Source organism: Python bivittatus, unplaced genomic scaffold (assembly GCF_059951505.1).
Source record: "Python bivittatus isolate LINGU-HERP-01145 unplaced genomic scaffold, Pbiv_v1 ctg000610_np1212, whole genome shotgun sequence".
Classification (NCBI taxonomy): domain Eukaryota; kingdom Metazoa; phylum Chordata; class Lepidosauria; order Squamata; family Pythonidae; genus Python; species Python bivittatus.
In genome coordinates, this window is record NW_028277088.1 from 3,987,020 (window position 1) to 4,096,098 (window position 109,079).

General features: G+C 44.3%; 1 protein-coding gene and 1 long non-coding RNA gene across 5 annotated transcripts; one reads left to right on the forward strand and one right to left on the reverse strand.

Annotated features, from left to right (window-relative positions):
- The first annotated feature begins 31,918 nt into the window (after positions 1-31,918).
- Positions 31,919-37,791, forward strand: LOC148214553 (uncharacterized). Of its 3 annotated transcripts, none has more exons than XR_015797777.1 (4): positions 31,919-35,047; positions 36,363-36,441; positions 37,134-37,284; positions 37,369-37,791. It is a non-coding gene; the product is annotated as an uncharacterized LOC148214553 (long non-coding RNA). The 3 variants fall into 3 exon arrangements; XR_015797776.1 differs by having other exon boundaries at positions 37,186-37,284; XR_015797775.1 differs by having other exon boundaries at positions 36,363-37,284.
- A 3,189-nt stretch (positions 37,792-40,980) lies between these two features.
- MINDY4 (MINDY lysine 48 deubiquitinase 4) lies at positions 40,981-108,152 on the reverse strand. Of its 2 annotated transcripts, XM_088150241.1 has the most exons (18): positions 107,862-108,150; positions 105,599-105,718; positions 104,030-104,244; positions 99,894-100,164; positions 98,339-98,784; positions 88,180-88,238; positions 85,769-85,878; positions 84,491-84,607; positions 82,317-82,405; positions 80,969-81,070; positions 78,961-79,024; positions 76,788-76,853; positions 74,302-74,369; positions 61,905-61,968; positions 60,960-61,121; positions 53,515-53,695; positions 48,523-48,595; positions 40,981-42,596 (listed from the first exon to the last, which is right to left on the reverse strand). In XM_088150241.1, the coding sequence occupies exons 1-18, from the start codon at positions 107,922-107,924 to the stop codon at positions 42,548-42,550; spliced, it is 2,319 nt and encodes a 772-aa protein (XP_088006367.1). In that variant the 5' UTR covers positions 107,925-108,150; the 3' UTR covers positions 40,981-42,547. The 2 variants fall into 2 exon arrangements, with proteins under 2 accessions (XP_088006367.1, XP_088006368.1); XM_088150242.1 differs by lacking the exon at positions 60,960-61,121 and having other exon boundaries at positions 107,862-108,152.
- Between the last annotated feature and the right edge of the window lie 927 nt (positions 108,153-109,079).

Consider the following 109,079-nt stretch of genomic DNA (forward strand, 5'->3'; position numbering starts at 1 on the left):
TCTATCTATCTATCTATCTATCTATCTATCTATCTATCTATCTATCTATCTATCTATCTATCGTCTTTTCCCTGCAATAACAACAACCTTTTGAGGTAGTCTGAGCTGAAAGAGAGAGATTGGTCCAAAGTCCCACCAGGGAGCTTCTATGGTGGATGGGGGAGTAGAACTCAGATCTCCCCACTCCTAGGAAGAACTCCCCTCCCCTCCCCTCCCCTCCCCTCCCCTCCCCTCCCCTCCCCTCCCCTCTTCTCTTCTCTTCTCTTCTCTTCTCTTCTCTTCTCTTCTCTTCTCTTCTCTTCTCTTCTCTTCTCTTCTCTCCTCTTCTCTCCTCTCCTCTCCTCTCCTCTCCTCTCCTCTCCTCTCTTTTCATGCCTTCCAGTCAAGTTTTTTAACTCTTGGTGACTGCCTGGACAAGTCCCTGCAGTTGTCTTGGCAAGGTCTTCAGAAGTGCTTTGCCATTGCCTCCTTCCTGGAGCTGAGAGACAGAGACTGGCCCAAGGTCCCCCAGCTGGCTTTGTGCCCAAAGCAGGACCAGAACTCAGGGTCTCCCGGTTTCTAGCTTGGTGCCTTCACCAGGACACCCAACTGGCTCCCTGTGCTTCTAATGTCCTCCAAAGCTTGACACTCACCCACTAAAAGAAATAACGCCAGTGCAGAAACCATGTTCAGAAAATGCAGAAAATACTGCTTGCTCTTTGTTGGACTTCCCTGCTGCACCAGATTTTTTTTCTTATCCCCCCCCCCACACACTCCCACACACACATTTTAAGCCATCCCTTGAGCCCCACTTTGCTTAAGAACATCCTAAATTTGTGTGCATGATCTGTACTTTGAAGTCTGAAGCACACCCACCCCAGGACTCCCTAGATCGGTGATTCTCAGCCATTCTGAATCCACAGCACGATATTGAATATAGCAGCCGTGCTGTGGCACGCCAGAGAACGATTAAGCGTATACACGTGGTTTCAAAGCTGTCAGATATGGCTCAAGGAGAAGTTATACATTTTTGTTTAATATCTGCACGGTGTTGAATATAGGGATTACCCAGAATATACATCATTTTAAAAAACATTGGGGAAAAAATGGCATAAGACAAAAATCTCATGGCACACGAGGGTTAAGAATCATTGCCCTAGGTGACTGAACCTGACGGGCCGATCTGATTTTCCAAGACACCGGCTGATGTATTTTGGAGTTATTCTTTAAAAGACTTCAAAGCAGACAGCCAACCCTTTGAACTGAGTCTGGAGGTCGATTAGCAACCAAGGAAGGGACTGCAACAGGGGGGTCCGCAGATATGGTAAAAAATGCCAAGATGTGCCGTGCATAAAAAACAGACAGAAGGTTGTATCGTTGCAGCTCCTGTTGACTTTTTTTAAACCATACCTGCTGACCTTCCTTGACTTCAAAATAGATATAATTCTCACTTGACTGAGTTGATCCATCAGGAATCTAACACCCCACATTTTGCACCAACGGAGTTTCCAGGTCATCTCCAAAGGCAGCCCCACAAAGAACCCCTTGCAGTAGTCTAGCCAGGTGATGATCAGGAATGACCGTCACAGCAACTTACATTCAGCTTCAGCTAAACATATTCTTTTAATTTCACAAGTTTGCCTGATTAGGATTCCAATGCTAAAGTTTGTCTTATTAGGCCTGGCAAGGATTCCCATGCTAAACTGAACATTCAAAGACCACCTTGAAAGGTCCACGTTGCATTTTAATAACTGGCTGGGGAATTCTGGGAATTGAAGTCTGCACATCTGAAGGTTGCCAAGTTTGAGAAACACTGTTCTAAAGCACCATCATCTTGGGAGCATATGGATAAAAATCTGTTTCAAGCAACAAAAGAAAAGTACGTTGAAGGTATTTTCTCATGAGCTAAGCCTTCCAGTCCCTTGGCTTCCCCAATGATCTTTCTAAACATATGATCATAAAACGCATTTTACGATTCAAAAAGAAACAACCATAAAAATCCAAAAGCTGAATATTTTATCGCAATATTTTCAAGATGTATGGAATCTGAAGGGTAATTGTATTCCAACTGGCAGAAAAGTTGGGGATAGTCATAACTTTATATAGTCACATGACTGTGGGAACTGTAGGTCAACCTATGTAGGCTTTTGACATCTACCGTAGAGTGGTGCTTCAAAGTTTGTGAACACTTTTGAATTTTCAATATTTCTGCCTAGATAGGACTTAAAACATGGTCTGTTCTCCCCACAAGTCCCAAAACTAGATAAAGAGAACCCGGTTAAGCAAATAAGTCAAAACATTATCCATTTATTTATTGAGAAAAATGATCCAAAGGTGAAATCTTCAACAATCCAACATCTCCATCCTGAGATTTTCTCTTGGGATCAAACACAAGCGTGAGAAGGCAGAGTTGGTAGACTGCTGGAGCATATACTGTGCAAAGAAAAGCACACCAATACACCCACCGCTTTGCCATCACCCTGCTTAAAAAGGGCAAGAACATCACACTTCGCCAAAGTGCCGTTCTTTCATCAAACTGAATGAGAATCAGAGAAGGTACAAGAACTTTTTCTGCACGGCACCAAATTAATTAGCCACACAATCATAAAGTTTGGAAAGAAAGCTTGATTTCATGCAATCCTGTCCTTCTTGGGTCTTTAGATCCTCCAAACTCCGTGCCCCAGAATGAGATACCAGTTGTTCTAACGTTCTGGAGACAAGATTCATCCTTCTGCCATCCTTTTAGGCCGTTTAGGAATTAATTGTAGAGATGACACTCATTCCTTCCAACTCTTTAGGAGAACAGAGTCCCTTATTAGCTTAGGCTACATCTCTCTCTCTCTCTCTTCATGCCAGGTCAGGAGAGTTTCTCCAGCCCATGTGCAGAAAAAAATCAGATTTTGTTAGGCTTCTGCTGACTGATGCTAGAACTGGATGTTATTCAGGCTGCAGTTCGAGGATGCAGATCTCCAAAAAGTACATTTACTACAAGGACATGGGAAAGTGTTAAGAAGGAATTCCAACAATTGCTGAGTATAACACGCGAGCTCTATTTATAATGAGCTCAAATTTCAATTCTTGAGCCTTTTTCTCCCACTTGCATTGATTTATTGTTTCGCTTATCAAATTTGCAAGGCCACCTTGACTCTGGGCAGCAAATTCTTGATAAACAAACTCGGTGCAATGGACTAGAGCAGTGTTTCTCAACCTTGGCAACTTGAAGATGTGTGGACTTCAACTCCCAGCTGGCTGGAGAATTCTGGGAGTTGAAGTCCACACATGTTAAAGCAAGCTGGCTGGAGAATTCTGGGAGTTGAAGTCCACACATGTTAAAGCAAGCTGGCTGGGGAATTCTGGGAGTTGAAGTCCACACATGTTGAAGCAAGCTGGCTGGGGAATTCTGGGAGTTGAAGTCCACACATGTTAAAGCAAGCTGGCTGGGGACTTCTGGGAGTGGAAGTCCACACATGTTAAAGCATGCTGGCTGGGGAATTCTGGGAGTTGAAGGCCACACCTCTTCAAGTTGCCAAGGTTGAGAAACAGTGGACTAGAGGGTTTTTTTGGGGGGGTGGGAGGGTGTGTGGGTTGAAGACTGTGTAACGTTAGAGCCAGGCACTCCAAATGGACAGATAAATAGATGACAGAGAGAGGAAGAAAGGGGAGAGGGAGAGAGAAAGAGATGCCGATATCCGGAGCTCCTTGTTTTGTTTTGCCCAGCGTATTTTAACCCACACATTTTTTTAAGGTTAGGTCTTGCTTGCATATCACCAGGGAGACGGGCATCAAACGCCAAAGGCGGTCCTTTTTTCTGTTTTCCAGGCAGAAAGTGCCAAGGAACTGGAGGCAGTTACTCAGAGAGCATCTGGTTTAAATGTCGGTTGGACTGCCAGTGATGGCAATGTTTTCCTAGAAAAGACATCTCATGAGTTTAGATCAGTGTTTCTCAACCCTGGCGGCTTTAAGAGGGGTGGACTTCAACTCCCAGAATTCCCCAGCCAGCCATGCTGGCTGGGGAATTCTGGGATTTGAAGTCCACCCCTCTTAAAGCCGCCAGGGTTGAGAAACACTGGTTTAAGTCATCCTGCCTTATATTGTTTTTAGATTGTGATGCGAGCCGCTTCAAGTCTTGGATAGAGCAGATCAATGACGGTCATAAAACGATTAAAGAAATAAACCCGCCCAGAGACTGAAAGACGGCTTGCAGATCAAGAGGAGGCAGGCCGGAGTTTATTTGCAAAATAAATAGATTTCTCAGAGGTGCCAACATTGAGAGCCCTCTTAACCCTTTTTCTTCTTATGATTCCCTTTGGAAGTATTGCCATTCAGGCAATCTAGGGCTATGATTGTCTCGATCAATTTGATTTTATTGATTTCGTTTTATTTTCGGTCTCCGATCTTTGTAAACGGCTCTGTTTTATTTGCTGTGTTTACTGCTCTTCAACGGCTGAAATGCACTTCTCCAGCTGAGCCTGGAGCTGGAGATGCAAAACTTATTCAGGTTTAATGGGCTTTTGTTCAGGATGCTGGAAAAATAGATGCATTTCCTCCGAGTTCCCCGAATGGCTGCTGTTTATAAAAGCCAAAGCAAAAGGAACCCAAGGCTGCTGGATTCACCCTGCCCTCGAAGGGTTGAAACCCGCACGGGGTGTCCAGAGAGAGGAGGTCAAAAAAATCAAAATGGCCTCCCCCACCATGCCATCAAAGCCGCGCCCCTTTTGTAAAAAATGGCATGGTGGGGGTGGTCATTTTGACTTTTTTGACCCTCCCTGCAGATACCTCTGAAACCCCTTGGAAGAAAGAATTTTAATCATTGAGAAAGGTAGCAAACCCCTCTTTGGATCAGAGGAGAATAAACTAGGAAAACCGCTTGTAGTTATAAAAGCAGTTTTTTCAATAGTCTGAGCTTAAGATGTGTGCATCATGTATTAAACATACGAATGAATACGCAGCACTCTCTCTTTTTCCCATGCCCAGCTGTGAATGGTGCTGTTTTTGTAGCCAAGCACCCCCCCACACACACACACACACACAGAGCAGGAAAAGGCAGGCTTAGAGGAAGTTTATGCATGTCCTCCCTTCCCCCTTCTCCCCCCCCCCCCAAAAGGAAAACGCACTGCAAGAGCGAGCTGTCCAAATAGCAGTGAGGATTGACTGTTGCTGCAGCAAGAGGGAAAGCGGGGAAGGGAAGAAATCGGACAGGACTGGGACGCCTGGAATCCTAAACGGGAGCGCTCCACGGGGCATCGTCCTGTGGCAGAATCACCTGCAAGGATCAGATTTACGTCTTTCAAAGTCAGGGGAGCACAAGCTGGAACCCTGAGGACCCCATCTGGTCCCTGAAAGTGCAGCCTCTCCAACACAACCTACCTTCCTTCCTTCCTTCCTTCCTTCCTTCCTTCCTTCCTTCCTTCCTTCCTTCCTTCCTTCCTTCCTTCCTTCCTTCCTTCCTTCCTTCCTCCCTCCCTCTTTCTTTCTTTCTTTCTTTCTTTCTTTCCTTTCTTTTTCTTTCTTTTTCTTCTCCTTCCTTCCTTCCTTCCTTCCTTCCTCCCTCCCTCCTTCCCTTCCCTCCCTCCCTCCCTTCCTTCCTTCCTTCCTTCCTTCCTTCCTTCCTTCCTCCCTCCCTCCCTCCCTCTTTCTTTCTTTCTTTCTTTCTTTCTTTCTTTCTTTCTTTCCGTTCTTTTTCTTTCTTTTTCTTCTCCTTCCTCCCTCCCTCCCTCCCTCCCTCTTTCTTTCTTTCTTTCTTTCTTCTCCTTCCTTTCTTTCTTTCTTTCTTTCTTTCTTTCTTTCTTTCTTTCTTTCTTTCTTCTCCTTCCTTCCTCTTTCTCTTCCTTCCTTCCTTCCCTTCTTTCTTTTTCCTTCTTTCTTCTTTCTTTCCTTTTCTCTTTCTTTGACTTTATCTATCTATCTATCTATCTATCTATCTATCTATCTATCTATCTATCTATCTATCTATCTATCTCTTTCTTTTCATTTCTTGCACCTTTTGGGAAACCTGCAGTACACAGCTAGGGGTATAGACAGGTGTTGAGCAACATATCTAAGAGCAGAGACACCAAACATAGGCATGTAATGCAGTTTCTTGAGTCACTAACCCATCCTGACAGTGTGAGATCTCTAGACAAGATCTAAAGAGGAAAAGTCTCCCTCCAGTCCAGCTCGGAGGCTAGGTCTAGCTTAGTTATCTGGAAAGAGTCTTGATATGTTGTTCCTGAGGAAGTGGACAAGGTCCTTGGAGCTGGAAGTTTGTCCGGCTGTATTTTAGATTCATGCCCTTCCTAGTTGATAAAGGCCTCCAAAGAAGTGACAGGTACTGTAATCAGATCCATGAGGTGGTGAATGCTTCTCTGAGAATGTAAGTGGGTTGTTCTGCCAGGAATGAAGGAAGAAGCAATCACTGATCCAACAGAGCTGGACAATTTTCATCCCATCTTCAAATGTCCTTTTCAGGAATGGTTCTTGAGATGGTGGTCCAACTGCAGCTTCAAAAGACTCTGTAGGAAATAGATTATCTGGACGCTTCCAGTTGGGTTTCAGGGTAGAACATAGTACTGAGGTGGCATCAGTCATGCTTTTGATGACCTATGGTGGGCTTGCGATGGGGGAACTGGATCCCTCCTGGTTCTCTTCGATCTCTCAGCAACCTACCATCAACCATATTATCTTTCTGGACTAGATCAGGGAGTCATGAGTAGGAAACACCATGTTCTGATGATTCTCCTCCAAGCTGGTTCTAGTTGGTGTTGGGGGAGAGGTAAAAGGTTTAGCCGTAGGTCCATGTTTTGGGAGGTGCCTCTGAGTTCCATTCTTCCCCACCTTTGTTTAGCATCTACATGGGTGAGGTTATCCACAGGCTCAGGGTTAAGTACCATCAATATGTTTTTTAAGTAATACCTTTATTAAATTTTTGAACAAGAAATATAAAAACTAACAAGAACTAATATTTAAGATGAAGGGAAGGGAAGGGAAGGGAAGGGAAGGGAAGGGAAGGGAAGGGAAGGAAGGAAGGAAGGAAGGAAGGAAGGAAGGAAGGAAGGAAGGAAGGAAGGAAGGAAGGAAGGAAGGAAGGAAGGAAGGAAGGAAAAGAAAAAGTGAAAAGTGCAGAAAGAAAAGAAAGAAAAAAGAAGTATAAAGAAATGACTTCCAATTTTCTTTACAACATTTATAGATATCAATTTAGGTTGAACTCTTTCTCTAAGGTTGCAACATAACTTTCATTTTTTCTATCATCTAACATTTTTTTCTAATCATCAAACCCATATATCATAATTTCATTTTTTTCTGTTTGTTACAAAAAGTCCAAAAGGGGTTTCCAATTGGCATTGAACTTAATCAACATCTTTTCTCAAGTCAAAGCTGTTAATTTAGCCATCTCAGCAAGGTCCATCATCTTCACCATCCACTCTTCCATCGTGGGTAATGTCAAATCTTTCCACCATTGTACATATAAAAGTCTCGTCGCTGTTATCATATATAAAAACAAGGTTCCATGAGTTTTTTCCAACTTTTTGTCAACCCCAAAAGAAACATCTCTGCTTCAGTTGAATATTAATCTTTAAAATCTTCTGAATTAATATATGTATTTGGATCCAAATTTTTTTAGCTTTTTTATATGTCCACCAAACATGATAAAAAGTCCCCTCTTGTTGTTCACCTTTCCAACATAGATTTGAAGTACCTTTATACCATTTAGACCATTTTTCCGGCGATAAATACCAACGGTACATCATTTTATAAAAATTCTCTTTAAGATTATGACATAATATAAATTTCAGTCCTTTCATCCACATATTCTCCCACTGTTCCATTTGTAGGTTATAACTAAAATTTTTGGCCCATTTTATCATACATTCTTTCACTTCTTCTTCTTCTCTTTCAAATCTCAATAGAAGTTTATACATTTTAGCAATAACATGTTCATCAGTTGTACATAATTCTGTTTCAAATTCAGTCTTACAATATTCAGAACCAAAAGTCCTTTTATCTACTTTAAATCTTTCTAATAATTGTACATAGGAAAACCATTGATACATGTAGCCTTCTAATGTCAAATCATCTCTTGATTTCATTTTGAATTATCCCTGGGAAAATTCTAATATATCACCATAAGTTAACCATTTATGTTTACTTATCTCTCTTCTATAATATGCTTCTTGTGGTGAGACTCACAAAGGTATTTTTGGACACATTCTGGATTTATATCTATTCCATATTCTCAATATGGCCCATCTAACAAAATGATTTTTGAAGTCAACATTAACTTTAGCTTTATCGTACCATAAATAACCATTCCACCCAAACCTCAAATCATGTCTTTCTAGCTCCAATAATCTTCTATTTCTCAGCATCACCCACTCTTTCATCCAAACAAAAAGCTGTAAAGTATAGTTTCAAATCAGAGAAACCTCCTCTTTCTTTAGCACCTTGTAACATTTTATATTTGACTCGTGTTTTTTTCCCTTGCCTCACAAATTTAGATATACCCTTCTGCCATTGTTTAAATGGTACATCAGGTACCATTCAGGTATTGTCTGAAATAAAAATAACATTCTAGGCAAAACATTCATCTTAATTCTCCCCAACAATGACAACTAATTTATCCCATCTTAACGCATCTTTTTTAACTTCATTCCACGTCTTAACGTAATTATTTGGAAATAACATACAGTTCATATTTGTCAGAGTAACACCCAAATATTTTACCTTCTTCTCTGCCTTGAAACCCATATTGTTCATCAGTTCTGTTTGATCTCGTGTCTTCATATTTTTTGTTAACAACTTTGTCTTCTGTTTATTAATTTTAAGACCAGCTATTGCACCAAGTTCCTTTAAGTTTCTCATTAGTAATTCAATCCCCTTTAAAGGATCTTCCAAAACCAGCACCAGATCATCGGCAAAAGGTCTCAACTTGTAAGTCTCTTTTTTAGTTTTTACCCCCATTATCCTCTCATCTTGCTTATTCAAAACTTCAAGAACTTCTGAGGTTCAGATGGCCCCAGTCCTGTTGGCCTTCTGAAGTGCTGTAAAGACTTTTCTCCTATGCACGGGACTGCGATGGTAGATGACCTCTGTGATACCCTCTTCTTCTCTTTCCTTCCACCTTTTCCAACATTACAGACTTCATAAGAGAGCTGCGTCTTCATGTAACGTCAAAATATCATAATTTGAGCCTGGTCATTTGGCCTCAAGTGAGAACTCTGGGTTGCTTTGTTCAATGATCCACGGGTTTGTTTTCTTGGCTGTCCGTGGTATTCTCAGGAGTCTTCTCCATCACCAACGTTCAAAAGCGTCAATCCTCTTCCTATCTTGCCTCTTCAAAGTCCAATTTTCTCTTCCACAGAGGATCACAGGGAATACCATGGCCTGCACATCTGATCTTTGTATGCATAGCACATCATGGCATCTGAATATATTTTCCAAGGTCTTCATGGCTGCTCTACCAAGTGCTAGTTTGCAACATATTTCTTGACTGCTGGTTCCTTTACCATTGATGGTGGATCCTGAAAAACAGAAGCTCTCTACCACTTCAACGTCTTCCTTCAGTTCTAAGGCTGGTTGTTGTATCTGTTATCATTAGTTTGGTCTTCTTTATATTTAATCAAAGTCCCATGTTTTCACTGTGCTCCTTGACTTTCATTACTAGGCCTTGCAGATGATATGCATTTTCAGCTACCAGAGTAGTGTTATAAATCAAGATGTGATCTTCAGAGAATAATATTCCAAAATCCCATTTGGCTGAGCAAGCCCAAACTGCAATGAGACTTCAACAATTGTTTTACCTCCCTTACCACATTCCAAAATATATGAGCAGCTGTTTGCTCTACAAATATCTGCCAAAGATGCAAACGGGAAGTCCCATAGCATGCAACTTCGGAGAAATATTTGCTGGGGATTTCTTTATTTCATTAACACATCAGTGTATTGTTTGCAATCAAATCTGGGTAAACAATTCAGAAAGAAACAGGAGAATTGTCTTCTGCTAGAGAGATTGCATGGACTTAATCTAACACACAAACGTCGCAATGTGTTTCCTCTCCAAATGCTCCCTTCCATATCTGGAGGGTCTTTGAAGGCCTTCCCCAAATCCTACTTTATCTGAAAAGGAGTTTTGAATGATTGCAATCTACATTTGATAGTCCCACAATATCCAAGACTTAATTCCACCCACCCACCCCCATATAGAAGTATTTAGTACCAAGGCTGTGATCCTCTGTATCTTCTGTTGAACACACAACCAGCTGTGAATGCTAAGAATGCTGAAAAATTCGCAGAAAACAGAAAGGAGCATAAGACAGAAAGTTCTCTTTCTCTAATCATGGTTTTTCATCTCTGCCTTATCTTTGTTTCAGGATTCATGTTCTCTAAGCATTGAGAAGGCAGGAAACCAGAACAATTAGAAGATGTGAAGAATTGAATGATCAAGGAAAGATGGACTATTTATTGCTATGGATTTTCTCAAAATTCTCTATCCATGTTTCTCAACCTTGGCAACTTTAAGAGGTGTGGACCTCAACTCCCAGAATTCCCCAGCCAGCCATGCTGGCTGGGGAATTCTGGGAGTTGAAGTGCACACCTCTTAAAGTTGCCAAGGTTGAGAAACACCGCTCTAGATTATACATTTGAGGAATTCAATTCTGCTCAGACAAACTAAACTGGGCAACTCCTGGTCAAAGAAAATGCCCAGTCTCCTTCTTTTTCTTACAAAATATAAGATCACAGTTTTAGCCACCACATAAACAATGCCACCATGTGCAAAATCTCTGCTTCATCCCTGGATCAAGAACCATTTGGGGACATTTTCTCCCTAGAAAAGATGTGCCAACTTAATTTCAGTTTAGGTTGATTTGGAAAAGCGTTTCATGAAAGAGCTTTTCCCTTGACTATCTCAGTAGGATCTGCATCACCAGTATATATGTTCACCTTTTTAATGTGCTTTAGGGTTCTTATAAAGGTTTGCTTTTTAAGTGTTTTGTTGCATTTTAAATTGCATAAATGGGTTTTAATGTCATCCTCCATCTGATAGTACAAGAGATGATATGAATGAATGAATGAATGAATGAATACACACACACACACACACACACACACACACATATATTTCACACAGCATACTGAACTTCATTAATTTTAACTGTGTTTGCTTGTTTTGATGCTTTAGTGCATGACACAGACCTAACACTATTGGGTGAATTCACAATTCAGTGTACAAATCGAGAATAATGATATAATTCAATAACTGGATGAGTTAGATTGGATGAATCTCATCCCATGTTTTACAATATTTTGAATTGATTATGTTATAGTAATGTATGGTATTTATTAGCAAACCAGTGACTATTTATAAATTTAATATACAGATTTTTTTTTCTTTTCTTTTTCTTTTGCTGGGGAGGGTTAATCTTTTTCTTTCCTTTCTTTTGGCTTTTATTCATTTTTTTTTCATTAAATTTACAGAAGGTCTTGTTTAGTTGTGTAGGGGGGATTAGTATATTTATGTGTTTTGTCATTTTTTAAAGTTTTTGTAATTTGAATTTTGAAAAAGAAAAAAAGACTGGGTGAACTTCACCAATGAGCTTCAGGGCTCAGAGCAAAACTGAGATTTCTAGTGTAGATTCAACTTATCATAATCCATAATTTTACTTTGAGATTTATACTGGGTTAACCAGGTATTCTTTTTTTTATATATAGTAACTTTATTAATTGTTTTTAAAAAAGGAACAGTAAAAACTAACAAAAACTAATATTAAGAGAAAGGATAAGAAGAAAGAACAGAAAACTGAAAAAAGAGAAAATAGTAAAGATCAAAAATGCAGAAAAGAAAAGAAAAAGAAAGAATGAACCAGGTATTCTTAGTTCAAAGCTCAATAGTGATTTTTACTTTTTCCTTCAAAAAGGGACATACATGTATTGCATTTCATAATTTTACAAATAATGAATAGAATGAAGACCTGGAATCTTCAGGACATTTTAGATCCCCTGCCTATTTCTATTTTCCTAACTGCTCTGGACTCTTTTAATTTTTCTCTACGTATTTTATCTTGCACGGTTTATATTCTTACTTTAAAATGCTTGAGTTTTTTTTTAAGGAGCAAAACTGGATCTGGTCCTCCTTGCTCTTATTCCAAGGCTCTGCTTTCTAGAATAGCATTTCTGGTGCTGTGGAGGATTGTCCCGTTTGTAAATAACTCCCATAACTCCCACATGGTTGCTCTGTTGCTTAATTTGCTCCTAATGGTTGCAAGTTACCGTTCTCCTGTCCTTGCTAATAAAGGGTGCAGTCATCTCTTTGAAAAGGTACACCCTTTTTTGCACTGTGGCATTCTTGGAATCCATGCCCGCGTCTGAGGGTGGGCAAAGGAGAAGCCATCTGTTGTCAATCGTAGACTGGTTATCTGACCACCGACATAGAGAGGATGAGGGCAAGGTGGGACCAGGGACTTAGATCCTGGGATTCATCCTGTGATCCGTGGGCCATCAGAGGTTAAACAGCATTTCAATGAAGCCACACACCAAGCTTCTCTAATTCTTTAATTAATGCCCCTTTACAGTTAATGGAAATATTGTCCACAGAAAAGGAAGACGAAACAATCTCGCTGCATTCTGAAAGGCAAAACGCGTAAGAGGATTAGGGCTGTTTTAATTATCTCCATCAGCTGCTTTTGGGTTTGGGGGGAGGTTAAGTGCCCCCAGAAAGCATTTCCAGGAAAAAGCCCCTTATAAATTAGAAAGGGGGGGGTGGTTACAGAACATGAACCATGTTGAGCTGTGATAAGTGCATTTTGATTTTCCTGCATTTTATTTCTCCCCCGTCCATGTATCCTTGCAAATATTTCTAAGCTAATTGCTATTTATGGGAGGATAACTCCTAATATATTTGATTTTAAGGGAGGGTGTATAGCTTGGGGTTGAGTACATAAAATCTTCAAGTCAAATTCATGCCTGGTGAATTTTTGGACATATTTGCCCAGTTTTCTTGTCTTCTACAGAAGTGGTTTGTTTTTACCTTTTTCCAGGTTGATTTTTTTTTCCCCACTGCCCAGTCTAGCCAATAACCTTGGATTCCCTAGTGGTGTCCCATCCAAGTACTAAGCAGGCCTGATCGAGCCCAGTCAAGGTCAGCTGCTGAGGATGACATGACAAACCTCCCAGATTAAAGTCGTCTTATCTCCAGGAGATGCTGGGAAACAAATCTTCAGTCAAACCTCAGAGTGTCTCATCTCTACTGTGTAGGCCAGAACTACAATTCCCAGCAGCCTCAGCCAGCGTGGCTATGGGTAATGGGAGAATTGTCATGATGTCCCAGAAGGTTCTGAGTGAGATCTCTTTGCCCAGGACAGTTGGTGGCCACCTGGATGCTGAATTTCTCTTCCTCTATCTCCTTATGGACATCATTTCATGGCCAACATCCTTGGAGAACAATCTGCACAGGTTCTGTGGATGAAATCACAAGCACGTCTGGAGAAGCAGACCAACACCAGTGCCTGTCTCCAGAGCCAAGGAATACAACCCAGGAATGGCAGTTAAGTGCCCAAGGAATCTTGATCTGTGCACTGGTTTCAAATCTACAGAGATTATTGAAGCTCAAACCCCAGATTTTTGCTCAGAGATAGGATCCAGAGAAGTCCTTGGATGACCACCTGCAGCAAACTGCCAGGCTTTGTTAACGTGGATTAGATTACCAATAAAGCACTGTCAGAAGATCCCGAAGCTAAATCAGGTGGAACATTTCTCTAGTCCCAAATTCTGAGTCAAACGGTGGCCAACATGGTGCAGTAATAAACTCACAAGCAGGGGGAGAAGGGGGAGACTTCCTCCCATTCCCACCACCACCACCAAACAAGAACCCTACAAAGTGGGATGGGTTGGGAGAGTGTGACTGACCCCCAACTCATCCAGTGAGCTTCTAAAGAGCTGAGGAATGACTTGGTCCTTCTTGGTCTGAATCTAACCCCATAAAACCTTTTTCCCCACTGGCTGGTATTTAGGATATACGATCTCTAATTCAGGAGGTGCATCTCAACATGGATTTCTAAAAGGTAGAGATGAAAACTATAAATGGGCCACATGGCAAGGATGGGCAACCTAACATTCAGAATGTCCCTCTTGTTGGCAAGGTCTCTGCCAGAATAATTGTCCTCCATTTTACTCCAGTCTTCAAAGATTAATAGCATTTCCTTGCATGGTGAGCAAAACACCTTTCATTGGTGAAGCATGTCCATGTATGTCTCTCTGGAGAGATTGCAATCCAGAGGAGATGAATTCCCATAAATATATATATACAGTTCTGTGCAGCAACATCTGAGGGTGAGTTGCCAAAAAAGTCGTGCGTGATTGAAGCTCTGCCCACTTTTTGTGGGTGTCACATATCTGACACACATACAAAGGGGGTATTGATCATACTGTCTTGATTTGGAATAGCTGCTAGCACAATCAGTTTTAACTTGCATCAATTGCATTTTGAAGCAAGTTGCTTTGATTCTGTAAGTCTTTTCCAGAAATGCAGGGATTTCCATTAGGAGAAAATGAAGAATTTCTCCAGTGGTTTGTTGGGGGGCTGGTGGGTTTTTTTGTTTTTTGCACACATATGCTTTTCAGTTGTGCAGAGGCATGGAACAGCAAATCTATTATCTGCTGTTTGTGAAATCAAACATTATTTTCTAAAAGATGTACGTTGTAAGCTAAGATCTCAGGCAAATTCAGAACATTCATGTTTTCCACTCATTTCTATCTTTTCTGCCACAATCTTCCCCATCGGAGGAGAAGACAACCTTCTGAAGTCGATTAGTCTTTTTCAAACTTGGCCACTTTAAGATGGGTGGGCTTCAACTCCATATTTTCTCATGAAATAAGCATCTTAATCTCTGGTCCTCCCTAAGCACATATTTCTAAACACATTATCCTAAAACACATTTTAGGATTTAAAAAAGAATTATCAGCATGGGGCCTTGATTTAATTTTTTGCTCTATAAAACTCCAAATAGCATCAGCTGTACAACATGGAAATATAGAGTTCAAGCCAAGGGTTTTTTTTTAGAATGTTCTGAATTCAATTCTGGGAGCTGAAGTCCACCCATCTTCAAGTTGGCAAGTTGGAAACACACTGAAGTTGATGGATGTACGGGGAATGTGGGGAGTACTTGTGAACACTTTCACAAAATGGCTGCCAGAGGACTCATTCACACACCCAGAAGACAAACTGGTGAGGTCCTCTCTCTAGAGCCCCCTTAGGAATACTCCCTCCCACCCTAGCAGGATTTTAGTCTTTCCAAAACTACATTAACCATTTTTAATTATTGTAGAATCATCGAATCATAGAAATCTAAAGTGGGAAGAGGACTTGAAGTGCTTCTAGTCCAGGGTTCCTCAACCTTGGCGACTTGAAGATGTGTGGACTTCAATTCCCAGAATTCCCCAGCCAGCACTGCTGGCTGGGGAATTCTGGGAGTTGAAGTCCACACATCTTCAAGTCACCAAGGTTGAAGAACCCTGTTTTAGTCGACCCACTCCCCAGGGCAGGAGTTCTTAGACCATCCCAGAGAAATGGCTGTTCAACTTTTCCTTGGAAATGTCCAGCGATGGAGCCCCACAAATCCAGGAGCCAGGCTATTCCACTGCTTCATGAACATCTCATGATGAGGAAACTTAGCAGCATCCTTGAAAATAAAGATGAGGTGGGACCGGGGCTTCACATTGTAGCATCCCACTTCATTATTTCATCTCAAAACTCTTGGGATGGGGGAATAATGTGGTGACCCTGGTTATCTAAAGAACCATGTGTCTTCTGTAGTTTCTGCCCAGCTTATATGATGGGCATGGTCCAGGACCCTTCCCTTAAGTGGGGTACCTTGATGGGATATAGGAAATGTGGTCCCACCCTGGTGGTGTCTAAAAGAGTCTTGAAAACCTAGCTTTCCCCCATCCTTTGGGTGAGAGTGGGTGGCAGGTTGTACATGTTTGATTTTTTTTTAATGGTTTTCTTTCTTCTGACATTTGAGTTTTCTACGTGGCATTTTATGACTGGGTTGACTGTATGATGCCCCAAGTCACTGCAGAGTTGGGCAGCCTTATATATTTCTAAATAAAATAACTTAGATATTGCTTCTCCCTTTACGGGAAGTTTTTCCCCATTCTGCTGGTCGCCATCACTCTAAGGTGCATAATGGTGTGGATGTCAGAGGGTCAACAAATTCAAGAGGACTGCCACAAGCACACAACTGAAGCCCTTGTGGCTGTCATCTTGACTGTTTTGACCCCTCCCTGCGGACACCTCTGCTTAGTGGTTTAGCAACATAACATGGATATTACAAGAGATAACAACAGATTTCTGAGTACAAATTGAGATGCTGGTCATTCTTTACAAAGCTCTCTGTGGTTGGGATCCTGACTGATCTCCAAGACCAAGTTCTCCAAGTAGGGTCTTTCCATCCTGCACATATGGCTATTCTGGAGTTCAGGATAGGTTTTTTTATTATTATTATTTTGATTGATTGATTGATTGATTGATTGATTGATTGATTGATTGATTGATGTGCCATGAGGTTGGGGTCAACTCTCAGCCACCACATAGTTATATCTTCTCCAGGAGGATCTGCCCCCAACCTGGTCCTTCAGGTCTTTCAAGATAGTTCCTTCCCTAATATTCATTAGGAAAGAGATGAAAAGGATATTCTGGAGCCTTCTAGCAGAGGCAGTTGAGTGACTGGTTTTAGTTACAGTTCTTCATGTTTTTTCAAGGTTTAAGTTATATTTACGTTGGGTTTGACTGTTGAGTTGCCCAAAGATGATGACTGGTCAGAGAAGCCCTGTAAAATAAATAAATCAACAAGGAAATAAACATGTGATGCAATTTTTGGTCCATGCAGCTTTTGTGAGCGGAAGAAAAGTGCTGGACTCGGGTTAAGATCCTTCCCAACATTCTTTGGCAAATGTCCTAAAGACACTCTGTTTGGTGAACTTCCTAGGAAAGGTTATCCCCTCATGTGAAATGATCTGAAACAGAAGAGGACACACCCCATCCTCTCAATCTTGTTTTCCCAAGATATTTGGGGGTGGATTTGGGTAAAATAATAATAAAAACATGTTTTTGAGAACACCATCCATCATTGACTGACAATGTGAATGTATAAAAGTGAGCTGAAACAGCTTACCTTGTTTTGTTTTGTTTTTTTTAATCTCTTTTCTACCAATGTCAAAATGGGCTTCCTGTTTTTGGTCATTGTTGGCACCCATTACAAATGCATTTGACTTCCTTCAGTAGTGATTCTCTTGATCCTCTCTTCTCTTTCACTACCACAATTCTTGGCCTTAACTGCCAGGCCCATGGTGATCTCCTCCTCCTCCTCCTCCATCTTCTCTTCCTCCATCTCTTCTTCCTCCTCCTCCTCCTTTTCTATCTTCTTTTTCTCCTCCTTCTCCTTCTCCTCCTTTTCTGTCTTCTCCTTCTCCTTCTCCTTCTCCTTCTCCTTCTCCTTCTCCTTCTCCTTCTCCTTCTCCTTCTCCTTCTCCTCTTTTTCTATATTTTTCTCCTTCTCCTCTTTTTCTATATTTTTCTCCTTCTCCTCCTTTTCTGTCTTCTCCTTCTCCTTCTCCTTCTCCTTCTCCTTCTCCTCCTTCTCCTCCTTTTCTATATTTTTCTCCTTCTCCTTCTTATCTATCTTCTCCTTCTCCTTCTCCTTCTCCTTCTCCTTCTCCTTCTCCTTCTCCTTCTCCTTCTCCTTCTCCTTCTCCTTCTCCTTCTCCTCTTTTTCTATATTTTTCTCCTTCTCCTCTTTTTCTATATTTTTCTCCTTCTCCTCCTTTTCTGTCTTCTCCTTCTCCTTCTCCTTCTCCTTCTCCTCCTTCTCCTCCTTTTCTATATTTTTCTCCTTCTCCTTCTTATCTATCTTCTCCTTCTCCTTCTCCTTCTCCTTCTCCTTCTCCTTCTCCTTCTCCTTCTCCTTCTCCTTCTCCTTCTCCTTCTCCTTCTCCTTCTCCTTCTCTTTCCCTCCCGTTCCTGCGTAGTAGTGTGTGTGAGAGAGAGTCACCTGTATTTCATGACAGGCGTTTGAATGGAAGCTTTAGGACAGTGTTTTTCAAACTTGGCAACTTTAAGATGTTGGCTGGGGAATTCTGGGAGTTGAAGTCCACACATCTTAAAGTTGCCAGGTTTGAAAAACACTGCCCTACAACAATAAAGTAACATTTCTGGAGTCCCTGTGGTGTCTGTTCCTTGACCTGGCTTACCTCGCATTAGCCATTGATTTCTTTCCCCCATAAGCTCCTGAGCAAGTTTAGCTACCGCACCCCATGATTCTGAAGGCAACTTGTCCACCTTGAAGCCCCAGGTGATTCAACAGCCATTGGCTTTTTGGTCCAACTCTCCACCTCTTGAGTTTCAAAGGCTCAGGATCGCTTGTGAGTCAAATCACAGAGACCAAAGGCAGGCTACTGGGGACCCCCTTTGCTCTCTGACGGTATGATTTTTGTTCCACCATTTTTGGGGGGCTGGGCCAAGAAGAAGACGCTACTTTTCTCCCCCCAAAGCATCGCCAAACCAGGTGTATGTTCAGCTGTTCGTCTGAAAATCTTCCTATAAGAATGAGGTCAAGGTTAAGGCTATTCAGGAACGTTGTAAACATGATTTTATTGCCTGTTAATAAAATGATTTCCTGGATGCCGCCACCACCGTGGAACAGGAGTAATTTTATTGCTGTTCTCTGGCAGGGAACAGGCCCATTATGTCAGGGGCACACAAGTTCTCCTAGACGGAGGGCTGCATGTGGGGCTCCCCTTGCTAAAAGCAGCAGGTGCAGCCAGATCCCAAACTTAATTGGATTATTGTTTCATTTACCACGACATTTATTTAAAGCTTAATACTCTTAATATGATTATAATTCTCCGGTCGTCCATTTCGTCAATGCCTTCTGTCGTAATAAAAATTGCACAGGGAATGACTTGAAAGGACTTCTGGGTGCCTATGCAGCCCTGGGAGCACAGGCCATGCGCCTCTGCCCTCTGCGCAGCAAGAAAATTAAGTTTTCAAGAGGGGCCAGTGGTTCTGGTTGAGCCTTCAGGCTGTCATCATGTTGTGCCTCAAAGCAATGTGGAGTGAGACCCCTTCCAATTCCCAGATGGGAGAGGAACATCACGTTGCTTCCGTTGCATCTTCTGCCCTTTGCGAGTCCTGCACAAAGTTAGATCATGGTTAGAGCTCACTCCTGCTCTGCCTGTTGGGGCTGGGGGCCACCCAAATTCATTTAGGAGGTCCCGGTGCCATCAAGTTTCAGAAACTCTGGTAGACTGGTGAAGATGCCAGCTGAAGATTGTCCAGTGGGCACCATCCAGACATTTTAAAGAAGAGGTGGGTGAGTGGAGAGCTGGTTGGGACCCCCAAGTCCTTTCCTTGAATTTCAGTGCAGGAGAAAAAAAAATCAGAGAATCCGGGAAGAGAAATATTTGGCAGACTAAAGGAGGAGACTCAGTTGGTGGTACACTGAAGAGAAAGTCAGAGCACATCAGTCTATGTAACCTCTGGGGAGGGGCCAAACAACACTTTCAGCAACAAAGGCCCCACGCCTTCTTTCTGTATTTCAAAGCTTTTAGACACCACTAAGTGTATCGATAGATCAAAGATGCTTTCTGCTAATAGCAATTAGTGAAGAAACTGAATTTCCCTGATGGAAGGCGTTTCTATTTTTTTAAAAAAGTCCGCTTAAAGCATTTTCAAAGAACGTTCTGATTGCTTATTTGAAAGAAACTTCATTCAAAGGGATGATTGGTTCGAATCACAACATTGTAGCAGCCAGGAAGAAGTTAACACCAGCCCGCAGATGTAGCAAACGGTGGAAGAGAAGATCAAACGGAGCCTCCCATGACTGCAGAACTGGACCTTTGAAACCCAGGGCCCCTGGTTCTGAATATTTTTCTCAGGGTGCTGTAACCACTGTGTGCGGGCAGGACTTGTTCCTGAGCAGTGACAAACTTCGGAGAAGAGTTTGCCCTTAAACTGGAATAAAAACATCAGAAGCCAGCCACAGGGCCTGCAGCCAAGAAAGCCAAGTTGATGGCCTACATACAGTGACATCATGCAAATGTAGGGTTACAAGACATCCAGCAAAAGGAGGACACATCCTCCTGTTTGTCCTCATGTCCTCCATCCAGCAGGCATAGCCTTAAAATCAAATACAGGTAGTCCTCGCTTTCTGATGGTAATTGGGACCTGGAACTCCATCACTAAGCGGCACAGTCATAAGGCGCGACATCACATGATTGCACCGACTTACAACAGCAGTTGCAGCAGTCCCCGTTGCCATCGTTAGGTGAATCCCACTCAATCGCAGCATCCCGCGGTCATGTGATTGCCATTTGCAACCTCCCGCCGGCTTCCCCATTGACTTTGCTTGTTGGAAGCCGGCAGGGAGGGTCACAAATGGTGATCACGTGACCGCAGGATGCTTCAACCATTGTAAGTGCCAGTCGGTCGCCAAGTGCCCAGGTTGCAATCACGTGGCTGCAGGGACGCTGTGACAGCCACAACTACGAGGAACAGTTGTAAATCCCCTCGTTCAGTGCTGTTGTAACTTCAAACAGTTGCTGAACAAGTGGACGTTAAGCAAGGACTACCTGTATCGTCTGTATAGTTTTTGAGTGTCTTGCTTTTCTTCTTGGACTGTTTTCACAACGGTAGTCATTCGAACTTTCGTGTATTGTGACCTTGTAAACTGTCAGCTTCTTTCTTTCCCTTGTCCATGGACAGACTCCACAGCCTAGATTTATGTTATTTAATGGATTTCCTGATTCCAGCCGTGGGCTTCAATCCAGCCCCTTCAGATCTATGATCCTTGGAGCCTGGAGATCCCATGACTCATCCTACGTCTCTAGGGTGAAATTTGAAAAGCGTGTCACCATTGATCCTCTCTTATCACTAGCATCTGTTCTTGAAAATGAAGATTTGTTGGAAAAACATTGTGACTTGAAAACCCGACTTTCTGAGGGTAGAAAAAGGAATTCCATGTATATGCCTCTTGGATTTTTTAGCCTTTTTATCTTTGTAATGTCTGGTTTTTATAACTTTTAATTGTATTTCTGATTTTAGTTTGTTGTAAGCTGCCCAAAGTCCCCCGTTGTGGGGAGATGGGTGGGGACAAGTCTATTAAATGAATGAATGAATGAATGAATGAATGAATGAATGAATGAATGAATGAATGAATGAATATGTAGACCTAAGTACTTTTTTTCTTTTTGGGCAGTTGCAAACTATAATTTTTGTCACGGATGCCAAGAAAGTGAAACAGTTCGTGGGTCCTCCTTTCCCCCCATCTGTCCTCCTTTCCAATTGCTCATGTCCCTCTTCACCTGTTCAGGTATCTGGCCACCCTACGCAAATGCCATGTAATTGCACCTCAACCTCTGAACGAATCGATCCATCAAGGGGGAGCAGGTACGTAAGTCCCAGAGTTTGCAGGATGACAGCAGTGCCCACAAGATGTGGTTTTAAAAAAAAAGCTGAAATGCTGGTCCCAACAGTACCGTCCAGCTCCGCCTGTGTGTGTGTGTGTGTGTGTGTGTGTGTGTGTGTGTCACACATTAGGAAAAAAAAACAGAGCTTTCATCACACCATCATGGACACCCTCTTCATGTTTTCTACCATATCCTCCCTGATGGCGTCACTGCACAGATTTAATCATGTGCCTCTTTTGCCGCAGAAGGGTGAGAAATTGAAGGTCCTTGGAAAAGAGAATCAGAAGACATGTGCCGTCACAAAGGCAGTCTTTGTTACAACCTCCTCGGGATGAAATAAAAGCAAAAACACCCCCTCCACCACACACACAAAAAAAACCATCCACACTATCTTCCCCTGAAAAACACAATTGAAAGCAAAGCCTCTTTCAGTAGATTGAATAAGAATTGGGAGAAGGCGGGGGGACATCAAGAGGGATTCCTCTGTCCAGCCCTAATTGATGGAGATGAGGAAATCTGACTTTCTTGCCACACTGGGGGTTTATACCGGAAGAAGGGAGATTAAGCAGATGTTTCCCCCTTTTTTCTTTTGAAGCTAGGGCCACCTTCCTCTCTGAATGCAGGCTGGCTGGGGAATTCTGGGAGTTGAAGTCCACCCATGCTGGCTGGGGAATTCTGGGAGTTGAAGTCCACCCATGCTGGCTGGGGAATTCTGGGAGTTGAAGTCCACCCATGCTGGCTGGGGAATTCAGGAGCTGAAGGCCACACATCTTAAAGTTGCCAAGTTTGAAAAACACAGGTCTAGATAGACTGGGGTTTAGTTTCATCTTACGCAGGTGGTACAACATATGGAACTAACACAGTCTTCACAAGGATCTCCAGGAGGGAATAATAAGGAAGGATCTAGAGGAGCTTTGTGGGGGTGAGATCTTCCTACATCCAGGATGGGAAGGCCCTAACCTACATTTCAGAAAATCAGAACTTCTGCAATGGTTTCATCCAGTTGCTTGACGTGCTCTTCTCCTTCCTGATAGCCTCATCTAAAATCCAGAGAAAGAGCCTTCCTGCTGATCTTGGAGGGCAAAGTACAGAGATGTGTGGTTTGGTCCATGTCTCAGAGGCAAATTCTTCAGTCTACCCACAAGATAAGAGAGAAGATATGAACCCACAGAAGATGTGTCCATCTACTTTAGGAAAAAGGAAGTGCTCATGTTCTCTTTGCTTGTCTCTATTTAATGCAACTTTGTGTCTTGAGGGACCTTCATGGACAACTTGGAAATGGTCATGGCTTCCACATTTTGGATTGACTTAGGTGAAAGGCTGCTAGGCATTGCCAAACGGTTTCAGTGAGAACCAGACTGAGGAACTGAAAGTGATCTTTGTGTTGTTTGGAGATGTTTGTGCTAATACAGGGCTGAAGATGAGATAAATTCCATGGTGGTGGGCTGGGAGGTCTGGGCTGTTAGACAGAAACAGGATTCATTGCATTTATTTTCTACTTTGCAGAACAATTGAGATAAACTGAGATAGGCTGACTAATCTTTCATAGCTTATGTTTGGGTGTCTTTTGCTCAAATTCTTATGGCCCACAAATGTGTTTCAAATTTATCAAGAATGCAGTTTCAGCATCTCCTTTTAACAGTTCAGGAAAATGAAGCAGCACATAAATGATTCTGGATGTACATTTTTGCTTAATACAGAAAAAAGGAGTCTTCTGCTTCATTAGACCAAAGGCCACCAATTCAATCATTCTTGGCAGGAATACTAATCCATATGAGAGAACCATTATAAATAATCCACCACGGAAATAGTGAATGATTGCTTCTTTCCAGCCCTGAAATATTAAGATACCTCCAATCTAAGGATTTCCTACTGATCTACTTTGCAGCTTGCTAAGTGGACACAGGTTTCTTTCTTGGGATGTTGGCCAACCAGGACAGAGACAAGACAGCATGCAATAAGTGGGGCATGATCAGAAGATCAGTCCAACTCCTTAACTATATGTTTCACCTCCCATATCAATGGGAGCACCTGAGAGAAGCTATGTTTGGTGTTTGTGCACTGCAGTCTACATGGAATGACTCTTGAAGAATGTCTGGTGGCTTCAACTGGTGCAAACAATGGCAGCTAAGTTGCTAATCGGAGTAGGATACTGGGCCATGTTATACCTGCATTGCAAGATCTGCCATGGTGACCAGATGCTTTCTGGAGACAATTCAAGGTGTTTATCTAGAGCTATAAAGCCTTAAAGAGCTTATGGTCTCATCATTAGAGGACCACCAACCTCAAATTGAACCCCTCTGGGCCCTATGTTTGGTGAGAGATATCTTCTGAACAACAGACACTTCCACCCAGGACCTTTGTGGCAACTCAGTATCACCTCCTGAGCAGCCTGTGTGTGGAGGCTGAGTTGAACTAGTAGTGGCTTTGCTATAGTAGATATGAAATCACACCAAAGGTTGACTTTTTCATCGTGAAATACTACAATTCTGCAGAGCTTCTAAGTGCTCCATTCCTCATGGGCAGGAACTCCTGGCTTCCTGTTCTTGCTGTAGCATTGTTCTCTACATGTCAAGGTCAGATGGTGGAAGACATGGAAATGTCCAGTGTCCTCACCCTTACTTTTGATGAGCTGTGGGTGGGTCTTCTTCTGCATCCCTTTAAACGATGGAACTCATTTTCTCAGCAGTTGGATTTAGCACAATTCTTTTCACCGTCAGGAAAGGAACCAGCATTTTTCTCTTCAGCCAGGCCTTTGAAGTAGGAGTCATAATTTTCGCTTGTTGCTTCTGATGGATTTTAGCTGTTCTGCATATTCTTTTATATTTCTTATAAAAGAATGGATGTCTTATGGATGTCAAATACAGATAGGAAATATTTGCAGATCTGGAACACCAAAGTGAGCAAAGGAAGTTGACTCACTGACAGTGTATGTTGGTTCATCTTTCTTACTATATGGCCTTCCAACAAACCAAAAATATTAGAAATTATACCATTGGTATCATTTTAGCATCATCTACATTGTGCGGCAAGTTTAATTCACACAATGTGTTTGAATTAATTATCATGTAAAACACCATTGCTCTATTCACATAACATGTGATGCCCAAATGTAAGACCAACTAACCCAAAGTATTATGGCTTATTGTGTAGCCTGGTTTGTACAACGTATCAAGACAATAACTGGGCTGCCCCCAACACATCAAGCCATATATTAACCAATCCCATTTTGGTCTAATCTGTCTTGTTAGGAAAATGTAGCCAACTGTAGGTCTCCCAGCTTTTAGGTACTGTAGAACTTTTTCATAGATCTATCTGGAGATGCCTGGGTCTTCCAGCAAGCAACGCAGGATCTGCATTGATGACTGACAGGCCTTCCCTAATTCTACCAGAGGGGGTCTTCTTGGTAGCTAGGCCCATTCAGACAACACAGAGAAAGCCATCTGGCATTTCTTTCTCAAAGACCACACTCATTTACCAGCATTGACTAGCAACACAAAGATCATTGGCGCTGAAGAAAAAGAGGATGTACGCATGGAATCCCTATTAAAATACTTGGGCTTTGAAGGTACGGATGGCTGAAAAGATTAGAAGGAGGAAATGGAAGTTTAGCAGATGCGCTGAGATCCCAAAGCACTTCCAGTCAAGGAAACCTGGTGTTTCAGTATGTTTACAGTTCTCCATTGTACGCATGGAGATGTTGGGGAAAGATATCCTTGCCTTACTTACCTCCACATCTGGAATCTGTCGTTGACCTGAGTTCTTTCCATTTTGCTAAGCCTAATGAAGCTTTCCCCTAAATCTTCAGATTATTGTGACCTTCCTGACCTGATTTGAGTGGCTGAGACAAGCAATTATTTCTGTTCTATGTAACTTACAAATCCATCTGACATTTTCAAAATTTCTCCCTGGGTTTTGGAATTCCAAGCTCTCACAAATTGGGACTGTTACATTTTGAATTCTTCAGTGGTCATTGGATGTGGAATTTTAGGGAATACTCTACATCCACAACTGACAGTAGACTTTAGTGTACTTGATTCAAGTACTGATGTGCTTGTATATGTGCTTTTTATGACTTGCTAGAGAATGCTTTATTTTGGTAAAGTATTGCAAGTGGGAGGAGAGGAGAGGAGAGGAGAGGAGAGGAGAGGAGAGGAGAGGAGAGGAGAGGAGAGGAGAGGAGAGGAGAGGAGAGGAGAGGAGAGGAGAGGAGAGGAGAGGAGAGGAGAAGGAAATGGAGGGAAAGAAGAAAATGAAGAACAAGAGGAGGAAGTGAATGGGAGGAGAAAAACACAAAGAGAAGGAAGAGAAGGAGAGTTAGAGATGGAGAAAGGGAAGAAAAGAAAGACAAAGAAGAACGGAAGGTGGAGGAAAAGAAGGGTGAAAAGTAGGTAGAGAAGAGAAGAATTAGGAGAGAAGGAGTCGGGGAGGATAGGGATATAGAGGAGAAGAAGAGAAGGAAGATGAGGGGGATAAATAGAAGGAGGAGGAGGAGAAAGGGAGGAGAAGCAAATGAAGAAAAGGAGGAAGAGAAGGAGAAGGAAAGGATCACATTAGTAACCTGCAGGACATTGATCCATTTAAAATTTCCCATATTGAATTCATGTCTTTCATCTAGAGTTCTGGGCTATTATGGGACACTTAAAATGAAGGGCCAAGCATGCCATGGAAGAGAAGAAAAAGTTGGAGCCCCTCCCCTCTGCTTCCACAAGGGCACAGAGCCTTCTGGAAGCGCTAGAGCCCTTATTCTCATTCCCAATTTCAGCTCTGCCTACTGCTGGGTCCACAGTTATTTTCTGTGGTGCTTTCTTAACTTGCAGCAAAGAAAGACAGACAAAATCTGGGGCAGACATGTCTATTTCCATTATTTCCAGATGATGTCACAGAGGTAGAAGAGAGAGGGAAGGGAGCTAATGAACATTAAAGCAGAAGACCTCTTCTTGTTCCGGGGGTAGAATTAATTTTAAGCCTTCTCTAGTCTTCTGGAGGACTAGAATGTGGGCAGTAAAGGGATAAAATAATTGTCCTGAAACACCCCCCAAGAAAATTTAAGTTCTGACTGAATCTCAGTCCATGAGAGGATGCTATCATCCTCTCATCCTATCATCAACAAGCATGGGGGATCTTCATGGTTTGGAGAAATATGTTTTAAAAAAAAGATCTGTAGAAGACTTGGAGTGGAAGACCTCACATATTCTCCAATAAGCATGATGCTTATTAGATCAATTGTGGAAAGTTAATCTAAGGAGGTATAACTGATTGACTGGCTGGAACCCTGATCACAAACAATCTACAACAGTATTTCTCAACCTTGGGAACTTGAAGATGTGTGGACTTCAACTCCAGAATTCTGGGAGTTGAAGTCCACACATCTTCAAGCTGCCAAGGTTGAGAAACTCTGGTCTACAATGACACATGTTAGTACCTGCTCTGTTGTTCACATACAATATCAAATATATATAATAGAGAATTCCTCCCATCCCATTAACATAGCTTTCTCTTGCTCCTTTGAGTTTTCTTTCTTCCTAGTCACCTTCTTAACATACAGGAGCATCCACAGAGGGAATCAAAAAAGTCAAAAGGGTGCCCATGTCCACCTAATTGAAGCCCTGCCCCTTTTTAACAGGTGGGGTGTGTGCAACCCATATCTCAGCCCTTTGAGGTAATCCAGACAAGGAACAGATATCATGAGTACTAACGCTACCTTTCCACTAGTGTTAATAGTGTTAGTAGTGTTAAGGTTATAGTAACAGAATCTTGCTAGTCTGAAAGCACTTCTCCCCTCCCTTACTTTCCAGAAAGCTAGGGAGGATCCCTTCTGAGATGCTTCCCACGTCCCTTTTCCTTCTGTGGGCTGAGATATCTCTTATCTGACCATTGCCCTTGCTGTGGCTCTTCCTCCTCCTGTCTCTCAAGAATATTCCCCCAGACCATTACATCATGTAAGACAGGGGTGGAGTTTCAATTGTGTGGATAGGGCCACAATCCTAACTTTTTTGACCCTACCGAGAAGCTCCTGTTGACAGGTCCACATTTTGAATGGGTGAGTTGCATTTCAACTTGCCTCTAAGATTCTATCAACCCAAAGCCTAAATCAGTAGGGTGAAATGAAGGGGGTTTATTTAGACATGAAGGCAATCATCTCATTCAAGTTGAGCCAAGATTGAGAATTTTGAGGGACCAATCTTTTTTTTCCTCTCTCTTTCTTCCTTTTCTTTTTATGGTGATGGCCTTTTGCCAAGTGAGGATTGAAACACCCTGATGGTAAACTTAAGTATAGTTCTAATTTTCAATTCAGTTTATCATCAGATCAAGACGGAGACCTCGTTTCTCTCTGTGGTTGCCCTACTATAACTCTCAGGAGCTCCATGGCAATCTTGCAGAAGCCTGGGGATTGTTGTCCGAAGATTCCCCACCCCTCTTCCCAGGGAAAGAAGTAGTCCTCGATGATTCCCTTTTTACAAATCAGAACAGACAGACCCATTTGTTAGTTCATTCCAGGACAGAAGCATCTGTTTGGTCAGGCGTCTCTCCAAACGCCACTGCATTCTTTCTGATCGCTAATCAGAACCATGCCCATTGAACTCAACCCAAAGTACACATTACGGTTCCTCTGGAATCTCTCCAGCCTCGCACTTCTTGGAGGAGGATTTCATTTTTGTCCTGAAGCGCAAGAGGCAAGAATTACCTCTTGAGTCACCCGAACAGATGACTCGCTTGAAGGATCCAACCTTTCATCAGCCACATCACATCTAATCAGAGACAGATGTCACCAGAAAGATTCTCCAGCTCTCTTACCGCCCATCACTGAGAAAAAGAGTAGAGAAACTTGTAGCATTCATAGCACTCTAATGAATAGAATAACACGGTTTTCTCTAACCTGAATCCTTCCAGGTGTGTTAGAGCTTTAATGCTCAAAATTCCCATCTAGCACAGCTACTTCTGGAGTAGAAAAAAGACCGAATGCAGGAGTAGATGCAACTTGCAAGAATCCTGTTTCTTCCGACTAGGGTTTTAGAGTTCCCAATTTTGCTCTGTTGTAACCCCAATCATTATTTTCGCAACTGAACTGCAGGAATTCCAGGAACTGCTAATCCATGGAAGAATTTGTTTAATGTCACTGCATTACATACCCCTGCAAATCTTTCTCCATACTAGGAGCTCCACTGATCTAGGTGGGTGCTTCCAGAAGCACTTAGTGACTCCTATAATGCTTCCAAGCCATTACTTATTGGAAGGAACAAAATGTAAATTAGAAAAAAAAAAGGGCAATCTACTTTTACAAAGCTCAGGAACGGTTGCACTGCATTTCCAGTGACTTAAGAAATTAAACAAAACCTTGGCTGGAGACAAATGATAACGTTTCCCTTCCTTTAGTGTTGAAGATGGCAATTTCATCCAGGCATAACTGTCCATGGTGCTCTCGCATCTCCATACGTACTTTCTGTTCAAAGTTGCGGTAAGCTTGCAAAAATCAGCACCACTTATCAGAGCAAGCACCATGTAGAGCAACAGAAATAAAAATCTGCATTAGTGTTTCCCTTCCAGCCGTATGGACTTCAACTCCCAGAATTCCCTGGTCCGTAGACCACCACTGAAAATTCTGGGCATTCTAGGGCTCCCTCCAGGTAGATAGACTACAACTGCCAGCATTCCTCAGTCAGCAAGGCCATTACAGCAAATTCTGGAAGTTGAAGGCCATACATCTGGAAGTTGCTGTGGGTGGGAAACAGTGATCAATGGCATCTGTAGCTGGAATGTAAAAATGCTCAACTGATGTTGTGGGAGGCTTAAAGAAAACTTGATGAGTCTCTCTCTCTCTGAAATAGAGCAGATCAACAGCCAAATCTTGTCAATCCATCCAGATACAACTAAATACACTGAACCTAGTGTTTCACCACGGACAATGACACCATCCACTCACTTAATATATCATTTAAGACGTGTGGACTTCAACTCCCAGAATTCCTGAGCTAGCCATGCTGGCTGGGGAATTCTGGGAGTTGAAGTCCACACGTCTTAAAGTTGCTGAGGTTGAGAAACATTGCTTTAAGCACACGTAGCATTTGACACAGGTATCATTGGGACACTGCAGAATTGTAGAAACTCACTGGAGGCTGAGCTGTTACTAGGAATATTCCGATAGGAATATTATCAGTGGATCGTGTGGCACTAAGAAGAGACCATGACTGCTGAGGTCCTATTTAACTATCATATTTAACTCTGGAGTAAGAGGGCTGGGTGTGGTCGTGATGAAGGGGTTGGACCAGGAACAAGAAGACCCATTCATGGGGATTAGCGTCTAAGCTATTCTAACAACCAAGAATCTTATATGATTTGAATCTTGGCATCTTTTCACGAAACCAGACTGTGCAGGATGAAATATCGTGGGTAACATCGTCTGAAATCTTCTCGCCAATATAGCTGTTCAAATCTTAGCATCAGCCTTGAACAAAGATAAAACGCATGATAACTCACGCGCCAGTAGGATCCTTACTGGCCCCAAAATTACAGTCGTATAAGCGTTATGGAATGAAACTGGTAGGACTTTAACGTCTGCAAAATACCAGACAAAAACTGAAAAGAAATCAGGGCAAAAGAAGGCAAAATCATAGTCATCTCAACAATGGCCTAGCTGCAAAGTCCACTAACACTAGCAGAGTCCCAACCATGCATGTAATCACAAGATTTCATAATGTATCAGAAAGAGGTCCTAAAGCAGTGTTTCTCAACCTTGGGCACTTTAAGATGGGTGGACTTCAACTCCCAGAATTCCCCAGCCAGCAAGGCTGGCTGGGGAATTCTGGGAATTGAAGTCCACCCATCTTAAAGTGCCCAAGGTTGAGAAACACTGTTCTAAAGCACCAACATCTTAGGAGCCTATGGATAAACATCTGTCTCAAGCAACGAAACAAATGTGGAAGGTATTTTTGGAAAACAGCCAGCCCATAGCAGTAGGAAAAATCAGCGGAGGACAGGATACACCATTATGAAAAGTGACAATCCCCTTTTGATCACACAGCCAGCTGAACTGAGCACCAAAATGTTCCCATCGTTTGTTGGGGGTCATCAACAGCTGCAGGTGCTCCAAGGCGGGGGGCAGAAAAGCTCACCCCTTTTCTCACTGCATTGACAGTTACAATTCTGGGGTAGAAAAAGTATTCTTTTTCCTCGAAAGCTGGCCGATTTTACCATACCTGCTCCCGAGGACTTCAGAGCTGCCAAACAAAAACTCGTGTGTGTGTGTGTGTGTGTGTGTGTAACTGTTGGTGTTTACTTCCTCACTGTGAATGTGTTGGTCACCCCAAAGTGGCAAGTCAACCAAGGCACGGGGGCTTTTCCCAGCAAGTTAATGGCACCGTAATAAAATCCAAAAATCTTAGCCTGCCGAAGGACTTTTTAAGCCTGCTTGGTGGTGAAATCCAAACTCCACCACCTCCAACAAAGGGGCGTCCCTTTCTATTTTTCACAATAAAATATCAAGCTGGAAGCTGTACTGTAACACAAGACAGTTGCAGTCCACATTAGGGCAATTTCGTTCCTCCTCTTGAAGCAAAAATTGCTTTTCCTTCGGAGTCTTGAAAAGCTCCTTTCTCTGCACTTCGCCGTTCCCTTTTTTTTCCATTCATTTTTACGGAAGAGATTTTTTTTTACAGAATGAAAACAACAGGAAAGGACAAGGAAAAAAGGAAAAGTGATAATAAGAAAGAAATAAAAGAGAGAGAAAAGGAAAAAAAGATGCAAAGAAGTGGCTCCCGATCTTTTTTACAGCAGTTATAAATGTATTTATATTTTATCCTCTCTCTCTAAGGCAGGGTTTCTCAACCTCAGCCACTTTAAGATGGGTGGACTTCAACTCCCAGAATTCCCCAGCCAGTCAACTTTAAGATGGGTGGACTTCAACTCCCAGAATTCCCCAGCCAGTCAACTTTAAGATGGGTGGACTTCAACTCCCAGAATTCCCCAGCCAGCATGCAACTTGGCTGGAAAACAGAAAATTAATTATTTGTCTGTTGCATGAGCTGTCTCTTTTCACATAGAGGGAGACGAGGGCTCTCTGTTTTTTTCTGCCAACTGAGTTTAAAACAAAACCCAATGACCCAACACTCTGTTCAGTTTGGTTGGTAATTTATCCAGTGAAAATGCAACTTTTTCTTTTTTGACTTGTAGCCCTCTCGCAAAAATTAACGCACAAGAACAAGAACAAATGTTTTTACGGTCAGGAATCAGTGTAAAAAACAAAAAAAACAGGAGAGGAAATATAACCAAATGCAGGCCAATTTGCTAAAATAATTATCCCCTTTTGTTGTTACAGAGTTATAGGTTTTAAAGCTTCGGTTTCATTGTTTAGTTTCAGGAGATCTTTGGCTCTGATCGTTTTTAGAGGTCCGTGGGGTTTTAAAGGGCTTTGGACTTAGTCATCTGGCTTAGTTTTATAGATGTTAATGCTATTTTATTTATATTTATTTGTCTGCTTCATTCTGCAGGATTATACGCTGGTTTTTGAACGAATCAAGTTCCTTCTTCTTTTACAACAAAACATCCATGTATGTATAGATAAATGAATAAGTGGGCAAATTTAAGATAAATAAGAGACATAAAACCTGCAAAACCCATTGATCTGATCTAGCGAACTATGCTATAAAAAATAGGTCTGCAATATATTTCTTTATTTGCTGCTTTACCATCCTTGTCTGGTGCACGCAAGGGTAAGTAAGAAAGCAAGGAAGGGGAAATTCACCCAGCCTACCTCGCAGGGCTGTTCTAAGGATGAAATTGGGGCAATATTTTGTGCCCCGCCTTCAGCTACTGGAAAGAAGGTGGGAGAGAAAGGCAGGAGAAAAATGCAACCGATTTAATCAATTATTTGCTTCTTTCTCCAAGCAGGACTTGCTCTGTGTTTTATAAAGTCGATTCAGAGTTTGCTTCCCCTTCTTTTAATTAATGGAAGAGAAGTTTTCCTTTCAACGTTGTGGACCAAGCGTTCTCTTAGAGGCCGAGGGAGCGGACCAGAGGTCTTCTGCTACCTTCAGGAACACACCGGGAACCAGGGAGCAACACCCTTCAGCTCAACCCAGGCAAGATTGTGTGGTTTTGAGTGTTTGGACCTTCTGGTGCCAGGGATTTTCCATCATTGGGTGGCCCTGTCTTACACCCGGTGCGCAATCTGGACTTACAGCTGGAAGAGCAGGTGGCAGCCGTGGCTAGGAGGGCCTCTGCACACACCATTGGGTTGTGCACCAGTCAGGCCCATTCCTGGAGACCCTGCTCACTGTCACTCCTGCCCTCGTGATTTCCCGTCTGGACTACTGCAATGCGCTCTACATGGGGCTGCCCTTGAAGAGCATTCAGAAGCTTCCATTGGTGCAGAAGGCAGCTGCATGGGTAGTCAATGGTGTCAGATATTTGACACATGTAACACCACTACTTCATGAGCTGTGTTGGTTGGCAGTATGCTTCCGGGTGCAGTTAAAGCTGCTGGTTGCCACCTTTTGTCAGCCTTACTAGGTAGGCCAGACAGGAAACACGACCAGATGAGCTAATTCTAATTTATTGTAAGGCTACATTAACAGAATCTTGCAAGTCTAAAAGTACAGTTCTCCCACCGTTACCTTTACAGCCCAAGAACGTATGGAGGGTCCCTCCTGAGCCTCTTGCCCTACCCATTATCCAGCTGAGGGCTAGGCTGCCTCTTATCTGACTGTTCCCTTGGCAGCATCTCTGGGCTCCATGTCCCAAGGTCTTTCCCACATTACCATTACACCTTTAAAGTCCTTCACAGCTTAAGACTGGGTTACTTGAGGCACCATCTCTTCCCAGTTGTTCCTACCTGTTCAATCCAGTCTGGCAGGATGGGCATGCTCCAGGTCCCATCAGTCAGGGAATGCCCACTGGTAGGGCCTGGAAGACGTGCCTTTTCTGCCTAGCGCCCACTTGTGGAACATCCTCCCTTGGAGAGCAGGATGGGCCCCACCCTGCTGGCCTTTTGTAAGGCAATAAAGACCTGGTTCTGTGCCCGGGCCTGGCACCCTGAGGGTGTTCAGGGACCCACTTCTCGGTTGCGTTAGTGATTTGGGTTGTTGTGTCTTGGCTGTCTGTATTTTGATGTTTATAATGTTTATTATTGTTTTTATTCTATTTTAATTCTGTTTGCCATCCAGAGTCGCTCGTTGAGATGGATGGCCATATAAATTGGATAAATAAAATATTTGTACAATAACTCCATCTTCAGATCTGCAAGAATGGGATACCACACGGTAGGCACTTGGGATTGTGACAGACAATCCAGAATTAAATTTGTTTCGTTTAACAGCACTGACAACGAAGAGGAGACCAATTTTTTAACAGAAATGAAAGCTCCGCCAACCAGGAAATTTAGTAAAGTCAATATGCCGCTATTTGAATTTCATTTGGGTGTAAATATAAATTGAACAAATAAACAAATAAAAATATATTGTCTGGGCTAGTCCCTGTCCAATATATTTTTTAAAGTTTGCTCATTTAAAGATCAGCACTTCTTATATTCACAGAAGGATAAGGTTGGGGTCATGTGGAATACAAAGGCAAAGAGAATATAATTCACATATGTATTAAATTCACACACCCCATTTAACCAGCTAGTGCAAATTTTGATCGGTGTTAATCCTATTTGGGACCTTCTGCTTGGTTTGGTTCAATGTATTGCATGAACTCAGCCCATAACGTTGAAATGAATGCTTGGTTTCCAGTTAATGTAATTTTTATTTAAAAGAATGACATCCTTGCAATTGTTCAGTCTTTCTCTTTTCTTCTGTAGAAGTGGAAGGATGGGAAATTCTTTTCTTACAGCTTTGCAGAACCATCTGGATGTCTCAGCACAAAAAGGCTAGTCCTTTCTGATTCAAATTCCTAAAACGAAAAGAAATCTATGGATAGGGAAGCCAAACCATACGTATCCCCTTCCCGATTGGATTTTTATTCATGCACGCATTGATAAAGGAATGAAAGTGGGGAGGTCTTCTAAACATTTGCAATATGGCTGGTGTCACTTTAGCTTATTTGTGTAAACTCCAGAGGCAGGGTTGGACTGTACTGTTCTGTGGTTGAGTGGATTTTCTGTATATGATTTATTAGGGCTGCAAATTTTGGGCATCACTTCTCAGGAGCATCTTTTCTGTAGCTCAGGGCTGCAATCGAAAAGCTGTCCTAGGTTTTGGAGCCCAACTATCATTGACCAAGGTGTGATTGATTGATTGATTTTGTGCCATTAAGACATTTTTAACTCCTAGCAACTACATAGATAGATGTTCTCCATGATGATCTATCCCTAACCTGGTCTTCCAGGTTTCCCAACGGTGCCCCCACCACCACTGTCACTGAGTCCATCCCCCTTGCTGCTGGTCATCCTCTTCTTCTCTTTCCTTCCACTTTTCCCAGCATGATGGTCTTCTCCAGAAAAGCTAAGTCTTTGTACTGAATGATTACGTGCCATCACGTTAGTGTTGACTCTCGTGACCACATATAGAGCCCTTGCTGCTGGTCATCCTCTTCTCTTTCCTTCCACCTTTCCCAGCATTAGCCTTCTCCAGAGAGCTGGGTCTTCACATCGTGTGTCCGAAGTAGGACAATCTGAGCCTGGTTCTTTGTGCTTCAAGTAAGAACTCTGGGTTGATTTATTCAATGATCTGCTTACTTGTTTGTTTTCTTGACTGTCCCTAGTATTCTCAGGAGTCTTCTCCAAAAGACGATATGCTTATGTCAAAATAAAAGACTTGGACATTTAAGTACCTATGAACTAGGTTGTAGTGCCAAGGAAGAACCCATTCATTTCCTGGGATTTGTGCCTGGGTAAATATTGTAGGATTGAGAAGCACAAACTGTTAGGAATAAAATTTTGTATTTGGTTTTCCTGGAGGTTCAGGGAAGCCCTTCCCTGGCTTGATGGGAATGTAAGAGACCTTCTCATGAAGACAATAAAATGGGTGTTTGGGCGTACAGCTTCTCACACATCATATATGGCAAGAGAGACCACTACGGAGACGTATTTATTGTCAGCGGATAATCTGGCTTACAAAGGCAGGCGCTGAGTCCTGAAACAGAAAGGAAACAGATTGTTGAAATGACAAAAAGGTATTTAGTGCTTTATAAACAAAAGCCAGTCATGTTTATGGTCTAAAATAAAAAAACAAGGAAAGAAAGAAAAAAGGAGAAAAGAAAAAAAATGTCAGCCTATCCACAGCTCAGGAAGACGAAGAGATTTTCTTTTCTTTTAATTTTTTTCGTGTTCCAGGCTAAACTTCCTAGGGCATAGTCTTTCAGATGTCTTGGCAATCTTTGGGGAAAGACCATTTAAAACACATCAACACTTTATGATTTCAGTTTCCTGAATCTAGCCTTGCTGGCATGACATGAAGTGAGTAAGGGCAATAAAATCAAGGAAGTACATTGTGCCTTTGTGTTTTTGTCTCATCCAACTCCTGCTTGGACAGGCGTGGGTTATGTGTGAACCAAAATGTCAATGGCCCGGAATTGTTCTTTCTCGGTTTAATCCCTGGCCTTGGGAAACGTGAACCGATTATACAAAGAAAACTCTGAAGTGGGAGGAACGTTGACCTCTCCGGAGCTATGGGTGAAGAGAAGCCCCATGGTTTATTTTTAATTTCTTTAAATCTTGAGTTATTCTTAGGTTTAAGGAGAGCCACCCCAAACCTGACATCTTCCAGATGGGCTAGATTTCAAATCCCTGGATGGTAGTTGGGATTTCTGCTTGAAGGCTCCAAGTTAGAAGCCCATGTTAGGAAACGACCAAGGGGGGTGTGTGTGTTCCAACTGTAATATAAAAACAAAATAATCATACCATCAAATAGCAGAATAATGTAATAATAGCATAATATTAAAGGAACAAGAAAAAAAATAGCCTGCTAGATCAGGCCCAACCCCATTTTACAATCCAGCATTTTGTTTCTCAGAAGGATCAACCAGATGCTCCTGAGATGCTTGCAAGCAGGAGATGGAGATAGCCCCCTTTCTTACAACTGGGGTAACCAGGTAGGGTTGAGACTTCAAAACTATCAGCCCCCTTGATAGACCTCTCCTCTATGAATATATCCAATCCCTTTGAAAGCCCTCTGATTTAATGGTCATTGCTACCCAGTAATATCTCTCTTTTTGTGGGTCTTCAGGTCAGTCTTGACTTCTGGTGATTGCCTGGACAAAGCTCCTGTAGTTTTCCTGGTGACATTTTTGGAAGTGGGTTGCCATGGCTTTCATCCTAGGCTGAGAGAGAGGGACTGGCCCAAGGCCACCCAGTTGGCTTTGTGCCTAAAGCAGGACTAGAACTCGTGGTCTTCTGGGTTCTAGTCCAGCACCTTTAACCACTATACCACATTGGCTCTTGGGTTGAGAAAGAAGGTCTAATGGAGGACTAGAACTTGCAGTCTCCTGGTTTCCAGCCCAATGCCTCTAACCACTACACCAAACTGGCTCTCAGGATTAAGACCATTAAAATACCCCCCCACACACACACACACAAATTGCAGTGCCATTTCATCTAATAAGACTATGTGCAAGTTAGGGTTAAACAGCATTACACATGGCCATGTTGGAAAGCTACCTGATGGATATGCCCATCAGGGATTTTCTTAATCTGGAACCATCAATATGGTCTTTTTGGCCAACCCTAGACTTAGAAAGGTCAAACCACTATTAGGTTTAACTATCTGCTATTTTGATTTCGAAAGGGAAAAGCATGTTGGGGAGAAAAAGTTGACTGTGGTTCTCTTACTTTGGAAGAGCTTGTCCTGTCCATCAAGGTGAAGATGCTCCCTCCCTTTTAATGTTCAGAAAGGCTGTTTAAGATCTGTACAACGGTGGAAGAATCTTCCTGTGGAGGTAATGGGTTTTCCAACTCTGGAGGTTTTTAAGAAGAGGCTGTAGAGTCACCTCTTGAGGCTGGTTTAATTGGTTTTCTTGCAGAATGCAGAGGGATGGACTACATGATCTTTGGGGTCCCTTCCTACTGCTCCATTCTATGAACATTTCTTTCTACTAACAAAGGAAATCCAGGAACACAATAAAGAAGGCAAAGGAAGATTTCAAGCTGGCAAAGAATAGAAGGACCGGCAGTTAAAACATGATTTAAACATATTGAGGGCAAGAAAGCCAGACAGGGTGTTGGTTGGACTGTTAGATAACAGGATTGTTTAAAATGTGTGCATGAAGGATAAGGAAATTGTAGAGAAGGTTGATGCGTTCCTTGCATGTTTTCATGCTGGAGGATGGGGTGGAACTGCTCGTATCAAAAGTGGCTTTTTCAGGATCTAAAGAATTACAGCTTTATTATGCCTGTCAAGACCTCAGTCTGGCATCTTTCGCTGTTACTCAAACCCAAATAAAAAGGTCCAGATAGAAGTTTTATGTGCCCTGGATGCAATTCGTACAAGTTTAGGTGGGGACAAGAGGTGTTTGTCCTGTACATTCTTCCCATGCATTTTAGGAATTCCACATCGCTTCTTAAAAAACGCGGCAGCGAAATTTAGCGTGTTTTTCTCGCTAATGATCAAGAGGTCCGTGCCAAGCCAGTTTTTCAAGATTTGGACAGGCGCCTAAACACACAGACAGACAAACACATTCAGTTCCTTTCCCCCGCTCGTGTTTTAAAGGGTTGGGATTGTTACAGAAAAAGTGTCTCCTTCAAACTTTGCTGAAGCAGCTTTCAGAAACCTTGGCGGGCACCCAAGATCCTGTTCACAGCCTGTTTGTCAAGTGTTATCATATAGTCCCCTTGCTTGTTATGTGTTCAGATTGTATTGGGTTGTTTTAATTTTTATGACGTGGCCTTGGTCTGTAATCAATTATTCGCTTCTTCATCCCCTCTCTTCCACTGAAGAGATGAATTCTCCATGCTTCTGCTTGATTAGAAAGCTTCTCGGAGAGCTTTCATTCAGCCAGCCCAGCTTCTCAAGGTAGTTTTTCTAAAGCTCAAAAACAGTGAAAAAAAAAATCAGATTTTGGAGAGGTCCATGCTTGGAACTGAAGACTGAGGGTTACGTTAGGTTGGGGTGCAACCATAATGGGCTTCTTGTCTACGTTGCTGATGCAGTGATTTCCAAATCATACCAGCAATTAAACCCCGATGTGTAGGAGCAGTATATATTTATGGATTGGGGGTACACAGATTGACTGATGATGTACCATCAAGTAGTTTTCAGCTCCTAGCGACTGCATAGATAGATGTTCTCCATGATGATCTATCCCTAACCTGGTCTTTCAGGCCTCTCAATGATGCCCCCATCACCACTGTCACTGAGTCTATCCACCTTGCCTGCTGGTCATCCCCTTCTCCTCTTTCCTTCCACCTTTCCCAGGATCAGAGCCTTCTCCAGAGAGCTGGGTCTTCACATCATGTGTCTGAAGTAGGATCATTTGAGCCTGGTCCTTTGGGCCTTGAGTGGGTTTTGTTTGATGATCCATCGGTTTGTTTTCTTGGCTTGGAATGGTATTCTCAGAAGTCTTCTCCAACCCCAAAGTTCAAAGTGTCTATACTCTTCCTCTCCTGCTTTTTCAAAGTCCAACTTTTGATTCCATAGAGCAGTGTTTGTCAACCGTGGCAGCTTGAAGATGGGTGGACTCCAACTCCCAGAATTCCGCAGCCAGCAAGGCTGGCTGGGGAATTCTGGGAGTCCACCCATCTTCAAGCTGCCAAGGTTGACAAACACTGTCATAGAGGGTTCCAGGGAACACCATGGCTTGTGCAATTTGCCTTCACATACCTTGTGGCTAAATCTTCGAGGAGCCAAGTGCAAAATTGTGTCTCGGCTCTGTCCCACCTCTTTGGTTGTTCTACTTAAAGCAGAAACACCATGAATCAAATTGGGTTTTATTTCTAATTCCTGGCCGGAGGGAAAATTGTTTCCTACGTTTGCAGTTCCCTGCTAGAATTTTTTAATGACAAGGTATATAAAACCAGCGGCTGCTACATAAAGTGTCCACTTAACCAGATGTTCATTGAGAACATCGTCCTTAGTTTGCACAGCAAACAGGAACCTGGTATTGTGTTTAGCGACAGGAGGAGGATTGTTCTCTTACAGTAAGTTGGCCTTGGCCCTGACCTTGACAATGGACATAATAGAGCAATTATAATAGAGACTTGTCGTATTATTAACTCAGAAAACAGACTGAGAAAGAGCAATAATCTGATGGCGTAAAATCTTTTGCAAAGGTCTGCCCTGAACATCTGGCTGAGGAGGAGCCTGACAGTGTGCAAGAATGTATTCAAAGATCTGTCACACCGATGGTGCTGAATGCCACCAGGCTGGTCAGGTTTTCAACTGGGGTTTGATCCGACGGCAATTCAATCAGCTCGTTCCCATTGAAGTGGATCCCTGGAAAGAGGCAGCGCATTGCAGATTCAGGGTGGACAGTAAGAAGAACTTTCTGAAGCTATCAGCCAGGGGAACAGGCAGCCACACGAGTTCTTCTTTGCTGGAGGACTTCAGACAGAGATTGGAGAGTCGTCTATTCCAAGTGCTCTAGCAGAAGGCTTCAAGTTTATTCCATGTTTGCTTTTCTGAGCTTGGCCTCTTCCTCAGGGATCCCAGGAGCATTTTTAACAGGTTGCACAGCCTGAAAAGGTTTGAAAACAGTGAGCCAGGGGTCAGACTGGAGGACCTTCAAGGCCTCTCGCAAGGACCCTAGGTCCCAGACTGGATCACCTGCATCGCTTTGCTTCAGTAGCTCCCCTGCCCTTTGCAAGTCTTAGGCACAGCTAGGTTCAGATGTTGGCCCCTGCAGTAGCGTCAAGGCCAATGACCCCCAAATTAACACATCACAAGGTACTTGCCTTGGGGTACAGTGTACTCTGTCCCTACTCCAGGTCTCTGGATGGACTCTCTGCTAAATGGAGGGCACTTTTGGCTTTTAAAGAAGCTGTAGGACACAACGTTTAAAATCAAATTTAAATCCTGCAGGTTCTACCTTCTTTTTAAAAAAATTCTTGCAAATCGCAGTGTCTTTAGCAATTGGGGCCTAATAATGGATCATGAGAGAGAGAGATGCCTGATGGAAGCACAGAAAAGAAATTCCAAAGTTTTCATTCGTGGAATTGGCTAGCTATCTTCCTCGGGTGCATTCAGGGCACGGCAGAAGTTTTGCAAGACCAGAAACGCAAATCACATTTTTTCCAACCGGTTTTTAAAAGCAGTTTAAAGGTAAAAGTTCCCTGTTTGATGAATTAACTCTATAAACAGCCTGAAAATGCTTTTGGTGCGCAGCCCGTCACCCTAAAATTGGGCTGGATGGATTTTACTTTCAGTAAATCCCAGCCTTCAGGACTTTGGGGGGAACTCATGGGTGGATGGGTGTCAAAAAAGTCAAGATGGCAGTCGTGACCACCGAACTGAAGCCCCACCCCTTTTTTTTACAGGCAACTGGACTTGAATTGCGCAGATGTACCAGCCATCTTGATTTTTTTGACTCCTCCCCTTCTGCAGACACCCCTAATCCGGTTTGGGATTTGCAGTATATGTTCCTCCGCTTTTCTATTGGATCAGAACAACCCTCATTCTGGGAAAAAAGAGAAAAGGTCCATTTTTCGTATGAAGCCTTCTTCTTTATTTACACAATGACACATAATATTCCCTACATACAATTTACATTTATAATAATGGGAGTAAGGGGGATCCAAGAAGCACCGCTTACATTACATATAACAGTCTTGCGATTTTTTTTTTTTTAATGCACTTATTCCACCTGAAAAGCACATTTTAATCTTACGGGGAAAAGAACTCCTAGACGAAATGTCACTGAAAAAGTCTGGGAGCACCTGGGGGAACATGGAACCTGACCTTGCATTTTTCCTGTCTTGTCCCTTCTCAAAACCACAAAGAGTGTCCCCAAATTACTTCTTCCTGAGTTGCATTGTCATCACTGACCTGGATCAGCCACCAATTTTTCTCCTTGAGCATTTCATTCCTATAGATCAGTGTTTCTCAACCTTGGGAACTTTAAGATGGGTGGACTTCAACTCCCAGAATTCCCCAGCCAGCATGCTGGCTGGGGAATTCTGGGAGCTGAAGTCCAAGTTCCCAAGGTTGAGAAACACTGCTATAGATATCCAGCAATAGAATTATACCCATGTTTCTGGGATTAAAAACTGAGTCACTCTCAGGGCTGATCTAAGCTTGCCAAATTCGGTCTCCCATCCCACCCCTAAGAATTCCCAGCACCAATCGGGACCAGCAGTTGATTTATCCGTGAAACACATCAATCTTTGCATGGTGGGGCAGGAAAACTTGTAGTCTACACCCTAATCCCCACATCAACTTTATCAGACCGGTGCAGTACAGTTGGGGCAAAGATGACCCTAGATATGTCAACCTCAAGTGCAAATTCACGTACTGAGAGCGGCTCCAATATGAGCTGTTCCACAGAAATCAGCGTTTCTCCACCGAGATAAAACGATACCTAGATTGCAGTCCTCTCATTTTCAGTGCGTAGAATTATAGGTCCGGAGCTGTCTCGGCAAGCTATGTTTTGAGCCTTAAAAAGGGCAAGCTTCGGTTACAGGGAGGAAAAGAAGATGAGATGGCCCCATCGGCTTAGTTCTTCTAGTAGCCAGGAGTTCCAAGGACTGGATTAAAAATAGATTACCATTCAGTTGGTTAAAAAAAAGGAAAGAAAAACGAATTGGCAGTGATGTCTTTGGTTCCAAAATATTTTAGGTTAGCCAAAAGAAATGCTCTCGGGAACGAGAGTTTGATCCCCCCCCCGCTTTTTTTAAATGCACATTTTGGTTTCCTAGCTTTAAAATGGACCGGGGGATTTTTGTCACCGCTGGGTTTTTAAAGGAGAAAGGTGGCTGCCCTTGGTATTGTTCAACATATAATCACAGGACATGGCGCGGATTCAGCGACGGAATTTGACGAGAAGTTGAGGGATTTACTGCTTCCCCCCCGCTCGGTTGGGGTTGACCCTCCCACTTCCACATGCCAGGGGCTCAAAGAAGAGGACAGCCGCCTTCTTACGCCACAGGCAGGAGCGCAAGGGGCGCATGATACGGTGGGGATTTCAGCCGGGGTGCATCGGATCAGCGCAGGGAGGACAAACGCCCGGGTTCCCTCTGCGGGTGGGTCCTGGTTTCGCTTGAAGAGGTCCGTCACAGGATGGGATCGGTGCCATTCCAGTTGACCACGGCTCCCGTCCACCTGAAAGGCCCAAAGAGGCAGGTTCACTTTGACTGTTTCCCAAAAGTTGTTCGCGTTGAGCAATTCCTGCAAAACCAGGCTTAAACTCTGCTTAAAACGGGTCAGGGTTAGTAAGACAGCTAGATTTACTCAGGAAGGAGCTCCCAGTAGTATAAGAGTAGTATGAGAATGGATTTGAAGGGAGGGGTACCTGGGAAGGGGGTGAAAAGAGTCAAGAAGGCAGTTGCAACCGCATGCTTGAACCTGCCATCTTGACTTCTTTGACCCTTCCCTGTTTTCTCCCCTGTATGAGGGCAATGAAAACGGGGTGAATGGACAGAGAAGAAACTCCATTGGTCATCTCAGCTCCACGTTCTATTTATGGAGCAAACTGGACCGTCTTAAAGGGCAGATTTCTAGCCCAGTTGCTTCTTCTCCAGATTTTTAATTCTGATTTTAAAAAAACCCACAAAACACTATTGATGGTTTTAGGGACAGGCAGGAGTGTGTATCGTGATATTCTTGGCTTTTTTAAATGTAGGAAAAGCACACAGTTGGGGGGCTGTGTGCCCTAGAGGCTGCTTCTTGTTGGCAGCACTTCCTGGACAGCCTATGGGATCCCCCACCAGGGTGCGGTCACATAGTCATTCCAAGAAGTGCGACAAATGAGACGTACCTTCTACAGTGAGCCCTCCCCACCTCATATATTTTCAAAAACAAGATAGATGTTTCTTCTGGGTAAGAGCAAATCCTCCCATTCTTTGGATGAAAAGCGGGAGGAAGGCGTGTTATGAGGCAAGATACAAATCTAATAAAGGACCGAAGCAAAAATACACTTTGCGCACTGAGGTCCCGCTAGCTGTCCCCTCACCATGGCCTGCGAGTGAAAACCAACCCTTGGCCCCAGCGGAATCCATGATGGAATTCCACCTCTCGAGTCCGACCTCGATTTCACGATTTATTAAGGCCACCAAACCCTCTGGAGGGAACAAGTAACTGTCATTAACAGCCGAGGTTCCACGTCTCGATCGTGACAATAGGACCTCGCTGGCAACTCCTAATTGGCGCCCTTCGCCTGGAGGACGGAGGCTCCTATTAGCCTGGACTGACTGTTCTCTTAACAAGTCCACCATTCATGCTTATTTATGGCCGTAGCTCAAGCAGAACCAAATTGACTAACTCTATTGAAATCTTCTTGGGAAGCAGAGGGAGAGGCTGAAAGCGGGGCAGGGGAGAGGCCGGCCACTTTTTTCTCAGAAGCTTTTGGAACGATCTTGTTTGGCACCTTAATTGACTCCCTCTGAAGGTGCAACGCATCTAATTCAACTTCAGGGATGTCCTCCCCGGTCACATCTAATAAAGAGCCATAAAAACGTTGCCGTTCTCTTCAGATCTCTGTCTGAACCACAGGGACGGCTCTCAGGGAGGTTCTATGTGATTATAGCTTTCGTACCAGATCCTGGCTTATTTTTCCCTTCTGGGTTTTTTTTTCCTCCCCCTGGAAGAAGAGCACCTTATTCTTTGGGCAAATAAAAGGAATGCAGCAATAATTGAGTTTCTTGGCGTAGACTTTTTTTTTTTTTTTTTTAACTAAAACAAGACATATCGGCATTATAAAGCATGCCACTCTTGTAAAAGGAGCCTGAAGGTGGCTATTTCACCATTTAAAAAGCTAAAATCCACACATCGGGGCAGATTTCTTTTTTGGGTGGAATGGGTTTGTTGGATTCTGATCCTGTCTCTCCTCCAATGGAGAGCAGATCTTCCATATTTAATCAGACTAATATAGAAGCAAGATGGACCGAGTGCTCTGCCTGCTGCTAGGGCGTGAGTGCTGTAGGTCTTCAGAACATCTGGCAGAATGTCCTCCATCTCATGAAGCTTGCAACTAAAGATGTTGAAGCTGAACCAAGGTAGCCTCTGCCCTCTCTAATCTTCATGCAGATGAGGCCCATGGCCCTTGGAGTTCCCGGCTGACTTCCTCCAGCATAACTAATAACTACGACTTACACCGTAGGTTGCTGTAAAGGTGAAGACCCCTTTGAGTGGAGAACAGCCCTGGTGTTTTATTTTACCTATGGATTACAGCTACATCCATCCCGCCTTTCATTCAGGAGCTCAAGATGGCTTACAGATACCATTTTCCCCATAACAACCACCCTGTAAAATGGGCTGGTCTGAAAGAGAGTAATTGTCCCAAAGTCATCCAGCAAGCTTCTTTGAATGAGGATGGATTTGAACCTGGGTCAATCCACTCCTGGTCTAATACTTTAACCATCCTGGATCTCGCCCTGGTTTTATGGACACATCCAGGCAGTTTTGTCAGCAAGATGACAAGTCTTTTTGCTACTGACCATCCTGACCCATAAGTCTCTGAATTAAACAGCAAGGCCCAGAGGCAAATAATGCCAGACCACCAAACCCATTGCTGAGTGACTTTCCAGGATAATTTTGGGAGAACAGAGGGATGACACTGAGAAACCAAGAATGGCATAGCAGAAATGTGGTTCAACTAAGATTGGAAGGGGATTCAGGTATGAATTTTCATTCTTGGCTAAGTCATACTGATCATCAGACCGATGCTAGAATTGGAAATCACCCTGGTGGTGATTCAAGGATGCAGATCTCAGAGAAATAAGTTTACTGCAAGAATGAAGAAATCTGACTTAGAGTGAATTCAAGGCTTTATTCCTGGACCTGCTCAAGTAGTGCCTCACTTTAGAGTAGGAGGAAGAGTTACTACTGATCAAGACAATCTAGGAGTAGTATCCACCTTCTTGCAGAGCATTCAGACAAGAGAGAATGACCATGACTCTACCGACCTGAGGTCATGGAACCTCTAGTACAGTGTTTCTCAACCTTGGCAACTTTAAGATGTGTGGACTTCAACTCCCAGAATCCCCCAGCCAGCATACATGGACTTCAACTCCCAGAATCCCCCAAGGGTCATCTGAAGGGAGGAAAAAAATGTGTAAAGCTGAATTTATCTGGGTTTAGCAAAGCCTGCCAGGAAGCATCCATCCAGCCATTAAATATATTTTTATTTCTCTCCTCTATGCCTGTAGAAGACCCTGGTGGGAATTTTTATGGAATATACTGTTTATTGCCCTTGGAAACATATCTTTGCATTGCCCAGAGATGAATGCTAACAGAGGCAGATCTTCATCTTGGGTGCTGGTGTTTTTTGCATCCAAGATTGAGAAAAAAACAAACAGTAACTTGATCTTCCTCTCTCTGGATAGGGCAGAGTTAATCAAAGTTATTTCCTTCGTTGGAGACAGAAAACAAAGACGGATTAAGAGAACAAGATGAATCTTTCTCTTTTCCTTGGGGCAACAAAATGTATTTGCCCAGTCAAGAAAGATCAAGGAACTGCACATTCCTTTCTCTCTTCCATCCTAATTCAGCTTCTTAGGCATATTTTGGAGACTTGAATTGAAAGGGGCAGCCAATGACAGCTTCTCCTCTTGCCTTAAGGCAGCGTTTCTCAACCTTGGCGACTTTAAGACGTGTGGACTTCAACTTCCAGAATTCCCCAGCCAGCAAGGCTGGCTGGGGAATTCTGGGAGTTGAAGTCCACACGTCTTAAAGTCGCCAAGGTTGAGAAACACTGCATTAAGGAGTCTGAAGGTGCTAATGACATAGCAAAGGTGAGAGAAGGCCAAGGGGAAATATTTCTAAAAGGTAGTCATTCACAAGGAGATCAGAAACTGAAATTTCCCTGGGCCGCACAGGCACTCCAAGGAGTGTTGTGAAAGAAAAACAGCCCTGTTTTTTTTTTTTAAAAAAAACCCAATTCTGCAAGTGCAAAGACCATTACAAACTTTAAAAAAATAACAAAAGGACATTTTCTTCACTCAAAACGCCCCAGCAGTTTTTTTGGTTTTCCCCTCCCCCTTGCAGGATTTCAAATAAAAAAATCCTCAGAAATAATTGGCCATAGACCAGACTGGAGCTACGCAGCTTCGCGGTTGCCGCAGAAGCCAATTTCTTCGTTTCCGAAAGGGCTGTTCGATCTGCGGCATATACCTTGAATACATCTGGGAAATTAGAACCAAGCAGAAAGATCTATTTATCTCCCACCCACGCCTGCAAAAAGCACGGAGGGGGTTGTGATTGTGTGATCCAAGCGTGCCCCTTTGTACTGCATCGATGTTGCACACCCTCGTACAAAGGCGCGGGGCTTCAACCGAGCAGCTGCAACAGCTGTGTTGCCGGGAACACGGGCACGTATCTTTATTCTCTTCCTGCTCCTTCTTAAAAACGGACCGAATTTCTTTGGAATTGCCGCAGCAATATTTGTTTGCACAATTAACTTAGGCATGCCAGCAATGGCCCTATTTGCACAATTAACTTAGGCACGCCAGCAATGGCCCCTTTTAAACTGCGAGGCGTAGTTGCTCCTATTTCAGAGGAAGAGGTAGAGCGGGTATTACCTTTTCCCAACTCAAAATAAGACCTCTAATTTCCTTGGATGCCAAATCAAGCTCCCCCAGACACATTGACAAAAGCTTTTGCAGCGTTTAAGAATCCCCTATGTTGGACCAGGGATCCTGGCGGGAGAAAGGCGTACATAAAGATGCACCCCGCAGACCGAAAAAGGAGAAATATCACCTGGAGGATGAGGAAGCGCTAAGAGTGAAAAACAATCGCAGCGGATCGTTGGTGACCAAAGAGAGAGGGAGTTTCAGGAAACAAAGGCTTTAAGGGGCCATCCTTCTCCACTTCCAAAATGCACAATGCTAAATGCAAAATGCAAATCTTTTGCTCGGCAGAGTGCATTTGGCCGGCATTGTCGAAGACAAGCAAAGGGGAAGGGAGAGATGCATTTGACTGCAGAAGGAATTGGCAAATGGTTGATCCCATCATTTTCTTAAGGACTGGCGTTTGGGAAGCAACCAAGCAAGTTGGAATATGAGCAGACGGCAGAGCTGGCTTTAATCAGGAAATGGATGAGGAAGGGCTGCACCCATTTTGGCAGGAATGAATGGAAAACCATCTCAGAGACTAAATTTAATTCAGTTACAGCTTCCATTCATAGAAAGAACTGTGGCCTTTATAATGGACACAGAAGCAGTGGCTGTATCTTATATACAGGCACCATGGCTTGCAAGGAGAAGAGGACGGCAGAGGATGAGATGGTTAGATAGCATCACTGAAGCAATGAGCATGAAACTGAGCAAACTCAGGGAGGCAGTGAAGGACAGGAAGGCCTGGCGCAATATGGTTCATGGGGTCACGAAGAGTCGGACACGACTTAACGACTAAACAACAACAACAATGGCTTGCAAGCCATCGGTGAAGGCTTTGGGGTGAAGCCAGCTCATAATTTATTCCACAAACCATGGTTAAACTGACACGTGGCTTAGTGTGACGTGTGACTGTAGCTGCAGAGGGGCCTCCATGCAATGCTGCTTTGTCATTAGGCTAAGAGTCAAGAGAGTAAGATGGAAAGACTGTCCATACTGGCCTACCCTAGTTGTATACATGAGACAGCTGACAACGAGAGCCTAGTTAAAAAATAGAGTAGAGTAGAGTAGAGTAGAGTAGAGTAGAGTAGAGTAGAGTAGAGTAGAGTAGAGTAGAAGAGAAGAGAAGAGAAGAGAAGAGAAGAGAAGAGAAGAGAAGAGAAGAGAAGAGAAGAGAAGAGAAGAGAAGAGAAGAGAAAAGAAGAGAATGCAAATTCTGCACGTGGGCATGGGACCCACGTTGCATTTCTTGAATTGCACAAAGGTATGTGACTTTTGGGGGGGGGGAAGCATATGTAATATGTAATACTATTTTTATTGTATTTTAATTAATATTTATTTGTTGTTTTTATTGTAAACCACCTAGAGTCACTTCCTCATGGAATGGGCGGTGACCAAATGTGAAAGATAAATAAAATAACATTTTATTACATTTTAATAAAATCATTCATACTAAACAACAGGCGACTGGCACTTACTTGGTCCGAATGCAATGTTCCAAAGGAGAGACGAGATCGTTTTCTTTGTCTTCGACATAAAGCTGGGAGGTGTCTGCAGAGACAAGGCAGGCCAGCATTAATTGTCACCGAGCAGATGCAGACAACACCTTGATCCCATTTACCAACAACAACATGGAGTTCAAGGGTGGGATTCACTGTAGCCGATTTAGAGGGTTTTAAAAGGAAACAGGGCCAATGTTTGGAGGATTAATGGTTATGCATCTGGATAGATATCCATATCAGTAAACTTCTAGAAGGGATCTGGTATTAGAGCACCATATATTTCCATCTGGATTTCAGCACTGAGGAGGGGTCTGGACTTGATGGCCCCTACGATCCTTGGATTCCATGGATCTTGGTTTGTTCTAACCTCAGAGTTCTTCTCATGGTCTAACATTTGAAGGAGAAATGGGGATGGTCTTCAGGAGAGATACAACAGACATCAGGGATGGAAGAGGGACCTAGGAAAAGATACCCACCCAACCCGTTGCTTCCTTTGAACAAGCCCCAGTTCTTTCTGGAGTGAATCTGTTGCTAACTACGAAGACCCACTTACTAACATCTAATGGGGCTTGACTGCAAGGCTGCACTATTAAGAACATCTGACACGACAACAACATTTGTAGTAGACGCAGTGCAAATATTGTAGTGAGAACAGTCACTTTAAAAGCAAGGGAGTATACAGTAAATCCAAATAATGCATTGTTGGTCTGATTTACATTTTTTATACACATTATAATTAGTGTTTCAAAGGGACGATTGCATACGTAGTTACGATAGACTTCTATGTATGTTTTTTACACGGGTGATGTGACAGGAAACAAACTGACTGAAATAGTGCCCTCCAAATAAAGCAGTGGTCCCTGAACGTTTCAGGTCGGTGGGCACCATTGAAATGTAGAGCGCGTCTTGGAGGCAGCCTCACAAAATGGTGGCTGCCATGGCCATCACCAATCGTAAAACACCCATTTGTTAGGAAACCAGTGGTGGTGGGGGTCCCCACCACCTTTCATAGATACCTTTTACCATTGCAGCTGGTTTCTGTCTTTCCCCCCAACCCTCGGGCAGTCCATCACGAAGGTCTGTGTTTGGCTGTGCGGGTCATCTTCTGGAGACCAGAAGAGGCAAGAAGAAGACAGAGAAAAACTCTGCCCCCCAAATGTTGTCCAAAATCCGGAAGGAACGAAAGAGGATTCCTGTAGCAAAGCATCAAATTCCACGGGCCAGCCCACCCATTCCCCCTGCTCGCCATTCCTTCGAAACAAATCGCCCTCCCTCGTTTCCATCCCCGGCGAATTGCAAATCTCAAGCTTCAGAGCGCAAGGAGGTTGGGGGAAAACAGGCGGCATGGCCAGACACGGGGGCGGGCAGGGAAAGCAAGAATTTGCAGGGTTCCAGCTGCCAATGACAACAGGCTGGCGGGCCGAGGAAGGCTGAAATATCAAGCTTCCCAGGGCCTGCAATCCCACCGTGAAGGGGAGGAATAAACAGGAGTGCGCGACCGGCAGCGTCACGCACTGTAATTGCAACTATTTTCGATAAACGTCTTAAAACAGGACTGCCGGTTTGGAATGGCAAGCCTAATGGTCAGCAGAGGTGGGCAAACTTCTGAAATTACTACAGTGGGCAGGGAGGTTTTTTTAGCTTGCCATTTTCCTACACAAAGGTGAGGTTTTGCCCGCGAGGGATCTCTGTCGGTGTCATCTCTCATATGCGCAGGTGGGCAAGCCTGGGTGTGTGAGGCTATGGGTGCCCACCACAGTCCAAACCTCTGGAATTTGGCTCCCAGCAAGAGCCTTGTTAAACTCAAGGCATGCCAACTTTGGGGCCCAGAGGCACCCTGGAGTTGTGAGGGTAGGCGAGGGGTGCGCTGAGAAGAGTTGCACCGTCCTAAAAGACCGACCAGGGTGGTCATGGCGCTGCGCAGCATTTTGTAACAAGGTGCAATTACCTCCCAGAATCTTTTGCTGGGAGCCAAAGACTTTGCTGCAAAGGAAGAGACACTGAAGGTGGAAATTTCCCATGGCCGGTAGACAATTTCCCTTTTTAACTGAAAGACCCATTTTTTAAAAAGATCTGGTCAGATCTATATTGCTGCTAGCAATATAGGACCAGATCCTGCTTTATAGAATCAGCAGGATCCCAGCAAATGAACTGCACTATGAATAAATTGCACTTGTAGAGGCACAGACTTGACTATTTCTCCATTCTTAGAGAAACAAAAAAATGAATAAAGAAGCCAATTTCCTTTGGACATAAGATACGGTTTAGGATTCCCTTGGCCAGGCTGGCTCCTGACATTTACGTAGGTATGTCTGCACTTATTTCACCGAAGGGAAAGAAAGGGCATTCGAAAAGAAATGAAATTAGGCTTGTCAGTGGCTGGGCGGTGGTTGCTGTTTTTTCTCCTCGCTGCTCCCACTTTTTTGGAAAAATGCCCCTGGCATTTCAGTCAAAGGCCAAGTGTTCTAGACAAATGTGCAGAGCGCAGCATAACTGGATTTTGCACTCCCCCAAAATGTTTTAGCTGCAATGACCTTTAATTCTGGTGATGTGTAGTTTTGTTTTCAGGGTCGTCCCTGGGAGGGGTATCCAAAAAGCCAAGATTTATGATGATGATGATGATGAAGAATTAAATGCGGAGGCCGCTCTAAACAACACTGGGCGGCTTATCCTTAAAAAGAGAGAAAGCAATCAGAGAAGGAGATCGTGGGCATCTGGACGAACCACGCTCCGTGAACACAACTGATAGGGCTCCCACAGCACCCTACCCCAAGGCCTGAGAGAGCACCCACGTTTTTAAAGACTTCCACAAGGACACCTGGGTGGAAAGTCACAGATCTCGGGGGGAGATGCTACTCCAGAGCACAGGCACCACAACAGAGAAGGCATGTTTCCTGGGTCCCAAAAGTTGGCATGGTTTGATTGAGTGGGCACCAGCTCCAGCCATCTCAACAGACAGGCAGAAACCCTGGGAGATAGCCAGTCCTTCAGATAACCTGGCCTATGCCATGTAGGGCTTTAGAGGTGGGAACTGGCACCTTGAATTGCACCCCGAAGCCTACTGGCCACCAACGGTGCCAGGGAGCAGTGATGGTACATGAGTGTACCATGGTATCGCTGGCCAGGCTTCTGCATTACGGGCCAGCTGTAGCTTTCACATGGTCTTCAAGGGCAGCCCCACGTAGAGCATATGGCAACAGTCCACTCCTGCAGCGGCTGGCGCATGAGGGGCTCTCTGGAGGGCCTCCCGATCCAGGAACGGGCACCGCGGGCCACACCAGAGGAAGCTGCACGAAGGCTGTCTTGGCCACCACGGCCGCTTGCTCTTTACATACGACGTGTAAAAAAAGGGCAGGGCTTTGATTGCACAGTTGTGCTGCCCTCTTGACTTCTTTGACACACAGACACACCCAGGCACCCCTGTAGATGCTCCTGGTTTTGCTGGAGGCATACGTTACTTTAACTGGTTTGTCTTCTATTTCAGTCAGTTGGATACTGCCATGAACAATTTGGGCCTTCACAGTCTCTCTCTCTCTCTCATACACACACACACACACACATTTTTCCTTGAGCAAATTTAACTCCTGCCATTTACATATGTCCATATACTTTTCTTGGCCCCAACAGGAAAACTGGCCTGCCTTTGCCTTCTTGCAGAATCTTTTTTTTTTCAATTTTGCAATTCCCTAGTGGTCTTCCATCCAAGTACAACCTGGCTCTGATCCCCCTTGGGTATTTTCAAGATCAGCCAATGTAGGCACTACTGCTCCCTAGCTATCTCCAGACTCTTCTGAACCCAGCTGAACTCCTGGGACTTTATGGACACTCTGACAGCGTTTTCCTAGCAAAATCTGGAAGTAGTTTCTCACTCCTTATGGCAACTTTTCAGTGTACTGTACTCAGCGTAACCCTGGGTTTTCTCAAGATCAGCCAAGGTCCATTCTGCTGTACACCTGGCCCTAAAGGTGGCATACAATTGCAACAATAAATACTTTTAGAACAGCGCATTTTGAAAATAGTTAGGAGCACTGCACTCTCTTGCAGATGTATGCGTATTGAGGTGGAACTGAGAGATGACTGATCGGCAGATGTAGGAAAGAGGATCAGATCTTCAATGAATGACATATTCCACTTGCAGTGAAATGGGAGATTAAGGACTCGAGGAAGTATCTACGTAGAAAACCAGTGTTGCAGTTTGCAAAAGATAACCACAACAGACTGTAGGATTAATCCACTGTAAGATTTCTCAAAGGCAGAAAGAAAACACATCAACTCACAAAGCAAAGCAAAGTCCTAGTATTGCCTTGTTCTCCAAATACTGACCACTGTTATCACTCACGGGTCTTTCTGCTGGCCTTAAAACTTCATTCCAACATCACACTTCTCATCCTCTAAAGCATAGTTAGGATATTTAGGGAGAAGGTTCATGCTCCTCATCTTTCATCCAACCACGCTCTATGCTTAACAAAATAGCTTTGGTTTTTGACCAAACTATGGCTTGTTATTAAGGTAGAACCAAAAACCATGGTTGGATGAAACCTTCAAAGCCAAGACTGGAAAATATGGATGAAACCATAGTTACATTCATTGTTTGGAAGGATGAATCTAGACAGTGCAAATGGCAAACTTTGATTCAACCACGCTCACAAGGTTTTCTTAACCCAAGCATTCAAGAGAAGGAAAGAGTGTAAAATCACTTCTCTTTCCAGATCCTCTGAAATAAGCTATCCAAATGCCTTCCTATCACTAGATGTGTTGAATACACAACTTCCAGAATTCCTAGCCAGCACGGATGAAATCTGAGAATTATGGAAGCTGTACTCTCAATGAATCCAATGGAGATTAGGTTGAAGAAAATTATGAATGATGGTCTTCCAAGGTACAGGTAAGTATTTCACTCATACATTCAACATTCCCTGGGCCAAGAGATTTCATATTCATTTTCCTGAAAGATGTTTAGCCTCCTACCAATGGTTAGACGGATCTCTTCTTGCTGGTTGGCCAAACCATCGTAATAATACAGGTCAAACCGCCGCTCCGTCTTCCAGTCTCCCAGCAAATCCTTTCGCAAGCAGAAGAGGACGCTGAAGTGACTTTCACTGCACACCACCCAAATTGGAAACCTGGGGGTCTTGAGATAACAACCCACCTGAGCAAAAAAAGAGAAAGAAGAACATGCATCTATTTAAAACAATGACTGCTTTGAAAGCCTAGCAAAAGTTCAGAGATACTTTTAGAAGGATTTAGATCTCGCACAGAAAATCCTACCGGTGTTACAAACGAAGACCGAAGGAATTTCCTCGGGTATTGTCCTCCTTAATGACATATTCCCAATTTGCAAGGGCAATATCTGAAATATTTGTCTGGAGAATGGGAAGCAACTGTACTTCATCCTTCCTCTAAATTTTAGCCCTCTTTCCAGGCCAGATTATATTTGGGCTGGAAGGTCATTTGTGATTGTGTGTGTGTGTGTAATCTACACACATGGATCAAATGTTTCTGCAGTGATGCAGACAGAATTTATATTCGAAGGGGGCCCAAGATCACAAAAGTCAAGGTTGAAGTCATAAGAAGCTCATCTTCAATGAAAAGTCAGCGATTCACTTCCTTACAACATAATTCCAAAGGCTTCATGGTCTCCCATATAAATCCTTTTAATGATATGTTTCCTTCCGATAGAAATACTGTTAAATAATTCCATGTCTGGTTCCAGATACCACAACCTAAAAAGAGCTGAGTATGTTTCTTTGGGACAAGAGATGATTACGAGGCGATATGGTTGTCATCTCCAAACTTCTGAAGAAGTGTCCCATAGCAAATGAAGTAAATTTGCATCTCTTGTATGAAGAGCAAAGGCCCATATCAGTGAGTTCAAGTAATAAGGAGGAGGATTTGGAGCTCATTTGAAAGATAACTTTTCAACAGTAAAACGGGGGCCTTGGAAGACTACCTCCAAGGTCTCTCCTCTTGGTTTTCAAGCAGTCAAAATGCCCCTCCACCACGGCATTGCCTACACTGCACTTAGATGTAAATGCAGACTAAATAAAATTACACCAGTGATGACAGTCTTAAAGAATCAGATCTGTTGATTGACAGGGGACTGAGTCAAGCAGAAGCTAAACAATCATCTGCCAGAAAAAAATTAATTTAGACTGCAGCACTGAAAGTTGGAACTGACAGCTCACGTGGGCCCTTCTAACTTTATGATTCGATGACTCCATTATCTTACAAGCTTCCGTTCAATAATTCTCTGATATACCTTGTTTATTCCCAAAGGAATCCATGGAAAGGGGTTATCAAAAAAAGAAGATGACGGCCACGGCCACATATGCACCTAAGAAGGGGAGAGGCTTCAACCATGAGATGTGGCCACCATCTTGACTTTCTGGACCCAACCCAGATGCCCGTTTGCTCCTATGGAACAAACCATCTGCAGTCCAGTTTCAACCTATTTATAGTATTGGAAGCATCCGTAAGGGCCTGAGAACCTGAACACAATATAAAATATTCCAACCCGAATTCAGTACAGCTTGCTTTTTTTTTTTACGTAACACTTAAATAACCTTCCCCCCCCCCCCCATTTTAAAAGCCATTGTTCTGCTCTCCCAAATGATTCTCTTTGTTTGCTGGGTTTTATAAATTCTTGAATTGTGAACAGAGATCCAAATTTAGAAAGATGCTATCCAAAAAGGAACAAAAGGGGCTGTTCGGGTTGGGGAAGATAAAATCGGAAGGATTTCCTTTCTGAGCGCGTGCACGGGGTGGCATTTTGCAAAGCAACCATGCCCCATTGCCTCCCAACCTCAGAAAGACCCAGTTCTTAAGAGTCTCTTCTGATGTCCGATTAGAAACATACTGAAATATTTCTTTGGCGTGAAACCCCCGATGCTGCCCAGTTAAAGTCATGACTTTAAAACGTTCTGACTTCACAGCAACTTTCCCAGATCATCCCAAACATTGGTTAGATTGTTCAGCCACCGTTTTGCAATCAATCAACCATCGGTGCTGCCCAGATAAGTGGGTCTATATTACGCATGGACCCCTAAAATGGATCTAAGAGCTTCTTTACTACTTGTTCAACTTAAAGAGTTAACTTGAAATCATATTGGTGGAAACGGATGTCAAGATTCTGGTACGATAAAGTAGCATTCTTGGAATCCCTCCTGCAGGGTCTGCCTCTGAATTGGCCTACCTCAAAGGGCTGACATCAATCTTGAAAACCTCTCCAAGTTTCTCTCTGCCCCATCGGGTTCTAAACAAGATCAAGGTAGGGTTATTTCTTCTATGTATAATATCTTATCCCTCTTTAATGGCTTGTTCCTACCTTTCTCCCTTAATAGCTCTTTCATATTTTCCCTACTGATAACACTACCTGGTAGCCAAAAATGCAAAGGATCTGCAAGCCCTCGTAAGAAAAATCAAGGAGCACAGTGGAAAAATGGGACTAAAATTAAATATCAGGAAAACCAAACGAATGAACAGGTACAACAACCAGTCTTAGAACTGATAATGAAGGTATTGAAGTGGTGGAGAGCTTCTGCCTTTTTGGATCAACCATCAATAGTAAAGGAACCAGCAGTCAAGAAAGACACCGCAGACTAGCACTTGGTAGAGCAGCCCTGAAGGCCTTGGAAAAGATACTGAAATGCTGGAATGTGTCTAGATCTACAAAGATCAGGATCGTGCAAGCCATGGTCTTCCCTGTGACCTTCCATGGAAGGGAAAGTTGGACTTTAAAGAAGCAGGAGAGGAAGACTGGAAGACTATTGACACTTTTGACTTTGGGGTTGGAGAAGACTCCTGAGAATATCGTGGACAGCCAAGAAAACAAACTGATGGATCATTAAAGAAATCAACCCAGAGTTCTCACTCGAGGCCCAAATGACCAGGCTCAAATTATCCTACTTTGAACACATTATGTGAAGACCCAGCTCTCTGGAAAAGGCTCTGATGCTGGGAAAGGCGGAAGGAAAGAGAAGAGGATGAGCAGCAGCAAGGTGGACAGAGTCACAGTGGTGATGGATGCACCGTTGGAAGACCTGAAGGACCAGACTGGGGGCAGATCATCCTGGAAAAGATCCATCTATGTCAGTGTTGTGCAAACTTGGCCACTTTAAGATGAGTGGACTTCAACTCCCAGAATTTCCCAGCCAGCCATGCTGGCTGGGGAATTCTGGGAGTTGAAGTCCACTCATCTTAAAGTGGCCAAGTTTGGACAACACTGATCTATGTGGTCGCTAAGAGTGGACAATGACTTGATGGCACATAATCAATCAATAAATCAGTGCCATTAACTGAATTCTTCCCTGTGTATTTTTAATAGCTTTTCCATCCCAGTCTCATCCATTCATCTACTCACTGGTTTATTTATTTATTATAAATCCATGGATTACCGTGGCACCCAACCAAATGTGGGGAGGCTAGGATTACAAATGAAAGTGTGAAAGCAGGTTTTGGAGGGGCTGCACCCCAACTTGGGGGCAGCTGAAGATGAACCCCCCCTTTTTTTTCCAGCAGTACTACTGTGCATTGTGTAAAAGGAAAAAGAACGCAAGGATAGTATTCTAGGATGGAACTGACCCCGTGTAATGTGAGTGCGATCATTTGGCACAAGACCCCGGACGGAAGGACCCAGATGCCAGGACCAGCGCAGAAATAGCAACGAGTCCTGTGGTGACCGCTCTAATGGGGCCAGGGAAAAAAACAAAACTTTAAAAGCATTTCCTTTGGTAAGCAGAGGAAGAGGTCCCATTATCTGCTCTTGCCAGGGAAGTAAAGGGAGATGTCCACAGCCCAGCGCTGTGTTCTTTTCTACAAAATGAGTCGTTGTAAGAATAGGGGGGTTCGTGGCGACAGTGTTGGTTTAAAACGTGGGTTTTCCATCCATCTGTTCCTACACAATGTTGGTCATGTGAACTCCTACAGCCAAATCCAGAAAGCAGAACTGCCTAGGCACAAAGGACCCTATCAGTGAAGACCAGCCACATGGTGTGCACACAAAACGACACAGATCTCGGCCATCGTGAGAGCCGTAGCTCAAGGCCTCCAGCAAACTCGACTATTCCTGCCAGCGGATAAGCTGTGGAAGGAAGCAGATCTTCTTCTGCTGACCTGTGAAATTACCCGCCGCTGGCTTTCTCTTTTCCCAAAGGCCAGCCACTTCACAACAGATGCAAAGGAAAAAGTGCAATGGGATGGGTGTCAAGTTAGACGCCGGGGCTCAGCAGAGTAGGCCAAGGTGGCCCTTCAGATCTCAAGCTCTCCCCCAAACCTACCCCAAATTGAAGCAGCTGCTGGCCGAGAAACCAATCAAACAATGCCATTTTGAGCTGTCCCTTATCTAATTGGGCTGGAAGGATCTAGCAGTCTCTAAACTAACATATTCCTAAGAAATTTGCCCTTTTTAGATAGGGTCAGTGCAAAGGTATTTCTGGGCTCTGGGGCTTTAGGCTCTCCAGGAGGAAGTGGGGAGACTAAGCCCTGACTTGGGCAGAGGGTTGAAAAGCTTCTCCGTTGGCCAGATCTGAATCCAGACTGGTTGCATAAGAGAAAACCAGTAAAAAGTAGGTGATAGTTTTGCCCCCCAAAGGCTACGATTCTAAGAGAGAGGAGCCAGGGAGCAAAGGTTCCTCAGGTGCCGAGAAGAGGGTAAATAGGATACAGAAGCAAATTCAGATCGTGGCAGGGCAAAAATTAAAGTAGGGTAGGGTAGGGTAGGGTAGAGTAGAGTAGAGTAGAGTAGAGCAGAGTAGAGTAGAGTAGAGTAGAGTAAAGTAAAGTAAAGTAATACATTTAAATTAAATTAAATTAAATTAAATTAAAAATTAAATTAATTAAATAAAACAAAACATAGAAGCATTATGTATGATGCCTAAAGTTGCACAAAATAAAGGTGGGATATAAATCTAACGAAGAAAACAAAAGAAAACAAGAGGTGGAAACATGATGTATGCTACCCTGAGTTGCACAAAATAAAGGTGGGATATAAATCTAATGAAGAAAATAAAATTAAAAATAAAATAAAATAAAACACAGAAGCATTATGTATACTGCCTAAAGTTGCACAAAATAAAGGTGGGATATAAATCCAATGAAGAAAACAAAAGAAAAAAGAAAAAAAGAGGTGGAAACATTATGTATGTTACCCTGAGTTGCACAAAATAAAGGTGGGATATAAATCTAATGAAGAAATTAGAAATTAGAAATTAGAAATTAGACAATAGACAATGGAGAGGAGAGGAGAGGAGAGGAGAGGAGAGGAGAGGAGAGGCGAGGCGAGGCGAGGCGAGGCGAGGCGAGGCGAGGCGAAGCGAAGCGAAGCGAAGCGAAGCGAAGCGAAGCGAAGCGAAGCGAAGAGAAGAGAAGAGAAGAGAAGAGAAGAGAAGAGAAGAGAAGAGAAGCTCTCTGGTTGACTGGTTCAGTCAGAGAGCTTTCAGGAGAAACAAAGATGAACAGTCTTCAGAAAACTCAGCGGGATGGTCCCACCCACCTCTCTAAAACAGCCTTTCCCACCCGTCACCCTCCAGATGCAACCATGCTTATTGAGACCCACGGCAGTTGTCATCCAGTGTGCCTGAAGCACACCAGATGGGGGAAGAGCACCCCAGACATGACTTCCAGCTTCAACCTGGGGAGCTTTCCGTCGCTCGAAGCTCCAGTATTTCTCTGCAGACTGAATCATCTATTTTACCGAAACGCTGGACGAGAGGAATGTCTGCATTTCTGTGTAGATAATTGCAAGGGATTTGATTCCGTTTTTGTTTCTGGCCACGCCAACTTCAACAGAAACGGCTCAAAACGGGTGTTGACTGAGCTTTTCCATATTTCCCCAGTAGATACAGCTGTCCTCCCTCGCTTCAGAACCCGTCAAAGTAAACCACTTAATTTTTATCTGCCTTTTGTTACCTCTTCCATGCACAATGTACATTTCAAACTGACCCCAATACGGAATGCCGGCACTTTTTCGGTTAAACAATCCTTTAATCGCTTAGAGCAGTGTTGTCCAAACTTGGGCACTTTAAGATGAGTGGACTTCAACTCCCAGAATTCCCCAGCCAGCATGGCCGGCTGGGGAATTCTGGGAGTTGAAGTCCACTCATCTTAAAGTGCCCAAGTTTGGACAACACTGGCTTAGAGTGTCTTCGTTCAGAGAGAGGGACAAACTGGCAGGACTTCGGTTGGGATTTCGGCCACCGGTTCCTTCCGCTCACCAGAAGCCCCAAGTCTCCAAACGCTGCGCATTAATGTCATGCCAGATTGCTGGCTAAAGTCATTTCGACTTTGGCTCCAAGGGCGAAACCACCAGAAAGGGAACGATTAGAGTCCCAAGTCGTTCAATCTTATTGTATACCTTTTTTTCCAACTGAATTAAAAATGTAAATTAAAAATGACTGGTAGCCATTTTTTTTATAACGCAGGCTGTTGCTTTAGGACAGGGGGGTTCAAACTTTTTCAGGCTGTGGTACCTGTCAGATTTTTTTTTTTTTTAAAACCAAAACCTGAAATTCGTGATCAGGCCAAGCTCTAGTGATAGAAAATGGGCTGGGTTCAAATGACCTTTTTACTTTTTTCTACTTCTTTGCTCTTTGTCTCTTATCCCAGCTGTTTGAAAAACACTGCACTTAGTAGATATTAATTTCTCTCTCAGTATATAAATCAGTGTTTCTCAACCTCAGCAATTTTAAGATGCGTGGACTTCAACTCCCAGAATTCCTTGCTGACTGGGGAATTCTGGGAGTTGAAGTCCGCACATCTTAAAATTGCTGAGGTTGAGAAACACTGATATAAATACTGTACTTGGCTGTTGCCAAACTGTTCCACTTTTTCTAGGAGGTAATTACAATACAGATCGTCATTAAATTGACTTGAAACAAAATCAAGTAAGAAAGAAACTGTTTTCCCTTTTCCTTCTTCTTCTTCTATTCCAAACTGCTGAAGAATATCGTAACTATTTTCTATTGATTGCAATGATATTCTTAGGCTAGTCAATGACGGAGATGAAATTTTGTTTGAACGGAATGGAAGGGCAGGATTTTGTATCGCTGCATCTGCCCTGGATGACTATCAGCACCCAGTTCAAACACCCCGGCGCCTCTGTTTACCTGTAGTTACGCCGTGCAATTAATTAATGGACTATACACTGATGTGGGAACCGTTTAGGTTCCCATTCTGGAATGCATTGGAAAAAGGAAGTTACCTGGAATGGAATTCAGGAAGGAGCTGGTCTATAGAACAACGCAAAGGAGAGAGAGATGGAGGAGACCAAGAGGAAATGTCTCACTCTAGGTCTGGGTTGCCTTCAGCAGCAACCGAGGTCTAGTTAGCTCAGCTCAAAGAAGTCCTCCTCGTGAGCCAGAAGATGGATTGAACAGATTGCACAGCAACACCAGCTTTTCCCCAAGTCTGCCACATACCTGGCAGACATCATAATGCTCAAAGAGGGACAGCAAGCCCAGGTCGCTGCGGCCGGTGATGCCTTTCAGAACGGTGGTGTTGCCGTTTCCAGAGTCCAGCTCCATCACATCATTGAAGACATTGGATACAGCCTTGCCAGTCAGTAGCAAGTTGACCAATTCCTAGTTTCAGGAGAATAAAATGATGGAAGGATTGGGCACTGGCCAGATGTGGACAGGCTCAAACTTCTGATATGATCACTTGGCTCCCAGCCAGTCTTTGTCTGAAATGAATTTAATGAAGAGGAGCAAAAGTCTTCTAGGTTTTGCTCCACAGAACTTTAACTATGGACGGCAATATTTCTCTAAAGCCACTACTCAAGTTAATTTCCAAGGTGCTTCTCTCTGACAGCTCATCAGTGTCTCTTCTCAACCCTTGTTGCATCCAACCTTGTCCCAGTTAATTTTTGTCCCTTATGGTCTGCTATGTCCCTTAACTATGACCTTTGATCCTTGCAGTAGAATGACTGAAGGAAGGGAAAGTACAAGTCCAGGGTGAACAAACATTAGAAGACAGATTTATCATCAACAAAATAGACATAAAGAAAGGTCCAGGCCCGATCTCAGCATCCTCCAACTGCTTCAACAAGCTAAACATTCAAGTTTGAATGTTCCTGCAGAAATTCAGCAGGAAGGTGGCAGCCTGAATGCGCAGAGATGTTCCATAGAAGGGGCCCACCACTGAGAAGGATCCATTATGGGGTCCATGCTGGTGGAATTCTCTTGAGGACAGAACCTCAGCAAATTGATGACCCTTCAAAGTGATGTTGGACGGACCGGCTATTTTATCCTGGTATAAAAACATGCTGCAGCTTACCTTGACTTCACCCCCTTGGCAGCTAACCATTCCCAATGGGTTCTTTAGGGTGTACCCCCAACACATGGGTCCTCCTCCTCTGTGTTTACCTGCGTACAGTATCCGTGCGCACCAATCAGTGTGTTTCTAATGTCATCCAGATCTCCACGAACTCTGTTGGGGAAAGGAACAAGTACCTTATAAAAATTAAATTTAAGAAACTGCCTTGCATTTTATTTATTTATTTATTTAATTTATTTATTGGATTTCTCTCCGGCCCATCTCCCTTACAATAGGGGACTCTGGGCAGGATTTCTTTATCCTTCCCTTGAATCTGGTTGTCTCCTACTGAAGGTGGACAGATGTTTGAATATACATTAAAGACACGACCTTTTGAAGAGGTCCTTCAAAATATCTCATCTAATAAAATGCCAGGAAGATGATGGAGGGAGGAATGCTTATCCCAGGGATCTGGGGCTTACATTCTGACAGGGCAGACTCCCATAAACAGCATCCTGTTAGTTTTCCCATCAGGAGTACATTGCAAACAATCAATTCCTGTTTAAATTACAAGGAAGTAATTTTTAGTTGGATGTCAGGAAGAATGTCCTAATGGTAAGAGCTGTTCCTAATGGAACAGACTGTCTAAGACAGTGTTTTTCAAATTTGGCAACTTTAAGATGGGTGGACTTCAAGTCCCAGAACTCCCCTGCCCACATGAGACCAAATTGGCTCTCAATTCATTTTATTCTATTTTATTTATTTATGTGTGTGTGTGTGTGTGTAGGTTATAGGTCATTTTTAACTGAATCCCCCAAAAGGAAAAGCACTGAAAATTAATCCTAGTTCCTCCTGAGGCCTCCCAGGGGACCCAGATTTTGCACAAATCTTCCAAGAATTCTTACAAAGAGGAGACCACGCATGACTGGAAGGGCTTTGCTGAGATCTGTATTTGATGGGCACAACGTGATGTGGAACATTTGCAGGTACACACATGGGGGACACATTAAACCAAATACATCTTTCCAGTGGGGGGCAGCCACACGGCCCCAGGAAAAGGCTCAGTGGGATCAAGGTATTCTCAACCAATGTTGGGTGCACATTCATGCATGCTGCACATCAAATTCTACCCTTCTAATCCAAATGTCTGAACAGTTCTCATGGTTCACTGAAATCTTACCCAATTCTTTTAATTCAGCCAGAACACATGACATTTGCACAGTGAAAAATTAACCCTACAGCACAGCTTTTTGTGCATTTTGATCCTCTGCACGCTTCAAGCCGTTTTGTTAATTTTTCTTAAAGAAATGAAATATTTAAACCTTTTCACTTAAAAAGAAAAATGAACCCAAACCACAGGATACATTTTCAGTGGCCACATCCGGCTTCCAAAGGAATCAGAGGACTAACTAGGATTTGAACTAAAAATCATATCTCCAAATCAAATACTAATTTTTTAGAAACACTGATTCTAAAAATAAAACCAAAGAATAATTGTGATTGTTCCTTGCAATGCCAAAACGAAACAAACCATATCAAGGAAGCATTTGGTCTAAAAAAAGCTTCTTAGCTGCTGCCATGGAAATTGAGTTGCTCTCAGTAAAAAGGGTTTATATTAATAAATCACCATCATCAAAGAACAATTCTAAGAGTTGATTATGTTAGTGACTCTTTCAAAGAATGTCAAGTCCCGAATATTCACGGAAGAAGTAGAAAATGGGAAGTTGAAGAGATTACTGAATATCTGTAGGCCACTGGCCATTTTTTCACTGAACAGCCGCCACTGTGAAATTCCCATGGCTTTGCTTGAAGCCAACTCACTGATGAAACATGCGTCAAACAGGAGCTGTGGGACACCAAGTGTGGACAATAGAAGGAAGTTCTAATTCCATCCTTGGGTGCAAATGTTCTGGGAACGCCAAGTTGAACCTAAGACATTTGAGGAGAAGCAACATCTGTGTTTTACATTAATTTCTCCTAGAGAGGAAATAACCCCTGACTACTTGGCATTTCTTGAAGTTCATGGAAGCCCTCTTTCCAACATCCCAACATCCAGATGCATTTGGACTATGAGGACTCCAAGGGTTTTTGGCCAGCAAGGCCAATGGGAGTAATTGGGAGTAATTCCAAGATAGCTTGGAGGGGCTTAGTCTAGAGAAAACTGAGAAACATACAACCTACAGAAACTTGCAGTAGCTAAGTATGAACATCCAAGATGGTTGTACCAAGTGTAGAGAGATTTAACCAGAGATCACTCTCCCAGAGAAACAGATTTTGAAACTGGTTCAGACAATTAGATCTTCCCAGAATCCCTACTTGTCTGTCTGTCTTTTGGCCTGCTCTACCTTGAAATGCTGACACTTCCATAACAAAAGGATCTCTTGCTCTTCACCGAAGAGGGCTCCTAAAATCCAGATGACCACTTGTTGCAACAAAAAAGTCAGGAGACACTTTCTTCTGCCATCCCCTGGTCACCTGGAGTTCAGCAGCCCAAATCTGGTAGCCTTGATTTAAAAAAAAGGGGGGGGGGGATGATGTGTGTATTTGAGGTGTGACCCTTTTCACTTCCTTACCCATGTGCTGAAGCTATAAACATATTACATAAAGTGAGAGCCAATTTGGTACGATGGTTGAAGGGAGCAGGCTAAAAACCAAGAGACTGTGAGTTCTAGTCCTCCGTCAGGCATGGAAGTCAGCTGGGTGACTTTGGACCCATCTCTCCCTCTCAGCTTAAGAGCCAGGTGGTAGATTAGAAACTAGGAGACCCTGAGTTATAGTTCATCCTTAGAAGCTTCCTGGGGGACACTGGGCCAGGCCTTCTCTCAGCCCAAGAGTCAGTGTGATCTACTATGGAAGGAGCTGGACCAGGGGTGGGGAGATCCATCTTCCATCCCTCCTTAACCATAAAAGCTCTCTGGAGGTACTGTGGACCAGCCCCTCTCTCTCAGCCCAAGAGCAGTGTGGTGTAGTGGTTACAGGTGGTGGATTAGAAGCCAGGAGACCCTGAGTTCTAGTCCTGCCTTGGGCACGAAACCAGTTGGGTGACCTTGGCCAGTCTCTCTCTCTCTTAGCCCTGGGAAGAAGGAGGCCAGGGTCAACCACTTCCAAAAATGTTGCCAAAAAACTGCAGGGGCTTGTCCAGGAGCCAAAACTTGACTCAAAGTGGAAAAGAAAAAGGGAAAAAGGAAAGAAAATTCCATAGAATATCCCTTAACATTAGCAGAATGCAGTGTGGGTCAGAAGCAGAAGTTGAACTTGGGTTGGGAAAAAACAGAAAATGTCTCAAATGATTACAAAGGGATTTTTAAAAAAGGACAGTCATTGTGGGTAGCGGGGGGAGGGGGCTGAATTCTCATTTGGCCATCTGTATATTTTCTAAAACTTATTGTCATATACATTCCCCCACCTGCCTCTTATAAAACAGTGTGAGCAGCTCTTCATAATGCATCTCTAGATTCTTAACTTTTTAACCTTCTATCTTAATGTCTCCAATACAGTGTTTCTCAATCTCAGAGACTTTAAGCTGAGTGGACTTCAACTCCCAGGATTCCCCAGCCAGCATGCTGGCTGGGGAATCCTGGGAGTTGAAGTCCACTCAGCTTAAAGTCGCTGAGGCTGAGAAACACTGCTCCAATATCTCTGTTTCATTGCTGGATTGGTTTAATTTTCTAAATTTTACTGTATTTTATCTGGTTGACTGCATCAAACATTCATCTGGCTAGCTTTCTACTTCCTTCTGCATTTTATTATGCAGCTTAGGAGTGAATTTTTTTTTTTTTATGTTCAATATTTTTCTACGACGGTGTGACTTTATACAACCCCTAAAGAATCTGTAACGAAGATTTATAAAATGTTGACAAAAAATTAATGGTGAGGTTTATCTGGGAAGAACTTTGTTCAAGGAAGCTGAACAGATTTCCAGGGGAGGAGGAAAAAAACCTTCATAAAAAAAATAGTCTTCTAAAACGCAGGCCACATTTTTTTAAAAAATGGCCAGGATGATAAGGATATTTGGAACTGTAGTCCAATACATAGCCCATTCTTGTGCTGGCTTTCTACTTGCGCTGAGGTCGGATCTGGTACTGCTCACTTTATTGCTGAATCTCTACCAGGTGACCCCTGTATTCTTCTGCAACACCTTCAAGATTCAACCTCACACTTTGCAGGAAAGTTTTCAGAATAAGGTAAAGACACAACATTTCTGAAACACTGAAGTGATAATAGAAAGATGGGCTTTAGTGAGCCACCAGAGAAGATGGCCCATGAAACCAAAGACAGGTCATAGGAGGAAGGGCACACCAATAATCTTTGCAAAGAGAACATAGTTGAACTTCACGAGAGAGACGGGCAAATTTACCAAAAGGTAAGGTACTTGAAAGACACGGCATCTTGAGCTTATAATCAAGCTAATAGGGTTGATTAGGTTGAATCACATTTTCCATAGATTAGAATAGATTGGTTTTAATGGAGCAAACAGCCTTCTCCTTGACCTTCAATGTTCCCAAGACTCTGTTTTCTCAGCACTATTGTTTTTTTTTCCTCTTCCAAAAAAAAAAAAAGGATGGGATTTTTAATTTTGTTTTTGTTTTTTTAAAAAAACTACATTGGTCATTGTTTCTTTCACCTTTTTTTTAAAAAAAAAAACAAAGCTGCTTCACAAAGAACAAGTTTAAAAACTTCGAGAGTTTTGGGGACACTGAACTGAGATCTGTATCTTTATTCAAAACATGCTTCAATCCACATGGGATCCATGTTCACAGAGATTTCTGGCAGCCAGTTGCCTGGCTAAAATTATCATCACCTTCCCTGTATGTTGAACAGTTGCTTCGCTGTAGCATCTTATTCCAGAAATGTTTTTGATTGCTCCAGGGAGGTTAGAGTTAGGGCCTTACCCCGAGATACAACTAGCTAGTGGTGTTCACAGTTGGGCAGTGAACAGAACGTTTTAGAAGGTGGTGGCCTCACCTTTGGGGCAGGTATTAGGTGTCCACCTAGATTAGTCTTCCCCAACTGGACAACTTTCAGAACTGTGGACTTCAACTCCCAGAATTCCTTAGCCAAGATGACTCTTGCTGAGAATTCTAGGAGTTAAAGTCCACACTAGATACCCAGGTTGGAAGACACTGGTCTAGATGAAGGCAATGACCTTTTCCAACTCTAGAATTCAGTGAGTTGATTTTCACAATCATTCCTTGATTAAGCACTTGTTGAGATTAGATTGAGCGGTACAGTCTTCTACATGGGCCTGCCACAGCTACGCCATCATCTTCAAAGATCAGAATCACAGAAACCTACAGTGGGAATTGATCCTACAGGTCACGATGTCCAACCCCCTTCTCCGTGTGGGATCCACTGCAGCATCTCTGAGAGACAACCATCCAGCCTCTGTTGGAAGACTTCCAGTGAAAGAGAACTCCACACTTTACGTGGCAGCCCATTTCATTGAATAAGAGCTATGCAGTTATGAGGTTCCTCCTTTAATGACTTCCACATCCTTTGAACTCAGACGACAATCACAAGGAGTGCATTGTTGGGTTGTGATGCCTTTGATGTGGAAGGCACATCACAGCTTCAGAACTTCAACAGCCCCACTAGGCAATAACTTAGCTAGCCTGAAACTCATCTTATTTTTTTTTCAATGACATGTAATTCTATTAAAGCTATTATACTAGAAACTGAGTCAGTTGTTAAGTCTATTCAACATCCTATGCCATTTCTAAGTGGAGACTGCTCCTTCTCACCCCTGATCTGATCACATATCTGCACAAAACCTTCCCAACCAACAACAGAAGAACTTTGGACTTCTCCTTGATAAGTTAATTCCTTTTAGATCCTTTCAGCTATGGATGGACAATCCAACCTAATTCAAATCAGTGACACTTTTCTACATGGTCACCCATAAGTCTCCCATGCTCTTTCCACCTTAAGCTGCCTTAATTTTAACCCACCTTAATTTTTTTTAATCTGCATAAATATTCACATTTAAATAAGTATTTAAACTGGCTTTTTACTGCTTATTAACTTCCACAGCATTAAGAAAGGAGTTCCAAGAATTCTCAACTGGTATTATTTCTCATAATTTTAGTGGTTGGGAAGAAGCCTTTTTGCTGATGTAGAACATTGCAGAAAGGTAAAATCCAGTAATTTTCAACACTTGGAGAAGAGTTCTCTCTTGCCTTATATCATGCAGGGTCTACAGAAGAGTAGCTCTTTCCATTCCAAGATATTTTCAGGAGACCTACACAGGAAGGAGCTACATAGCAATCCTTGGGGGAGGAATCCCGGAGTGGCTCCTCCACGTATTTTGCACCTTCTCACAATGGTTGGTGTTGACTCTTAGCAACCACAGATAGACCTTCTCCCAGGATGAGTTGTCCCCAACCTGGCCCTTCAGGTCTCCCAACAGTACACCTATTACTGCTCTAAATAAGTCCATCCACCTTGTTGCTGGTCTTCCTCTTCTCCTTCATTTCACTTTTTCCAGCATTATGGACTTCTCAAGAGAGCTGGCTCTTTGCAAAATATGTCCAAATTATGATAATTTGAGTCTAGTCCTTTGTGGCTCAAGTGAGAACTCTGGATTGTGGGAACTCTGGGTTTTGACAACATTCTGGCACAAACCAAAGTTTTGCCAGTACAACGTAAGGAATATACACATTAGTAAGAAGCAACTTCCAACTAAGGCTTCCATATTGGCAATGCAGATTTGGGAGCCAGGATACCAATGCAGAGAGAAGCACCAAAGTGAAGGAATTTAAGGACTACAGTCCTAACAAAGTATATGAACTATACAGGAGGCCATCTAAGATGATCCAGGAGTTGGAGCAGCTTCCCCAGGAGAAAAGGTTGTGATATTTGGGGCTTTTTAATCTAGAAAGGAGGCAAATGAGTGGGAATATGATTGAGGTGTACAAAATTATTCATGGTGTGGATACTGTGGACAAGGAACAGGTATTTTCCCTGTCCCAAAATACTAGAATCAGGTGACCCAGCAAAGTTAAATCTTGGAAGAATCAGGACAGCCAAAAGAGATTTTCTTTTTAACTCATCATATAATTCAACTTTGGAATTTGCTAACACAAGATGTGGTGTTGGCTACCAGCTTGGCTGGCTTCAAAAAGGGATTGACCAGTTCATGGAAGTCCTGGGGATTAGGGGTTATTAGCCTTGATGAGAGTGGGACTGCCTCTGAAGGCCATCTGCTGGGAGACTTCCTTGGGTGGTTGATGGGCCACTAGGAGAAGAGACGATTGGACTAGATGGACCAGGGGGTCCAATCCAGCAGGGCACTGCTTACATTCTTCTGGAACAAACAAGGTTAGACTGTCTTGCAAGCATGGGCACCACCTTGAAAGGTTTTGCTAGCCCATGAGCATTAGGGGAGCTATTCCTCCAGGCTTTTCAATGCTCCTTCCCAACTCTTCTGGTTAAGTCAAGTTGCCACCTACACCATGTCAGTTACAGGAGAAGGGGGAACGGTACACATTTTCTCACCCCAAAAAGATGATGGAATCCATCACCTATCATTTCTCTGATGGGAAGGGTTAGGTTAGTCTGACATTTGGAATTAAAAGGCATTTAAGGAAGAACAACAAATTCTTTGCTTCTGCAAATTCTGCCTTGCCTGGTTCCGTGGAAAAAACATCCCATGTTTCATTCTCTTGAGCGATAAGGGAGACATTCATTAAAGTTGCTCAACGTAAACAGAAGATAAGAACTGGGGCAATTTAGTTCCCTTGTTTGCTTCCTCTTACTTTCAGCTCTTGAGCTAATGGGTTCAGATTTTTAATTTGCTACCCTAAAAGAAATGCTTCCACTGAGTGTTCCTATATCCCCGTAGTCATGATTCCAGTAAAGCAGGGGTACTTAAATTAGGCAATCCAGCAGCCCCCTAAAGTTATACATGTATTTGTGGGGCCTCCCCAAGAACAAAACTACCGATGTCGCTGCCGTTAGGTTAGGGGAAGAAATAAACACATTATTCACTTTGCATCATTAAATGTTAATCTGATTATCCCAGGGGTTCTGCTACTTTGCAGGATTCCAATTGCTCAAGCAAACTAAGTGAGGAGAGCATCCGGCAGTGGGTTTTAACATCACTCCCATGTTCCCTGTGCAATCTTATTCGGATTTTTAAACATTGTGACCTCCTCCCCCTGCTCCCCGTTGCTGGAGTCTCCCCGAAGGGTCCCAACGCAGTTTGATAAACCTGCAGTCAGGTTGCTACTTTTCATTCCACATTTCCAGGGAGGGCTGAATTTGACTGTTTTCGTTTGGCCCCGTTTCTCACCTTTTGCAAATCTATCAAGTTTCACTCCCCCAACTTGAGCATTTCGTTTTTAAGTTTGCACTCAGATTTGCATACAGGTTGATGCCTGTTTCTCCAAACCTGTGCATTTTCGCGCCTAATTTAAATGGGCTATTTCTGCAAATAATTTTCCCTAATGCACTTGTGCATAACGCTGTGCACTTTCCTACATCCTTTTCAGAAATACATGCATTTTATGCAGAATTATCCCAGTACACATTTTTATTGTTAGAAAATTGACTTCTAACATTCAGAGAAGCGTGGTTTTCCAGTATGAAAAAGGGTTCCTGTGCCGAGTTGAGAATGAAAAAATAGGCATGTTGACTTTCAAATGCAAGCTAGCTACGAGGGCAATTCAGAGTCTTGCATTTTTGTAAGACTTTGGCATTTGCAGTCTCGATCGGCCAACCAGAATGTAAGAATTCTTCAGCGTTTGCACTTTGCAGTTATACAACTCTCCAAAACAGAGAGAGTAAACGTGACAAGTAAACATTTTATATATGCAATACACACATATTCATATCACCAGTATAAATGGATACAAAGAGTAATGTGTAATGTATACACATTAGGAGAAACGAGCATCAAAAGGCACATACACGTTTGTGCATTATTTGAAAGCCACAAACTGATGTAGAAGCTGGGCGGACTGAATTGAGAACTCAAAATTGACAGGGCGAGAAGGAACATTAGCAAAAATGTCCAGAATGACAAGCCAATAATTCCAAATTAGAATCACTGAATTACAGGTAGTCCTTGACTTACGACCACAACTGGGACCAGAATTTCCGTCATTAAGTGATGTGGTCACGCGACCTCTTGCTTTACGACCACATCACTTAGCGACAGCAATCCCGGCACTCCTGGTTGCCGTCATTAACTGAGAATCGCAGGTCGTTAGCTGAGGACCCACCCCAATCCAAGTCATTCTGGGTTTGGCCCCTCCCAGCCCTGAGCCTTAGTAAGGTAAGGGACTGCCTTCAACTCCCCCCACCTGCTTATCTCCCCCCATAATCTATGCCCTTTTGGCCGCTCTGCACCCTGCCTTGCGGGGCAGCAAGCAGTCCCAGAACCACACAGCTCTGGGGCTGCTTGCCACACCCCAGGAAGCTGCAGCCGCCCCAGCCCAATCCCAGCCGCAGTCGCCCTTGCCACCCTGCGCTCCGAGGCCCCTGCCACCCTGAGCTCTGCTGCCCCAGCTGTCCTTGGCCGTCTCCTTGTTCCCACTGCTGACGAGGTGTGCCTGGCCTGGCTGCTGGGCTGGGCAGGGCTGGGCTTCGTGCTGCAAAAAAAAAAAAGGAAAAAAAAGCCGGAAGCCCAGCCCAGCCCTGCTCAGGAGCTTTTTGCAAAGGGGCATTTTGGGGTGCCACGGCTCAGGGCTGCTTTTGGAGACAGCCGAGGTCAGCTGGGGTGGCGGAGCGCAGGGCGGCAGGGGGCCCAATGGCATAGATGGCGGGGAGATAGGCAGGCGGGAGGAGTTGAAGCACCCCTGCGGTCATAAGCTGTCAGGTTCAGCCCAGGAACCACAACGAGGCCATCCAGAACAGTTCAGCTCCTTTATTAGCTCACACCTAATGGACAGAATCTCGCCAGACTCAACCTATGCTAAAGCAACTAGTGGATATACCCCGTGAGACTCTAGGGAGGGACCAGCCTCATCCTCTTCGTCTTCCTACACTCTTGTTGCGGGCTGAGGAGGCGCTTGCTCTGCCCCTCCTGACAACCTTGAACTTCCATTCCAGAATCTTCCCCACTCATGCCATCCATTATATGGATACAGGCAGGCTGCCAAGCGCCTGAATTTTGATTATGTGACCGCAGGGATGCGGCAATGGCCATAACTTCAGGGACCAGTCATAAGTCTCTTTGTTCAGCGCCACTGTAACTTCAAACAGTCACTGAACAAATGGTTGTATGTTGAGGACTACCTGTAGAGGGTTGGAAGGGAGCTTGGAGGTCTTCCAGTCCAACCCGCTCCCCAGGGCAGGAATCCTCAGACAAATGAATGCCTGTCCAACCCTGGGGGATAGAGACCGCATGACTCCAGGAGGCCAGCTGCTCTACCCTTATTCTGAATTCCGTTGGCTGGCTGGAGTGAATTCAAGAATTAGGCCATTTATACAATCCTGACCTCACAAAATGATGAAACCAACAGTGGACTTTTTCACTGGTTTAACTGAGGCTCTCCAAGCCATCCCACCTTCTTTTCCAGGTGGCAGTTGCATACGTTGCACAATAGCGTAGCCCAAGTGTTTCTCAATCTCAGCAACTTTAAGACGTGTGGACTTCAACTCCCAGAATTCCCTAGCCAGCATGCTGGGAGTTGAAGTCCACGCATCTTAAAAATTGCTGAGATTAAGAAACACTGGCATACACTGTCCCAGACACCAACAAATATATTTTAATTACTTTTGCTTACCTTTTAAACATAGTTCACAATGTAAAAAAAGGGGGAAAAAGTGTCCCCAGTCTCCCCAGATTACCTATGAGAATACAAAGGTTTTCCAAGATTTGGCTGTCATATCAGATTTCAGCCATCTATAACTCTCCACTTAACAGAGTTACAGTGTCCAGGGTTCTGCACTGCCTACCCTAATCTAGGATGGCCTCCAATGGAGGTGGTACCTTTCCCTTTCTGGTGTTTTTCAAATCTGTAGGGACTATGACACCCAGAATTTCCAACCACATAGAAACGACCCTGGGTAAGGAAATATGGCCTGACACATCACTATCAGATCGGTTAAGGACATTCAGCTCTTCCAACCTTCAACATTAACATAGATTTGTTGCTAATTGATGGTAGAAACAGAAGTATCCGGGAGCAGCCATGATGACGTCACATCCATCACGATGTCATCCCACAAATCCCTCATTTGTGTGATGATGTAATGATGGATGTGGTGTCCCCTTCTGCATGTCCTCATGAGTTGGGAAAAAAGCAGGAAGAAGAACCAGATATCTGGGATTAGAGGAACCGATTTCAAGTCAATTGTGTTACTTGAGAGTTGGGGTGAATCAGAATTACTGACAGTTGTCTGTGAACATCTATCCATGACCTCATAGCTGGACTGAAGTGTAGCTTGTGTTTTTTCCCCAGCATCTATCTACCTTTACTTTGTGATCTTCCACCCCCACCTTAAGGAGTGTGGGAAGCAGATCTGGGGATAGACTACCCTTAAAACAGCCCATAAAACGGCATTCAAGCTTGAGTTTGGCTGCTCTTCCAATTACACAGGATTTTTCCTTGGTATCTCAGAGTTTTGCAGCCCAAGAATTAGGCACAGGAAGAAGCTGTAATGACATCCTGTGCACCATGGTGCCATTGCATCATTTTCTTCACGCAGTGATGTCATGATGTGCATGACTTCAAGTACCCTCTCGGCACTCTTGCCCAGACACCCATGGAATTAGGTTGACAAACTCAGTGTTTCTCAACCTTGGCAAGTTTAGGATGGGTGGACTTCAGCTCCCAGAATTCCCCAGCCATCAGTTGAACATGGACAAACATGGACAAACTGATTTCACAAAACTATGAAAATTTCAGAAAGGTGTCTTTCCTGGCTAGGAAAAATCCATCATCTTTCTCAGGCTGGGGAATTCTGGGAGTTGAAGTCCACCCATCTTCAACTTGCCAAGGTTGAGAAACGCTGGACAAACTGATTTCACAAATCTGTGAAAATTTCAGGAAGGTGTCTTTCCTGGCTAGGAAAAATCCATCATTCTCAGCCTGGGGAATTCTGGGAGTTGAAGCCCACCCATCCTAAACTTGCCAAGGTTGAGAAACACTGGACAAACTAATTTCACAAATCTGTGAAAATTTCAGAAAGGTGACTTTCCTGGCAAAGAAAAATCCATCGTTCTCAGAGAAGACACGTACCTACTTTATACAAGCCGTCTTGTTACAGACTCCTTGTCAGTCAGGTGCCAGAGTGTGAGCCCATGGTCCACAGCATGGAAATTTCCCCTGGGGGATGTCGCTTCCCTATCTGCATTCATCTGGATGTTGTAGCTAGGAATGCATGCATGCTTACTGTGAAGAATCAGCCTGGACCATTTCTAAGAAACCTGGGCCTAAGGAATTCCATCTATGGTAAGCTGAAACATTCTTTGAAGAGTTGGTCATGCTGTCCATCTTTCCAACATACACCAGGAGCTTAACATGATTTACATCTCTCTCAACGAAATGCACATATACTCACCGATCGATGGATCTTGATAATATCACTGACAAAGTCAAAAGAATGCACCCGTGTGGACCGGCTTCAAACTGAAAGACAGAACAAGGGGAAGGATGAACAACTCAATTTTGAACGATGGCCCTGATAGGGCCCTTCCCAAACAAAGCATCTGTGGCTGAACCAAAAATGGGTGCGTTCGTTCCTCATCGCTCCTGAAATATTTTAGACATCTTTCTGGCATAGAGATGGCCTGATTGAGAGGGCTGTTCTCACATGGAGAGCTGCGCTTATTGGAGGCTCTTGACTCTTTAATTCAAACGTTGCTGTTGTTAAAATCATCCTTGGCTATTAGCCTCAATTGTCCTAAGCATTTGCAGAGAATGTATGCGGAACAGGGCGGCCGATCCATGATACAAATAAACCCATGTTGAATAAATGTACAGATGGCTGGTGAAAACACACGTGTGTGCAGAAAGGGCTTCTTTCTTTGAATACATATTTCCCTGTACTGAAAACAATAAAATAAGAATTTCCTTTAGAGAGAAATCTAATCTATTGAAGATTAGGAACTTTACCTAAATTTCTCCCTGATACAACTTTTTTTAGAGTCTTCAAGTCAGCCTTGACTTCTGCAGCTATGTGGACCAATCGAGGCACTTCTGTTGGTGACATTTTTAAAAGTGGTTTGCCCTTGTCTGGTTCCTAGGGCTGGGAGAGAGGGACTGGCCCCAGGTTACCCAGCTGGCTTTGTGCTTAAGACAAGACTCGAACTCAGGGTCTCCCAACTTTCCAGCCTGGTGCTTTTAATCACTACACCAAACTGGTTGTCTAATATACATCAGAGATGGACAAACCATCGGCCCTATCCCATCTTTCTTAAGCCACACAACGTATTTTAAGAGCGCTCTGATTTTATTCTATATTTCGACATCGTTCAGAAACGAGGGGTTGCTATTCATTTATTGGTTAAATTTATAACCTGCTTTTCATTCAGGGGCTCAGGGTGGCAAAACTCGTGTTCCCTCCTCCCACTTTTTCCCCAACAATCCAGCAAGTTGGGGTACAACATCACCTGGTGAGCCTCCATGTCTGAGAACAGACCAGAAGTTGGCTCAACCCTGTTGCATCATCCAAAAGGGTTACTTGTGCGACAGGGTCACGATGGCCAGGACGTCATTGTGGTTTTGAGCAGACAACTTTGTTTCTACTACCAGTTGGGAACAAAGCTCTATGAATGTTGAAGGTTGGAAGAGGTGAACCTCTTCCACCTTAACCATTCTAACAAGGACGTTCACCTTGGCATTGCAACTTTGTGGTGATCTCAGTTGTGAACCCGAACCCTCCCTACCTTTGCTATCTGCACTGAGCAGGGGTGTCCATGGGGATAGTGGAGGGAAAAAGGGGTGGTGGTGTAAAAAAAAGACAAGATGGCAAACACAGCAGCATGATCAAAACTCCACCCCTTTCTGACGTGCATCAGGACCACTTGGTTTGGGTGGCCTCTCCTCCAAGTCCTCATTAGCCTGCCCTTGCTTAATTTTCAAACCGAAACGAGATGAGCGAATGCAGATCAGATCAGGTAAAACCATTAGAATCAAATTCACCCTGTTCCATCCACACATCGTTCTGAAGTACCGCTTGAGACAATGTCTTGGTCAAGAGGGGAAAAACAGTCAAGGCTTTTTTAAAAGACTAGAAACCTTATATGGACTTTCTGTGGAAAGAAGACTGAATTGATGATTTATGGATTTGGGGATAAAAAAGGAGTACAGAGGAAGAGGAAAAATTAAGATGGCAATTACTCGATGGAAAGAAGGGCGGAAGTCATAATTCTGTGTTTTCTTTCTTTTTTCACTTCTTCTTTTCTTCCTTCCTATCTTCTTTTTTCCTCTTACCTTTTCTTTAATTTTTTTTTACTTTTATCCTATTGAAACATTCTAATATATATATAATATAAACATAAAATATATATATATATTTTTTTAAAGGAAGATCGTGCATTATTGGATGTTCCTGCTACTTTATTACAAAGACCCACTTTCATGTCGTGGTAAAGGTGCTGGAGTACGAGCGGGAAGGCCTCCAGCCATGGAAGTTCCCTGGATATTCCTGGTCAGACCCTCTCTTCCAGGTCCACCTACCTCACAGGGTTATCATTGTGTGGAAAAATAGGAGGAAACATTAGTGGGCTATCTGCAGCTCCTGTAGGAAAGGCAGGGCCTAAATCTAGCAGACGAACATACAGTATTGCACTCTTTTATTTCTCGTCTTCTTCTAATGTATTTGCATTGAGGGCTTAATCCTTTTATCCTGCTATCCGTCTGATTAATTCAATAAATAAACTTAAGGGCAGGAAAGGGCCATGTCTAAACCACATGTCCCCACCGGTTGCATTGGAGACAGCACGGCGTGGTGGTTTTAAACACACAACCAAAAGCGACAATCAGACATACAGTATCTTTCAAGGGGGCCCTCACAGAATGGACTGTTGCCCGGCCAGCTCATACCTGATGAATATTCTGTTGCAGGAACTTCAGCAGATCTTCGTATTTTGTGATAAGGTACAACGTAAGCTGCAACAAAGGGGGAAAGTTGGGAGGGGGATGAGATCCAGGCAAATATAAAACATCGATATCTAGGTGACAAACCACCCAAATGACACTCTTCTGGAGCAGAAGGTCCCAATTCTCCTTGGTTGGAAGAGAAATAGGTGCCATGCTGAGAGTCCTGTGACTAGCATTAACTCAGCCCCACGAGGTAGACCAGACCATGAAATCCACTCCACCGGATGGCTGAAACTACTTGGATTGAGATGGGCTAGAATAATTGAATTTTGCAAGTCGGATTGTGCTGGATCTCTTCCTGCTTCTTATACTCCAGGGAATCAGGGAGGTGTCAGTCTGACCTGCTTCCGAATGTTATCATATTGCTCTGGATTAAAAAATGTTTCAGCCCCTTTTGTCTAGAGAACAGCTCTCAAGTCAAGGTCCTCTCCCTTACTCTCTACAGCAGTGTTTCTCAACCTCGGCCACTTTAAGATGTGTGGACTTCAACTCCCAGAATTCCCCAGCCAGCCATGTCCCCACCAGTTGCAATTCTGGGAGTTGAAGTCCACACATCTTAAAGTGGCCGAGGTTGAGAAACACTGTTCTACAGAGAACTTGATTACTAAGAAAAGCAGTTGAACAACACAGCAGAGGTGATATCACACCTGCAGCAAACTGGGTAATTTCTACCATCCAACTCAAGAGTTGGCCACTGGTAACCTGTCAGTTATATGCAGCTTCCAACAGGCCATTTTGGGGCCCTTGTACTCTGAGGATAGGCTGCTGAAATTCAGTAACCAAAGGTTGATGATGTGCTATGCGCTTCCAGCCCAATGTTGGGACTCGGCTGAAAAGTAAGTGAAGGAGAGGACTGACTTCCAGGGGTTTCCTACTTCTACTTTCACCCTTAAAACAAGTCCCAAAGGATGGGCTGGAAATTTAGGCCAGATCGTTTTGGGGGGGACATCAAGGTGATCCCGAAACCCCATAAAAATATTGTGGCAGGACCTGAAATGAGCAGTTCGTGCTAGAAAACCTTCAAATGTTATAAGTTGGAAGACCTAGCTATAGAGGAATGATGGGCCTAAAGGTCTATCCAGCGATGCAAGATCACCAATTACATAGTTGCACTTATTGCAAACCAGTTTCTGAATCCAAGAGGGCAATGACTTTTTTCCCACTGGCATTTCAGATATTTTCTTTTTAAGATAAATGAAACAGGCACCTGACTTTGGCGGTGTCTGCTCATTTAGGCTACCCATCGGTAGGGGCCACCTGGCCTTCTGATAATGTTCAGCGGCAAAGAGAGGCAAAAAGTCAGAACATCTGAAAGGGAGAAGAACGCTTTTTCAGAGAACTGCACATATGATCTCCAAATGGGGGTCACGGCATGCTGATTCAACATTTCACCAAGATGGTCTTCCTGCCAGGAGTTGGGCTCTGTTTTCTCCCATTTCAACAGCCGCTTAGCTGGGGATGAACAGAAATAGGGTGCGTTTCTCACATTTGCCTTGCAGCATTGCATGTCTCACACGTACAAAATCCAAATCACCAGGTCAGAAGGATTTAAATTACTACGAGGATAACCCTAAACACTTAATTTATGCTCATCTGGTTTCTCATCCTCTTCCAGACACTGAACATATCTTTCTGATTTAGCTTCCCTCTCTCTGTCTCCCTCTCTCTCTGTGTGGGGCTAGAAGAATGTCTTCCTTGATTGATAGATAGTTAAGATTCTTAACAACCTCGGTAACATCCCACAGATTGGAAAACGCTTGTTCAAAATAGGACACAGTTGACCCAACATACAATCATTATAGCTCCATGAGGAAGGGAAGGGAAGGGAAGGGAAGGGAAGGGAAGGGAAGGGAAGGGAAGGGAAGGGAAGGGAAGGGAAGGTAAGGGACGGGAAGGGAAGGGAAGGGAAGGGAAGGGAAGGGAAGGGAAGGGAAGGGAAGGGAAGGGAAGGGAAGGGAAGGGAAGGGAAGGGAAGGGAAGGGAAGGGAAGGGAAGGGAAGGGAAGGGAAGGGGAGACAGGGGACCGAAGGAGAGGAAGGGGAGGGGAGGGGAGCAGTAGATGATGGAAAATAGGAGGAAGGGAGAGAGGGAGGAAGAAGTCTAAATGAAAATGTACCATTTCTAAGATCCCATCTGGCTTGTATTTCCCTGCAGGCGTGAACTGCTGTGTTCCTGTAGACCTGAAAAGGTCAGGAAAACAAAACCGCTGTAGAAGGCAAGGGCACTTTATAAGACAACTTCCCACCAAAATATGGATTTCAGGGGAACAGGCTTAGGGTCAGGGTTCACAGGCTGAGTTCGTTCTAATTTTCTCAAATTGGGAAACAGCAGCTGCAGGGCAAGAAACAATCACATGATTTGGCAGACCTATGTTAGTGTCCTCTTGGTATTTTGAATGACTATTCTCATATTTCCTGAGGGTTGGCTGATAGGAGTTTCAGTTTACAACTTTGAGAGGGTTAACCTTTAGTGGGTTGCTTGCCTCTGTCCTAGTGAGACCAAAGATATAACTTAGTAGAGCCAACTTATGGAATCCATAACTTGAGGACGAATACATGGAAAAGCTACTTTGCGACCATCCATGGCTAGTCCTTCCAGCTAATTCTGATTAACAGCGGCTCTCTGGAGGATGAGAGAGAGCTTCTACCTGAATCTCCAGATGTGTTGGCATCTATCATTAGCATGGCAGTTGATAGGAGTCACAGCCCACATATCTGGAGGACAACAGGTTGGAGAAAGTGGTCTTTGCATTACCCATGCTACCTGCAGGTATTTCCATACAAAGCAGGTCCTCAGACCTGCAATCTTCATCTGAGATACTTTTTAGGCAGAGGATGATACCATTGGACCTTCTGCACAAAAAGCAGAATCTCTTTCCCCTTCTCTGTAAAAGACAGATCAAGTTAAGACCTCTTTTGAGTCAAGTTCCAGTCCTGGTGACTTAATGAACATATCAGTGCAGGATTTGGGCATCGAAATAAACTGATTTGCCATGGCCTTCTTGCAACATGCTTTTCTTTTAACTTCCCAATCTAGACTACCTTCCCAGGAACAGTGGGACCTTCCATTGGTCATCCATTACACATGCTCTAGTGCAGAGTTTCTCAACCTTGACAACATTAAGATGCATGGACTTCAACTCCTAGAACTCCCCCAGCCAGCATCTAAGTCCACACAATGTTGTTGAGGTTGAGAAACACTGCTCTGGTGGATCTTGCCCTAAAGGGACTTCTAAAATCCCTTCTAGCTCTACTGCAGGAAGAGAGCCATTTTAGCCTACAGTAGCCAAAAATCAGGAGCAATCTAGTAGTGCTTCATCCGATTTTTATTAAAAGGCATCCAACTAACAAATGTTATTACAATTTGATTGTTGGAAAAGGTGCTACCAGATTGACTTCCAGCTCGGATTCCATGATTCCCTGGTGATCTCCCATCCAAATAACAACTACATCTGACCTTGTTTGTCCTTCCTGAGATTGGCCAAGGTTGTCTAGAGGCTACCTTCCAGATGGCCATAAAAGATAATTATGAATAATAATCTGGGTGTGGATCTTCCAGCAGCCAAAAGACCAACATCCAGAACAAAGAGGAAGGTCTCAGCAATGTTTGGGAAACCCAAATATTTGCACAAATATCGCCGCCTCCAAAACTTTCAAATGACGTTGATGAAGACCGTATGATCAGTGACGCAGAATATTACTTAACTTTGGGGGCTGGCGGGGAGAGGAACAGGGGTGGGTGGAACATCTGTGGCAAATGGAGCTGCTTTGCTCTTGTTGATCAGGGGCGAATCGTCCAAATTAGATTCTGAATGGGCATGCTGGAACATAAATCTATTCGCCCACTGCACAGGAAAATCTGTAATAACTAGCTATTGTTGAAGAAAGCCTCTGTCTCATAATTATTCCTCCATGACTTGATACTGCAATGGACTTTCTTGACCAGTGAGGCTACAAGATTCCATTTTGGGGGATCTTCTATAATTCCAACATCTCCTACTGGGGAAAGTTATGCCCAGAAAGAAAATGTGAAAATCAGAGGAGTAAGAGGGTTGGGACAGAGGACAAGAAGAGGTTTCATGGACATGATGATAGACTTTTTAAAAAAATGTACCTCTCACTTACAAGGTCACCACCACTTTCTCATTGCCCCCTGCACGCCATAAAATACTGGCGAGAGCCAGAATGAGGCACTGGGCCCTTTCGGTGTCTGACGGCCGAAGACACCTGCAGATTGGAGAAAGAGAAAGAGTCATCAGTAGCAAGGGAAACCTACAGTCAAGGACGGTAGTGTGTGGCCAGAGGAGCATTTTGCTGGTTTCCATATTGCATCTCAGACCACAGGCCTTGTTGGCCAAGGCTGCTGGGAACTGTAGTCAGAGATGCCCAGAGAACCAAGGCTCACACCGTTCTTGCCCCAGGAGATCCTCAAGTTGGGATCTGAAGCACAACTTTGATGCACAAAGCTTTTCCTTCAGCAGGGTTGCCTGGCTGTCAGGCTCTCCCTTTGCAAGCACATCCGGTGTGATGGAAGTTGGGAAGGTCGCCAGGTCAGTTCTAGGCTCCACTTGAGGGCACCTCCAGCTTTTGCGGGCCTCAGCATTCCTTGCAAATGCCTGCAAGCCCCCTCCATTTGTCTGAGGCAGCATTTCCCACCCTGGGCGACTTTCAGATGTGTGAAGTCCAACTCCCAGAATCCCTCAGGGTCAGCCTTACTAGGTAGACCAGATAGGAAACACGAGCAGATGAGCTAATTTTACTTTATTGTAAAGCTACATTGACAGAATCTTGCAAGTCTGAAAGTACAATTCTTCCACCTTCACCTTTACAACGCGAGAACTTATGGAGGGTCCCTTCTGAGCCTCTTGCCCTACCCACTATCCATCTGAGGGCTAGGCTGTCTCTTATCTGACCGCTCCCTTGGTAGCGTCTCTTGGCCCCATCTTCCAAGGTCTTTCCCACATATCATTACACCCAGTTAGTGGATTCTGGGAGTTGAAGACTACTTATCTAACATGCCCAATGTTGCTGCACTGAGCAGGTGGTTGATTTCATTGTCTAGAGGGAAATGACCCTTCCAAGCATAGTGTGCATCCGTGGGGCTTGAGGGTCACCAAGACAGACCTCCAAGACAGAGCTTGCCGGAGACGCCTGGGTGAGTGTGAATGCACCCACGTGCACACGCCATATACCCACTGAGATTCCTTCCAGCTGGAACTTCTCTGCATTAATCCAGGCGCCATGATCGCCTGCCTTTTGCAAAAGGCAAACAAAGAAGATTCCAGCTGGAGAGGTCAGGGGCGAGAGTCCTATTCCCCCCTCTCTGTCATCAGCCTGAACTCCTCCGCTTACACGTTCAACCCCGCCGACGAGGTCATGACCAGGATCACCCCATTTCCCCCACGACAATAGAGGAGAATTGCCCTTGAGTTTGAATGGAAAACCTGCCGGGCCCTCGGGAGCGTTGACCTACCCAACAGTGTTGTTCCTGTTACTGTCACCGAAGATAAGATGTTGCAGGACGTGAGCCTGAACGGCTGCCAGAACCCCGCAGGGCCCACCCTAGAGAGGGTCAGAAAAGAACGGAGGCAAACAATGTGTGTAAAAGTTGTTTGCAGTTTGCAGGCCTTTTGCCTCTCTGCCAGCCTCTCCCACCCCTTGTTTCATACCCCCTGTCTTTGACCGCTGTCCCATGACCCTTGTAGGCACAATGAAATCTGACGCTGCCAGGTTCTTAATTAAAAGCTCAGGTCGCCGAATCTTTTCCTGAAGAGGCTGAGCCAATCCCCAGGTTAGACACGTGGCAGCTTTGTTTTGCATCCTGACCGTCGAAACCAAAAACATCTAGGTTTTCTGATGGTTAAGATGCGAAGGGCGAGAGAAACAACCCCGCCGGATGATTTGAAGTGAAGCAGCCAGTGAAACCCTGCCTTCAGTAAGAACTGGGGTTAGAGAGAGGGGGCTGGAGGGGTTCCTCCCCAGGGGACTACTGATCCATACGAGACGCTTCTGAATTGCAACTGGATGGAAGGGGCCTTTGCAAATTCTCTACCAAATCGATGGGCAGAGATACCGGGTGGAAGGTTTCTCTGAATGTCTCAGAGGAGGGAGAATTTTTAAATTCATTTTCCCCTTTACTGGAGCTCTGGCAATGGGGGTGGGGGGAGAATCAGGGATCAGTTCCGTCCTGATTTCTTCCCTTGGGACCAAACTGAATTAGGGGAAGCCAGGGAGGGTGCAGAGCCCTGAAGGCAGGTGAGTGCCATGAAAAGATAGGACACTCACATACGCACACCCTTGGCCAGTGCATCACTGAAGAAGTGCAAAAGGCATCACATTCCACCCAGAAGAATTTTTCCAAATTGTCTTCCACTTTGATGGAATTACAGAAGCCAATTCTCTTTTATTCACATTAAATAAGAATCAGTAAAAAAAAAAAAATGCCAGAGAATTTCTGAGCTGAATTCTCTACTGAATTTTCATTAGCCCCACAGCTGCATCTGTGCCATCAGCTGGATATTTAAAGAGGGCTTTGACCCATTTAAAGCTGCACAGTGACTAAGGATTTGCTATAAGTTGGTGACCTGCACAACTGGAGGTACAGAAGATCCTATTTTCATGCTTTCAGTACAACACACAGAATTCACAAACATGAACAAGAGACCATATCCTTCTCTTTGCAACTGCTGCTGAATGACTGAACAAGGATACAGGTAGTCCTCGACTTACGACCACAATAGGGATCGGAAAATTCATCATTAAGCAGTGCAGTCGTTAAGTGAAGTGTCACATGACTCTACCCAATTTTACGACATTTAGTTGTGGTCATTAAATGAATCACATAGTCATTAAGTGAATCATGTGGTTCCCCATTGATTTTATTGTTGGACACCGCCCTGGGAAGGTCACAAACGGCGATCATGTGACCCCAGGATGCTGTAACTGTTGTAAATACATGCCAGTTGCCAAGCACCCAAATTCTGATCACATGACTGCAGGGATGCCGCAACGGTTGTAAGTGCAAGGACTGGTCTTAAGTCACTTTTTTCAGTGCCATCATAACTTCAAATGTCCCTAAACAAATGGTCGTAAGTCGAGGGCTACCTGTACCATGTTCTGGGATCTAATCAAAGTGGGACTAAAACATCAGAAATTCTCATCGGTTTACTCCCATCATCCCATCCCACCCAAATTGTACTAAACGCACACACACACACACACACTTGGCCCAGTCTTCTATTTTCTTCTATTGGTTTGATGAGAAAATACTGCAAGCCCAGCTGCGAAATCTTTGGTTTTTATTTATTTATTTATTTGACCTGGATGTGCATCAGCACACTTTCTGGAGTTACATACTGCTGCTCCAAAACCACCTCAGTGCCTCCGGGTGCCTCCATATGCTTTCTGAATAGCTTTTCTCGGAAAGTTCACACGCCACGCACCTTTGCAGGTAAGCAAAGCATGATACAAAAAGGAATCTCTCTGCGGTCATCTGCAGACTCCCCAGCAGAGGGGCGTGGGGAGGGAGGGAGGGGACAAAAACGGGCTTGGCTCGGCCCAGTGGAAAGTCACTTGCAGCCAAAGTTTACCGGCTCGGGTGGGCAAGAGCTCCTCTGCAATTGGGGAAGCGTGATGGGAACGCGTTACCTTTTTTTGCACGAGGCCGTATTTCAGCTCAGGGTTTTCGTTAAAGGTAAAGCTCTGGACTTTCCATTCCTCATTGAAGCAGCCAAGACTGGAGCCAAAGAGCAGGGTTTTTAGATCCTTTGTTCAAAGGGGAAAAAAGCAGGGGGGGGGGAGAAATGGGAGAAAGAGCAAACGTGAAAGAGGAAATCTCTACCTTCGTTTGGAAGCTACGTAAAATAACAGACAGGTCCACGACAGAGACAGAGAGACCCCATTTCAAATCAGGGAAGACAAAGCCGGAGAACATACAGAGTCACCCTCTTCGCTTCTCGGCTATAAATACTGCATTAACCTGGCATTTCCTTGTCCTTTTTCCTTTGCCTTACAATGTTTTTTCAGCCAAACCGAGTCATGGCGGGCCAAACAAGGTTTGGCTGCAGATCCCACCGGCACTCAAATGCTGCCCATCGTTCTCAGAAAGTAGTTTTGAGTCTAGTTGTTTAAAAAAAACCCCAGAAAACTGCTGCTGTCAGGGATCTATAATTAATCCTAACCTGCACAGCTTTTTTCTGGGAGCATTTGCTGGTCCTTTCTCCAAGCGGCAAACTCTTTTGAGCTGCGTGTGACTGAAATGACCCCGGTTTGGCTGAGCTGAAAGGAAAATTGCAGAGAGAGGGGGGAACGGCAGCAAAAAGTTTCTCACCTTCGGAGTTCCAGCTAGGCATTAACCACCTTTAGCTGGAGGAGATTTATTTGTTTAATATTGCTTTAATCGAAAGGCGGCGAAAAAGAAGAGCGGAGATGATAAAGCTTTTATAATAGCTGAAAAAGCTGGACAGAAAGACTCGGCAAATTCAAGAATGACAAAAATGGGTATAAGGCAAAAGTAATTCAGTGGCTGCGTGGGCCTTTGGGGTCAAACTATGGTTTGCTTAATTGTGGCTCATGGACCAAACTACCTTGGGCTGGGGTGACACGAACAGTATGAAACACAGTAGACAGACCACAATAGCTGGATCCTCAACTCAGGAAAGCCGACATGATATGTTATGTTTAGCCTGACATACCGGCCTCAGCAATAAAATCTTAGTTTGTTGAATAACTGCCCAGGTTCTCTAATTTACAAATTGCAGGGCTGGCAACTGGTCAATCAATTCTTACTGGGCAATTTGGCCCAGTTAGCTCAGCTGAGGCCAAATAGCAGCAAAGAGAGCCCTTGAGAATTAGCATGGAGAAAGGCAACCACGTCTGCCATTCAGATTCTGCCCGGCCCCTTGCCAACTTGAGCGCGCGGCTTACCTTTGCAAGAATGAAATCGACGGGCTTGGATGTCACTTGGCACGTATACGGAGCCAAAGGTTCAGGGTCTCTTCCCAGGTTCTCCCAGCTTTCTTCATCCTCAACATCAACTAATAGGGGAAAATGAGAAGTCAACCTCTAGAACAGTGTTGTCCAAACTTGGCCACTTTAAGATGAGTGGATTTCAACTGCCAGAATTCCCCAGCCAGCCATGCTGGGAGTTGAAGTCCACTCATCTTAAAGTGGCCAAGTTTGGACAACACTGCTCTAGAACAGGGGATCAAAAATACACCGAAATTTTAATGTTACAGACTAACGGATGGAGGGAAGGGTCGGGGTTGTTTATTGAAGCCAAACATCCCCCAGGTATGAATTGGTATCACTGGTGCAATTCCCTACTTGACGTTTTTAGATCACACGCACCTCTTTTCAGTTGTGCAAAAGACCATTTGATAAATAAATAAAGGAATGGCATAAGCGATACCCCTGAGTTCTGCAAATTGGCTTCGGTTTGTGCAATTTCAGCCAATTACACCAACGGGTCTCATGGAGAAAATCTTATCTATGTGGTCGCTAGGTGTTGAAAACGGCTTGATGGCCATCCATCCGTCTGTCCATTGCAACAGTCTAGACGGCTTTGGGAAAAACAGACTTTTTTGTCTGCATTTAGAGAGCGCCAAACGGGGTTCTGTATCATTGGGGTTTAACCATTTGCAATGATACCTCACCCCATCATCCTCAACTGGCTTTCTACAGTTGAGTATCACGTGGGGTCCAGCCAGCCTCCAGAAGTAGCAGAAGTCAACCATGCAGGTTCCTGTCCCCCAGCAGTAGATTGTAAAACAAAGCTTTGTTGGGAAGGTCAACTGCAGACTCTGACGTTCAGTAGACATCCATGTGAATGAGACATGGCTCTCGGTCATGTACAGAGTCACATTTCTCCAGCTGCCCCCTTTGCTGGAGACAGGAAAAAAATCTGGTCTTTCTAAAACAAGGAGCTCAGGAAAAATTCTGGGCTGAGACTAGGAAAGGATGGGGTTTATCAAGCATCTCCTATTCCTGGAAGAATAGGCACAATGTTCAGTCAAGAGTTTCCACTAAGTTTGAGTTTGGTTTGCTGCATAGTCTCGTGTGGGGTAGAGCGGGCGTAGCAGTTAAGGGGTTGGACTGACGCCAAGGAGATCAAGGTTCATCCTCAGCCACAGAATCAGTCTGGGTAACTTTGGGCCAGCCACTCTGCCAGTCCAGCCTACTTCACAAGGTTGTTGAGGAGAAAAAAAAGGGAAGGGAGAACTATGGACCCCAGGCTGAGCTTTTGAATGTAAAGGGGGGATATAAATCTAACACATAAATATATCGATCTTTTTTTTCTCTGGACCATTTACGGAGGTGTATGTCACTTCAACCTTTATTCCACGTTGCAGAGTGTGTTCCAGAAAATAACTTTTTCTCTGTAAAACTGCTTATAATCTAGTCTAGTCTTTCTCAACCTTTGTGACTTTAAGATGGGTGGACTTCAACTCCCAGCTGGCTGGGGAATCCTGGGAGTTGAAGTCCACCCATCTTAAAGTTGTCAAGGTTGAGAAACACTGATCTATTCTATTAATGTAGAACTTCTATACCATCTGTTTTTATGGAGACTTTGTGGTAAACCAGCAGCATCTTATGGCCTCTCCAGAGCATGAAATTTTCTTTGGATTTTTCTTTTTCCAAACTGATTTGCAAGCAGCTCTGAAATTTAATCCCTTCAATAATCCCAGGGTTTGCATTTTAATATTTGAAGTTAAAATAGCTTTTTTCTCCGTTTTATTATTATTTTTAATGGAAACTTGATTTTATTTGTCTATTTCATTTATTGATTGATTTCATCTTCTTGGATCTTCCTTTTTTTAGTATAGTTTTAAATTTTGGATGTATGATGTGTTTTAGATATATTTATAGTTTTAATGTTTTCTGTAAGTCACCCAGAGTCCCCTACTGTGGGGGAGATGGGCGGGGGAGAAATCCAATAAATAATAATAATAATGTGTTACATTGAGATGGCCGCCCGTCTTTCACAAAGCAACTCTACAATGGGTTTTGAGATAAAACACACTGGGGAGGCTGAGACAGATAAAATAAAACAGGAAGATTTGGCTATGCCATGCTTAACCACAGTTAGGTCAATACATCACCAGCAGAGTCCATGCATCGTTGATAGCCATAAACTACGCCTTTCACATCATGATGATTTCATTTGCACAACAGGCTAGGAATACCTTATGGTTCAAAAGGCATATGGAAATGTGATAACTACGCAAGTTCACTTCTAGAGGAGTACAGTATACAGATCCTTTTATTGGAGTTTTCTAAATATCAAGATCAGGACAAAGAAGCCCAACACAGAGAATATTTCACCAAGCAGAACTGACCTAGCTCCAAAGCGTCCTTGTGCAGCTCATCTCTTCTGGAAGCAGATGTTGGAGCTTTTCTGAAATGAAATAAGATCGAACAGGCCGGTGGTCAAATCTTATCAGGGAAGTGCCCAGATTTAGATGGACTTGACCAAGAGTTGAATGGAGAATCAAAACCAGGTTCAAAACATCTCCTGAGCCAAATTTCAGGGACTGGGAATAGCTTTTTCATTTCTGAACGTGGGGCTAGAAAACCTAACATCTGTGGAGTCCTTGGGGTTCTCTGAGCTTGGTTGTTTTCTTGCAAACATTTCATTACCTGGCTAGGTCACATCTTCAGAACCCCAAGGACTCCTCAGTTCAACCCTGAGCTACACATATTCTCTTCTATGGAAATTTAACATCTCCCCCAGATCCATATTTACCCTATAATCACACTTTACCATGTGGATCTCAGCACATGGAATTAAAGGTAGTATTGATCCTGAGAAACCTCCTTTTGAGCAAGGCTACTGGGCGTGGGGATCTTAAAATGTGGTGGCCACCTGTCAAGGGCAGGCAGAAGACAGAAATTCTCCCCCCAAACCGGGCTACGATTGTCCACCCATTTTGCTACCCACAAAAACAGAGAAGTGAAAAACTTCCAAGTCGTTTCCGGCAGTAAACTTGCCGTTCATATTTTAACTTCTGTGCAAATATCGGTGCGTCTTAGTTTCTTATTATTAGAGCTTAGACTGAGTGCTCTCTTTAATATTTGCAAGAAAGAGACACATCAAGGGGACGGGCAGTCCGTTTTTCTCTCCGTCTATCCAAAGGATCGCTCTCTGAAAACTGAACGGAATGGGACAAATTCTGGTATGGAGGGAGAAGCCGGCGAAAGAAGGATCCCGTTCTAAAATGGGCCACCTGCAATGGGGTGCGATGGAGGAAAAAAAATCCTGAAAATTTCCCCCAGTGCAGTAGCTTGGAATGTTGGCAGTGGGTTTCTTCTAAGCCCCGCCCTCCTCTCTCCAGGTCACATGATCCTTGTGTTTCCTAGTGCACACCTGCACACAAAAACACACACACACAGATACAACAGGAAGAAATCAACTCCACGGGAAGGCCAAAACTACTTTTACTGAGATTGGCTAGCCCAGAGTTTCTCCACCTTGGCAACTTGAAGACGTGTGGACTTCAACTCCCAGAATTCCCCAGCTGGGGAATTCTGGGAGTTGAAGTCCACACGTCTTCAAGTTGCCAAGGTGGAGAAACACTGGGCTAGAATAAGAGAATCTTGCAAATCAGATTGTGCCGCACCTCTTCCTCCCACTTCTTATGCTCCGGTGAATTAGGGAGGTGTCTGTCTGAGATGCTTCCAAATATTATCTGTCTGTTGTGGACTTAAAATATGTTTCACCCCTCATTGCTCTACCAACAAATCTGGCGTATCTCTGTCAAGGTCATCTTTCTTACTCTCTACACAACATGTTGCTTCATTATGCAGAAGAAAGCAGAGATGCCTGGAAAAGGGGTTGGTAACAGAGAAGCCATGTTCTACGTACTGGTCCTACCTACCTGGAACACTGGATTGCTTTCACATCAGTCTGAAGCAAACCTTGGATTGGGAGTTAGGATTAAAATCTATCCCTTCCCTCCGTTTACGGCCAAGGATTGGGAGGAGTTTCAGAATTAAATGGGATGAAAGCCCAAGATCACCTTAGGTTTGGTTTCCATTCATTTCTCCTCCAACAATGGACACCTGCTTATTCTATCCACAGCAATAAATTATTGTGCCTTTTCTCATTGATGCATTTCCTCTCCATGCCAAAAGAGAACCAATATCCTGGGCTTCTGTATCAATCCTCAACCCTCTTTGCTTAGGGCCAGGAAAATTATAAGGAGTTGACTCAAGACAACATGACTCAGATTGGAATAATGCATGTACACCCCAGGGTGGAGACTGAATCGCTGGCGTTATGGATGAGTCATAAGGCCGAAGGAACATGCCAACGGGACTTGGCAAAGCCCAGCCATGGTGAGCTGGAAGTAAAAGGGTTGAGGCTCAATAAAAAGTGTATGGTGTGAAAGGCCGCCCATTTCTAATACTGGCCGTGTAGGCCATAATCTGGAAATTCAAACTTTTCTTGATTTATTTTTTTGCCAGCTATTCATTTCCAGAACTCTGTTTCCCTGCTTGCTCTTCCCCATCAGTAAAGAAGATAGCTGAGAATATTACTATGGTTGCCCGCACAGTCAGCCAGATGTTTAGACTGGATTTGGCATTTTTGTCCACCTCTCGAGTCCTTCCCAAGGACCTGGGATAGGCAGATGTGGTTGTCTGATGGGGTTAAAGGGATCATCGCAGGATGGAAGCTGTTCCAAGTAAAGCTACCTTTTGCAAAGGACTGATGGGGATTTGGTCAATGCTGATGGTCTTCCAATGGTGCTCCAGATGTTTTGGGATTGTACCTAAGGCACCTATAGCTATTGGTGCTATCTTTGCTTTCTTTTGCCAGAGTCATTCTACTTCTATTTGCAGGTCTTCATATTTTGTATATTTTTTATAAACAAAATTGTATATTTTTTAATATTTTTGTATATATTTGTATATTTTATATATTTTGCTGCGGTCCCCTCTCCAGCCCTGCCATATGGCGGAGAGGATGATTATTATTATCATCATCATCATCATTGTTAAATTTATATATTGCCCAACTCCCAACAAGTCTGGGTGGCTAGAAATAAAAACATTAAAAACAAGAGAAAAATACAAGCCCCCCATTCTTTCATCTTCCTGCCCAAGGCTTTATAGTTGTTTGTCACCTTCTGAAAAGTCTGTCCTCTTCTAGAGGGGTTGTTTGTCCCAATCTGGATTAGCAAAAATGGGCAGCGCGCTTCTTATAATTTCTGTCATGTCTTATAATCATCTGGTCCTCAGATTGCTGATTCTGCCCCTCGCCGGAGTGAGGGTCCGATCCCACCACTTTCCTTTCCCTCTTCAGTTGAGAACCCCGTGGAATTAACATACTTTTCCATTGTTCTGGAGAAGTTGGGATGAGAGAACTAACTCAGATGGTTGGAGCCAGCTTCGTTGTCCAGACTGTCAAAGTAGCTGGTCACCCCCAGCTGGACTTCCTCCTGGTTCATCCATTCTTCCTACCTGACTCCTGTGAACTCACTACTTGCACTGGGATCTCTTCTTCCTCCCTGGGACCTTTCTCTTGTCTCTGCCTGTAATGGTCTGTGGGAATGACCTTGGGAGACGGGAGGCAGAGCCACAGATGGGACAACCAGCGTGTAAAAGCTGTTTCAGCCCACAGAAGGAGGGAGGGCGTGGGAAACATTTTAGAAGGGACCCTCTCTAGTTTTCCGGAGAGTAAAAGGAAAGGAGGGGAGAAATACTTTCAGTCTTGCAAGATCGTGTTAATGTAACCTTACAATAGAGTTGGTGCTCCTAGTTGTGCTTGTCTGGACTACCTCAAAGGGCTAACATCACTGCTCCTGGACAAGTTCCTGAACTCCACCTTCCTTGGAGATCTCCTTGGGTTAGCATTCATGGAGAGCTCTTTCTGCAAACCTTGGATGCTCTTCACCCAGCCTGGCAAGTCTTTAAAAAAATGTGACCCTCTTCCTTACTTGCCCTCCTGTTTGCTTGCTCTGATCACAAGTGGCTGATGTTCCCCTCTGATCCCCATCAACAGGCACACAGAGATAAGCAACATCTACACGCTGTTCAAAAGAGACAATAAAAAGGAAAACAAAAGACCAGAACATCTCCTCACCAGCAAGCATCACCAGATAAGCCGAGATGAACACCAAGGTTACCATCAGACATACAATCAGCAGTAAACAATACCTTAACCAAGGAACTACCAGAGGGAAAAAATAAAATAAAACATAACCCACACCCACACCAACACTGGCAGGGCAGGCCACAGTATAGAAACAGAGAGCAAACCCCACTCCCTTCTAGCACTGAAGACGTGACCTAGCCGGGTAATGAAACGTTTGCAAGAAAACAGCCAAGCTCAGAGAACTCCAGAGACTCCACAATTCCCTCTGAGTGTGAGCAAGGCTGAGCCACCAGCCAGGGAATGCAGATCCGCCCACCAGCTGGTTGCCTGATTAGCCGCAGGTGTAAGCCCCTCCCCTTCAGACCACCTGAACAGAAAACACACACACACACACACACTCAACCAGAAAACAACAGTCCTACATAATGAGCCAAAACATCCTCCCCAAAACCAGGAGATCAGCTCCACCAGTGACCTCACCAAAGACCACCAAGGCCATTCCAGCAGGATGTGACTTCAGCTATTCCAACTTCTGGTGCCAACACTCAAAAACAGTTCAGGCGTTCTGTTAATCATGACCTGAATGCCTGGTAAAAGCCAGGGATGGGATTTCTGGATCAGGGGAACATTTAGGAAAAACTGAGCCCTTTTTTCACATTGCACTTGTTGCTAAGAGAAATGAATCACAAAGCAGAGAGACACAGAAAAAATGGAAAGAGCAAGGAAGTCGTGGCTGGATGGAGTCAAGAGACGGACGGAAAGTTAAAAGAACAAAATGCAGTGTATGAATTGGGGTATGGGCATGATAAAAGCAAGGGTGGTTTGCAAGAAGAGAAAGATGCAGACAGACCTCACCGTAAACTATTATTATTATTAATAATAATAATTTATTAAATGTATATGCTGCCTGACTCCCAGCGATTCTGGGCAGATGTAATGGTATGTGGGAATAGCCTTGGGAGACAGGGAGAAGAGCCACAGCCAGGGGATCGGTTGGATAAGAGCCAGCTGAGCCCTCAGAAGGAATGGGGGTGTGGAAAGCGTCTCAGAAGGGAACCTCCCTAGTTTCTTGGGCTGTAAAGGGGACAAGCGGGGGAGAAGAGATGTACTTTCAGACTTGCAAGGTTCTGTTAATGTAACCTTACAATAAAGTTAGAGCTAGTACTTCTGGGTGTGCTTCTTGTCTGGACTACCTCACAAGGCTGACATCAATCTTGCAAGTCTGAAAGTACATCTCTCCCCCTTTGCCTTTACAGCCCAAGAAACCAGGGACGGTCCCTCCTGAGATGTTTGCCAGGTCCCCATTCCTTCTGCAGGTTCAGCTGCCTCTTATCTGACTGTTCCCTTGGCTGTGGCTCTTCCCCGTCTCCCAAGGTCATTCCCACGTACCATTACAATCTCAGAGTCCTTCAGTTTATGCTATTCTTTTTCTGCATTTTGCAGACTACAGTTCTCCCCCAAAGGGAATAGCACGATGCCTGCTTGCTGGCACGGAGACTGTTTTCATTTGACTAGAGGGTCCCAATTACTGTACACGCTGACCCCACCATGCTGTGAAAAGGAAGCAATCTATCAGCCTAGCAAAAGGGGACAGGAAAAAATAGGCCACGTTGTATAAGCAAATCCAGCTGCGCTCTTTCCAATTGTCCAACTTTGCCTTTGATCTCGACACATCAGAGGGGCTGCATTTACAGGAACCACCACAGCGCTGGTAGGGAAAGTCCTTCGTTTCATTCACGGATGGACATTTCCTCAACGGCTTTGGCATACAATAGCCCATCTCGTTGAATAAAGGCACAAAGGGATTTCCAAAATAAGCTATGGTCCCCGGACAACTTTCATCCGAGGACAAGGTAGACGGGAGGTCTTCTGGCTTTCTCACTGCGGGCCACCTCAAGAAGCCAATGCAGAAACCAGAAGGACTGGACCAAGATGAGGCTTAAAAACGGGGCCCCTCCAGTCTGTTACTTCAAATCTACCCAGTCAGGGGAACTTCAGCAGTTCTTTTAAAGGATGGACTGAAGGCAGCAAACTTATATGCAGGGGATGACATATAATAGCGATCATAATAACATTAAAAATCAGCGGTGGTTGAGATCTCATAGGAGGAACAAAGCTTGCAAGGTGCCATGTGAAGAAAACAAACTAAACCAAAAAAAGATGTGGGATTCAATGGCCTTATGAGCTTGGGATCATCTTTAATTTATTTTTATTTTTTTTGAAGGATAAATAAAGGGATTTGGCAAAAGCAAATTAGGCTGGCGGGACTGAGCCCCCCCGCCCAACCTTTTCCCCTATCAGTGAGACAGCACACTTTTCAGACCTCAGAACTCTACCCTTCCCAAAAACCAAAGAGATCTGGGAGCCTCTAGATATCCTGGACTTCAGTTCCCAGAATTCAGCTGGTACCAGCCCTGCTGGCAGGGAATTCTGGGAGCCTCCACTCCGATTAAAGTCACCCAGAGCAAAGGCGCTTGGAAGAAAAGCTGGAAGGAAGCGTGGCTTGGCATGTGAAGAAGGGATGGGGCTTCAGTCCCAGGATCACAGCCACCATCTTGACACACACACACACACCATGGATGCCCTTGAACATAGCAACTTCCCTAATCCAGTTTTAGGTGTTTAATATGTCGGGCAAAGGTGACCAGGCGCTTGCAAATTATCCAGACCTTGGCTTGGCTGGGCAACCACAGGAAAAACTCTGCTCTACAGTTGCGTGTCCTCATTTATTGAACTTTTATTCTTTTATTTTTGGTGGTGTTGTACAGCTGCTTCTACTTACCGGCCCCCCCGCCCGGCGTTTATGACGATCGGGGGGCGCAGAAATGTTGTACAACCATCAAATACAAATCAATCCATAAAAATCTTCCTGACTCAGCCCTATCTTTGCCTACGGGGGAGAGAGGGGAAGAATGATTTCCAGAACCTGGGGGATCCTCCTCCTTGTCTAAATAAAAATCCAGCAGGAATTATAATTTAAAAAAAAAAAAAAACCTGTGGCTGAAACACGGTATTTTTGCAGAGAGGTGGTCTCCAGCGTGACAGCAGGGAAACAAATAAGCACCTTTTCAGACACGGCGGTACATTGAGTGGAATAGATTAAAGGGAAAATATTCTATGCAAGTTAAAATACTAGTGTGTGGCCACGCGTAGGCATGTGGGAAGAGAGAAAATGGGAAATAATCCCCTGAAGGAACAAGGGGCCCGAAATCTCTTGTTTTTATGAGGATTCTCTGAACTACGATTAATTCTCCAAGAAGACCTTCTTACTATCTCTGGCGATCTGTGAACCGCTCTTCACGCGTGGACGCCAACGGCAAAGGCTCCATTCCCCAGCAATGAGGTTTTGTGCTGGTATTTCAGGAGCTGCGAAAAACCACTTTTAGGTTTTATTGTAGGAGTAAGCCAGTTCGGTCTAGGGCAGTGTTTTCCAACCTCAGCAACTTTAAATACAATACAAAATACTTTAAGGGCCAAGTATAAAATATATACAAGGAATTTGTCTTCGGTGACGAACAGCAAGATCAACAGGGCGTTTGGATAGCAACAGAAAAATAATAAACAGTAACACTACACAGTAAAATGATTTTTTCAAAGGGAGAAGCCACTGTCCAGCACACATCGAGTCATGTAGCGTTTAACAGAGCAATGGCACAAGGGAAAAAACTATTCTGATGTCTAGATGTTTTAACATATGGAGCCCTGTAGCGCCGTCCTGAAGGAAGAAGTTGGAACAGTTTATATCCAGGATGGGAAGAGTCTGCAGATATCCTCTCTGCCTTCCTTTTGACCCTCACAGTGTACAGTTCTTCTATAGAAGGCAGACGGGTTGCAATGATCCTTTCTGCAGACTTAACTATCTGTTGGAGTCTGAGTCTGTCCTGTTCGGTTGCAGAATCAAACCAGACCGTTATAGAGGAACAGAAAACAGACTCAATGATTCCCCTGTAAAACTGTACCAAGAGCTCCTGGGATAATTTAAACTTCCTAAGTTGCCGCAGGAAGAACATCCTTTGCTCTGCCTTTTTAATGATGGCTGTAATGTTAAGCGTCCATTTCAGGTCTTGGGAAAGTATAGAGCCCAGGAACTTGAAGGACTCTCCCACTGATACTGGGCTGTCGAGTATGGTAAGGGGAGGAGTATTAGAAGGATTCTGCCTAAAGAAGAGGTGTGGACTTCAACTCCCAGAATTCCCCAGCCAGCATGCTGGCTGGGGAATTCTGGGAGTTGAACTCCACACCTCTTAAAGTTGCCAAGGTTGAAAAACAGTGTTCTAGCAGATGCCAGTGGTCCTCACAACTTCTTCTTCTTGCCTCTAGACTACATTTCTCAACCAAAACCAAGCCCACAATGCCAAGGGAAACCTCTGCCCTAACATTAAACTCAGAATCGTTGTTCTGATCAGAACTCAGATCAGAAACTCAGCCTGATCTAAAAAACAAAACCTCCCAAACCTCCAACCAGACATTCTTGGCCAAGGTCCCACTTCTGATATTCCGACCCTGGTTTAGATGTCCAGCTCCGGTTCTCATTCCAATTCGTTCCACGCAGAGGAAAAACGATTGCCCGGCGCTGTCAGCGTGTTTTGAAGAATATCCCACTCCAAGATAGGGCGGTTGCTTTTAAAAGGAAAATGGGGATGAAGAAACGAGAAGAGAGCGTCTTGATTCTTGAGTAGAGCTCGCAGAAGGGAGAAAAAGTCAGGAAGTCGGGGCCAAGATCTCCCGAGCCTTTAGGATCATTTCTGGAAACGCAAACCCAGTTTTGGGTAGCTTGATTGGACTCTTTATTCTGTAATATGATGCAATCAATATGCACCAATATAAGGATGTAACTTATTGCTTTATCAGGGGTTGATTTATCCTGGGACTGCATTGCTCTTAGTTAGAAGGACTTAATAAATAACGCTCCTGCTTCAATCCCTAGCAGCCTCATCACCAGCCCGTGCAAAGTTTGATGGCTGATTTGACGGAGTGGCAATTCCTTCTGATTATTCCTCGGTGATTGCACAAAAGCCCTTCCTTTTTTCCTTCCAGAATCCCAGGCCCGTAACGCTGCAAATCCTCTTCTTCTTGTTATCTTGTTTACTCAGCTGAGAAGCTCCTGACCCTTGAAATCTATTGCACTTTGCAGGAAAAGATATATCCCAGTCTGCAGAGGCGACTCTGCCCCAAGATTTGATGAATGGTTCGGACCATAAATCTCAGTTGCTACTGACCAAAACGGATTGCCAAGAAAAGAATGGGGGGAACCGAATTCTTTTGAGAAGATTGCCCTCTCGTGGTCTTCCTAACGCCTGGCTACCCCTGAAATGCCCTGTATTAGGAAGAAAAGGCTTAAAATTCAATTACGTACTGTGGGGAAGGGGAAGTTGGCGTGAAGATAGTCTTGGGCACTACACAGGAACAGCATCTCCAAATTTCTATGCTGTCTCTGGAAATGGAGGGGAGACATTTCCCCAGTGAATTAAGATCTCCCTGTTGTGTCCATTTCAAGTTCTAGTGACTTCATTGGAATGGATATTCATTTTCTTGGCTACCATACAGAAGCCATTTGTGTCTGCCTTCCTCCATGATCCTATCCTATCCTATCCTATCCTATCCTATCCTATCCTATCCTATCCTATCCTATCCTTTCCTTTCCTTTCCTTTCCTTTCCTTTCCTTTCCTTTCCTTTCCTTTCCTTTCCTTTCCTTTCCTTTCCTTTCCTTTCCTTTCCGACTTTCAATCTGGTTTCCTGGCCTTGGAAGGGGCACCACCAGGAAAACTTGGTCTCCCATCCAAGCACTAACCAAGCTGCTGACCCTGCTTTGCCTTTTGAGATCTGCGAAGGTCAGCTAGGTGAAGCTACCAGGCTGGATAAGATCCAGTCCCCTTCAAGTTGAGTTCAAGTGGAGTCTGGAAACCAAAATTGAGGGGAGACGATTCTCCAGGGAAGTCACGTCTCCCTTGAGTCAAATTCAATTTCTGATAACTATATGGGCGCATCCAAGTTGTCTTCTCGTAACAATACAAAAGCAGTTTGCAACTGAGATTTTTTTTTTTAATTTCCAGCCTTGTTTAAAAATCAGGAGCAGCTTGGGAGCACTTTTTCGAACTCACAAATTTAAGGCTTCTACCTTTGAATCCAATCTGTGAGTCAAAAAAAACAGCTCCCAGGCTCCCCCAGATTTTTTCGCCACCCGAAGCTGAAATGGCTGTCCATCGACAGTCTCATCTTCAGTACTGAGTTTTTGTAAAGATCTCCTATCCCAGAATTAGCTTTTCAAGATTAGCCACGTTGGCCTAGCCAAGCCGAGATACATAATGTTCCCTAACAGCTGGGTATGAGTTCTCGGCCACACTTCCTGCACGCATTTTTAAAACACTTTATTTAACAAAAAAAACCACCGGGGGCTTACCTGGTGTCCGTAAACCGAGCCTCACTTTTCCACGAGAGTCTCACGGCGTTCCTGCACCCTGTCACCATCTCCCTTTGAAAAACGTCCACGGGGCGTCTTTTCTCACAAGCATCGTAGCCAGATGGAGGTTTCTTTTCTTCAGCTTGCCTTTCTAAGATCAGGGTGGCCAAAGGGTCATCTCCAGAACTGATGACATCTGGGGCTGTTTGGTCTTCCTGCTTTGCACACCGACTCGAGGGAGAGTGGGGTGGACCATTCTTACGGGCATCGAGGGAACAGTCGGCGCGGGCGGACAGGAGATCGGCCGACGGTCTGGGAATTACCGTCTTCTCGAAGGAATGATCTCCTGGAAGGACTGAAGGACTCTTATGGGTGCCTTCCCCACTGAATTGGGCTGGGCTGCAGATTCCAGACGGTCGTTTCAGATGCCTTCTTTTTAAGGAATCCTATAGAAGACACCAAAGTTTAGTGTCCCATGGAAGGTTACCACCTTAAAGCAATCCCAAACACTTTCCAAACTGATGGACCCGTTCGACCCCTGATTGGGAGGACCCACGAATTCCGACGGGTCACCTCAGCCGCTGGGCGATCGCTTCATCCCTTGGTTGCGCTGGAGGAATTTTAAAATGATTTGCAGGTTTAGAACCAGGGGCTTCAACTGATGCCAGAACTGAGAAAATGAGATGGTTGAAGTGGGGTTCCCAGCGTGCTTTATGAACTCAGCTGCCGTGGTTTATCAAGCACGATCTATAGTTTGTGAATCCGGCCAATCAATTGTTGGGTTTAGGACCAAGAGGGAGTCAGGTTCATGTTCACCCTAACTCACAGGGGGATTGGGAGCCAGTCACTCTCCCTCAGCTCGTTGTTGTGGGCAAAACTAGAGAGAGCAGGCTACTTTCTGCTCACCCCACCAGATCTAGCAGAGAAGACATGCTCTGGGTCCCTTCTATCAAACAATGTCATCTTGCTGGATTCCTTGTTGGAATCTCCCCTGGAGATTCAGATAGCCCCAACCTTTTGCAAGACATTGAAGACCTGGTTGGTTCCCCAGAAATTTAGGTCAAGTGGGTAGATGGCTCTACTGTTATTGAGGTGGTGATTTTTTTGGATGAGTAGGATTATTGTTTATCCTTGGGCACCAAGGGCTTATATCTGATTTTCAAAGAGAGATTCTCAGCATCCCAGATGTCCAGGGAATTCTTTCCTTGTTTTATTTCGTTTTCCCATTTTTGGTAAAGACTATTTCAGATTGGGAAAAAACAACAAATGAAACAGGAAAGTCTGCATCTAGTGTCTTGGCCAGTGTTTCTCAACCTTGGCCACTTGAAGATGGGTGGACTTCAACTCCCAGAATTCCCCAGCCAGGAATTGAAGTCCACCCATCTTCAAGTGGCCAAGGTTGAGAAACACTGGACTTGGCAGACAAAGTTATGTTGTAGAAATGCAGGAAAATAAAATAAATTTTAAAAATTAGAATTAGAGTTAGGAGAGGAGGAGAAGAAGAGGAGGAAGAGGAAAAAGAGAAGATCAACGACTTAGGAGAGGAGTCAAAAACCTCTTGAGAAGCGTCCGTGGAACCAGTTATCCTTCCTTGAGCTGGAAGAACACCAGACTGGCCTCGAAGTTTCTCCCTCAGGGTCATTCTGGTCTCCAGAGACAATTCTTCTGGAATCTGCAAGCCATCCAGAAGATCACAGAGCTTCTTCTCCCCCTCAGTCTGCACGGGAACGTCCACCACCGCTCTAGCCTTGCCCTTCTCACTCTGCTTGTGAAGATGCCTCCTGGAAAGGCCGCGTGGCCAGATTATTCCCTCGTCAATCTCATAGCTGAAAACGACAGAGATGCAAACACCGATGGAAAAAAAAAATCATGTGCCTGGCAGGTGATGCATCAAGCTGATTAAAGAAAAGCTCAAGACCGCCAATGTTGGCGATGTAGCGAGACTCCTGGGCTGGAAAGTGGAGTCCTCCAGATGGGTAGGACTTCAACTCCCAGAAGGCTTAGAGAAAGGTTGGGAATTCTGGGAGCAGAAATCCAACCCAAGCAAGGGTTTGGGGACCAATTGTTCCAGAAGATTGTTGTGGAAGCAAATGAGGAGTTAAGGGGTTAACCATATACAGCACCTTGAGCATCGTACAGGAACAATCTAAATGCAACAGGTAGATAAATAAAAACTCAAATAGTTGAGTCGGTTGTGGATTGCTGCTTTTTATCTCTGCAAAGGTGTAACAGGGATCGATACGCAGGCTGAGGGTCATTTGGGAACCTGGCCTCAAAGATACCTGCAACATATTTCCCCATTTATCTATTTTGTTTATTTACTGCAATTCATAAGCCACCCAGGTTCAAAGTGCCTTACCAAAACAAGCAACCTTAAAATTAAAACCACAATAAACAATAACAAAATCACAGCCCTTCCAAGGCACCGCGACAACAGGCAAACCCTGGTCAGGAGGGTCACCCCCCACCAATCAATTCCTATTGCAAGCCCTTTGAGGTAGGCCAGGGAGGGAAACAGACCCCCACAGGAAATATGAGGACTCTGTTGATCCAGGCCAGCATTTCTCAACCTTGGCAATTTGGCAAGGCCAGCATGGGAATTCTGGGAGTTGAAGTCCGCACATCTTAAAGTTGCCAAGGTTGAGAAACGCTGGTCTAGCCTCTAACAACAGAATCTTGAAATCGAGACCGTGTTTCTCCTTCCCTCCCTTTTAGAACAAAGAGAATCAAAGTGCAGCAATCTTGAGTTTCTTTCTGCTTCCCTTCTGGGGTTTCATTCCTGTTTTCCTAACTGCCCTTGCACAGTTTGTCCAAGATCATCTCCCTGGTTCCTTACACTGATTGATGCCTCCATTCAACCCACCATCCAGTGCAACTTTTAATAATCTCCAAGCAAACGTGCACAGAAAGCACGCATTGTTAAAATAAAAGTATGCACCCTCAAAATTTAAAAAAAGCTATACTAACTGCCATAAACAGTATCCCCCTCTTGCACAGAATTTACTACTGTACAGTGTAAATTGGTGTTTCTCAACCTTGGCAACTTTAAGCTGTATGGACTTCAACTCCCAGAATTCCCCAGCCAGCCATGCTGGCTGGGGAATTCTGGGAGTTGAAGTCCACACATCTTTAAGCTGCCAAGATTGAGAAACACTGGTGTAAATGATTCCTTTAGAAATCGCCAACTGACTTAACGGAATAGCTCAACCCATTTCTCAGAAAGATCTTTCTGGGTCCTGACTCCCAAGGTTCTGCCTGCCAAGGAGAAGTTCAACAGGGAGAGCCTCCTCTATAGGCTTCTGTTGCAAGGTGGAGCAAACTTCTCTGCCTGCTCTGCCTACTCATTAGAGTAGGGCTACCAAACCTGGGCTGCAATGCTTCGGAAGGCCTCAAGGTGGCAGTACGGAGCCGAAGGCAAACCTTCCGCGTTTGCCCAGAGAGGACCCTTCGCCCCCGCCCTCCCAATGCCCTCACCATAGAGAAAAAAACCAGAGCATCCCTCCTCCGGCACCTCCCATTGGCTGCACCGAAGAGACCCGAGGGGCGGGGGAGGAGCGGCCGCCGCTCCCAGCTACTGCCCTTACCCTCACGTTCTCTCGGGGTGGGACCCAGAGCGCGGAGGGAATGCGCATGCCCAACCAGAAACTATAAATAGGAAGCGCCAGCAGAGGGGCGCTCCATTTCGTGCCGCGCCTCAGTCGCGGCCGGTGGGGAGTGGGAGCTGCTGCGGGGCTGCGTCAGAAAGGGGGCTCCTGCGTCTCTTTGTGAAGCCCTTGAGCCCTCTTGCAGGCGGCCGTGGGAGGCTAAAGCTCGCAAAGGCTTTTCCTTCCATTTCTGTTTCGTTCACTTTTCTATTTGCAACGTCGAAGTCGCTTTAAAAGGCTTCCTTCTTTCCAAAAGGGAGAGGCTTTGCTTGCAGAGGGGGAAAAAAAAGTGCATTTACCCGTGAACTCGAGGCAGAAACCCCCAGCCCGTTAAAACAGTGCAAAAAAGCCTACCCATCCCCCCCCAATGAAGTAGCACAGGCAAATTGGAATCTTAAATACATCTGCTGCCTTTTCTCAGTTCCCAAGGCAGCATTCAGGGAGATGGCCTTTTTATCCCAACAACAACTCTGTAGGGTAGGCCGGGCAGAAACAGACAGGTCTGAAGCCCCCCAGGGAGCCTCCGTGGCTGAGGGGGACTTGAACCCAGGTCTCCCCACAGCCTGCCTCCCAAAGCTAAGGGTGCCCCAACACTGGAGAGCCGTTTGTCCAGAATGGTGTGATGATTCCTATATTGGGTAGGGGGTTGGACTAGATGACCTTCCAGCCCTATGATTCTACCTATTACAGGGCTTACATGGGTGTTTCTCAACCTCAGGAGCTTGAAGATGTGTGGACTTCAACTCCCAGAATTCCCCAGCCAGCATGGCTGGCTGGGGAATTCTGGGAGTTGAAGTCCACACATCTTCAAGTTCCTGAGGTTGAGAAACACTGGCTTACACTAAGGATGGGCCTATAGATCTCAGTTCTGAGTGTTTATATGACCATCCGCGCATTGTCGAGACTTAAGCCACAAAGACCAAAGCGGTTCAAAGCCATCAGCATTTGAAAAATACACCTTGGGCATGATGTTTTATCACGCCTCCCGTTCGTTTCCTTCCTCTGCAGCGTGTGTCTTCGAAGACTTTAATCCGGCCACCGTAATCTTTCGCATAAGCTTTAGGAAGGCCGCTGAACGTGCGTTAGCCAGGTGGAAATTCAGAAGGAGTTTGGTAGCGCCTCTTCCGATTCACACATTTGACAAAAAGGCAGATCGCTCCCGAAACAAGCCCCCAGCTTTTCAGCGATTGCAAAGAAAATAAAAAATGCTGACTGCTTATTAAAGTGTTTGTTCCAGGAAGTTGGCTTTTTAAAGCAATCGTGCTGATCGATTGCAGAACTCTAGCTGTGTTCGCACACGTTCCTCTTTATATACTTATCATATTTATATTTACTTATTTTGTTCATTTATATGTTGAAATGGTCACCACCCGTCTCTTTAAAAAGCGACTCTGGGCGGTTTACAGAGATGATAAAATTAATTAAAAATACCATATAAAATACGGAATACAGCCGCCCATCTTACCGAAAAGCGATTCTTTGGGCAAGCGTTGGGGGTGAAGATTGTATTTTGATTTATTTTTAAGTAGAGGGGCCTGAATGGGCCTGCTAGGGGCTGGAACAGCTTCCAAACCCTGCAATTAAACCATCTAAATACAAAATGATGCTTTTTAGAGCTGGCAAAGACAAAGTGAACCATTTCTGCACTGCCGGGTTGGGGATCACAGTCTCTGTCCTGGGTATGAATGACTGGAACAAACCAGATAGGTTTATCTCTTAACCATTTGACAGTGGTATTTGGGGAGAAATAGGTTTGGCCAGTGATGAATATTTAATTCGTAACATCATCGGTTGAAAGGGATCTTTGAGGTCATCTAGTCTGACCCCTGGCCCAGCGCAGTCGTCATCCTACCATCCCGTACAAGTGGCTTTTTCCTGAAAACCTCCAGTGAGATGGCCCTCCAGCTTCTTCAGGGCTCAGGCAACCGCTTTATCGCAAAGCGGTTAGATAAAACCGATAAATTATCAACGTTACCCATAACACGTAGCGATCGGTGAACGGCTGCCATCGAAAGATTTAGGATCAAACGGTGAAAGTTGCAAATACCTGGGAGCCCCCTTTTTGGCTTTTTCGGGCGCTGTCTGCCCTGGAGCGGCTTCTTCAGAGACAACATTCTTAAGGACAAAATTCTCCGCGGTTCTTGTCGGGGAGAGTTTATTTTCAGGGAACGACGTGCTTCCCCTGAAGCTCTGGTTACTCGGATGCTCCAGAAAGTAGCTAGCAATGATTTCCAGAATGGTTTTTAAAGGAGTCTCTTTTGCCTGCAGAGGAAGAAACAAGATTAGTGGGCAGTCAGGGTTCGGCTGACCCGGTTTCACCATTTGCAAAAGATAAAGCAGCTGATTTCTAGCTTACGTGTTCTTCTCCCCGAAGTGGGCAGGTTTGCTTCTGATTCTGCTTTCTGATATTTTACAAAAATATTTTGTACTGATGACATTATAGCAGTGCAAACCAGCGACTACTGATAGGTAGAACTATAAGGAAGAATTTATTTTCTTTTTTTCTTTCTTCCTTTCTTTGGGGTTGTGGGTGTGAGTTTCTATTTTTTTTCCTCTTTAAAGATTGTTTTGTTAATTGTGTGTGGTTTCTTTAGGGGATCTAGGTGTTTTCTCATTTTCTTCTTGTAATTTGTAAATAAAATTTTGGGGGGGGAAGTCCGCTTCGCAAGAAGCAGCGGGCGGATGGGCAGGACAGAGTACAGATACCCGTTGCCCAGGGGCTCCTCAGGAGAAAAAGTGGCAGGAGTGAGTTGCAGGAGTGACTTCCAACTTTGCCAGCTTCCCCATTGAAAGTCGCTAATGGCGATCACGTGACCACGGGCTGCTGCAACTGTCATAAGTGTGAGCCAGTTACCAAGCCCCCAAATTGCAATCACGTGACCACAGGGACGCTGCAACAGCCACAACTTTGAGGACCGGTTGTAAGTCCATTTTTCCAGCACTGCCGTAACTTTGAACAGTCACTGAACAAATGGACGTAACTTGAGGACTACCTGTAGATTTAAAGATGTTGCCATAGCTTTTCCTGCCACAGATTAGTTATTCCCCCTTCTTCTCCCGCTTTCCCCAAGGCTAACGTAAACCTCAATCTTGATCCACTCCCAAAATCTGGCAACCCTGACCTCTGTTTTCAGGGTCCTTTGATTCTAATTTCCTGATCCTGCTGGTAGCCAGGTTAGCTTTTAGCCACCATCCATAACCTGTTGATGTTTTGAAGTATGGTTCAACATTTCACTAGGCAGGACCCAGCCCAGCTAAGAAATAAGAGCGTAGAGTGGACGTAACGTGCCGCTACCTAGATTTTGTTCCCACTTCAGGAAACGCTTCCTGAGACTGCGAACCGTACGTACAACGGTGGGACAATCCAGCCACGGAGGTCGTGGGTTCTCCATCGTTGGAGATTTTTAAGAAGAAAGAAGCTGAAAGCCCACTCCCGTGGATGGTGTCATTCGCTGTTCTTGCACGTGGCAGAGGGTTAGAAGAGATGACCCTTGTGCTCCCTCCCAACTGCACCATGCTATGAGTCCACCCGAGGTGCCACCCAAACAGGTTGCCCCGTCAAGAGTCCCGCTTGTAACTTCCAGAGACCTCGTCCAGAAGATGCCGTCCTGCTTACCTTGTTTTGTTTGTACAGAGACTGGAGATGCAAAACACTTCGGAGCTCGTTTCTGTTGTTGATGCTGAGGGCTGTACGGGGAAACTCTTCATCCATCACGGCGCTGGTCTTCTTCAAGCCCTGCCGGGAGAAAGGCACTCTGTCACCTCAATCTTCACAGGGCTGGCTAGCTTAGAAATCAATATAATCATATTCAGGGAAGCTGTTGGCATCTAGGTACGGTGACCCTATCTACCTACCTATCTACCTACCTATCTACCTATCTACCTACCTATCTACCTACCCGTCTATCTACCTACCCGTCTATCTACCTACCCATCTATCTACCTACCTATCTACCTACCCGTCTATCTACCTACCCGTCTATCTACCTACCCGTCTATCTACCTACCCATCTACCTATCTACCTACCTACCTACCTACCTACCTATCTACCTATCTACCTACCTATCTACCTACCTACCTGTCTATCTACCTACCCGTCTATCTACCTACCCATCTATCTACCTACCTATCTACCTACCTACCTACCTACCTACCTACCTACCCATCTATCTACCTACCTATCTACCTACCTACCTACCTACCTACCTATCTATCTACCTATCTACCTACCTATCTACCTACCTATCTACCTGTCTATCTACCTACCCGTCTATCTATCTACCCATCTATCTACCTACCTATCTACCTACCTATCTACCTACCTATCTATCTATCTACCTACCTATCTACCTATCTATCTACCTACCTACCTATCTACCTACCTATCTACCTGTCTATCTACCTACCTACCTACCTATCTATTTATCAATCAAACTTATCCCCGCCCATCTCCCCCCAATGGGGAACTCTGGGTGGCTTACAGCATATTAAAACAATACATAAATATAAATATACAGTTAAAATTTATAAAACCACATTTACACAGAGTAAAAGAAAGAGGAAAAAATCCAGGAGGCCGATGGAAGCATTTTTCTTGGAAAAAACAAAGGACAGCCCCGAAAACGGGGCAAACGTGAACGAAGTTCTTAAGGAGAAAAGTAATTGTCTACGCTTATCACTTGGTTTTACGAAGGAAAACTCAAGAGCAAAACCAAGAAAAACGGAACAAAAATTCATATTCTTATAGAGGACAACTTTCTGAAATACAGGGCTGTCCTTTTTAATACAGGACAAACGGTCACGGCAGTCAGAGTAGAACAGTAGATCTTCAACGGGGGCTAACTTGGGCTTATCGTGGGCTAATAGAGCAATCCGTAATTGCTGGTTTGCAAGCAAAGGATCCCCTCTGGGAGTCCCGCTGCCAAGATCCTTGCGTAAAACGAGTCTTTTTTTAAATTTTTTTTTTATGGGGGGGGTCATGACTTTATTCAAGACCAGGAAAAGGTGTACTTGGGCGAAACAGTTTAAAAACCGCTGTTCTAGGTGTTGGAAATCTCAGGAATTTACAGCAGAAGGTCCCCAACCCCCTGGTGGACTTCAACTCCCAGAATTCTCTTGCAGCGTCTTGGCTGAGAACTCTGGGAGTCGGAGTCCACACAGCTCCCCGTCCCCGAGGTTGAGAAACACCGGCCTAAAGTAATAAATGCATTTGTGGGCAACTGGAAAGTCTGGATGGACTTTTTGCTGAAAATGGGGGGGGAAAGTTGTGATTTGCGGATCTGATGATTAGAAAGGGGAGAATGGAGAAAGGAGGGAGCCACAATATAACCTCAGAGCTGTGTTTCTCAACCTTGGCAACTTTAAGATGCATGGACTTCAACTCCCAGAATTCCCCAGCCAGCTTTGCTTTGCTGGCTGGGGAATTCTGGGAGTTGAAGTCCATGCATCTTAAAGTTGCCAAAGTTGAGAAACACTGCCTTAGAAAGAGAGAGGATAAAATAAATGCATTTATAACTGCTGTAAAGATCAGAAGCCACTCCTTCCTCCCTTCCCTTCCCTTCCCTTCCCTTTTTTTCTTCTTTACACATCCTTTTTCTTGGCTTCCTTTTTTCTTTACAGCTGCACTGCTTTTCTGCTGTAAAAAACCTTCTTTCATAAAAACGAATTTTTTTAAAAAAAAGAAACACGGGTCGAAAGTCTAGCAAGGAGAAGGGGCTGTCTCCGCCTTGGGCCCCAAGGCATTGTGGGAAAGGTAGTCCCGGGGGGGGAAATCCCACTTTTCTTGCAACAGCTCCCCAGGTCGGGGAGGGAGGGAGGGAGGGGTGCCCAGGCTCTTCCTTCCTTCTCTCCTTCCTCCCCCCCTCCGCCAACCTCTTACCTTCTTGCTCAGGAACTCTCTCACTAACGACGCCGCCACTTCTTCCACGAAGGCGGCTTCCATCGCTGGCCTTGCAGCATGCAACGGGCTCTTTTTGCAACAGGAAAGCAAATGCAAAGACTTTGGGGGGGGGCTGGGCGGGCCTTTGGCTCCCCCCGGCCGGGGCTCCGCTCCGCTTGCAGCCGGGGCGGGCGGGCAGTTGGGCTATACCGTTGGCAGGTTGTCATGGGGATGACGTCACGAGCCGAGAGTTCTTTCCCCGCCTCTCCAGCTCTCCCGGGGATGCTGCTGCTGCTGCTGCTGCGCCGGCAACGCCTGGAGGGCGCCGGCACGGGGTTCCCCCAGCGTGGGGAATTCTGGGAGTTGAAGTCCACGCGGTGGAGAGACGCTGGGCGAGAAGACGCCGGGTGTCGGCGGTGAAACGTGGTTCTGCAAAGAGGAGGGGAGGTTGGCGGGCCTCCGCTAAGAAACAAGCTTGCAATGCCTCTGTACTATAGCATCTATGCTGGTCTTTGACCGTAATAAAGATTGGTTCTGTTTGAACGGGATAATACAGTATTATATTATTGTATTGTACTGTATTACGTTACGTTATTATGCCATCAAATCATTTTCGATTCCTAGTGACCACATAGATAGATTTTCTCCATGACGATCTATTCCTAACCTGGTCCTTCAGGTTTTCCAACGATGCCCCATCGCCACCTTAACTGAGCCCCTCCCCCTTGCTGCTGGTCGTCCTCTTCTTCTCCTTCCTTCCACCTTTCCCAGCATCAGAGCCTCCTCCAGAGAGCGGGGTCTTCGCATCGTGTCTCCAAAGTAGGGTGATGTCAGGCCCAGCCCAAGAACAACGGTGAAACCGTCCAGTTGAGTTCAGTTCCTTTATTTGCTTACATCTGATAGACAGAATCTTGCCAGACTCAGTCTGTACGACTGCAACTAGTGGATCTACCCTGGGAGATTCCAGGGAGTGGCTACCCTGAACCTCTTACGCTTCCCACGCTCCTGCTCCGGACTGTGTTGTCTTTTGTCTCCTTTCCCCTGCTGGAATGCACCCTCTCCCTCCTGACAGCCTTGCTCTCTGTGGCTATCCACCACATGCAATTTGAGCCTGGGCATTTGTATGATACAATACAATATACAATATACTAGCATCTTCTACATATAGAAGATGCTGGTATATATATTAAAACAGAAACCTGGTGAACGAAGTGTCCC

Excerpts from the sequence above, each read along its gene's own strand:
- MINDY4 (XM_088150241.1), bottom strand. The coding sequence starts at position 107,924 with ATGGAAGCCGCCTTCGTGGAAGAAGTGGCGGCGTCGTTAGTGAGAGAG. Across the intron at positions 100,165-104,029 it reads GCCAAAAAGGGGGCTCCCAG|CTATGAGATTGACGAGGGAA; the intron begins GTATTTGCAACT and ends TGTCGTTTTCAG. Across the intron at positions 81,071-82,316 it reads AACAGGAACAACACTGTTGG|GTGTCTTCGGCCGTCAGACA; the intron begins GTAGGTCAACGC and ends TCCAATCTGCAG.